Below are 144,179 nucleotides of genomic sequence, written 5' to 3'. Positions count from 1 at the left end.
AAAGCATGATGCTTGGGGGCATATTGTTGTTTTGGCAACGAGTCGCAGATATACAATTCACGTGCGTGTAATAGTTTCCAAAGTCTTCCTGTGCAGGGCCGATTTCTTTTAGGGAAAGCATCGTTTAGGGAAAAGAGTTTAATCTGCGAGAAATTGCTTTGCTAATACGGGCTTTATAAGCCCCATAGACAGAAGACCGTACTTAATATAAAACCGACCGTGTTTTTAAACAAACGCAATGGCGAAAAGCGCATTTTTCAAAACGGGCCGAGGCTGATTTGCGTTTACCCCGACAGCGCGGGCGGCCGGGGGCTTGGGCGCTCATCCCGCCGCACGTACAGCCCCGCACCGGCACGGCGTCTCGGCCCCCGACAGACTCAGAACAGTCGAGTTCCGACGCCCATCCCCAGGGCACGCAGCAATGCACGCCAGACTGCGGCGTCGGTCCCGTCCCCGCGACTTTTCCCGTCGGGACCGAACCTTTCCCCGGCGCCAGGCTGCAGCGCTCTGCTGAGGCGCGGCGAGGGGGGAAACACCTCTGAACCACGATCCCGCACTCTCCAGGTGGAAGCCGCCGCTTTCTGCCACAGAGAGGGACCGTTCCTTCGAGGGTCTCCTCGGCCGCGGCAGCCGCGGGAGGCGGGGGCGCCCCGCGGGCCGCAAGGGGTTAAGAGACGGCGCGCCCCGGCGCGCGCCCCGCGGAGCCGCATCGGCCCGCGGCGGGAGCCAATGGGCGGGCGGGCCGCGCGAGGGCTGCCCAATGGGAAGGCGCGGGGCCGGCACTGTCGGGCGGCCGTGAGGGATGGCAGCGCCGCCGGCAGAAAAAGCGGAGGGCGGGCGGGGGCGGGACAGAGCGGGGCGGAGGCAGCGCCCGTGCCGCCAGGGACCCGCGGCGGCGCCCGGCGCAGCGCGGTGGCCCCGGTGGCCCCGGCCCTATGGGCGGGCGGGCCGGCAGTGGCGCAGAGAGGCTGCTCCCGCTGGCGCCCGCCCTCCCGGCGGCAGAACAGGGCCCGGCACCGGCGCGGCGGCGGCCGGCGATGCGGTCGCCCAGCTGAAGGCGCGGCACGGTCCGCTGCTCGTCCGCGGGGCTTGCCCGTCGCCGGGCCATGTCCGTCCGCGGCGGCAACGCCCTGACGCCTTTTTCCATCCAAGCCATCCTCAACAAGAAGGAGGGCCGGCGGCTGGCGGCTGTGCGGCGCCGCCGAGGACCCGCTGCTCCCCGCGCCCGCCGCCCGCGCCCCGGCCCCGCGGACGCCAGCGGGCTGGGATTCGGATTTCGCGCTCAGCGAGGACCCCGAGGGCGAGCGGCGCTCCGAGGAGGAGGGCGCCGGTGGCAGCGCCCGCCTCGCAGAAGCCACGGGCGGGGGGCGGCCGGCGGAGGAGGAGGCGCAGCCCCCGGAGGCGGCGGAGCGGGACACCACCGGCCTCAGCGACAGCGAGATGTCGGCCGCCGTCTCAGGTAGGGGCGGCCCCGATGGCGGCTCCTCCGCACCCGCGCGAGGAGGGCGGGAGGGTCCCGGAGGGCTGGCAACGGGAGATGACCGTGGCTCTCCGCCGGCTCCCCGGAGTTGTGCGACAGGCTCGGTTGTGCCGGGGGGGGGGGGAGAGAAAACCCGAAACACGTCCCGCGGGGCGAGGGAGGGCGGATCGGGGAGGGCCTTTGGCCCGGCTGAGCCCGCAGCTCGCCAGGGCGCCCGGCGCTTAAAGGAGAGAGAGAAGCCCCGGCCGCCGCCGGCGGCTGTCCCGGCGACGGGGCGGGCAGCGGCTTGGCGGGCTCTCCGCTCGCCCCGTCGCTGCGGACTGGCCGCAGGGAGCGCGCCTGGCCGCCTGTGCGCGGGTGCGGGCCCCGCGAGGAGCGCGGATGCCGCTGTCCCGGTGCCTGCCTGCCCTGACCGCCGTGCTCTCGCCCTGCCCGCAGATCGCAGCCCTCCGGAGGAAGAGGACGGAGCGGGCAAGTGCGGGAATCTGCTGCCGGGGGAGGAGGAGGCGGCGGCGGCGCCGAAACCGCGGAAGAAGCGCTCTCGCGCAGCCTTTTCCCACGCGCAGGTCTTCGAGCTGGAGCGGCGCTTCAACCACCAGCGCTACTTGTCGGGGCCCGAGCGGGCCGACCTGGCCGCCTCGCTGAAGCTCACCGAGACGCAGGTGAAGATCTGGTTTCAGAACCGGCGCTACAAAACCAAGCGGCGGCAGATGGCCGCCGACCTCCTGGCCGCCGCCCCCGCCGCCAAGAAGGTGGCCGTCAAGGTGCTGGTGCGCGACGACCAGAGACAGTACCACCCTGGCGAGGTGCTGCGGCCGCCCTCGCTGCTCTCTCTCCAGCCATCCTACTACTACCCCTACTACTGCCTGCCCGGGTGGGCTCTGTCCACCTGCGCCGCAGCTGCCGGCACCCAGTGAGAGGCACACATACACAGCCCCCCGGCCCCGGCACCCCCGCCATACACACTGGCAGCCAGGAAACCCATCTTCCCTCTGCCACCCCCCCATCCATCAATCCATCCGTTCAGCTTCTCAAGTCCAGAGCCCCAGCTGCAGCTCTCAGTGCCTCGGACAATATTTATTATTATTTTATTGTTATTTTTATTATTAATATTTTTGGATGGTTCCTCACCCTCTACTCTTTCAACGTAGGACTTCTTGGCCACCCCCACCCTGACCCTCACCCTGTCCCTATCCCGCCAGCCGAGGACTCTCGCGATTCGGCACAACTTGTTCATGGTATCCATGTTGTCAGTGTATTTGGTGTAGACTTTTTGTTTCTTTGTTTTATTTTGCTTCGGATGGGTAGAGACTCGATCTTGTGTGGAGAAAAAGAGAGAGAAAACAAAGGAGAGGGAAAAAAAAGTACAACCCGCAAAACCAAACGCAAGTCAAATGAGGAGATCAAGGACTCCCTCAGTGGATTGTAAGGAAGATTATTTTTGTCGTCTGAGTCCTTGGTCTTCCAACTTGTTGCAAACTGAGTGTGCCTTGTATGGTGCTGAATGTATGGAAGCCTCTTTCAGGTCCCCCTACTCTTGTTGCCCATGTTATTTCTGTACTCCGTGACCCTGGCAAAGGATAAATATGTCACAAAAGGGTGAGACTTATATTGAAACTCTGACTTCTTGTTTTCCTTTTTTTCCTGAGATCTTTCCGTGTTCGGGGAGGGAGGATTTATGGATTTTTCGCACTTTCCAGATGTATTAAAGTTGTTGTTATTTTTATATTCAATGTGAATATTTCTAGTCAGGCTTTTTAAGAAATCGATGTAACAGGAAACTTTAATACCATCAGTGCCTTTTACAATTCTTCTGCAGAGCTCTCCTCCAGGGGTGGGGGTTTCTGATCTGCTCAGCAATGTAATTACAATCTCTTTCTTCCAAGGTAACTCGTTGCTTTTTTTTTTCCCTTCTTTTTTTTCCCCCTCCATTTCCCTTTTAATGGCACTGTGCACTCAACTAGATTATTTACTTCAAATGAATTGTGAATGTTTGTAAGCTACCCGCTGTACTTGTTTTGTTTTGTTTTGTTTTTTCTTAATTTATAAACTTTAGTTTAACACTTACCTCTGCTGTTTCTGTCGTTCCTGAGAGCGGACACGGATTTCCCCAGTGATATTTTTTCCCTGCAGCAGACCTCAGGCCGTAGCTCAGACCACATCCCTCCTTTTCCCACTTGCACGGTGAGGACCGTAGAGCTTGGCAGAGATCTGGACCACCTTTCCCGGCTGCAGCAGTCAGTGCTGATGCCCGTTCCCTCTTTGAGAGGCGGAGGGGACCCAGGAGCTCTGGCCGGGCGCCTTAATCACTTCTTTGGTAGCGCCTGTCCCAGATGGAGCGATCCCCCATCTGCCGGAGAACCGGGATCAGTGGCTGAATTTACGGGTGCTGGTAGCGGTGAGGACGCGGTGCAGTAGGAGGAACCACTGGGACCTCGAACTGCTTTTCCCGGTCGGTGGCAGCCTCACCGTGCAGGCTGCGGCCCCTCTACGGCGGGCCGTGCCCGTTTAAAACCGTGGCGGATCCTGGGGCAGGTGCGTGGGTCGGTGGATTGTTTTCTCTCTGCCGGAGCCTGGCAGAGAGACCGGGGGCGCGGGCTCAGGATTGGGCTGCAAGAGCGGGGCTTGGCGACCTCGACGAAACTGCCCAGGCCGTCTGTATCCCGACACTGCCGCGATAGCCACTTGGGGCAGCCTCCCGCCTTGGACTGAGTCTCCTCCAAGCCTCTGTAGAGCCCGGGCCCTCGGCGCGCTGCTGGCGGCTCTTCCTCGCCGTCGGCTGCTGTCCTCGGGCGTCTCCGCCGAGGCCATCGCTGGCCGAAGGGGAGGGCAGGCTGACCTGGGGTGGGCAGCTTCCCCCGGGGGCCCGGGGCCGGGCAGTGGCGCTCGGAGGGACCGGACCCGGTGATGGCTGCAGCTGTTTCTCAGCGCCGATGGAGCCCTGCCGGAGCACGCTCACAGGCGGCCGCGTTGCCTGGGCGCCGCTAGTTCTCCATCACCACCGGCTTCTCTCCTTTCCCGCTGGTTCGCACGGGCTTTCGCTGCGGCTCCCGGGCACGGAGTGGCTTGCAGGAAGCCCCTGCCGCCCCATCGCTTCCCGGCCGCTGTGCCTGCAAGCCGTCCCAAGGCGCAGCCGGGCTCTTTCCCTGTCAGCCCCTCGCTCTGGCCTCCCTTGCTGACATTTCGCTTTGCCCAGGCTCGGGCACCCCGCGGATTAGAAGTCCCTGCGCTGGCACCTCCAGCGGCACTCGGTAGCAGTGGCTGCCCGTGGGCTGCCCCAGCACGGGCTGGGGACGAGCTCTCTGTTCCCAAAGCCGACAGCCGTCGTGACACCGGAGGAAATGTTTTGGGTTTGGTTTTGCTCTGCCGGACGTGTCGGCGGTCCTGCTGCAGAAAGGAGTGCTCCAGAAAGCAGTCCCTTGGCAGATACGGGAGGGCTGACATTTATTTGGCCCGATCCGAAGCTCCTGTCTCTTTCTTCTTTTTTTTTTTGTAACTATTTCCTTCCGACCTTCCGACATTCCCAGCACTTTCCTTCCGTGAAAAATGAAACTTTTGGACAGCAGAATCTGGACCCCCCCGTGCACTTAGGGAGGTAAAGAGGTGCCACTGCTGCCCCGCGGTTTGCTTTTTCCTGGCCCCTGGGCACGTTTCTCTGCCTGCAGCCCCACACAAGGCACCGAGCCGCTGACTCCCATCTCAGGTTCGATGGTACAGCTCGCAACAGCGGAGGTTTTGTCCCCGGCGGGGGTGGCTGCCGGCTGTGGTTCCTATCGGGCCCCCTGTTCAAGGGAGCTGACTAACTCTAAGCCTAATTTTTTTTTTTCCTTTGGTCACTGTGTTGTATTATTTTGATTTGTGCTTGCTAACAGATGCAATGCTCTAGGGAACCTCCTGACATAAAAGGGGAGTGACTGTTATTAGAGATTCCTTGGGTTGTAACACCGAGTAACAGAATAAAGTGTCAAACTAATTTCCTATGAACCAGGTAAAACTAACGTGCCTTTTACTCGAGATAGAAGTTGCTGGAAAAGCTGATCTGAATAAAGTTGCCCGGAATTTTATTAGTGGTGTTTAATATCGAACATTTATGCATCGACAGTGTCTTCTTTTGACATTGACAAAATGCGATACTTGAGAAACGTCAGTATATGATACTGGGAAAATGTAATGAATAATTAAATGGAATTTTTCTGGAATTTGAGGCGTTTCTATTCCTGTTTTTTCTTAATAATTTTGATTTTTGAAATATAAAGCAAACTCTCGGCATCCTTTATCTTTTCTTAATGGCAAAAACTCCAGTTACACGCATGTGACTGTACTGAGGCCAAAGGAATTACTCTGTATTTTCGGTGCTTAAATTATCAGCAGAACCTGGGCTCTAACATGCTCTCTTCACACACCCTCAAACGCACATCAGCACATACATGGCTGCTACGTAAAAATAATCTCCCTAACGATGTGTCCCAATTTCGGTCTCTCCCACAAACCCCGAACCGTACAGGGGCCGTGGGAATAATTTTCCATCTGACCATGGGCAAGCTGTAGTCTTAAAAAAATTCTTGCAAAGACAAGGGGGAGAGGGGGGAAATACCGCAGCTCCAAGAAATTCGATTGTTGAAATGTAATGTAAATTGTGTATATCTTTGCATATGTCTCCATTGGCGCTTGTGTTTGTGTATTAAACAGTCGCACAGGCGCAGAGTCCAACTCTGCAGCCGGGAGGCTGCCTATATTTAGCTACCTCCTGCTCGCTCGCAGGGTATTAAAACAGGAAACCACGCTGATTTGCCCCCCCTCCGCACATACACACACACACAAACACACTCAGGTAGAAATCGGCAACACTTTCCCGGGAGGAGGAGAAGCAGCAGAAGATACCGGGGCACAGGCACCCCCCCTGGCAGTGCAGCACCTGCCCAGCCTCCCAGGGGCTCCCGGGAGCAGGGGCCAAAGGTGGCCCGAGGTTAAGGGCCTCTCCCCGGCAGGCCTTGGCAGGCTTTTTTCCGCTCCGCTTCTCCTGTCAGTGGGACGGCGACGAGCCCCGAGGGCGGCCCCGGGCTGGGCCGCGGGGAATCCCGGCCCCTTTTCCAGCGGCTCTCCCGGGTCCGCAGCACCAAACCACCGCGGCAGCCGCTCCTCTGGAACGGCTTCGAAGACAAAGACAGGGGTGCTCCTCCGCACGGCCGGAAAGCCAGACCCCACGTCTTCTGGAGATCCAGGGCGCTGCCAGTAGTGTCTCCATCGAGCAGCATGGCTTTTCCCTAGGTGATGGGAAAAATAAAGAACAAGTCTTTTTGTCCCGGCCACATAATCAAGGATATTGCCTCTCCCAACCTTTCTGAAAGCCGCAACAAAGCGGACTGTTCCTTCGCGTTGTCCGCTGCTGGGGAAAACAACGTGATTAACCGGGGAACAAGGTGAACGAGGGAGCAAATGACGCGTTTCCCATCCAGGTGTCACGGCGGTCAGTGCCGGGACATCGCACCGCTCCGGGACAGGCAGCACACCCTCCTCCGGGGGCGAGCAGAGACGCCGGTGGGCCGGCAAGCTCCACCGAGGAGCTTCCAGCCCCACTGGGGCTGCCGCCTGCGGGACCCCCGCACCGCCCGGGCAGCCGCACTACCCCGCACCGGGGCGGCTCCGCACCGCGGCTGGCCGGTTCCTTGCCGAGGGACCGCAGGACAGGGCGGACTCTTACCCGCAGGTGGGGCTTGCCATTTTCCTAGAACACGTTTAGTATTTGTGGTGTAGGATTTTTGTTTTGTTTTGGGTTTTGTTCGGGGTTTTTTCTGTTTGTTTTGGGGTTTTTTTTTTTTTTTGGGTTTTTTCCGGGGTTTTTTTTTTTTTTTGGGTTTTTTCCGGGGTTTTTTTTTTTTTTTTAGGGAGGGACGGAGGGAAGAGAGGGGGCGAGTTCACGCTCGGGCCGGCCCGGGACGGGGGTGTCGCGGTGACTGGAGCAGGCCAGGGACGAGGGCTGCCCTCCTCCACCCACAGCCGCAGACACCTCCCTGGCTCCCTCTCAGACAGGTCCAACGGCCCACAGAGGAAAACCCTGGCAGAGGATGAGGGGTTTGGCTCCTCGGTCCGAGGCCCTTGGGGTGACTGAAGAACCATCCCCGGCTCTTACCCCGGTGTTTCCCCAGGCCTGATGCCTGGGGAGCCCACTGAGGAACCGCTAGAGGTGTTTGGCACCCCAAGTGGTGCTGGCGATAGTCAGGGTGATCCTCGAAAAAAATTAAGAGTGGGGAGTGGTGGCTGCAGAGCTGCAGTTTAAGCCGTTCTGTGGTTCTCAGGTGCGCCTGTGGCTTCTTGCCTAAAATCTGACACGGCAGTAAAGAGGCCACGGCTTGGGCTCCCGAAGGACACGGATGGCAGCCAGCAACACATCCTCTGCTGAAACAGAAACTAGCCGGGGAAATCTCTCCCGCAAAAGTGGCTCGGCGCTGGGAGAGACAGAAAGGGGTTCAGAAGGCAACCCGCAAGGACTACCTGATGTCTACAGAGGGTGCAAATAGCCACCGGGACTGGTGAACGATGTCCTCCCCACCAGAGTAGGGACACTAATAACAATAACAAAACAACAAAAACAATAGCAATAGCAATAACAATAACAATAACAATAACAATAACAACAATAATAAAGGTTAAAATGCTTGTAGATATTTTAAACCTTTTTTCTTTATTAAAAAAAAAAAGTGAGGAAAAAAAAGAAAATAATCATGGGAGCTAGGAAGGCCACAAGCAACCTCTTCATGCACGGCCGATTGAGAAGTAAAACAGTGCTTCCACACGAAACGAGAAAGGTAGAAAACCATAAAAAGGGTGAAAAGAAAAAGACGGGTATGGTTTTCAGCTTGCCGGGTCTGGAGGGTATCAGCTTGCGAGGCTACCGGCGGCCGGGCAGAGGGGCGGCCGGGGGCGGCCGCCGGGCCGGGGCCGGCGCTGGGGCGAGCGCTCACGGGACAGGAGCCGCTGCTCGGGGCGGGGGCGCGGGTATGGCGTTTTCTCCTAAATTGCTCTGTGGGGAAAGCAAATCCTGCAGGCGGTGACGGCTCTGAAAAACACCTCTGCCTGCTGCTTCAGAGCCTGACTCTGCCTGTCGGCTCCGGCGGTCTGAGGACCCCGGTCAGCAGCGATGATCCGCTCCCCGTTAGAGTCGTCCGACAGCGAAACCCCCGCTGCTTGTCTCCCGGGTCGGGGAAAATCACTTTGCCCACGGATCTGCGCCGCGCTTAAACTGGCCAGAGAAACGCTTTGTGTCGCAAAGGACTCGAGTGATAATTAGGGATGAAATGCACGTGGAGAGGACTAATATTATTTTTGGCTTGTGCGGGAATAATACAGATTTGCAAATTCTACGAATAAAGCTGGGTAGGCTGGAAGGGAAGGGAGGGAAGGTGGTTCTGCCGGCTGTCGGCAGAGCTAGAACTCGGTGGCGGGGTTTCTGCCGGGCTCCTCTGTTCAGGAGGCGAAAGCGAAGGGACAGGTCGTGTTTGGGACTTGCCTTTAGGCACTCGACTGCGATACCGGGGGGCGGCAGGGGGGTGGCGGGGTGCGCAGCCCTGAAGGCACCCCCAAAAAGCCACGGAGACGTTTTCCTTCGTGTCGTGCGCGGATTTACCGAGGCGGCGGCATTGCCACTCCGTTCTGCACGGTAGCACAGTACTTCAAAATAACCACATAAGACAAATAGTCTTTACTTGGTTTATTAATATTATTATAATTATTATTAATAATAATCATAATAGACGATTCGAGGTTCTCTTTATTCAGTTAAGAATAAAAAATGGTGTCAAAGGAGGAGGAACTTCCATGGACGTACTACATTTTCCCAGCCACCAGAACAAGAAAAGAACACGTGCTCATTTGCTGCTTATAAACCCCACTCTGCAGGGGTGCTGACTGTGATTTCGTCAAGCAACTGTGAAGGTTCCTTTAATTTGTCAGAAATTTTACTAACTTCCCAGGTGGAAAAAAAAAAAAAAAAAAAAAAGTCTGGAAGAAGCAGACGGGTTTCCTCAGTCTTCGAGAAGAGATTTTGCTTTTTGCTGCGTGTATTCGCGGCCACTGGGATATTGTGTTTAGGTGTCCATATCAGGTATGGCTCGTGGGAGCACAATAACATAGTTTTACCCGAAACGCCTCCAAAAGATATTGAAATAACCACTTCGTTTTTGCGAACAAATTTTTTCACTAAAAAGGAACAGAGAGGAACGTGCAAGAAAAAAAAAATTATCGCAAGCCCTCTTTACGGAGCGAACTTTAAAAAGAAAACCCCAACATTTTTGTCTTGGAAAATAATAGATGCAAGATTTGCAATATGGAAACTACTTGTAAACCGATGTTGCCTCGGGAAGAATGTTGTTTTCAGTGGGGTGGCAAAGCCCTCGGCCGGGCAGGCATGGCGGGGGTGAGCGGGGCGCGGCGGCTGAGGGCTGCAGAACGCGGAGGGGCCGGGGTGGCTGCACCCGCACGGGACCGGGGAGCCGGTCCCCGGACATCCCCTCATACTAAGGACAGGAGCAGCTACGCGGGATGCAGCGTGTGTCTGGCAGACGACATATTCCAGAAGCTCTCCCCATCTTTTCTCTCCTGCACCTCCGGGAGGTGCCTGCTGGCTGTTCGGGACAGCGTCCCATCGCTGCCGCATCCCGCCCGGCTCTCTGCTTCTTGCCTCCCACTCCCTGCAAAGCCTTCCCTGACAGATCGAGCGCCTGTCGCCTGTCCCCTCGCCATGAGCAGGGCCGTGCAAGCTGGCGGCAGAGCTCTCGTCACCGGCCGTAGCAGACAGCGGGGCGGGAGCTCCCGGCGGCCCGGCCCCGGCAGCGCAGCAGTCCCAGCGCCTCTCCCGGGCCCTGCCAGCGCCCCGCGGGGCTGTTCCCGGCCTCCCGCGGCTCGGCAGGGAGGGTCTTCTCAATGCCAGGCCTGTGTATTTGTAGTTTGATTTCGCACGTCAAGGATAATTTCTTCATACAACTTAATGGACGCGGCTTGACATCCATAATGATCGCTAATCATTCAAATTATTTTTGCTAGCGCCCAGACATGTTCCAGTTGTTGTGATAGATCGCGTTTCACCCATAATGACGGACAATTACCATTTCTAATTCGCCGGCTTTTGACACCTAAATCCACCCACCATATGTGGCTGAAATGCGCCGGGCTCGGCGGCGAGGTCCTGATGACATTTGCAGCGAGCCCCTCTCCTCTGAGCGGGGCACCTGGGATGCCACCCACCCCCGGCACCCCCGGCCCTTCCGCAGGCCGCCGGAGCCCGGCTGCGGGCCATGGCGGGCCCCGGAGGGCAGCCCCGCGGGTGTGCGTGAGGCGGCCCGGCGGGGCCCGCGGGGAGCAGCCGGGCCCTCCGCGCCTCTCCCCGCCCCGGAGCCCTTCGGGGCAGCGGGGCTGTGCTCGCCCCGAGGCGCTTACACATCTCAGAGGAATCCCAGATGGAAAGTGGCTTGATCCGCGAGCCAGGGCCGTCCCTGCGGGCTGTTCCCTTTCCGCCGCTCTCATCATCATCGCGGCCAGGGAAACCCGCGCGTATTTGTGCTTCGATCCTCCACGACCCACGGCCTTGAACTGTCCTCTGTGGGACAGACAGCAAAGCGTGACGGGGAGGTTCGGCTGCAAACAGGGCGCGCAGAGCCTTTGCATTGCTCCCATCACGTTTCCTGGGGTATTTACCTCCTCAGTGCCCCTAGAACAAGATGCACACGATGTAAGGTGCCTGTGGGACCCGGCGCAGCCCATGGAAGCAGAATCGGCAGCTCCGCGCCTCCGTCCCTGCCCCAGCGCCTGTCGCCTGGCTCGGCTCGGCCATCGGGGAACCCACACGCTCTGCGGACAGATGCACTGTACTGGGTCTCGTTTAGCGAAAAGGAAGTGTGAGGATTCACCCTGGGTGGTTTCTTGGGGTTGTTTGGTTTTATTTGTTTTTGTTTGTTTGTTTAGTTGTGTTTGGTTTTGGTTTTGTTATTGTGCCTAAACGAATGAAGCCGCCGTCGTTTGACTTTAATCCCCGCACGACGGAAGGGCAGCGCGCATCGACCGCAATGTCGATGGCACAACATTCCTGCCCAAGTGCTGCAAGGCAGAAACTCCACGTTTCTACGCAGCGGCAGGCATCGTCTGCTTTTTAAACCCTGGGTATTTCTTCTGCTTTAACGTGTGAAGGGTCACATGAAGCATTCCCTTCGTCATAGTTGCAAGGACGGGCAGAGAGGGCGCAAAGTCAGGTCCTGATGTGCTACTCTGCCCCGCATTGCAGTGCTCCCTGACGCAGCCCGATGAGTAGTCAGAGTGACAGAGAAGCCCAGACGGGGCCACGCAGACACGCATGGTTCCAGGGGGGCTGGTGATTACCGGGGTGAAGGTAATCACACATCGGAGCGTGTCGGGGCATTACCCGGGCCTTTGCAGTAGCCCTGGTGAGATGAGTCCCCACGCTGTTCTCCCCGAGTGCTTCTACAAAACCCACTCATGAACTCGTTTCTCCGCTGGGGCGAGAGGAGCGACGGGCGAGACAGGGATGCGGACGGGGGCACCGCAGGGCCGCAGCCGCCGGCCTGCGGCTCGGCGTGGCGGGAGGGAACTGTCATCGTCGGGAAAGTGCTGAATCCGGCCCGGCACCGCCCCGGCCCTGCTGCACCTTCCACGGCTGCAAAACGTTCCCGCAAAGGGCAAACACGCCGACCGCCGCTTTGGATAGCTGAGGTGCAGGAAATGCAGTCTCACAGCCTGTTTAAGCGAACAAGCGCAAGGATTTAACCGTCCATACACTTTAAAATAAAGACTAGAGGGATTGCCTGTCTGAGGTTTCTCGGCTCCCGAGGAGGTATTTTGATGAGGAGGTTTATTTCCAGTTTAACTTCCAAGGCATGTCTGAGGTGTTATTGCACTTTCCTCAAGAATTAAACAAAATAATTTCTCAGCTTCCGAATTTGAGGTAAAGACGATGGAAAAAAAAAAAAAAATCACCAGCCCAGTGCACACTAAAAAAACCGAGCAGTTGCGTGTCAGCAGGTACCGCCTGACTGCCGGGAGCGGGCTTCTCGCCTGGGCAAGGCAGGCTGGGCTGAAACGGCCCTTCCAAACACACCGCCAGATCCCGAGCTCAGAGAGTGGGGGTCCGAACGGCAGCATGCAAAGGAACGGACCCACGTTCCTCGGTGGGAACGGGACTGGGGCTAAGGAAGTCATGAAGGACGCCCCAGTAAGAATCCCTCAAATTCAGCAGAACAGTAATTGTTAATGACCTTTCCTCGCTTTGGACATTCAGGTTTGATTAAAGGGTGTTTAAAATTATTTCCCCCTAAGGTTTCTGCCAGGCGTCTGGACTCAGCTGCATTTCGGGCAGGTTCGGTCTGGGGCTTTTGCCACGGTTTAGATCACCTTCGCACCTTCTCCACCCGACCTTCACATGCACACCCTCATCGATTATACTGAACTTCTTCAAATCAGGAAAAACACCATGGCATTCAAGAATTAAATTTTCCTATATGTTTTTGACAAAGATTATCTTCTTACTCTATGTATCAACCGATGATATATAAATTTGGGGGGGGGGGGGGGGGGGGGGGAAGAGAGGAAAAAAAGAACCTATATTTTCATTCTCTGCTAGGACAAGGAAAGAAAAGCAATGTTCCAGAGACAGAAGGTCCCTTTTCCTTGATAACTTTGTAAGATACGTATTACTTTATGTCTTAACACACCACCTTAGACCTGGAGATCTCAGTGAATTGTGTGGAGCAAAACCTATTCTGCAGAGCATACTGTATCTTCATTCCTTCTGCAGAGTATTTTCTAGGTATTGTTGGAACGGAAAGGTCTCCCGGCTTCCTAGCAATTGTTCCACAGTGGTATTAAAGAAAGGACGAAGACCTCAGCGCTTCTTGCTTGTCTCCTCTCAGGAGACCCCGCTGGACCGTCCCACAGTCCTTGCTGGTACGTGGCGTCTGACACTGCCATCTTGTGTTCTACAGCTCCAGCTGTTATTTACGAAACCAATTTAAACGAAAACGTAGTTACGAACATAAAAGGTGTAGCTGAGACAGTTAAACACATGCTCTCAAAGGGAGGTGCCAAATGCCCGTTTTATTTAAAAAGCTAAATGTCAACATTTTAGCTCCTAGCTAAGGAGCAAAGTTTAAACAAATCTGAGCCTGTGACACCTTCAGAAGATGAGCAGGTATCTGTGTGTCTGTCATGGTACAGCTCTCAGGTACTCTCAGCTCTCTTCAGCGTCGCTTTTCTTCTAGTTATGTTTACCATTCTCTAGGAAGAAAGTAGTAGAATTTATTTATCCTGTGCAGACACAAACATGAAGGTCAAGTCAATATTTTACTGCATATTTTCTGCCTTTGCTACCAGTGCTGTAACCTAAGACAAATCTACACAGACTCACCATGCAGTTTTGGCTTCAGTAGCTAAAACTGCATGAAAGAGAAAAGCTAAGGAAAATCATTTAAATGGGGCAAGACAAAGACATTTTACCGTATCTTAATAACTTGAGCTGATAGGCACAGACATCAGGCCAGTGAGGACAGATGGTGGTGAAGTGAAGTTGATATACAGGTTTTATAATCAGTAATAAATGTCAAAACATTTGGGCAGCTGAAAAGAGAGGAGTGAAATGGCAACAAAAGGGCGCCTCTGGAAATACAAAAGTGCTGTCAAATTGTACCTTTATTTTTTACTTGTGTTTTTTCTTACAGAGAAGGCCTCATGGCATGCCAAAGTTAATTTAAGTTTCCTGACTTCTTTTTTTAATGTTATGATCTTGATTACTTAAACATTGTTTTCTTTCTTCATTAACATAAGTAGAGATTGCAAATCACTGTAACCCTTTAAAAGTATTAAAATCATGTAAGAATGGTGTTATTAGAGTAAGTGATGAAAACTTTCTGGTCAGGACTTCAAAACATGTCAAATTCATAATGAACAACTTGAGTAAGGTGTTGCAAATAATGTTAATTAAAAATGTCCATGCGCAGTCCCTTTGAGGGCATGTGAATAAATATCTAACAGTTTCTATTGGGGTCTCAGTTCATACTGAAAATGAGGAAGTCTTTATAATTCATAACTATTACAGAGTCTTTATGAATGCTCTTTCTCATATTTCCCACTGGAAACCATTAGATAATCTGTTTTTATTATATAGAGCCAAATATTTGGCTTAATATTTTTGTTTTAGAACAGACCACAGAAGCATGGGGATATTAGCCATACCATAATTTTTAGGGGTGCTTTAAATTCATGTACATTTATTCCCATCTTGAGAGTTTCTTTAAATTACAATCTTTGATCCTTGTTCTTCTAAAAACATTACCCAAGATACATATAAAACAGAAGTTTCCTAGTCTGTGTTTTTTCATTAACCATCTACCTACCCACCCACTAATGCTGTGAATTTAAGAGTCTACATAACTGAGTCAATAAATTAACAAAAAAATCCAGACAGCCAGAGCAACCAAGCTGTAGATGGTACATTGGCCTTAATGCTCTTATATTAGCACACTAAACAAGCAGAAAGGGAGCTTTTCATTCATTATGCCTAGGTGTTTTGGTTTGGTGGGTGGTTTTTTTTTTTTTTTAATGGCAGCAAGATGCATTTCTTTCCCTGACCTTCCTTCAAAGCCAATACATTTTTGGGGCCAAAGATTAATTAAGAGAGATAAGAAAAGTGTGTGATGGATGGATTATTCTGAGTATCTGAGAACGACTGTGAGTAGGAAGCAATGGATTGCAAGAGTAATTCAAACTGGTTTTCAGTGTTCTAAACTATAAGTTATTCAGCATTTCAAACTGACAGCTTGTAAATGTAAATTTTATTAAATGCAGAGCAATAAAATTTTGTAAGTTTCTGTCATTTTGAATTTTAGTGGCTCAAATTGAAGCCTCCAGCCTTTTAAATCACAACTTGTAGGAGCACAGCTCTAAAGCATCCATTACTCTTAAATGTGTGCCTTTCAAAATCTCATTATTGCCTTTGCTCACAAAATATCCTTGTCAGGATCCAGGTCTGCATGTCTTGTGTCAATGATAGGCTGACGGGCTCATGCCCTCTGTTATGTTTACAGTGTACATTGTATAAAGTTTTCTGCTCTTCATTCTCACTAGGCAGAAAATAAAACAGGATTAGCAGCGATATCACCCTTCAGACCAGCCAGATTTTCCCCTTTGATCTCAAAAAATTTCTTTGCATGTGCAGTGCAAGAGTCTGGCTCAAGGATCCTTGTTTTGCTCTTGAGACAGACATTGCCTGATTCAGGAAAATGAAAACATATTAACGCCTACCAGTTAAAGCTGAAATCTAGCAGGCAATGTCTTGGAAAAGTTCTTGCATGACAGAGTGAGATCAGTGGAGAACTTTTGTAATATTTTACTGGATAACAAAGCTTGAGTAGCAGGCAGTTTTTCATAGGAAAAGGATTGCAGGAATTTGGCCAAACAGCTCAGAAATTTATGAGACCAATTTTTTTTCAGAAGATTACAACTGCCATCGAAGAACCGAAGTGAAGTGACAGAATTGCACGGCATCCAACATGTTTGTGTTTGCCAGCAGGGATCTAAAATCCAGCCACTTCACTTGATGTGCTCCAGCAGTCACAGATACACACTGTCTGTGTCTGTGTCTGTGGGTGTACATTTGTCCATTTAAAGGGAACACTAGCAACTCAAATATCATATTTCCTTTTTTAAAAAAATGGCATTCTACTTACAAGTAAGAATAGAAAATAACTCCAAACATTTTCAATTGTATAGAATGATGAGAAGGATTAAAGAGACACCCCATGTCATTTTAAGTCTGAATCTCAATTCTCATAGCAGTCTAGATATTTTTGTAGTATTCCCTTAAGTCTATGCAATAAGCTGAGTAAGCTGTCAATTAATTGAATATATTGTCAAATGGAATATGAATTTGAGTGTGTTATTAACTGGCGAGAATTTTACCTAAGTAAAATAATTCTCAGGAAATAGAAAATAATACCTAATCTTTAATTAGTAATAATGGCATGTTTTCAAAACCTTAATTGCAATGTTTCTTCTTGATCTACTTGAGTAGAGTACTAGATATGAAAATTCTGTCACAGTTTTCTTCCAGCTTTTGCTGGTGTGCTTCTCCTAACTCTCTCTTTCTTAGTATTTTCTATATTTACCATGTTGCTAATACACCTCTATGGTTTGGCTTGACTTAGATCTGAGATAATCATGCCATAAAGCACTTCATCTCCATCAGAAACACCTACAGTTTTGGCAGCAGTAATAGAATTGCCCTGAAGATGTAAAATTTCCTGGGAAGAAATGAATTTGGAAGCACATAAGCTAGCATTGAGGAAAAACTCTTAGAATGAGTCACAACTTTTGATACCACATCAGAAGAAAATTGATACTAAGTAGGAGTTTGAAAACCAGTTATCCGAGAAATGTAATTCTGCTGGTCATAGTCCCTTATGGAAAATTGGGGAATACTTCTGATTTTAGTTTGTCATGTGCAATAAAAATGATGAACAGAAAAACTATCAGAAATATTAGTTCTTTGTGATTCCAGCTGAGATATATTGACACTGAGCTGTGAACTTTACTGTGCTAAATGATATTAAATAATGTCTAAGAAAGCATGTTTATTAGAGCTATGACAGGGCAGCTCCCAGCCAGGATGTCAGCTCTCTGGTTTGCTGGATGTCACAGCAGCTGAAGCAGCTAGAGAGACTTGTGCCCAGCCTGATTGCTCATGTCATGGCCTAAGTTGCTGATGAAGAGGAGCTCAGATGAGGCTGTGGTGTGGGTGCACTTTCATTGCTGCCAGTGGTGGCAGCAAACCATGGAGAAGTGCGGATGCGACATCCTGAACAGCTGCAGCTGCTGGCTCCTGAACACAGTCGGAGCCCTCTGCCACGGTGGGTAGCGACACACATGCCTGTTGGGCACAGAAGACATTTCAAAGCTGATTAAGGTATTACATTAAGCTATTCAGATGGGGACGATTTTCTGGCAAAGCACACGGGGGTAGTTAGTGCTTTGCCTTCTCTTGCTGATGTGAGATGGCACAGCTGATGGTTGGCTGGTGGGTCTGTGGAGGAAACGCTAGGCTTCGTCCTCCGGAGTACTGTATCTTATACAGACGATAACAACAGGACATAGCTGAGTTGGAAGATACTAAATGACACTCCATAGGTATTTCAAATTAATTTTGGACTGAAATAGTTGTTTGCTCAAGAAAATGAGTCTTAGGTGTCTGCAGTGAGTGCAAACTCATTTCTCCCATGAAAGTTTCACAGGAAAGTGTGCATCCAGAAACTCCAGACTGAGCTATACACGACTGCATTGCTTGAATATTCACAGCAGCTAAAATCTGTAGTCAGACATGAGGATGCCAGTTCACTAGGTGAACAGTACACAGGCATAGCCAACAGATCATATTTGTTCCCTAAAAACTACAAATTTCAATCTAGGGAAAAAGAAAAAAAAATGCACAGTCATGGGGTACAATCAAAGAACAATGAGACAATTTTATACAATATGACAGACAACTGTACTGGATCATCAGCACCTTCCAGCTGCCAAGTACTTATAGATGAGGTTGCACAGTGAAGGAGCAGAGGAGTAGAGGCTCTACAGCAACCAGTATAATAAAGTCTAGGGATCTGGTGAACTAATTAGCTTTGAGCACTCTGTACTTGGCTGGCATGGCTGGCATGTGCTGCAGTGAACACAAAGCTGCACTGTCATGACTGTGACATCTGCAGTTTAACGCTGGAGATAAAGGCATATTTGGAGAGGTCAAAGTAGGAAACCTGGAGCTCTTTTCTTCCCTTTGAGGCTAGCAACATATATAACTTTGAACAGGTTGCATAGACTTAGCAGAAAGGGGATTGCAGAGGATTTCCAATGTCAGGATTCATTCAACTCATGTACGTGCAGTTCCTTGGATGAAGATCAATAGTAAATAATTATTGCTTTGAAAGCTGATCATAAAAGTGCTTCAAGGGATATATTCACTATCATATTTATATCAAATGATATTAAATATAATTTGCAATTAATAATTTATTCAGAAAATCGAGTTTGTCTTCTGAATTGTTCATACAGTCTTCACAGACTGATAGGTTATATAAAAGCTTTAACTGATGCATTTCCAAGGGATTTCTTTTGACATAGTTCAGAGTGAAAAAGAATGTTAATAAGGACCTCTAGCAAGTAAAACATAGGATACATTGCAACACAGGTTTATTTCACATGTCATATTAATGTGACAGTTGATTTGCTGAAAGATTTTTTAGACATGGGCAATTTAGATATGATAATGCATTGGGTTTGCGTGTCCAGGTTTTGCTAGCAGGGAGTGGGGGTGGCTCCTGTGAGAAGCTGCCAGAAGCTTCCATCATGATCAACATGAGCCAATACCAGCTGGCTCCAAGATGGACCTGCCACTGGCCAAGGTCAAGCCAACAGCAACAGTGGCAGCGCCTCTAGGAGTTAAGGAGAGGGGGGAAAACCTGCACAAGTGCATCTGAAGAGAGAAGTGAGAATGTGTGAGAAGAACAAACATGCAGACACCAAGGTCAGTGGAGAAAAAGGTGAAGGAGGTGCTTCAGGCACTGGAGCAGAGATATAGCCCCCGCAGCCTGCAGTGCAGACCTTGGAGAGGCAGGTGCTCTGTTGAGCTCCATGGTGGAGCAGAGATCCACCACCAGCCTCTAGAAGACCCTGTGCTGGAACAGGCAGATCCCTGAAGGAGGCTGTGAGAACCCTTGGGAAACTCATGGTGAAGCAGGGAAAGAGTGTGAGGAGTCCTCCCCTGCAGAGGAAGGAGAGGGAGAGACTATGTGTGATGAACTGATCACAGCCCTCATTCCTTATCCTCCTGCACCCCTTGGGGGAAGGAGCTGGAGAATCAGGGAGTGAAGATGAGCCTGGGAAAAAGGTAGGGGTGACATAAAGGTGTTTTAGGTTTTGGGTTTATTTCTCTGTGTGGATTTTCACAGAGAGTAGCTACACATTAAGGCAGAAAAATGGAAATCAGTAGACAAGGTGAAGATGGGAGAATTAGATAAAGAGAAAATTATGATGGATGTTACTGAAAGAAGTATCAGGTTGCAGGGGATGGGCCACCTGAGCAATAAGTTTCAGGTGCAACATTGTGTAATACATTTCTTAAAGAGCTGCCCACAAAAAGCAGGATCAGGCTGATTAACTGGTAAGAGGATTTTTGGAAGCTCAAGATACTGGGCCAAGAGAACTCGGTAACTGCGGCCCAAAACCCTTGATGTGGGATAAGATTCAGCCATATAGACTGCAAAGTCATACACTTGGAAACTAGTAACTAAATATTCAGGAGAAGATGAGATTTAACAGCTTGTGGTTTAAGAGAAGAATGAGATGGCTACTAGATCTACTGAAAATGTGATTTCTGTGTGAAAAAAGCAAATGCACAGTAAAAAAAGCTGGGGGACAGGGAGAGGAGAGTGGACATTTGAGATTATTGTACTTCCCAAATAGGCATGCTGAGGCTCTGCCCTCCAGGAAGCATCTAAACATCTGCCTGCTGATGAGAAGTAGAGAATTAATTTCCTTAAAAAATTTTTTGCTTGTGTGTGTAGCTTTGTTTCACTTATTAAACTGTGATTATCTCAACCTTCATCTCTTGCTTTTCTCCTTCTGATTCTCACCCTGCTCCGGCTGAGGGAGAGGGACCAAGTGATTGGGTGCAAGCTTCTCTGTCAGGCGGGATGTTGTGGTTCACCCCCGCTGGAAACCAAGCCCCATGCAGCTGCTTGCACACTCCACCATCAGCAGGATGGGGAAAGAGACGGAAGGGTAAAGCCATAAAATGGAGTGAAACCACCAGGCCTTAGAAAAAATTTCCAAGACGAGTGGTGAGAGTGCATGGCTTTCCTGCTTTTGTGATGGACCTTGATGGTATCCTTCAGGAAATCAACAACAGGACACCAGTGATTTAGGTGGGTACTTCCAAAGCTGCAGTACAGGTTGGAAAATAATTCCAAATTTTCCATGTTGTTATAAAAGGAAAAAAGCAAAAGCTGTTTTTTGAACTGGTAACAGGTCAAGACTCTGAGAAAGACTGCTTTCTCCATTTTTCCAACAAGCACTGTGGTTTGGGGACAAGAAACAGGAGTTCCCAGTGATCCCCTGTGTTCATGTGGGAAATTCCAAACTTGCATGACCATCTCAGTAGAAGTTAGAAGTACTTAATTTATAAATTAGTTCTTATTCTGTAGGTCTTTTTGACCCCTTCTCTTTCTGTAACTGTTGTTGTTAGCCTTGCTGTTTGCTGGACTTTATACTCTGAGTTACATACTGTGCTTTAGTGAGAAAAAGTGTTTACCACACTGAAAATGCGGCGTGGCTTTATTAGTAAATTCAGCTAGTGGAAAGACAAGAGAACTTGTTTGTCCATTCACACAACTGGAGAGCAGGTTTCCAATGTGGGTTTTTCATGTTAACTGTGGCTAGAATTACTGCTCATGTCTTAAATACTAGCCAGGTGTCAGTGAGCTATTTCCCTTTCCACAATACAGGGAAAAAGGTAGTGTCTTACACAAACTAAAAAGCTACTGCTGACACTTCTCTCCCCTCCCCAGCAGAGTCAATGTAGGAGGAGACAGTTTCAGTGGGACCACATACCATGGTCACTATTGCCAGAGGGAGGATGTGGTCAGCTTTCTCTTAAACATTTAGCTTGGCCTCCACAGTCTTGTGCTTGGTGAACCTCACTGGCCCTGTTTTACTGGGTAGCTTGTGGGGAACAGCTGGCTAGTGGTTCTTCTCTGTTTTATTAGGCAATGTAGTTCATAAAAGTTGTGGCCTTCAGCTTAACCATATTCCTGTGTGGAAAGTCTTGTTCACTGCAGCGTTTGGGCCAGAGACGTTTACATCACTGCAGTCAACAGCATTAAAAACTGTTACTCCTTATGTGACCTTAGGTTAGCAGTAAGCAAGAATGGAAGAATGCCCTTCCAAAAGCAAGGATTTCCAACTTGAGTAGGAACTATTTTTTACGTGTATGAAAACAAGTCATTATTTACCATTTCCACTCAGTTGTCTGTCTAGTCAGGCACATTAATCACTGAGTTTCGCTCAAGGCACAGTCATCAAGCAGTGCAGAAGAAAACAGTGTCTGGTAAAGACATTAGAGATGATACTGATAATGTAGAAACAATTTGGGTTTTATTTGCAAATCTGTAGTGCAATTAAAACCAACAGCTGCTCTCTACTCTGTTCCAGAGATGAGTGGCAAACCCAACATTATAATGGAAGTAAATATATTTTCTTTTAAAATGCGCACTCCATTTTTGTGGCAACAATTTTGCTTTTCTTTTCGAGGACACTTTCCTCATTCAAACAAATGGAACATCAATTTCCACACAGAAGAAGAGGAGTGTGTGCAGATCCCAGCTACAGAGACTTGAAACAGAAAAACTGGTATGAATGAAACCCAAAAGAGAATGAGTATTGTTGTGTAAGCATGGGAAGAAAAAGCAGAACAAATGTTAAAAGAATGTCTTGCGTTGGTAACAGAGGACACAGTTCATGTCAATCACCCTGAGAAGTGTGTTGTTTCCATCAAGTGCTGTAAGGACAGCCCAGATGACTTGGTAGATAATGACCCTGCATTCTTGAAGAGGATGGCAAAAAGGTTGAAGGCTCTCACGCATGCTATTCCTTTTTCTCTCAGTGCAGATTCCACCCCATTCAGCTTGATTCACACCTTTTCTCAGAGTTTGGGAGAAGCATACATCTATTTCCTTTGTAGGCAATGATTTTTGGTGCTTTTGTAGATACTTGCATAAGGGAACGCAATACTACATTCTAAAAAAAAAAAAAGCCTCCCACATTCAGAGGTCTAGTTTGCATTTGTACAGTTTGCATTTGCAAACACGGTGGACTGTGCATGTCACAATTACTTAGGTTAGGTAACTTAAGAACAAGGAGGCAAAGGAACCAAAAACTGGAACTGTGCTATTTCTTCAAACAGAAACTGATTATCAAAAATAGTTTTCTAATTAAACTGTAACAAAATGACTGGAGAAAAAAAGAGAGTATTTCTGACTGCCAGCTCAGAACATGAGCAGAAATGAAAATCAATGGCTTGCACTAAAAAATCTAACCAGGTTTGTAGGGGAAAATGTAAAGAAGGGAACAAGAGCAACACAAAAATTCACAGGGGCCAGGAAAGAAAGTTCCTTTAAACCCAAATGAGGTGAGCTGGGTACCTGGCTTGGTCTCTTGAGATGGACGAAGATGTTGCATAAAAATGTGGACTGTGAAGAGTGAATACTAAAAGCTCCTACTCTTGTCTCTGACCTTCAGAAATTCCCACAGATTTCCCTTTCCAGCCCTCCTTTCCTACCTACATATAAGCTCTAACGCTTCCATTGCTGCCTGTCTCCTCTCCTAAACATCTCTGGCCTGTCCTGTCACACTCTACTACCTCTGTCTCTCAAAAACTCATTCAGAAGTTGCAGTGATTCTACTTAGGGAGTGTGACAAAATACAGACAGAATGTCAAATAATATATATTTATTTAACAATATATATTTATTTTCTGTGTCACACGGTGATCCAGGCACTTTTCAGTGGAAACTCCATTCAAAGTAACTGCTCAAGGATTTCTTCTTAGTATTTTAAAAATGCATAAGAATTTCAAATTATTTCTATATTGCTATAAATGTTATTGGTTTTATTTTATTTATTTTTTTTTTACTGCAGTGATCTATTTGTTAATTCCAGTGCTTTTCAACACACTTTATATATTTTCTTTAACTGTGAAGTATCAAACACTTTAAGAGTAGCTTCCTTTCATCTATAAAGTGTTATCCATATTTAATAAGGATGGCAATGATGGCATTTAGTAAAGATGGCAAAAATAGTTAAATTTGAAAGCCTCACAGAGGGGATGTGTTGGTAGCAAAAATTTGTACCACTTTGTAAAATTACCACATCGTGCTGTTAATGTGCTTGCTGAACATCACAAGCAAGATATGTAAAGATTTGCAGTTGGATTGTTTGCCCTGTTATGCTACTAAAGTTAAATAATGGTAAACAACACTCTTTGGTAGAATTATTGTCAAAGCATTAACTCCACCAGGTGGATTTTTTCTTGTACACTGATCTTTAATATAGTAAAAAATTGTTTTAGTAGATCCCTATCATTCACAGACTTAAGCAAGGAGGTTTTTGGGAGCTGAGTTGCCCAATTGCATCACTAGCCATCTCCTGGGGTAGTTTTCATTCATTTTTCTTAGTAGGCAATAGCAAGCATGCACGTTTGTCCATACCAAGTATTCACTGTATTCCAAAATTATGTTTTAATATATAACTGTTTATTTAAACAGATCAGATACACAGTCTTAAGACAAATTTAATGAACACAACATTGAAGATGAAAGGGAAGCAAATTAAATTTTGGGATATTTATTATAACACACACATTTCTTTGTGATATTTCAAATGAAAATACACATAGTCTGGACACCTCGAGCACCTTGCTCTCTTATCATCCTGCCTTTGCACATGCAGCTTCTCATCTTGTGGGTTAAATAGAACCTGTTCCTCCTCAAAATCATCAGAAAGCTTTAAAATAATATTTCATATTTTTTTTTTAATGTGACTGAGGTGGCATTTCAGAAATATGAGCAGTTCCACCAACAGTGGTTTATCAAGCACGTGTCTGCCCTGGAGTGAGATGTGGAGCTTTTAAATGTCTAATGCCAATTGTACAACTATTCATTATGTCAGAAATCATAAAGGAAAATTCCACATTTGTCCCTATTGCTCTTCCTTCCAAGGGATGCTGTCCAGCTGAGCTGTGATGCTGCCCTTGCTGAAGAGCCAAGTTAAGAGAACTTGCAGTACAATTCGTCTAAATGATTATCTGAAGTGGAAAATAATGAAGAACACATTAAATTTGATTCAAAGTATGGAGTGACAAAGGTGTGTGTCTTGTTTTCCATTAGAATTTAATGTACTTTATGGTGTATCTTCCCCTCTCCTTTTTTTAAAATTTTTTTTTCCAGAATGCCATTGGAAAAGAATTTAGCCTCAATTATGCAATTACATGAATACATGATCAATAAGGAGCCTTCTTGATCCAGCTGAGGACTGAGTAAAACAGTGTACTTGTAATATTGGAAATTTCAGATATACATTTCATAAAGAAAACCTGAAAGAGACTGAAACAGGTATGATTGCTATTCAGACATGATACAAAGTTGTTCTAAAAATTCTTAGCTTGTTATTGAATCCATTAAAATACATCTATTAAAAGAGTTCCAAATGTCTCTGTTCAAACTGTCATAAAAACAATGCCCAAAGAATTGTTGTCACTCATACTGGAAAAATATGTCAAATAGAGGCTTGAAGAAATTTGGTACTATTGGATATCATTATTAATGACTTTTGAATAGAGCGTGTGGTTCTTAGACTTCCAGATATAAGCAAGCTGAGATGGTTGGCACGCATTTTGGAGGAAAACATCATAAATAAAATTTTATTGACAAATGTTGCAAGTATCCTGAAACAGGATTAAATTCAGTGGGGAAAAGCAGAAAGCACTACAGTCAAACAGAAATAAAACTTCAACATGTATGAAACCCCAATAACAGGAGAGCATCCAGAGGCTCTGAGTAAATCAGGATTCGTATGAGTCAGCAATGTCATACTGTCAAGAAAACAAACATCATACTGGGATATATAAACAGAAGTCTCGTACACAAGACACATGAAGTAATACTTCCACGCTGCTCAGTATTCCCAGGGCCTCAACAGAAGTACTGTATCCAGTTTTTGGCACAGTACTGCAAGAAAGTGGAGAGGGGCCAAAGGAAAGCAACAAGAATAATCAGAAGTCTAGAAAAGACAACCGAGGGAAAGACTGACTGAAGAGGAGTTGTTTAGTCTATGGGAAAGATGACAGGCTGAAGGGACATTGGCAGTTTTCAAACTCAGGGAAGGATGATGCAAAAGAGGAGGTTATAGTCCGTTCTCCCTGGCTATATAATGTATTTTATATGTAATAAAGTAATGGTCTAAAATTCAGCGAGGGCTACCTTGACAAGTTTTCTTACTGATTGCTTATATGGATAGAAAAGTTCTGACACTGTGTAAGAAAGTGGAGGAGTCCCCAGAACTAGGATTGTTCGGCCTGCAGAAAATAAGGCTCCAGAGTGACCTTACTGTACGGGCCCTTGCCTACCCCCCTAAAGGGGAGATGAGAGCCAGAAAGGGACTTCATACACCTGCATGCAGGGATAGAACAGGGGCGATGGCTTTAAACTGAAAGAGTGCAGGGTTAGATTAGATATCAATAAGAAATTGTTCACCGTGAGGGCGCTGAGGCCCTGGCACAGGTTGCCCAGAGAAGCTGTGGCTGCCCCAGCCCGGCAGGGCTCCCAGCCAGGCTGGACGGGAGCAACCCGGTCTACAGAAAGGTGACCCTGCTCATGGCAGGGGTGTTGGAATGAGATGATGTTTAAAGTCCCTTCCAACGCGAGCCATGCAGTGACTATGATTTGCCTGCCATAGCTATTTATTTAGCTGCCCCACGCAGCGGCCACCCTCCGCCGCCCCGGCCAGCCCCAAACGAGGCTGCCCCGTCCCTCAGCGGGGGCGGCCGGGCCGTAGCCCCGCCCCCGCCCCGCCCCCCGTTGCTTGGTTACCGCGCAGGGCGTCACTGCGGGGCCCGAGCCACCGCGGAGCGCGGCCGACGGTCGGGCTGAACCATCTTCCGATCCTGTGGGGGAAGAAGTGGGTGTGTCCCGAAGCAGCAGCTGGACTTGTTGCTGTAGCTCCCGCCCTCAATTTACCGTTTACCTCCTTCTCTCAGCCCCGTCGGTGGTTTCGCCCCGCGCGGACCATAGCGACGGAGGGCGCGCCGAAGGAAGATGGCGGTGGTCGCTGCACCGTTGCTGCCGGCTTCGTGAGCGCGGCGCTCGCACTTCTCTCTGTCCCGTCCTCGCTCCTGCACCCCGCTCCTCCCGGCTGCTCGCAGCCTCTTCTTTCTCGCCGGGGCCGTAGAGATTATGTCGGACTCGGAGGAGGAGGAGAGTCCGGACCGCCAGCTCAAGCTGGTGGTGCTGGGGGACGGCACCACTGGCAAGGTCAGTGCCGGCCCCGCCGGCAGCTCCTCTCCCTCGCCTCGGTGCCCCGAGTCCCTTCGCGGCCTTCCCTCTCAGGCTGCTCCTGGCTCTGCTGCTGAGGAGGGAGCAGCCCGCGGCGGCTTCCAGTCTGTCGCGGAGCCGCTGTCGCGATAGCTGGCTGGCTGCTGCCCCTCGGCTCCAGGCCCCGCGCGGGAGACGCGGGCTCTTCCCGCCGGCATCCGCGCCGTGCCCGGCAGCCAAACCTTCTGACGGGGCTTCCGCACCCGCGCAGGTATCGCCAACAAAAAGACGTACACGACTGTAATCCAGTTTTCTTGAGCCGTAAGCAAAGGAGCGGCGAATAACGTAATTGGTGTTGTGCTGACGGAGTTTCCCAGGGATCCCCGTGCGCTGCCGGTCGCGCCCTGCAGGCAGGAGCTGCTCGGCCGGAACAGCCCAAAGCCGTTCTCGGTGGCTGCAGTGCCCCGGGCGTGGAGGGCTGGGGTCGGGCCGGGCTGAGTTCGCGGCTCCCCTCCAAAGGGACGAGCAGGGAATGTCGCTTAGCTGGGTCTGCAGGCGCCCTTCGTTTCGGATACAGGGCTACCAACCTCCCGAGCTGGATAGAACAGTTTGCATCTTGCATATGTTTTATGCATCTGTGCGTATGCATAGATGCATAGTGGAGTTACTGTTCCAGAGTTTGGAAAGGCACTGTTAGGTCTGTTTAGTTTTCGTTTGTAGCTTTTATGTTTCTGGGCTTTTTTTCCCCTATCTGTAATCACCATCATGAAATCCTGTTTATAAAAATTTATTTATCAGCAATAATCAAAACAATCAAACAATAATCCAACAAATTTCTCTTTGTAAAAGAGAAATTTTGACAAGGAGTGACCAAAGAAGGCAAAAGAAAGACTGCTTTCTTAACCATTTAAAATAGTCACTGATCTTAACTATTCCCTTAAACATATCGATTGTCATATGTAGCCTGAATAATTTTGTGAAAATATTGAAACACCTGAAAATAGTAAATTTATTGTATGATTGAAGTATACAGTTCTTTCCTCTGTTGTTAACTTTTGAAACTACAAGGAGAAGAAATTCTGCTTGCTTTACAGTTCATATGAAAAGTGGAAATGTTCGTAGAGCTGATTTAAATTAACTGCCTTACATTAATAGGAATAAGCTCTAAGTGAAAGTACATGTGGTTTTGCTCTCTTACTTATTCAGAGCTCTAGAAAGAAACAAAACATTTTTTTTTGTCTCCAGTGATTCTAAACCCAGTCTGAAGTGGTATTGTGTTCATCCGAGTCAGTAGATGGGCAATTCCAGCCAGCTGTGCGATGAGAGCATAATAAATGCACAGCATTGACAGCTGAAGTGCTGCTTCACGGGTAGCATTTCCCAGGAGTTTTCCATTCAAACTGAAGAATTCTTTCACTACTGCTGTTGAGCAGCTTGTGGCAAGACCTCTCGCCAAGCGTGGATTTTCAAGCATTCTTGAGTTTTGATGTATATTCCTGTTGGTTCCTACCTCTCTCACAGGAGCTGCCACTCAGTGCATTTCCTGCTGACTCTGGGAATCTCAAGCTTCCATGGCAGGTTCTTGGGCACGAGCAGCAGCAACATTCTGGTGGGCTGCTTTTCCTCCCGTCCCCCCTAGATGATGCTGTAATAGAGGCTCCTTCCCACCATCCCAATGGCCTGGCAGCACTCACAGATTTATTGTAAAGTCTTGTAAAAATAAAGAAGCAGTTGGGTCATGGAATGGAAGGATAAAATGTACCTACTATTATTTTTTACCTCAGAAGACTAAATTATTGAGGTTCCTCTCTTTTGTTGTCTGGTCGTTCCGCTTACTTGTTGAAACCTGTGTATGTCTGTGTTTTCAACTCTTAAATTGCCTGGCTCTCACATCTGGTTCACAGCTGGTCTTTACACACATGCATACTTATCTCCCTTTTACTGTGCAAGGTGTTGGCTTTTCTCTTCCTGTTACTCTGGGATCATGAGACAGGAGTGTGTAGAAAATGATGGGATATATTTGAAATACTGTATCTTGTGTTTAGTGTGAGGTGTTAATATTTGGCTTCTTTTGCCCCCTCTTTTCCAAAACAACAACAACAAAAAAATTGTTGTTGTGGGTCAGGTGGAAACTTGCTGTTTTTCCTCACTCATTGCTTAGAAGCAATGTGACTCGGGTTCTGTGCAAGGATTGGTAGCAGCTTAAAAACAAATCAGTTCAAGCTAATGTTTGTACTTACACTAGCTAGGAATTGCTCTATCCATGAAGCAAGGGTAGGCATGCTGTGCTTGTATTAATTTGTTTTGAGGTGGTTGAATTGATAATTAGATACGTAGAATTTTAAGGATAGCAATAAGTGCTGCTGGAGCAAACAAAAGTAGAGGAGAGTAAAAGTGGAAAAAGGCATAAGAGAAGTGAGACAGAGTAGCATCTGTAAAACTCCTAGGGTAAAATAGAGATGGTAAGGTCATGGTGAACTGTGGAAAAGCAAAATTGAGGGAAGCAAGACAGGTTAGTCAGAAGATAATAGAAGATGATTTTAATGAACTAGACAGACTAGGAAAACAATCTAAAAAGCAATCAGAAGTGGGGACAATGTGAGATGAAAAAAATCCAGCAATTATTAATAGCAGTTGGCTTTTGGATTTTGAATGTAGGAAGGACATATATACACACAGCAGCCTTGCATGTCTAGGTTTTAAATCAACCCACTCTTCCTGGGCCAAAATGATTTTGCATTAAAATAAACCAACATTACTAGTATGGATTGAAAAAAAAAGATGTTATGATCCAGATATTTCTACTCTTTTTCTGCATAGATTGGTTTAATACTGAAATATACAAGGATGCTGATTTGAGATAGAATATTATGATTTGCTAATGTTGAAAAAGGTTTTGGGCCTCTGGAAGTAAATCTCAGAGCTGTTAATGGAAAGGGAGGTCCTGAAAAATAGGTGTGCTGAGGTTCTGTTTATCTGCTATCTGTTGTAACTGGAACTAGAGTATGGTAGCAGAAACATCCTACCTTTTCCTTCTGGTAACAATGGATGATGAAAATGAAATAATGAATGCTCAAGCTGGTATGGGAGTTGCAGGAGCTAAAACATAGGCTGGCATAAAAAGTAGTGTCCTGCTTACTTTAGGATTTTTTAGTATAGCAGATTTTTAAGCATTGTGCCAATTCTGAATTGTCTTGTTACACTTGGACTCAAAAACTTCGTAGATGGTGACCAAGATATTGTTGTCACTGTTGAGTCTTGCAAATGGAAAATTGAATGAAGTGTGCTGTGCAGATTGGCCCAGCTGCATCAAATAGATCTACATCAGATGTCAAGAAGTTATGATAATTTTGTCTTTTTCAGTGAAGAAAGTTTCATCAGTAGTTAGCAGTGGGGTGGAAAGACATTAGCTTGGACAGTTACGTTTTTTTATGGTAGTTAAAGCATTTTGTTATTTAGCCTAGTGTTTGTTTTAGTTTTGTTTGTCCTAAAATTCTTACCAATAAGATAGGACATGACTGAGGGATGAGTGTAGCTGTGCTTGGATAGTGGCATTGATGTTCTAGAATGGAGTGAGAGAAAGGATGTGGTTTTTGGAAAGTAGATTTTCAATTTGTGGCTAAAGTTCGTGTGTGAATGGAAATCCGTGGCTTCAGAAGTACGTGCTTGCATCTAATTGAATTTTTGGCTTAGTTTTCTTTCTTACAACTCTGATACTACACTTTGGCACTGCTTTCTCAAAACGTAATTCTATAGGACTTTACTCTAAGAGTTGTCATTGGTGGGATTTTCCCTACAAGTTTCTGGTTGCCCTGATGAGTAGTCATTGTCAGAGCTGGCTATCATTGCTTGTTCCATTTGACTTTCAATTTCATTACTTTTATTTTATTTCATAGATATTCTTTGCTTTTTTTTTTTTTTTCTCTATTCATTATGTAGGTCTTCAGGAACAGCATGTCAAATTAAGTTTATATTGAATTGTTGACATTGAAAAATAGAAGCAAGGAACTGTCATACCTTTTATGTAAGGTTAAATTCCATCTTTGCTTCTTTCAAAAAAACCTTCCCAAATATCCTAGTGTATTTTGAACTTAGAATACTGTGCTTTTTTTTTTTTTATTTTTAATTGCTATCTTGGTTGCTGTACATTAGAGACCAAAGACATTTTCTTGTTTTAACATGGGTTTTTTAACCCCACCCTTCAATAGAGTATTGATATTTAGAATAGGATGTTGCCATTCACTTTGAAGTATTTAAGTCAGGTGTGTGAACCTTCCAAACTGATGGAATTTTTGCTGGAAATTCTGCTATGCAAGCTGGTGACCTGTTTGTCTTAATACAGCTGCAAAGGAGCAAAGGCCTTCATGCTATTGTGCTGTTTTCTGACCCTGACATTCAAGGGTGGAATTGTATGGAATGCAACCTTTCTAAAAAATGGACACTGATTACTGATTTATTTTTACAGCTACAGTTCTACTGAACCATTATTTAACTTTCATTAATTCTTATATAGGTTGTATTTTGCTCAACAGGTAAAACTGTTGAGCAAAATCTTTTCTGGCAAGCATGGCAGTGAACACTTCTGGGATTTGGAGGGAGTATTTTCATTGTAGAGGCACTTGAATATGCATTGACATAACTTCTTTGTTTATTGTTGTAAAGAAGTTTGAACTGTTGCTCTTAGTATTTTGTGGATAAATGCTTGTTTTGTGAATAAATAGAGGACTGTAGACTGGTAATCCAACACCTTCCTTGGGCTCTAACATTTATTAGGAAAAAATTTAAGAAGGAGTTAGTCAATGATTTTGTGGTATAAATTCCTGTGCATCCAAGAGCACAGTGGAGAAAAACTGTTTAAGAGGACTTTGCCAGGCTGTTGATTACTTACTGCTCTTATAGGTTGGCTGTTAATTGAATGTGTGTTGTTTCTTTTTACTAACAGCCCTAGAAGTCTTCAGGGAATATTGAATGCCACAGAATGATAAGCTAATATTTACTGAGCCTTTAAAACAAGAAGGCAGTGGTTACTTATTTAATGAGGATCTGAATTAGCATATTGGAGAATCTAGAATACTGTGATATAGTCAGATGATACTTGAATCTGTACTCTAGGCACTAGTTACTTTTCCAAGAAGGAAAATTTCAAGAAGACTAAATTGTGTATTCCTGCAGTTGTCTTATTCTCATCTACCTCTTTAAGGTCATGACAAATTAAAGATGTCATTGTAATCTTAATGTGCTAACTGTTGGGATTAAATGAAAAAAATCAGTTCTACTGACTCTTTCAGTGCTGTAGTCTGAATCTGTATTGAATTTTATTTTGTGTGTGTTGTTAGTATTACTCTCACGTAGCTGAAGGCAGAAGAATCTTCTCAGGATACATCCTCTGTGGTCTTCCCACTTTCCACAGGGATATAAATACATAAGTGTACTCATGCCATTTCTAGTTTAGTTGCTTTTTTTCACCATTTGTTTTTTTATTTTTAATCCTCTTGGGGCTTGTGTTCAGTGAAGTAAATGAAAATGTTGCCATAGGCTAACACTGACTTATTGAATTGTTTCCTAAACATATCTTCTGATATGGAAATATCATTCATTATATATATGACAGTGATAGGAATATAAATATGGCATAGAAACATGAAACAATAAATCTTGTTTTATTTACTCAATAGGAAATCTAATAGTTGAAAAAATATTTCCTATTCATACCAGAGTGTTAATGCTGGAGCTCTGGTGATCGTGTTTTAATGCAAAAAAAGGGATTGTTTTTCTGTGTACATTTGCCATTATCCTAATTTAGATCTTTGTTATAACCTTGTATTCATGGGCCTTGCCTATTCTCATATTTCAGAACTATTGGCATTATTTTGCTATTGCATTTTTTGATTAAATGTGCTCTTAACAGCAATTTCTGATAACAATTGTGTGACTTATCTCTTCATGGCTTGATGAATGGAAAACTGCCAAGAAAAAACTCTTCTGGCCTCTTTTAAGTTTTCTCAGACAGTGTAAGGGTTTTGTGAGCCTCCTAGTATTTTTTCTTCTCTATATAGGTAAAGAAATATTTTGATTATTTTTTTCTGTAGTTAATTTGTATTTTTTGTTTAGAAATGTCATGTCAACAAGAGATTTTTAAGTGTACACTAATTTGATGTTGGTTGTATTTTATATTTTTTAATATTTAGTATTATTTTTTCATAATACAAACTTTTGAATTATTTATGATTGTACCACTATTTTGTCCTTTACTTTTTTTTTCTTTTTTTTTTTTTTTTTTTTGGGCCTTCTTTCTTTATTTCTTTCCCTTCTACCCCCACCTCTTTTTTGTCTTGAATGGAGACTCTAAATTGCTACTGACAGAATGTAAGTGCCTTGCTTCAGTAGTTTGCTTAGGTTAGCTGTGTATCCTTTCAGCTGTATGTAGTAAAAGCTTATTATTAGGTAACTGTCTATTGGCTTGCTTTCATAAATCCACAGAATACCAACTGAAGAAATAAATTTTCAAATTTCTGCTGAAAGGAATGATTTTATAAATGTGCATTCTTAATACGAGTTTAACTTTTTTTTCCTGTGTGCAAGAAAGGACTCTTCCCATTTTAGAGTTCCTGTAATCCCTGATCCTGAAGCTGATGTACAGTGGCAGAAATCTTGCCCCACTTAGGAGCCCCCTGTGGGATTCTGCACTGTGCAGATCTCTGTTCTCTCCCTGAAAGTTGGTCTGGGATCATGGTGTTCCTTACCAGGGGAGGACCCTTGTTTTGGAAATGAATGCTTTTTAAAAATACTAACATCTTCATGTACAGATAGTGTCACCTAGATTATGTCAGTTTGAGCATACTAATGATACCTCCTTCAAATCTGCACAATATTTTGTAATAGGACTGTTAGAGCATTTTTGAAATAAATGCAAATATGCACCTTGCTTCTTTTTGCATAAATTAGTAGCCTTTGCCACCTCCTGTTATTATGTTGAAACTGACTGGAGTGCTTGTCAATCCAAATCCATGAACACTGTTAGCATTCATTGATTTAAAAAGTGCTTAACTGTATTTCATACTTCTGGGTTAACATAAAGTTTGTTGCTGTTAAAAATGACAACTTAATTTGATACTGTTCTGTTTTAGACATCCTTAGCTACACGTTTTGCTCAAGAAACGTTTGGAAAACAGTACAAACAAACCTTAGGACTGGACTTCTTCTTGAAAAGGATATTATTGCCAGGTAAGAGAATAAAAATTAACACTGAAGGGTTGGGTGGCAGCAGGACTTGCAGAAACACATTCTTCAGAGTAATGTGTACTAAGTAAGCTTAGTGCAGTGATTTTTATGGCAAATTAGGTTGTTTGGAGAATATTTTGTTTGTGCTTTCTTGCCAGGTGTCATAGAGTTATGCATTTGCAACTTACATCTCTAAGTAAAACACTGTATTCAAGTAAAAGGAATGCTATCTATATTGATGAATTTTATAATCCCTGCTTGAGTGCACTCACTTTCCATGTGGGTAGTGTAACACACAACGATGAAATGGAGCTGTAAACATATTAATTGAAAAAGTATATGTGTTTTGAAAGAAATACATATTTTTTTAAATGAAATACACAACTCATATTTCAGTTGTGTGGGAGAAGCATAATGCAGCTATGGACTCGCAGTGCTCTAATATGTGAATGCTGTTTTATGCAAGGCAGCATGAAATTGCTGGCATTTAATAGACCACTAAAATTTAGGGTCCCTTGGCACTCATAAAAATACAGTTTGAGCATTCAAGATGTTTCACTTCACGATGGCAAAGAAACTATTTAGATACCAGTTGCAGCACACTGCATGGAAAATGCAAAGGAATAATTAAAAAAGAATAATTGCTGGTTTAGTTTGTCTCTGAACAATTGGGCTTTAAAATATGTCTTTTCACTGATTGGTATGCGCTCATATTCTAAGAATGCAAATATTTAATTAAAAACATTTACTTCTGTATTCAGAAATCAGAAGTTAGAAAAAGTTAGTGTAATTATTAAGAGCTGTAGTGAGATTTGATAAAGTTGATGCAAGTTCTGTCTTCTCCTTGTGAAGGGTGAGAAGAGAAGCAAATCCAGAAAGTAAGCACTTTATCTGTAACCTGAAGTTATAAGAAAATATATACAGTTCTTGAACTTATATTTTAAAAAATTATATTGCAAATAATTTCTTGATTATGTTTATATATTTTCTTAAGTGAAACAGAATAATCTTTTCAGACTGCCGCTGTGTTCACTATTTTGGTTTGGCCATTTTGCTGTACTTTTTAGTATCTGGTGAATGATAAAGTACCAAATCCCAGCGCTTATTTCTCCATAAAATCAACAGAATAATTTTTTTGTTGTCCTGCTCACTCCTCTAAAAATACCAGTGTGTATAATACCTAACAGCAGTACTTGCAAGTGGAATGTGTACACAAAACATGCAGTGTGCATGCTGAGAACTTGTATTTTGCAAGTTTTTTTTCCAGCTGTTAAGCATAAAGAAACTATTAGTACATTACTGGGATTCTAAATATCCTTGTTGAGTAGAAAATTTGGAAAATTATCAACTGTTGCTTCATTCATTTTTGTTCGTAGTTTATATTGTGTGTGAATTTCATTCATTCATAGTTAATTTCGTAATAAAATCAGAATGCAGGTAAAAATAGCACCAAAAAGTCTGTACATCTGTTTTCCTCAAAACAGTAGCATTTGTATTCATATTCAGGAAGAAACATTTTTCTGTAGGTTGTCACTCTGGTTTTGCCTATAGCTATATATGTGTTTAGGTATATGTGGCTCTCTGTTTCATAGGTAAACTGGACCAGTTGTGGGGAGTGAGAGGGAGGGAGGTAACATTTCTAAATACTGGAATAGGAAGCATTACTTTAGTAAGTGGATTTTTCTAATTTCTTGATTAGTTCTGGGTTTGCAGAGCTGCTATGTTTACTTGACAGGTTAATTGATACCACTGCACAGAAATTATGTGTAGCAGTAGGAAAAAAGACTTGTTTTCTCTTATTCAGTGGGAGAATTGATGAACAACTATGGTTCAGTAGTTGATTTTTTTCTTCTTCATTGTAAGCAAAGATTCCAGAAATTAAAATTACAGATTTCTAGAATTGCACAGCAGTTTGCATTTGGCTTCATTGAAATATATTATAACTTACAAAATAAAGTACTGTTTTTCTGTGTTTTTTTTGTTTTCTTTTAAATTATTTTTTAAGATAAAAGTGGCATTTGTCTCCAGTTGTTTTAGTAACTAATGCAGTTTTGCAGTGAAAAGAGTAAATATTTTGCATGGTAAAACAGTACAGTTTAATACAAATCAGAAACACTGATAAATTTTGAGTGTGTTCAGTGTTGTTCAACATGTGTCTAGTGTTCAACATGACAAATTCACTTCATTCAGTTTGTTCAAAATACTTTTTTTAAAAAGTGCTAATCAGTTTCATGATATTTATTGATGCAGAATCTTGTATAGTCTGGATGCAACCGTGGTGTAGGTTTTAGTGCTTAAATAGTGTGTCTGTTAGTCAGAGGGTCTGCTGATAGAGACTCCTAAGAGCCATAGTTGTATACTTTTTGGGAGGTTGTGGGTGCAGCTCAGTAAAGAGGATTCTCCTGTTAAAAGGAATTTTTTTCAAGTCGTTGGTGTAAAAGGTGTTCAGACTTGTGTTTTCAGTTCCATCTTGACTGTGCAGCGCTGTAAGTCAGGTTAACCAGTTCCCCAGGGGTCCTCCTGCACGGTCACTGCTGCAGCAGCCAGTGGCTTCAGTCCGTGCCAGAAGCAATCTGCACGCCTGCCCTGTGCTGCATGTTTCAGCTTTGCACTTGTGTGCGTTTTCTACAGACTAAAGAAGTGCTGGGGATTTTTTTTTTCCTTAATAGTGTATTACGTGTTATTTTGATGGGACTCTTCTGTTATTTTTATTGGAGTGTTAATACTATTTCTAAGAACTGTCTTAGTATGCATGGTTTCTTTTTGTTTTGTTGTAAGTCTCTAGTTTTTATGTTCCTGTTAAATTGAAAATATAAAAGATTTCAAACTTCTGTCAGAAAACTTTGTGTGCTACTATCTCAGTTGTTAATTAAATACTTGCTAGATAAATTGCCTGCAGTTTTTCCTTTTGTCAGAATAATCCTAACACCCTTTTTTCTTCCCCATCATCAATCTGAGTACCAAGCAAATATTACAGAACCTAACTGAAAAAAAGGGAAAATGAAGCATTTTTCACAGGAGATGATCAGTGTGAATTTCATAGTTAGCGAAGTCCTTATTAAGATGGAGTTCATATTAAATGAACATACAAATCTCTTTTTTCCTCCCTGTTTCTTTTTTCTATTGTTAATGAGGCAGAGTAAATAATTTGTAATAGGAATTTTTTTTAGTTGGACTGTCACAGTTAGACTATTTAATTTAACTTCTAAAATGTCTAATGTTGCTCCATGCAGTTATCCAGATACTAAGGCCAGAATGCTGTGCATAATTATTTCCTTAGTAGGAGAAATTAAGTTGAAACTTTTAAGAGCACTTGAACACAAAATTAGGCATCTGAAAATTACTGACTTTGAAAGTGATATTTATAAAAGGTTTTATTTATTTATTTTTTTTTTCCCAAAATATCTGTAATGAATGACACAGTGACTTTCCAGAAGAATACATAGGGGTAGAATACTGCAGCATGGTGAGCCTTTGAGCCTGCATAGTTTGTTTACCCACTGATGAGGTATAGTCTTTTCAGACTGAGGATGCACTAGTTTATCCATGCCAGATGCTTTATGGAAAACTTTCCTGCATTCTTTGTGATTATTTATGTTCTAATATTTTAAAATAATTAATTAATAATACATAGTATATGAACTATCAAAACAAATAAGCATTTTGTTGATTATAAATGGTTGCCTTGATTGAATTGGGGTGTTTATGATGTGTTTCCTAAGCTCCATGTAGAAATTCTCTTGGTATTACATGAAACTCAGAGTAGCTTAATAGTAGTTTCACATTCATCTCTGTATTTATATATTTATTTATTTATATAGACCAAGGTAGTAGTTTTGGGAATCTGCTCTTTTAACCAGATTAAAGCAAGGTCCATTATAAAAATATAATGTGGTACATGTAGTATCACTGGTAGCATATATTCAGCTATATAGTTATAATTTGATATTATTTTCACCTAGTACAGTGATACATTTCCATGGAGCACATTCCCTTGTGTAACCAATGCCAGCGTGTCACTTGCAAATTTACAGCTGAATGGATCATGTGGGGTAAAATCAGATTGTCAACTACATAAAATAGTTGAATTAAGATTATATCTTTCTTAGCAAGCCAAAATAATGTATTCATTTTCACTTGATTTGCAATTGTTTTGATATGAAATTTGTTGCATTTTTTAAAATCAAGAGGTAAAATTAGTAGGCAGTTGTGATTAGTTGTGAGTATGTAGAATTTGTATTTACATGTAAGTGTCATGTGAAAAATTTGTCAGTCCTTACTCTGTTAGAGTTTGGTGCTCCCAGGTAATCAGTACAGTTCTGAACAGTCCTTACCATGCAAAATGTGAGAAAGTATACTTCAATATGTTTGTATGAATATGGTACCATACCTTTCTGTGTATATTTTTGATCTGTGATTTGTCTTGCAGAATATGTATGATTTGTAGGATGTTAAATATTCTGCATTTACACTGATTTTTTGTTAGTTTTTAACAAAAACCCCTGGTAACAGTTTCAACATAGCTTAAAAATGGTTTAGAGTAAAAAGGAGGGTTTATTCTTGGTGTAGATTTCTTTGAAGATGAGACTATGTAAATCATGTTCAGTTTAGCTTCATGCCTTAAGGTGGTGAGTGGAGGAAGTAACCACAACTTTCAATTTTTTACAATCCTCAACTTTCAATTTTTTACAATTTTACATTTTCCATTTTTTTACAATTCTGTAGCTGTACACTGCTATCAGCATCACTAACAAAATGAAGTTATCATGAAGATTTTCCTCGCTTCTTGATTTGTAAGGAATATTGGAGAGGGAGTGAGGAAGGGACACACAGTATGAAGTAATGTGGATAAGTTGGCATTAATTAGTGTTACCTTTCAGTTCCAAGTACCATGCTGTAGAACATTCTTCGTGCAGTTTTATATGTTTTGTCAGTGGAATATGTTATATAATTCCTATTCAGGAATGTTATACTTCATGCAATTCCAATTATTTTCTATTAATACTAGATATGTTAATAGCTAGCTATCCTTTTACTGTATCTTAGTGACTTAACCGGACACGAATTACTTTTTTCCCAGATGATACAATAATTTTTGTTTCAAAATTTAGTTCCTGTTTCTTGTATACTTGTTAAAAGCTATTGTTGTTGAATATATTTGTATCAAAATTTTCCAGGTTACACAATATCTGTATATTTTTTTTCCAGGAAATCTGAATGTTACTCTTCAAGTGTGGGATGTAGGGGGACAAACAATAGGAGGCAAAATGCTGGATAAATATATCTATGGAGCTCAGGTACAGTATAAATGCTGATAATTATATTTTATAGCAATGATATAAAATTAATTGAAACTTTGTTCTTAAAATTATACATATATACATACATTATATATAACTTTTACTTGATTGATTCATGAATCTCAAAAATGTTGAATGTCTGTTCGATCTAAACTTAATTCATATTAATACGCTATTTTAATTTTGGTGTGTAGCTAATTTTTTAGAGCTGACATAAAAAGCAAAGCAAGTGTGTGCATTTATAGAACTGAATAACTCCCAAGAACAGATGGTTGTTTCCAGGCTTTGTGTCTTGAGTTAAGAAAAGCAATCACAATAAATAGTAAAGGCTATTTGGATATCCACATGGTAGATAGAGTGGCTGCTTTCAGAACAGCTGCCTCCTGGGGGGAAAAGGTAGAAGGAGGAAATTAAGAGCAATCCTACACCATTAAACTCATACATGCAACGGGGGTTATAAGAGGGCAAACAAAAAGAGACAACCAGGTAGCTAAATATTTTTGCAGAACTCCTGTCCAATGAAAATTAAGTTTATCTTTAGGTTAACTAAGCAATTTGAAGTGGATGGTAGGATTAAGAACTAAGTATTATAACTGCATCTTGAGTCATGAGATGATTTAGGAGGATGTATTATAAATGCCAAACTTCTTAGCATGAGTGATCCTAAAATGTGCTCTGTTCCTTGGAGTTTGTAATGACACCAATAGACATAACATGTGCTATTAGATAATGTTATACAACACAGGAATGGCTAATGAAAGAGATTGGGATTTATTAGTTAACTGAATAAAGAGAAACTTGTCAATGTAACATTTTGTCACTTTCAAAAAAAGTCAATGTTTTTAGCTGTTGCATCTGTTTATAGCATATTCTTGTTTTTTAATAAAACCTGATTTGCTAACCTGTTACAGACCTAGAAAGCAACAGGAGAAAGTGGCTTCCTTGACAGAGGGAATTTGATTAATCACAAATTGTTGCCATATGTCCAAAGTAAATTTAATGAAGGAAATAAAAGGCTATTAGCTTTGTCTGTATTGAATTTAGTGATAAACTTAGGAGTTTCTTACCACAAATAGCAGGTCAAAGAGTTAATACCAGTGCCCCAAAAGTGTATAAGCAATTGATATCAATAAGACTAAAGTTTGATTTTTTTTTTGATCCTTCAGAACACATTAACCAAAAAACCCTATGTCCAATCTCTTTGTCTTAAATCTTCCTCCAGTCCTCATTTTAACCCAAATTTTTTTTAATGGACTAGTGATTTTTCTCTCCCAGTGTTGGCATGTATTGCCAGTGTCTGTAAGAGGCTTCTTATCATCAAAGTTGATTTCTAACACACTTTTCTATTAGCTTTGTAACAGTGCCTGTTAAAGATGCATAAAATTGTATATATTTTCATCTATTAATGAAATGACATGAATAGTTTGAAAAGGCACTGCTTTCAGCTTATTTCTAGGCATAAGCTTATGTCATGTTGAACATCTGTACCTTTTTATAAGAAAAAGAGGAAAAGCAAAGTAGAACAAGTAGGAATATTTATAAAGGTATATCCTTTTAAATATGGATAAAAAATCCTGTGAATGGACAACAAAACAGCAAGAAAGTAACTGGGAAGAGGTAGCATGGAGTTTGTAAAGGTAAAATGTGCACAGCCAGCTTGATTGTTGTCTGTGGTTTGGTGGTTAGCTGTGTGGAGAGGAGAGCAGTGGATGTAATTTATCTTCACTTCAGCAGGGCCTTTCACATAATCTCCCATAATATAATTACAATATATAGAGATATAGGTAGACTGGGTGGACCATAAATTTACTGAAAATCTGAATGGACAGCTAGATTTAAAAGTCTACAGCTCAGTGTCTTACTGATGCCTGATTATAAGTTTTATTTCTTAAGGGTTGGTATTGGAGTTGTGTCTTTTAGTAATTCTTTTATCAAGGGAACAAAACATTGTTTGTAAGTTTATCAATAGCACCAATTTGGGGAGGAATGGTCACTGTGCTGGAGTGTAGGGCTGCTACTGAGAGAGACCATGACCAACAGAAGGAGTGGACCAACAGAAACCTTGTGAGGTTCAGCTGATGACAGATGCCAAGTCCTGGACCTGGTACAGAATATTCTTATGCAGCTGGGAATCAACTGGAGAATGTGCAGTGAAGGGCCACAAAGGTGATTAATGGTCTGGAGCATCTCTCCTATGAGGAAAGGCTGAGAGAGCTGTGACTGTTTAGCCTGGAGAACAGAAGGCTAATCAGTACATATACACCATGCAGGAAGGATGCAAGGAAGAGAGAAACAGGCTTTTTTGTGTAGTGTCTGTTGACAGAACCAGACAATAGGCACAAACTGACACACAGGGGATTCCTTCTGAACATCAGGAAACACGTTTTCTTTTGTGGGGATGACTGAGAACTGGCACAAGTTCACCACAGAGGTTGTATAGTCTCCATCCTCAGAGATACTCAAAAGGAGTCTGGATGTGGTCCTGAGCAGCTGGCTTTGGGTGACACTGCTTGAACAGGATCATTGAACCAAATAACTTCTAGAGGTCCCTTCCAACCTCAGGCATTCTGTGAAATGGTTTTGGAGGAAAAAGCTCTTGGATGGATGTCTTATTGAGGTAAAAAACCAGTTGAATGTGACTTTGCAATGCATCCTTGCAACAGTAAAAGCTAATTGAGTACTGATCTATGTTAGTAAGAATGAAGTAGTCAAATCAAGGAAAGTGAATATCATGCTCTGACATTTTTGAGGATACATTTGAAGTACTGTGTTCAGTTTGTGGTTCCCCAGTGCAAGAGAGCCTTTAAAATAGTGAAGTAACCTGAGTTACAAAAAAAGTATATCTGCCTATGATGTGCACTTGGTCATCATGTGTGGTGCAGCTGGGATTTTGAACTTGTTTATAAAGTACACAAGCTGTATGGATACAGATAAAGCAGATTATTTGGATCTGCTGCAGAAATTGTGTTTGTCTGTGTATTCTTCAAATCTAAATAATTCAGATTTAAAGTACTTGTGTGGAATTGCTTGTAGCATATCTAAGGCATGTGCTGTGCCTTTATCCAGTATGTGCAGATGCCCGTAGCCTTGTGTAGATTTCAGTCTATTTGATCATTGTGAGATTCGGAAATCATAAGCTGCTAAATTCTTACTTTTGTGTATGGCGTACTTCTAAAATCCTATGGCCAGCTGGAGATGGAAGTTTAGAGAATCTCCAGCAACTGAAAAGATTGTGGTCTGCAGTTCACCTGGTCTTAGTTGAAATTTGATCAGGACATCAACAAGAGTAAATGGAGCATCCATCTAAACTTCACTGGTAAAACTTGCCATTAGAGGTTTCTTTCTCTCTGATGAGAGATGAATCAATTCTCTAGGATAGATCTTTTGGTTAAGCTACTGTTAAGATGCCATATTTTGATTGAGATCCCCTATTTCTTGTGCCATGTTTTAAAAAAAGAATGGCAGATTTGAGCATGAGGAAGTTGCATTGGTTGCAGTTGGAGAAATTGCAGTTCGCTTCTGTCTTTAAGCAGTTGCTTTCTCCCTGCACATTTTTCATTTTTCCTCTGATATTGCTCATTTAGAACAAAGTAGTTACTGCATCCTATCTTGGTAGCTGAATTTCAGTGGTGGGGCAGAAGAACTCTGCAAGTTATGGGGAAAAGAATTTATCTCAGAATTGAGAGATGCTTAGAGTAACTGTGTAGTCAGTTGCCACAGCTGTACTGATAGAGAGTAAATCATTCAATTATGACAACTTAATAACTTAATCACATGTATTTGAGTGGCCATGTCCTCAGTATCAGCAGACAGGAGTGGTTAAGTATGTGTGGACTGTAAGCTGCTTTCATTTGCAAAAACTCTGTTGTCATTTGCACATTTCTGCAACAATTAAGTTGCTTTTTCCTAAATTAATATTCTGTGGCTAGAAAAAAATACTCTAGAATTTTGGCCTGGCTTATTTTATAATATTAATGAAAATTTGAAAGTTTAGTTCCTTGATGCAAAAGTCAGTCATAGGATGAGGGTAGCTGAAGATAAATGAAGAAGAAAATATATGTTTTTAATTATTGTTTTCTCTAGCTTCCTTTTATTGTGACAGATCTTGACATAAACTTGGCATGTCTTAAATTTTGATTATCAATACAAATATATTGCCTGGTTACAACACTTCCATACTAGCACTTCAGTTTTGAAATAAGGCTGCTGCTGTTTGCGTGGTAAATCTTTCAGAAGCACTCCCATAGCTTACCTGTAATTGCTGCCCCTACCCACATATCTAGCTTAAATTGTCTTTAAGATCTGGCGTATGCTACATCATAAATTGGCTTGTTAATAGGAGTACTGCAGACTCTACTTTCTCCAGGGAGCAGCAAATAATTTCTGTAATATTCTCAGTTTCCAGTGACCTATTTTTGAAAATGTTCTGTAATTCCTAAACAAAAAGCACTCACATGTGCACTAACATAGGCAAAATGTCTCTCTTAGTAGAGTGTAATTATGCAAGCAGGGACTATTCACCATGTTGCTGGAGACTAGAGAATCAATGTGCTGTTCTTGGCATGTCATCTACCATGTGTTTCAAACCTTTTTCATGGCAGGCAAATACAGTACTTTTGTGTAAAAATGCCAATGTTAATTTTACTCCTTAATTCCTCACACATAATAGGGAAACAACAGCTTTTATGCTGTCTACTTGGTCTGTACTCCATATACTGTAAGTTTGTGGAAAATATGATGTATATTTTTCTTTTTTTGAAAGCAGTTATGGAATTTCTCTGTTAAATAAAAGAAAAGGACATAATAAATTTTAGCCATGGATTTGTGACTAGTCCTTCATTAATTACCTGTATTAAGTTGCTTATAGAGTGCTGTTGTGGTGAAAATCTAAGCAGAAAGTATTCTTTATGACCTGGATGCCATGCTGCCTTTTTTTACATCTATATGGTGTTATACCTGCCATCTATCTTTTTTGCAAGTGCAGCAAATATTGACAAGACTAAAAAAAAAAAAGTTTAAGAAAAGAATGTGCTTTAGAAGCTGTGTTTTAGATCACAGAGAAAAGGACCAAAAGGAAGTCAAGTCAGCTCTAGTTGCAAACTTTGTTAAATGATATCTTTGATGGTAAATCCACTGTGAATACCCTTTCATCCAAAGGGGTAGGTAGGCTACAGTTGTCTAGAGAACATGAGGCAGAGTAGAATTTTGATGAAGAATTGGTTAGAAAGATTTGGCTGACCTTAAATACTCACACTTTTTGATTTTTTCTCCATCAAACTGATTAGTGTTGAAGATGGTTTAGATAATCTGCTCTTCTGCAAGCTGGTGAAAGAACTTGACATCTAATGAAAGAAGCATTGCCGTGTGCTCTTTTCTCTTTTACAACTTCCAGCGTTGTGGCTGGAATTTTTTTTAACCTTTTCCATACCTATCCTTTAGATTGAGTTCCTTTTCCACTGAGCATTTAATAACATAAGTATGTCCTTCCTAGAGCAAAACTTAGATTGTGAGACAATTTAATTTAACAATTTAATGCCAAGTGCCCAGGCATTTGGGTAGTTATAAAAATAGTCAGGAGGAATTAACTGAGATTAACTTAGAGATACAAGATATTAAGTAATAAATTGCACCAAAATTGGAGGAGGGAAGTGGGTGTTTAATATTATATTTGATTAGTAAAGAAGGAAAGATAGCAAGGGGAAAGTTGTGTGTCATAATTCTTAATTTCCCTGAAGGAACTGATGAAAGCTGTTCCTCAGAAATGAATAGCAACTATATAAGGAACAAAAACTCAGGTTTGCCAAGGAGTTGGTCACATTGGAGGAAATGAGATAGATTGGTATTGCTGTCTTAAGGAAGTAGGAGTTGGAGGGATCTCAATAGGATCTGTTACCCTCCTTCAAAGCTATCCATGTGTAGTCACTTTTATCGACCTTCAAAATTTTTTTCAGTGTTATAGGTGGTGTATTTCAGAGCTTTGCCATTCTTACAGTCTCCATAGGGTTTTTTGTTTTGTTTGTTTGCTTGTTTTTAGTACTCTTGCTATAATCTTCTTGCTGTGAGTTAAACCTATCGCTACGTGTTGTATTGATCACAGATTCATAAGAAAGTTCAGGGTGGAAGAATGTCAGGAGGTTGGAGTAAAACACTCTCTAAGCAGGGTCAACTGAGAGATGGAGCTAGGCTGCTCAAGGGTCTATTGAGTTCCTGCTTGTAAACTTCAAAGGATGGAGACTGAGCAACCTCTGGTCAACATGCTTTATTTTCCTCATGGTGAAAAAGCTTTTCATTAGTTATGGTTTGAATTTCTCTTATTTCAGCTTATGCCCACTGAGTTTTATCCTGCTGTGCACTGCTGTGAAGAGCCTGGCTCCATCTCCTTCATTGCTTCCTCATGGGTATGGGAAGGCTGCTTTTAGGTCTTCCCAGGGCTGCTTTCTCTCCATGCTGAAGAATTTGGGTTTGTTCATCTCTTCCTCATAAAACAAGTGCTCCAGCCTGTGATCATCTTGCTAGCCGTCTGCTGAAGTTCCTCCACTTTTCTGATGTCTTGAGGGGACTAAAGATGTGTTCTGACTGGATGTGTTCTTTTAGATATGATCCAACAAGTGCTGAGTAGAGAAGTTTGCTGTACTTCTGCTAATGCAGCCCAGGATCATGTTGGGCATCCTTGCTGCCAGGGAATGTTGCTGGCTCATGTTGCAGCTGGAATAGCTGCTAGTAAAGTCCAGGGTAAGGAAGCAAAAAGGGCCTTTGCATAGTATCCACGGATGTTTAATTTAGCTGTGTGGTGAGATGTTCAGGGTCCAAGGGCAGGACTCCTTGGGATCCCTGTCTATCTAGAGGTGGGGGCTGAACTGTGGTATCAGGGCAGTACAAAGATGAGGGCCAATGGGGGAATAGGGAGGGAGTGGCTGAGGGACATAGGAACAAGGGAAGGAGCCAATGGGGTTGAACAGCTCTTGAGGGAAGCTTCTTGTGTCTCTCTAACCAAGGGAATGCTTCTCAGGGTCTCCACAGGCTTGGATTTGGCCTGCTGTCTGACAAGACCTGCAGGTCATTTTCAGTTGCTCTCCAGGCAGTCATGTATTACTCTCCTCAGCCTGTATTGCTCATTCCCTTTGCACTTATCTGTGTTGAATGTAGAAAGGTTCCTGTTCACCCATTCCTTGAGCATGTCTACATACCCCTTTGTGGTAACCCTGCCCTCGGGTACATTGGCTGGTTTTCCCAATTTAGTGGCTTCTGCAAACTATGCGTAAAAGCATACAGAAAGAGAACTCCTGTCATCTTCTCTTAAAACTCGTACCAGCATCATCATGCCTACCATAAGTCATGCATTTGTTGAGGCAGTCAGGTTTCTTTTCCCACTTTTTTCATGTCAGTCATGGTTTCCAAACCTTTGATACTGTTTACTGGTTTCTTCTATTGTACCCTTTTTTGACATTCAAGTGTCCAAAGATGGATGCATTATTTCACCTGGAATGTTTTATGCCAGTGTGATATTTGCAAAATAAGCTTGACATATTCAGCTGTGAGCTGTAACTCCTTGATCCTATTATATGGAACCTGCTACAGAGACAGATGCTTCCTACTGTGCACTTGATTATTGCTTCCTTTGAACTTGTCATGGTATTTATGGAATTGCATCTTATTATTTTTACACTGTTTGTCATCATAAAGTCTGAACTCTCATCAAATACTCTTGCAGTCTATATTAATTTGTTGCCAAATGTGAAATTATTAAGTGTACACTCTGTTTTGTGATTTAAAGCACTCTTTATGATCTAAAGCACTCTTTTTAACTCTCAGTTAAAACTGGGCCCAGACAAAAGCCTGAAAAAACTTGAAAAATCTTTTCTATTGACAGTAGGTCATTGACCCAGCTATTTTTATGTGGATCATACTGTTTCTTCAGAATATTTTTGAAAATTTCATGTGAGAAACAGTGTGCAGATGTAGGGGTTTTTTTGCCAGGTGTGAACTCCAAGAGAACAAGTGTACCTGAAACCAATTCTGACTTTACTCCTCATTTACAAGATACTAACTTTATTAGGGTGTAGTGGAAAGCAGGGGCAGAAGACTCAATAAGATCTGAGAGCTGATCTTAGAATTGTGGAGGGGATGGACGGGGATGACATTTGGACTGTTAATAGGCTGTGCTTTATTATTGGATATTTGTGCTGAGGAAACATCAGCAGTGTCTGCTTTAAGTGTTTGTCACCTGTAGCTTGCCCCAAAACCTCTGAAATATATGGGAGTCCTTTTTGAGTTCTCACCATGTCTTTAGGTACTCTTTTGAAAGTTTAAAGCTCGCCAGTACTTCTTACTTATGTTCTGCAACACTGAAGGAATGGAATCTGGCCTTTAACCCCAAAAGACAGCAGAAACATGACAATGTGCAGAAATGTAAAATTGAACGGCGTTTTTTTTTTTTCCCCAAAAAAAGAGCATTGAAACTACAACTAATATTTGTTAAAATAAAAGACCTTTTCCAGTGTAATTTTTATTTTCCTTTTCGTGTGAAATGCTATATTGGGTTTATCATAAAACATATGCAGTTTGTAATATTTCTGATATAACTAATTGCGCTCTTGACTGTGTTTCCATTTTTTTTTCCTGAAATGTGCATTTGGAACACATGAAATGCAGGAGAAATACTGTAATAATGTGTATAGTATAGAAATTTATAATTCCTTTAACTGAGCCTCAAAAGATATGATGCCAATATTTGTCAATGCTCTATTCTATGACAATAATAATTTAGACTGGTGCAGATCTTACCATGCTAAATTCTTTTATAATCTGTAACATTTTAAACATGTCTTTTTATTTAGGGCATTCTTTTGGTTTATGATATTACCAATGGCCAGAGTTTTGAAAATTTGGAAGACTGGTATAATGTGGTAAAAAAAGTGAATGAAGGATCAGAAACACAGCCACTTGTGGCCTTGGTTGGAAATAAAAGTAAGTTACTCATATTTACATATTAATTGAAATACTCTGGATGTGGTTTGCTATCAGAGAAATGGCATAAGGTATATATATATATATATATATATATATATAATATATATATTTTTTATATATATATATTTAGCAAAATGCAACTAAATACTATCATGTGTGTTTTTGCTGTGTACAGATGACATATTTGGGTATATTTCAGGATTATGGCTTTGGGCAGATAGGTTATATTATGGGACTTGCTGCATCATGCTTTGCCTAGCCTGCAGCCTCTCTCCCTGTGTCCTCTTGGCTTGGAGAGCAGCACACAGGAGCAGGGAGATCACTCACCCATGTTTGAATTTGATAGTACCCCAGGATATAGCCATGGCAATGGAGCATTTCTGGGTGTAGTAAAAGGTGTATTTCATGATTCTGTATGTTAAGAGACTGCTGGATTAACTACTGGCATATGTTTAAAAAACTACACTATGCATTAGGCATAATACTGAGGAGTTGCTTATCAGACTTTTTTTTTTTTTTAACGTTATCTGTAGTTGGGCACATCAGGTGATTTGTGTTGTTTTGGGATTTTTTTAAACCTCCTTTTTGTGATCACATAAGTATGATATAATGGTTTTCTTCTGACCACCAAAATATGTCACTTTATATAATCATCACTTAGATAGTTTCCTAATTATATGGATTGCAAACTTCCCCATTTCCAACAAAAAGTCTTACATGAACATCCTTATTAGCATATCTGATGTCTTGATCCTGGCTTTCTTACCCCTTTTTCTGTTGAAGATGATAAAAGCAACATATAAAAAGTTTAGAAACAAAGTGGGAGAAGTGGATGCATAATTTTTAAACAGTCTAAATATGTTATTTGAACAACAGAAAAAGATTTGATTTTTTTTCACTTTCCAAATAATTTGTTTCTATGTTACAGTGACCATGTCATGAACAAACCTGAGAAAAGGACTTAATCCAGCAAGTTAGAATTATTTAAAATAATTTGAAAACAATGTAGAGAGAACACTTTCACTCAGAACCATTAATTGTAGTATTGCTACAGTGATGATGTAATATTTTATGACATTAATTATGAAAGACTAATTTCCTGTGAAGAAAACAGAGAAGGTCTTAGAGTTACAATATATAAATAGCACTTCTGAAAGTGTAACACTGACAGTGTTGTACTCTAGCAGACCAGAGTCAATAATACAGATTCTGTTGAAATTCAGATGAAAAATATTTTTCACTGGTTTCTATTTTATCCTAAATCTGGACTTCTAGCTGTAATTCTGCAAATCTTATGATGTATTTGCAGTGAGATACTCTGTAACATAGCATAAACAAACGTTTCTTTGCTGAACTGGCACAACAGGTGTAGAAAATGATACACTGGTTTTGTTTTGGAGGCGTTTTATTTCTGGGGTTTTTTTCACATATGCCCACATGCCCACAAATCTTTAATATCCAATGTTTCCTTGGGAGCATCTGGAAGTAGAACTCACCTGGTTTCCTAGGTGAGTTTTCAGACATGCTGACACTAACTAAAGGGCTTTCATTTTATGAAAATAGCAGATGAAGGAACTGCTTGCTGCCTTGTTTTCCTTCAGAAGCTGTGTATAAAGAAAAACAGCAAAATATTGATTTCATGTGATGCCAAGGATGTTGCTGTTGCACGTGTTGAGCATGCAGGGGATACTGTTTACAGAGGGATATTTTTGCTTTATTTTTATTTCAGCATGATAAAAATAAGACTTGGAAAGTATACTGCTTTTCTGAATTCTGTAGTAGGATAAGAATATGTAGGAGAGCTTCCACCCCAATACTAAAAAATTAATAGTAGGCTCCTGTTGTTACATAAATACAAAACAAGGTGTTTATATAGAAGCATGGTGTTGACTCTCAGATATTATGAAGAGATAAAACTACTGGTACTAACAAATTATTAGGAAGGAATCACTCTGTTCAACTTCTTTACTTAGTAAGTGATAAAACACTCATATGCAATGCAAGAGCAATAATAGGTTAAGAGCCAGGAAAAGCCATTTGATGAATTGATGAACTTACTTGACCTCATGCATCATTTAGAAGAAATACTCCAGTGAGTGGTTTCTGTCTCAGGATTGTACTTGGATTTTTGAGCTGTACATGTCTTTTAGGAAAATATCCAGGTAAGCTCACTGAAAGATTTGGAATGTCAATATCCACAGGCAAATTATTCTAACACTTAACTTTCTTTCTGATAAAAGCTTTTAAAATTTGCCAAGAATGCAGTTATTTTCATTCATAGAATTTGGAAAGCTTTGGGCCAGTCATTAGATACCTTGATAAGAATTTGGAAGCTCAGCCTCTGTTTTGAAACTTTGGCTTGAAGTTACTTACTTGGGCTGTCCTGTGTCTGTTTTCTCTTAGTAATACCGTCTGAAATACACGTGTATTTTTTCCATTTTGGGGGAGATATACCTGGATTTTCTCTCAGGAAAAAGCTATAGCTTGGAAGAAAACAAAAATATTTCTCTACAGAATATGATACAGAAAACTGTACACTTGAATTCTATTAAATGAAAATAATTTCCCTGGGTAATTTTGTCATTGAAAGCAAATTATTTGATACATAGCAGTATATGGTGCGTAATTGTTTACTACTGTTAAGTCATGCAGTTTTGTACGTGATTTATTAGTTGTTTCTAGTATAAATTTTTAATAATTTTATTCAATGTTAAGTTTGCGGGGATTTTTCTAGTATTCCATAAAATTTGAAGAAATTGTTCAGTGCTGATTTAAATGAATCAGTGCTTGTTTTCACTGTTCTGGTTTATTGTGCATTGCAGTGGATTAGCAGCGTGAACACAGTAAGCTGCTGTGTCTGTTTAAAGCATGATAATTAGCTTCAGAGTGGTGTCAAGCTATTAAAATGTCCTGTTGTGATTGCAAGAGGTTAAGATTTATTCACAAAACACTGGAAAGGTAATTTCTACTTAAAAAGCTCCTATCAGTTGCTGGTATATCATCCATCAGAGATTTATTTGAAAATAGTAGAGCAGTATGAATTGTTACCTAAATTCTGGAATACTGGACCTTCCCACCTATCTTTTTTATTTTACCTTTTTTTTTTTCTTTCCCCCTGATTTTTTTTGTTTGTTTTTTGGTTTTTTGTTTGTTTGTTTGTTTGGTTTTTTTAGGTGAAGGTATGTCATTGCCCACTGATTTATTAAAAAAAAATAGGGAGAGCAAGAGCTTCAGAAATACAGATCTTTGATGTAAAACCAGGACTTTATTTAAGCTGTCTTTGGTCCCTCTGGGTGCTTAGTTTCAGTTTTCATTCTTTTTTCCTTCTTGTACCTTTTTTCTTTTTTTTCTATAGCCTGTCCTACACATTTGATCAGAGAGTAGAAAGCTGATTTGAGTCAAGATCTTGCCCAGACCTGCTTTCTGCACTGATGTTCGTCTTTCCACAGATTTTTGTCTGTGCATTTGATGAACAACAGAAGGAATTTTAAAATTTAATGTAGAACCATTTTTTCCTATTAATTCTAAGTCATAAGGTCTTAATAATCCTGAACTTTACAGCTGATATTGAATCTTAAATTTGATTTTCCTAGTAGCTTATGTTGTGTTATTTTACTCTTATTGAATATAAAGTATATTTGAAGTGTGCTTATATCTCTGTTGCTAGTACTACTTGCTTTGCACTCTTAATTGGGGAGTACACCCAATTAAGAGTGCAAAGCAAGTAGTACTAGCTTAGTAGTACTAATCACTTTTAATTTTACGTTTTAGATTTTCTGTGCGATAACTCAAAACTTTTGTATATATATGTTGCTGTCAAATACTTTGATTTGTATGGTATAAATGAGACTATAGTTATCAAGTGAATGAATTGTGTTTTGTGCAGTTATTATCTTTGCTTAAATTAGGTATTGATAAAGTTCAGTGATCACAATGGATCTTCTAGTCATTAAGTGTAAGTTAGAGAGGGTTTACCATATTTCATATGATTGATATGTTTGCTTCCTTTCTACCTTGATGGCTTTATGTATTTTTTTCTGCACTAATCTATAAGCAGTCTCCTCAAGTGTCATGCCAGCATTTTCAGTGGATATATTGTAAACAAAAATTAACCCAGGTTGCATGGGAGCTATACTCATTTTGATTTATAGCTACCAAGATGGTCTTAGGGCGGTGGTTATCTGTAGCTTATATAGGGGGTAGGAATTATCAGGTACCGGAGTGTAGTGCCTAGATGAATGATTTCTGTTCTTAGAGATATTAACCAGATCCACTCCTCAATAAAGACTAATAACTCAGATTTTTAAACAATCTTCATGACAGATGAGGGCACAGAGGAGAATGCATCAACACTAATTAAGAATGTTGACCGTTTGTTCGTCTTAGCCGTGATTAATTGATCTTGGAGTGCTATCTCTGAACAGGAAGTGGTATGCTGTTACATTGTGAAGTTTAAAGGTTACATTTCAGTATACTCTTTAACTTGCCCTTACATACAACATGAAATGTTTTTACCTATCTTATCTGAGCGCAGAAAGAAACATTTTTCAGTCCAGATACAAATTAACATTTGGTGTTTTGTGTACTAATGTGAATCTGGATGGTCATGGGACTTGCCCCACCTGCTTTTTGACTCTGTTGCTGCATTATATACTTAGTCTTCCCCGTTGTAGTCAGAAAATTTCTTTATTAATACTCACTTTGATAATCTGTTTTATTTAAATTCAGAGTTGTGCATTCATTCTCTTGTCCCTCCCAACCAACCCCAGTTTTCTGTTCTTGTTTCCCGTGGGCTTGCCCTTTTAAGGTCCTTCACCTGTAATTAAGACAAGTGTTGCGAAGCTAATGCAAGACCCCTGTTCTTTAGAGTCTTATGCCTGATTAAAGTAAAGTTCCTGTATGCCCAACAGCAGGTCTGGTCACCTGAGCCTTACACATGCTTTTGGGATTGGAGGGTAAACTATTTACCTGTAGAGACTCCCTTAAAAAGAAAACTTTGTTTGGTGCTACAATCATTTTACCAACTCATTTGAGTAAATGCAGAATGATACCCTGTTTTAAAATATATACAGAATGTTTGTCTCAACCAGCTTGTAAGATTAATAGAAAATTGCAGTCCTATGGATTTGTTTCAAAGGTCAAGTTACTTTGTTAAAAATTACTTTTAACAAGAAACTTAAATTAATGGAAGAGAAAACCACAGGTAAAAATGATCTTTTATTCACCATGATATTATATTTACAACCCAGTGTCTCAATGTACTCTGTATTACTTTAGCAGTGGGAGCAATCTAGGAGCACACACATTTTTGAGTGAAAAAAATTACCTTGCATGTCTATGAAAGCATTTGTCTTGCAAGATTTTGATCCTAAACCATATTTAGCTTAACATTAATAGGGCTGTGTACCATCCATGCTGAAGAGATCTATTTAATTATGTCTGTTAAATTGCCATGTGGACAAGTCTGCTAAACTGTGATTAGTAGACAGAGCTTGAGCTTCAAGTGTATTCTTTGGGAAGGATCTGAGCTTACAGAACTTTATACAGAACAAAAGAAGGAGGGTTTATTGCTCTTGTGTAGCATTTACCTTTCCATATTGTATTGTCTGTGAAGGGAAAACACCTGGCAGGAAAGTTTACAAGGATCTGTTCATATGTATTTCATTCTGGCTCCAGTCTTCATGTGACTTTCTGTGATAAATGTGTCTGTTGCAAAGGGCTGCAAATCAGCCCATGTTTTTCTCTGAGCCTTCTTTCAGAATACTTCACTAAATGATCTCTTGGATCAGAAGGCAGTGGATGCAGAAGCTGATTAGTAACCTGGTTAAAAGAGTGCTGCAGCCATTATTGAAGCATGTATACAGTATAGTTTTTGATGGTGAATCCTTTTTCTCATGCTGCTCAAAAGAGAATTAATAATCTTTGTCAAATGCCTGTATTAAACCCAGATAGCATTGGTTAGTAGTTAGTAGAGCTTGAGGTTCATGACAGAGTTGAAGCTGAACAATATACACAACTTGCACACAGAAGATATGTTACTGTTGTACTGCTTGTCTGAGTTTGAGAGTTGTACAGCTGGACAGAGTCCTGACATAAACAGGTGTAGTTCTATGAAAATTAATGAATTTGCATTAATTTGAACCATGTGAAAACTATGTGCAGAAAAAATGTTTTCTTGTTTGAGTCATGCAGTGCTTTTACAAGAAAGTGAGAATAGTCATGAACTATTCCAACTAATAAACAGTTCTTATGCTACACTTTTTTTAAATTTTAGTGACAATGAATAAACTGGTTTCTTCTTCCTACATGTAAAATCTTGAGGCTGCACTTGAGATTTTTGTTTTGTGCACTTGAATTTTGCCTGCTATGACTAACCAAGAACCACAACCAAATTCAAGGACCTGGTAGACAGTTGTTAGTGTAGTTGGAACTCAAACACCAGTGCTACAGAAATACCAGTAAATAATATATTCTCATTCCCTAACAGTTATGCTTAAATTGAGAAAAATCTTTAGAGATGTCATTGAAAAATGCAAATAGAAGTAAACTGTTTAAATACAAAGGTTAAAACAGTATGTGTATCATATTTTTATAATAATACACAAATGAAATGCTGAGAGATCTCTTACTGTTTCCATGGATTTTGTCTGTGGTTTATTTAGCAATGTAGACTTACGCCCAATAAAAAAAGATGCTGCATAAACTATAGTTCAGGCTGAATGTGCTTCTGTTTTTGGTTTAGGTAGAAATGTTTTTTCTGGCTGCGTCCTTCATACTTAGGTCTTCTTACAACAAATGGAAAGCCCTTAATTGTACCTAAGGGAATAGTTAATCTACGGTGGACATATGGTGGACAAAAGCTGAGTCTAGTAAATGAAAAAAATTATAAACAGAAAATGTGTGAATGTCTGCACAGTCTGAGAGACATGGGAGATATTGTGCTGTTGGATTGGAGCTTATTTTAGGTTAATTTGCTATTCTTTTCTATTAGTATATTAATAGAAGTCAGTGGAGCATAATATACATAGTTCTAAAACCCAGTCAAATTCATGTCTGTTTTGTTGGATTGAAAAGAAATACCTGTTTTTAAAACAGGGCAGAATTTCTTTTCTTTGCTGGTTGTCCTGCTCCTACCTTTGCCACATGACATAAATGCAATTTCAATGTCATTAGTGGAGGGAAACTCTCTGAAATTTTTAAAAGTTATAACATTTGATTGGGGGTAGTTAATCAGCGTTAACCCTGAGCAGCTCTTGGGCTTTATGGATTCAAGCATTATATGTGGTTGCACTGCTCCAGCAAAAGGTTAAGTATTAATGGAAAATGTTCACAGCTCTTTTACTCAAAGAAAACATGTTACTTGTAAGTTTTCTTTTGATTTTACTTTTACAGTTACATTGAATGTCTTCATTCATTTAGCCATCCATAAAGCAAATATTGTTGCACATGCAGTGGATAATAAGTCTTTTTAGGACTACTTGTGTGGTATGTCACAGATCATTAACTGCAAGTAACCACCTGACTTGAGGGAAGTCTGGAAGCATCATTACAGTGAAGTAAGCTTTTATTTCTGTATCACTGCAGCACATTGATTTGTAGGAATGTCTCCATTAGCTACTGTGGAAATATATTCTCATATATTATTATTGAAGGAAGATGATGAGAGAGGATAACCAAATTTCGAGTGTGAATAGGGCATTACTATTAGGATTTTGGACAAAATGGAGAAAAAGACAAATCCTATTGTAGCATTATTTTCTATTTAAAAGCTAGATAAGTCAGTAAATGAATTTTTTTAAAGACTCAGAGTTTCAGAGTAAGACTGATAAATGCAGTAACAGTTGTACAGTGTTTCAACTGAAATGCATGTAGTAGTTGAATATATTTAATACTGTGTATGGGCAGAAAGTGTGGAAGAGAAATTTATTCCTAACCAGCAGAGAAAACTTCAGCTTTTTCTACTGATTTCAATGAACCAAAAAAAAAAAAAAAAAAATTAAGACTTTTATTGGAAGTAAGCAGTTATTATTCTAGCTCAGTTTAGAGAATGAGGGATAGTCTATGCTAATATGGGGAATAATCACAATGAATAACCTTCACTGTCTTTGTGGTATAGTATGAATGATGTGACTGCACCTTGAAGAACAAAGAAGAGAAATTATAGGGAATGCATTGTATGTATATTTTTAAATTGTGTAATTGTCAGGACATCATCATGTTTATTGGGGTTTTGCTAGGGAAGTGGAAATTAATGGTACCATTTCGAGTTTAGCCCACAGTTATGGCTCCATTCCTGAGACACTGTGGGTTTATGATACTCATTTCAGTACAGGAACATGTGTGCTCTGCTAAATGTGTGGCTTTTTTGATAGAGCTTTAAGCATATTAAGCACTTACGGTTATAAGTTCTCCATTGTTCCAGTATTTGAGAAGGTATGTCTTGATGAGGTACCAATTGTGCTGCAGTTTCTTTTTGCATTCTACTTTGGTGTATTTTATAGATCATGGTTTTTTGAGGGGAAAAATGGTATTAAAAAAAAAAAAGTCCTTCCCTATATGTATGTAATATGAGACTGTGAAGATGTTACCACAGGAGTCACTACTAAGCCAGTATCAAACAGATCACTGAGATAAGCCTGTTGGTTAAATGCAGAGAGTACTGTTGCTGTTATTTACACTCTGCGCTTCTAGCCATTGTGGTTTGGAGGATAACTTCAAAATATGCTTGTTTTTGAAGGAGAGGGCAAAGACTTCGCAATAAATTCAGTTAAAAACCAATTAAGATTTACTGAAATGTGTTGGTTAAGGAGGGTGGAGTACAGTGCTGATGAATGGTAAATTAGTAATCTAATTTATTTATTTAAAAATGGTTGTAAAAGAGGAGGCCGTTATGTACATTGTACATAGTTTCTATTTCAAAAATACTGAGTTCCCTATGAAATTTTCATGACATATTTTTGGTTTTTTAACTCTAGTATTTTTTTCAGTAGTGCTTAAGATAAGAATTTTTGTTGCTTACATGGCTGTAAATTCAGAGCACATTTTGTGAGCTACTCCAAGTTCACTCTGGTGTTTTTATGCTAGCCCCTAGTTTATAATATTCTTCTGGATTACCTTTTTGAATCTGTATACTATGAGGGTTTTCTTTGGTTATAAATATTGTCCAGTATTTTCACCTAATTATGTGTGATAATAGGAATATATCATACTGGTATAATGCTAGAATGTAGAATTCCACAGATGGTAGAATTTATTAAAATTTTGAAATATGTGTACAGAAAGAGGAATAACATTATCTCTTTCTGACTTTGACTGGAGAATTCAATCATACCTAGGTCATCCCATTTAAAAACTGCCATCAGGACTATTGCTTTTTGTTTCATATGGTAAACAAAAAGTAATTTAAAAAAGCTACAGCCTAAATAGTTGAATGGAACACACAGAACAGTAAAATGCTATGGGAAAGGCTTGCTTTGGAAAAATCCAGGGATATAATCATGATGTGTATTGAGGACAGCTTTAAATTGTTGGATTTTGTAACTAAGCATTTTTTGTGGTAGATAATTTAACATGAAGGCTGGAAAAGCCAAGATTTGTACAGATAGCACACCTTTGATGCTGTGGACAGAAAGGGCGACCCTCAGTTCCTAAAACCTTACTTCATACATTTACAAGAGCTTGATGTGTTTTGTTTTGGAGATGCCACTGCGATGTCTCACGGGATGTGCATTTTTATGCTTCTCTTCATTCTTCATTCTCCTACAGGCTTTGCTCCTGATGCTATGGTAGAAAGGCTGGTTTAGTTTTTGTTTTTCCCATTTTATCTTCCATGATGTAGGAAGGCCTTCCCCTTAGGTATGATAGGACTTTGTGAGAGTAGTGCAGCAGGGATGCTGTCCAACCGGCAAATCTAAACTTGGGGGAAAATAAACATGTAAGACAAGCAAAAAAATTGCTCTCACAAGGTACCATACTATCTTTCTGAATCAAACTGTTTGGTTCTCTTGACTGGAATTTTTTTAGGGAGTTAGTTTTATATGGAAAAAGGAATATTTTTGATCAGGAAAAGTAATTTTCAGTGTAATATATGAGCCCTAGTAGTTCTGACTGATATTTCTGAACTAGTTTAGCTGAAGAGAATTTCTAGAGTTTTTGAGTTTAATTAATTGTTTAATTCAAAGTATACTGTTGTGGTAGTTTATTTTAATAACATTACCCCATGTACTTGCAGATGCTGGAGAAAAGAAGCCTAGTCTGGTTGTATTGTAATTCTGCAAGGTTGAAAGTGGTTCAGTGTGAAGAGTACTGACAATTCTTTCCCAGTAATATTCAGTACTGCTTTAAAGAAAATTTTTAGAAAGCACTCCTTAAAGCAGCTCCAAAATCTTTTATTTCTCAAGCTGCACAGTAGAAGTAAAGGAAGCTATATAAGGAAAGAATAAAGAGCAGTCATTGTAGAGATCTCTATTGCTAGCTAATATATTGCCTAATTAATAATTTAGCAATTTTATTGGGCTGACTTCTTAAAGTACATGTGTTAAGATGACCTGCTTTTACACTGTAAGTTTTGCAGTTTTATTTTGGGAATGGTGTATACAAAAGTTTATTAGAGAATGGTTACTGGTCTAGTTGCATGTTTCAGTGGTTGATCACTAGGGCAATAATGCTGGTTTCTGAGCACAGCCAGCGCTTTTTCCAGCTGCTTTATAGTGATATCTTGAAGCTTAAAATGTAATCTATATGGGTAAGCCACAAAAGCCACTATATATTAAAGCAGACTCTGACAGTAAATCAAAATTGAACAGCTGGCAACACTACTAAAGTCATAAACTTATTTATTAAAAAAACTAAACAGAAGAATTATATTAAAAAGAGAGGAATATGTTCTACAGACCCGTGGATATAGCTTAAAACCTGGAAAGTGCTGCAGATTAAGGGCCCAATTTATGAACATCTGTTCTGGCAGTTTCTGTGAGATTCTCATGTTCTTTACAATAAAAGTGTGAAACATGTTTTCCCCCCATACTAATCATGCTTTTCTGCAGTTCATAAAACTTGCATTGAGCTTTATGCAACGGGGCCTGTCTGCTTTACACACTTGCAGAGTAATTACTGTTCATGAAAGAGTACTATAGCAACGTCACAATCCCACCATATACACTTACCCTCACTTGTTCCAAGCAGTCTCATTGCCTTCAAAAGCACTGAAACAAGACTTCAGTTTCCTTCATATTTTTCAGCTTAGAGCATGGCAATGAACTAGTAATGGGAGCAGGACGCTAGAGAGCAAACTGGACAGAAAAAATATCTTGTACATTGTTTCTCTAAAATTGAAGCATACTTACAGTCTTTCAGTCACCAAAACAATGGTTAACTTCCCTTATCTCTTAATTTTGAAGTAAATGATCATAGAAAGATTATTTTAATTGTGATGTTTACATGGAATAATACCCTACTTTTTTTGTCACATTGACAGATATGTGAGGGGAAGGTTTAACATTTCATCTACTTTGAGAGGGAACTGAAAAATCAAAAGTTTAAAACTGAGTGTCTAGTTCAATTGTCAGTGGTACTGTTTGGCTTTTGACATCAGTGTGACCAAGATTTGTTTCAGAGATTTTAGCCATAAGCCTTGTTTCTTAATCAGGCTTGGTCTGCACAGCACACATCATAATATTTTGTTCTTTACCTCTTGCTTCCTGTCCAGTAATTCAGACTGAACTAGAGCAGATCATTTTGGAAGGCCATCAGTTTTTCTCTAAAGCAGTACAGACTGCTAACAGCCTGCCATTAGTAAACAAAGTCAGGTTCTTGACAAAGTCTGTGATTAGGAAACCAGCGTGTAGAAGGAATACTGAGCAAATGTGCAATAAAACCACTTTCCTTGTCCTAAACAGATAATATTGCTTTATTGATGGAAATGATTACTTTTCATTTGAATTTGATTACTTTCACTCTGTTATGGCTATTTATTAGGTTGCAAAACCACATGCTTTTGTAGTTGTTTAATCTGAGGGGAACACTTGCACCTGAGAATTCTCAGCACAGGAAAATTTGTGTGTACCTTTTGGGAGTGACCTTCTCATACATTTGGGCTCATACTAACTGACAGTAGGGAAAAGACAGGATATCTGATAATCCTTTGGACAAAGAAATGTCTTGTAGTAGCAAGGCATTTTCTGTTTCTATGCCATCCATTTTGGAACATTTTATAATGTGGGTGGATCTGGTGTGTATCCATTTCCAAAGTTGCTTGGCCAATTTTTTCTCCAGCTCACTTGTGGAATATTAAGAAACTATATTGCAGCAAAATGTATATTGTCATTGATAGTTCCTTCAGTCTTTCCATTGAGTGATACTCTTATAATTAGTTTATTTGTACTGCTGAGGACAGTACTATTAGGAAATAAAACATAAAGTGACTTATAATATTTTCACAGTTCTGGAAATTAAGTTTCCTTTCTGTTCTGTCTAATGCAAAATGTGAATTGGTGCACTCTGAATCATTTTATCTGCAAGAGGTGTTCAGTATATCAGTTCTTAAAGCACAGGGTTTTTTTATAGAAGTGTCAGAAACATTAATGTTTTGCTATATCAAACAAGGATTTGCTATATCCTTGTGTTTACCTGTGGTGAATTTTTATTTTTGGCTTTTGATTTGTTAAAATGTACAAATCTAATTTATATGCACCTGCATAAAATGTTTCACCTGTGACTGTGGTTTCATTTGTTTGCCTTGATTTGTGCCCTGGATTTAGCAAGGAACTAACCCAACAGAAATGAAGGCTTTGTATCATCAAAGACAATATCCCACAGGCTATTGTCCCAGAGGAAACCAAGGAAGGGATCCAGGTTGAAATATTTTTTATTGGACCTGACTAGAATGTTCTGGATATCTGGTTTTGATTAGTTCAGATTTTCATATTTATAGTGAGCCTCTTGTATGTGGGTGAACAAGGGAGGCAAGCAAATGACTGCATCACTGTAATTTTCCATCTGCCTCTCTCTGTTAGGCTCTGCTGTCCAGGCTGGATTACTTGTCTCTCTTCTTCCACTTTTTCATCTTCATACTCTTTACATCTTGTCCCTTGTGCTTGTGCAAAGGCAATGCTCTTAATGTTGTTGGTTTTCTTTTCACCCATAGATGACCAGGAAGTGTTGCTTCGTCAGCCCAATATACCAGGCTTTTGGTCCTCTCCTCTCTCCTCTCCTCTCCACTCCTCTCCTCTCCTCTCCACTCCTCTCCTCTCCTCTCCTCTCCTCCCTTTTTTTCTTTTTCAGTAGTTAAATTTTGAGATGTGTGGCTTACTTTGCATACTTTTTTACTCTATTAGACGTCTTATAGAAGTTCTAACAGCTTCTTTGAATAAACTTGATGGATGAACGACTAAATTCTTTTGGTTTAAGTAGTAGCTCTACTAGTGTACTGAAGAAGATTTTTTTTGGAGCTGTTACAATCTACAGGGTACATAATCCACATGAATTAATGTGGCATTTCCTTCATAATCCTATGCATTTTCTGCCTTAGAGCTGCTTTTATGTTTTTGTAAGAACTTTAGTGGAATGGACCTTTAAATATGTGTTGATGTCCAGAATTGTTATATTGTCATAGTGTGCTTTTGTACTTAACATGTACAAGTAGAAATAAGCTGTGCTATTTTTATTCTTTCTGCGGGTTTTTTGTTAGAATTTAGTATTTAGTGCTGTGTATTAAGTAATTAGGCCAAGAAGGCAGACTTTTTGTGAGTATGCTGGTGCTTGAAAATGTAGACTGCTGTCTGGTGGGGTTTTCAAATGGGCTTAAACTATTGCCTAGTTGCCCAGTTGCTTTGGTACTTTAAACAGTGCCCATAGGAATGCCTGCTTTCATCTTTCAGTCTCTCAGTACCTTTGCAAATGTGATGCTAAATGTTTAATTCTTCCAAGAAGATGTCTAAATATATGGGAAGTTCAATTATTTTGATAACCAAACCAAAGTAAATATGTGGCAATATTAATGAGCTAGTTCTGACTTGTGTGTCTGAGTTTTTTGAGTGTCTAAATGAATTTGTGAATAACATTGGAACCTGTAAAGCCACTTCATTCTGGAATTATTTTAGGATTGGTCCGAGGGAAAAGCATAGTAGACATCACAATTCTATTATATTTGCAAAACACAATTTAGTTTAATTTTGCAAAATGTTTCTGAAGAAATATAGAGTTAACTTCTCTTTAGCTAATGAAATCCCTTGAGTGTGGTGTGCACTTAGTGTAGGGAAACTTATTTTGTGTGTTTACTCTACCTCACTTCTTGTTCTGGAATTCTTTTCCCTAGCATCAGCACAGCTGCATCATCCATTTCCTCAGTCCTTTTAACCTCCGCTTTTAATTAAAAAAAAATTAAATCAAATGCTGTTTAAAGCTTCCCATTTAGTTTTGGGAAAATAAAAGTTCACATCTAGCTTAGACGTGTGTGAACAGCTGTTAAAAGCCACAAGCAAAACGATACTTATAAAAGTGGTAGGGGGAATTTTAAGAGCAAGCTGCCAGTTTGAATGTACTTTTCAATAGCTCTTCACTTTCAGCCAAATGGTTTTAACAATAATTTTCTTTGAAAAAAACCTTTTTTATAGAACCAGCAGCCCAAGTAGTTAGGCCAGTGGTAATAGGAGGCAAGTTGCCATTTCTCTTTAACTTTTTATGAAATTTTTCTTTGAATCTGAGGAAATTGCTCATTAGAGAGGTTGGAGGGGCTGATGTCCACCCATGCCCACCCACATGTAAGTACATCTGTCCCCATTTGATTCTAATGAGGGATCTTGTTCATTGAAATTCCCAAGTTCCAAGACTAAGCATAATACTTCCCTTGTGCCATATTTTGCAAGCATTATAGTCCTGCTCATGATTTAAGTATTTTGAGGTAATCACAGGATTTATCTTTTTTAGTCCAGGTTACTAAATCTGATTAAAATCAGCTGGACAGAAATAGGCAGAGAGTTTATCTGATGTTGAATGTTTAAAAGAAAGAGGCAAGATTTAGACTTTGCCTTGTTCAATCCACCTTCTGAAAGAGAAAAAGCAAAAAGTCGTTCCTTCAAGAACATTTTGTATTTACTAATATTGAGGGTCATGGGGCTAGAGTGTAAAATGCTCTATGACCTAATATCCATGTGTACATATCTCTGGGATTTGTTTGAGCAATTTTTTTTTGATCCTGTTCTGGCTGGTTTAGTCCATAAGTGATACATGGTTGCTGCAAAGCCTTCCCAGATGTCTGGTGGCACTTGGAGCAGGTGTGACTTGTCCCACCAGGTTATCCTGTGGCAGGGCCATACTGAGTTCACTTAGCTTGAGCTTACTGTCAGTGCTTGTTCAGAGCATGCATCTGCACGTGGAATTGTATTCAGACAGTTGGGGAGCATCTCAGGTGTAGTCATTGAATGTTTTGTGTGGCAGCAGAGATGCTGCTGAAGTTTCTTAAAAACTGCAATTTTCTTTTATTTTAAAATTTTTTTTAGTTGAGGTTGTTGGAGTGTCTGTTGGCTTTTAATTTTACCAGATTACAGCCTGTTATAACTGGTGCCATCACTGGTCTTGGTACTTGTTGCTTTGCTGTGTTGGGGTTTCCACACTTATGGAAATACCTTCAGTATCACTTTTGCTCCCAACAGTGTGGGCTGTGGTGTGCAGCCAAATATTTAATGTTCAAAGGTTTGGTATGGCATTCATTTAACACATCTGTCTTTGGAATATGCCCTTGTTTGCTTTGTATGAGCAGCTGGTGAAGGTGAGTTGGGTTGCAGTGTAAATTCCTTTAAAGTTACTTGGTTATTGTTCTCTCCTTATATGTCTGAGTATGTTTTGACTTCATACTATTAGAAAGTAAGAACCCAAAAAGCTTTTTTATCACTTCTAGTTTGTTGGATATCTCATTTTTATGTTTAGCTTGAATTCCCTACAAATTTCTACTGTCATTTCTGAAATGAAAAGAAGAAACAAGTAGGACAAGCAAAATGCCTAGTGAGTAATTTCCTTCTAACACAATGTGTATCCCTGGTGTCAAACTGCAAAGCTCTGATAAGACTGGGATTAGAATTTTGGGTATGAATCTCAGAATTATCCTCAAGAATTGAGAAAAATTTAGGTGATTCAGTTTACAAAGGAGAGCAGTGATGACCAGAGGAATGAAAAAGCTTTTATGTGAGGAGGGGCAAAATAGATTGAGTTTCCTAGAAGTCAGAAAAAGACAAATGGGTGTATAAAATAATGAAAAGAGGATAGGAACAATTACATGGCATCTTTTCTATACAAACCCAAGGAAATCTCATGCCTTTTGTTTAAGCAGCAAGCTTAAAATAAAACAGATTAAATTGCTTTTTCACATTGTGAACAACTAAATTGTTGAAGTCCTATTCATTGTAGAAGCCAGAAGTGCCCATGGCTTCAGAAAGGAACTGCAGAGACTTGTGAAGGGCTGGCCCTACCAGTGGCTAAAAAACATTTCAGCTGTGTTCCAGGCAACCTGGAGATGGAGTGTCAGGCTGAGAACTCAGGCTGCCTCAAAGTGGGGTGTGTATCAAGGAGTGATCACTGTAGTTGTACTGTTTCTTATTTTCTTGCCTCAGTACCTGCTGCTGAATGCTCTTTAATGGAAGTTGCTGGCATGGACGATACTAGACCTTCACTTGCTGGATTTTAAAAGTCCCCAAATTCACTCTCTCGAGCTGTTACTACTCCTTCTCCCCAACTCCAAGCTCCAAAGAACCTTGTAGGACAGTGAACAAAAGACCTCCACACATCGTCACAATTTTGACCTCAGTGCCTTAGGTTGTGTAACTATGTTTATATGTATTTGTAGCTGGGTGGTTGGAACAGTGCAGGTAAGAGAATGTGATCTGGATTCTGGTGGTTGCTCTACAGTCTTATTTATTTTTCAATACAATTGTCTTTGGTTAAAGTAATTAAGAAGTCTGGGGGACAAAGAGAAATACTGAGTACTCAGTAGTCCCTGGTTAATTTTAGGCCTTTAAAGTATTTTTTAAAGTATCTGCTCTTAACCAATTCAACTGTGTGAATCTCACAGACTCTTCTGAAAACCCTGTGTCTTTAGACTACGTTAAAGAAAATTGTGATACTGAAAGGTTCTAAGAATCTAACATGTTATTTAATATATTTTTATTAATATGTTTTAAGTAGAATTTTGATGTTGACATAAATTTATCAAAGACTGGTCATTGATGGCCTAAACAAATGTTTAACCATTAGCTAAAATAGTTTATTTACTATCCTAATTTAGAACACTTCACCCATGGAAATTGTGCCTGTGCAAACTCTTAATGTATATTAGAAGAGGAGAAGTATTCTAAGTCACAGAGAAATTAGGTCATCAGCAGGGCTGTGCTAAAATTTTAGTAGATAATATCTTGGGGTTATTTGCAAGGGACTTGTTAGCTTGATGCAAATTCTCCTTTACTTTTCCAAACCTAGTGAACAAAGTACTACTGATCCTTGAGGACTCTAAATTATAAAAAATAGATTGGGTTTATTTCACTGTTTGAGGTCATGACTGACCAAATAGTCTGGGAAAATACATTTTCGGCAGCTAAGTTCTGCTTTAGGTCAGATGTAGCTGATTTCTCTAAGTTAAACAAAAATGGAATGAAGCAGAAACTCTTAAAATCATCTTTGGTTTTAGGAAGTTTTAGAAAAGAAATGTTAAAAAGTTTAAAAAAAGAAGTTCCAGCTGAACCCTAACTTACTTAATATTTTCAAATCAAAATGAATCCTGACAAAAACTTGTAAGAGTGCATACCTTATGTTCAAATTTAGCTGTTCTCAGTGATGTATTTCCCACAACACAGCCTGGTCTGAGGTGGTTTCGTGATTGACTTCACCCACTCACACTTTTGTCATCTGCAGTCATGGTAGCACTGCACGGAGTTAGTTTTGTTTACTAATGCAGCCTCAAATGAGCAGAACAAAGAGGAGTTCTTCTTTGAATGAATATGTGCATTCATTTTCTTCTGCAGTGGTGCTATCACTTGAGAAGCTTTGGAAGTGCTCAGCCAGTAGCCCAGGAAAAGCTTTGATTTGCAATTATGGTAGCTTAAACTACTAAAGAAACTATCATTTTTCTAACTGATTTCAGGCCTGCCAACTCTGCTGAAACATCTGTTTCTTGATGAAAGTCTTTTTGGTGTGAGGTTGGTTTGGTTAATTTTATTTTTTTTTCTCTTTGTGTGTGAGAGAGAAACAGTAAGAGGGAATTGGATTGCTTTGCAAAGGCAGATAGCTGGGTTAGCTCTGAGAAGGGTATGGGCCCTCATTTGTAACAAATAATGTATAAAGTACTTTTCTTATTCCCTTGGTTACTTTATGCATTATATAGCTTCTAAAGTCTTGGACAAGGTTGTTAATGATTTTTGTTCAGTCCCTTATGGCTAGCCTGATGACTTGGTTCCTTCTGCTCATCTGAGACTGGTTAATACAGTGAAGTTACAATATTAGTATAATCCGTCTTAGCGTGTCCACTATGTGATGTTTTAAATTTGTTTGGGAAAAGGCTTTTGTAGCTTTTCCTCAATATCTGAGTCAATAATACCTTTCTGTTAAGCTAATGAAGTTCTGGAGCACATGTTCACATTATGATAGAAATTTATGTCAGGGAGAAATGAGCTATATGCTCACTCTGCTCAGAAGTAAGAACAGTTCTTCAAGACAGTGATGAACCAACTGACGTATTGATTAAAATTCAGGTAGGTTTTCGTGCCTGCATGACTAGATTGTGATAATGAAGTATGTGAGTTGGCAAATATGTAGGATTTCTACTGTCTGCTCTGAAATCATCATATTGTAAAGTATAAGTAGCTTGAATTCAGTTCTTTGCAGTCTTTGAAAAGCTGTGGCTCAGCTTAAGAATTAGCTGGTAAATTTACTATCATTGATCTGAATGTGTTTGGGTTCAATTTCTCCTTCTGTAGTTAAATGAAGTATGTTATATTTATTTACTAAGCAGCCTCACTTTTTTTGTTTATAAAAAGTCATTTAATATAAAGTTCAGTTGGACTATTAATTTTTAACTGCCAGTTGAAAGCAGTTTGGCTTAGTAATAATTAGTTACAAAAGCTTCCAAATGGAAGAAAAACTGGGCTGCTGTTAAACAGGATTTGATACACATGGAACAGTTAAGCAGTAATAAATTGCCTAGTAACTGAGTAATTTCTCTCAGATATGTGCCAATCTTGTCTCTACATTGAAAAATTTTGGAAGAAGAACTGATGTTTGAAATTGCTTAATGCTGGAGGTTTATTGTAATAACAGTAATACTGACTTGGCCTGATCTTTGAACATTTAAGGCTTGCTTTATATCTCAGTGAATGATTTCACATTCATTTATAATTTTTGTTGTGGGAGAGTTCCCAGAGGGGTATGTAGGAGAAGCACTAAGTGTCTCCAACTCCTTATTACATCTGCTGGAACCACAAAGGAATCAGGCATGGAAGGGCCCTGGAGTTAACCTGGGTTGGCTCTGGTAAGAGCAAGTAATTCAGAGCATTGGATAAAAGCATCACACTGGAGAGGATAGCCAAACATAGCTGTTGGCCTGAAGTCAACAGAAGCATACCTGTGGAAACAGTCTGTGTAGATGGATGCAGCAGAAGCCGTCCAGAATGCTGGCATGGGCTGTCTGAGGAATTGGTTTTTTTTTAGGTGAATTCTTTTTATAGAAGTAAGTTTAGTATTAATAGTTAATTTCTATGGCTTCATGAAATAGATTACTCTGAGATATGTTCCTATGCATTATTTGGAAAGCACTGTTTTAGGAATTGCTAGGAAAGGGTAAGATGTTTTCTTGATGTTTTAATATGTCCAGATTTACTATTTTTTGGAAGAAAGTATTTGTCCAACTGTACTTAGTATGGAAGGGGTTGTATAATGTTTGAATAATAGGCAGAACTGGAATTTGGTTCAAAGATTTTGTAGGGGCTTGGTGGGGGGAGGGCAGATGGAATTAGTTTTGATTTCTGTCTATAGCTACTGACTGCATCTCATATCTTAATAAATAGATATCTGCCTTTAATAATATGAAAAAATTAGTTTTTCATATGCAGTAATGAGACTGACCTTGTTAACTTGCCAGCCCTTTTCAGTGCTGAGAAGGAATTCAGCCCCTGCAAGCTCAAGGAGGCTGCAGTTCTCAATTGGCTGGCCTTGTGGTGAAGCACGTTTGCAGCTTGAAGTTACCACCGCTGCTCCATGGGAAATCGGATCTGAGACTTGATCTGGGTTAAACAGAGCAGCCAAAAAGAAATGGCTATTTTTAACATGGATCAGCTCACTGAGCTTCATAAGCTCACAGGAGTTACATGGCCTCCTAAGTAGGTGAGGAGGGAACAGTTACACTCTGGCATGAAGGTGGGGATGAAGAGCCAGGAGTGGGACAGGTGAGACTTTCCAAACTTTGGTGCTGGCACCAGTAGGTCTTGAAAATTCAGCTGCAGAAGGAAACAGATGTGAGTGACTGAAGGCAGGATGTAAGAAATGATGTATTAGTTTTCATGAAGATTGCAAGACCCTGAATTTGTGAAATTATAGTGAGCTTTATATTTTATGCTTGTAAATCCTGTAAATCTTCATGAATTTTAGAATGGTATCATTTGGTATTTCTCTTAGTACTTAAATGATGATGACTATGCTTTGTCCTGGTATTGATAAATTCTGTGATGATGTAGTAGATACATGAAAACTAGAGAAGATATTTGAAAGAGATGAAGAAAAGCTGATCCACACAGGCTTATAGATATATTGGACTAGCACCATCTTCTGAATATTTAGTACACTGCAACTTCATGTCTGCAATAATGCACTAAAGAACACTTAATATTAATTCTACTTAGAATTTCAGATATTGCATTACTATAATGTCTTTTTTTACACTCTGTTGACCTTTTGGAATTGTTAAATTCAACCAGAACAATGGACATCTCTATTTGGATTAGTAGGAAAATAGGCTTTTTGTTTTTTACCCTTTTTAACCTCTGTCCTAAAACATACCTTTAATAATATAAGGAGGAAATTTATTTTTGAAAAAAGCTATTGAGCCCAGCAGTTTGTCACTAGTAGCTCAGCTAAATCAGTCTAAGCGTTTTTTTTTTAACTTTCAGTAATCCTGATAAAAATAGTTTCATGTTGAATCAGAGGGGAGTTTAGGTTTTTTTTTTTTTTTCTGTCAGTAAGTCTTGTTTTAAAGTGCTGGGGCAGTCATTGAAGTTCATTACAGGGAACTTTGGAAACTACTATCAAACCCAGTAATGTCTAATCTAAAGAGAAATGTGATTTTTGAAGTTAGGCACATAGAAATGAACTTGTCTCTAGTAGTGCATATGAACACTTAAAAGATACTGTCAAAATATTATGAATCAAATGGTTCTGTGTTTCTTATATGTTGCTCTATAAAGGGTAGTCTTAGACTGGTGAGTGAAAATCTTCATGCTAAGTGGTATAAATTTTTTGTTGTTGGTATTGTTAAAATGTTAGTAATTAGAACATGATGTCTCACTTAAAACTTGATTTTTTTCAATGTGTATGCCTAATTACTGTGTTTATGAAGGATACTGGATCAAAAAATGAAATACCATATATATTACTTACAGAAAATTTTAAGAATGTGAGAAGAAATGCAGCAACTAGAGTTTCAGAGATACAAAATAATTATTACATATTTTCAAGCTCTACTGTATTTGAGTTATGGTTCTTCATTAACAGAATTTCTTTTTCTCATAGATGGTTACACTAATGCTATTGCTGTATAATTTATAATTTCATTAAACATATCCTTGTCTAATGTTGGTGTTTTAGTGTTCCTGTGGGGACTGGAATTATTGTACAAGGTATTGGGCATTGGGGATTATGGTTTGCGTGAACACAGCTTATTTTTCTTTGCTTTGCTTTCTCAGCATCATTCAATAAACATTTTCAACTGTGCTCCTGTCCTGTGCTGGTCACTGTGCCTGCCCTGTGATTTTTATTATTGAACTCATATAGCAAGAAAAATTCAGCTGGGTTGGGTTCTCCTGTCCTAGGCTTTTTCTCATTTCTCCTTGTCTTTAGGAAATAGGCACTCATAAAGATATTTGAGTCTAGATTAACACATTTAACTTAACTTCATAACTTGAATTTCTCATTGGCGCAAAGATTAGGAAGGCTGAACACAAGTGTAAGAGAAGATGAAAGATGATAGTGCACAAAGCAGTAAATTGATGGCTCAGTGAAATTTCCTGTGATCTTAGCAAGGCATTAAATTTATCTTTACATATGTGTTTCATTTTCCTTTTGTAAAAACAAGAATGGTATTTGCCTACTGGGAAGCAAATTAGTCAGCAAATGATCTGTTACTAATTGTAAAGGGTTTGTAAATTGGCACTAGGGCCACATAAGAATCTGACAGACTGGATAAAAAGCAAAAGTGAACAAATTTTCTCTCCAGGAGTAGCTTGTAATCTTAGGACATGTTTCGTGTGTGAAAAGTAAACTAATTAACCATAGGTGTGAAATTAAAGAGCATCAAAGTCTTGTGACATGACACTTTTGAGAAAGTAGCATTAGTTTGCTGAAGCCAAGCTGTTCATTCTCCATACCATAATGCACAAAAGTGTTTCATGTTCTTTCTTTCACAGCCCCACTTGATTTGTTAAGCTTGCCCTAAGGATGTGTTTGTTTAGGTCTGTACACTGCAGCAAACAGAGATACATTATAAAACCATCTGCACAGAGGTGTGTGCACCACATCTAAACTCCTTGTGCCTCGATTAATGTGTTCTGAGTTCACTGTCTGCTGCCTCAACAGATCTTCAGTGTGCTTTGCCACTTGAGTTTCAGGGTGGGGAGAAGACAGTCAGCAATGGCTTTCATCCACCTCTCTTGCTTTCTGTGGCCTTACTATACCCTTTCAAAAAGAAAAAGAAAGTAGAGTAGTTCCATTTATGTTTTAATCCTAAAATAATATTCAAGGTGACTCAAATTTGTATTAGTTTAATAATATAATCTTTTCTGAATACTTTTTTCCAAAAATGTCAGCATTACGGGTAGGGGTAAGTGGTACAGGTACCTAACAGAAGAGATCAGATTCCAGCTGTCAGTGTAGTCTTAGTCCATTCAGTCAAATGAGAAATTGTTGCAAGAAATTCTGCCAAGAATTTATTAAAAATGAAAATAGGAAATGTCTAGCTGGGAAAAAAAATTCTTATTTTCTCTTTAACTGTCTCTTTAAGCTGTGTAAGCCAGTCCTCTGTCATTCTAGTTTTGAAAAGAAACTTGGGTGTATTGTTTTTTCCTTCATAAGAAATTTTACTTTTGTATGAAAATATGCCTGCTGTTTGTATTTGCAAAGGTTAACATCATCTTAAAATGACCTGTCATCTACCAGACATTAAACATGCTTGTTATTAGGCAAGAATCCTGTCACACTGTGTCCTTTTTAGTTAGCTGCACTTGGTGTGCTGAGATGAAGGCATTTACTTCTGGCTGCTCTTCTTGTTTCTGTTGAAACCTATTTTAAATCTTGCAAGTGTTAACCTCATTAACCTAAGATGCTCAAGAACCCCGCTGTGGTTTAGAGTTTTAGCAGAAGTGCTGTAATTGTTTATTGTTTAACAGTATTTGAAAGTCTCATTTAATATGGGATATTTTTTGTAAAGAGAAGTTAATGTAATAACTGCAGCTACTTTCATAAATGCCAATCAGAGAACCTGTCATGCTAAACACATTCTTTTTTATTATTTCATGTGTTAGAACAAACTGTCAGCTTCATAAATTTGATTTTAATGTGTGAAATATTGTTATTCCAAGAAGCTCAGATTTTGTGTCTTTGTATGACATTTTTTGGACAAGAAAGATAATTCCACATAAGCTTCATACAAATAAGTGGAGGCCTATATGAGAGGTCTGCATAAAACCAGGCAAACCTCATTCACAGGCATGACGTCTTTCTGTTTTTAAGCAGAGACCTAGGAATTGTTCACCTTTCCTTTCCCATATTAGGCATACATTTTCATGTCTTGTATCTGTAGGAATTTGTCTTTTGGAAGGCACTCAGATCATAGATTTGTAATTTAAAAAGCTGTATTTTTATTTATTGTAACTGAGAAACATATTTGCTGATAATTCTAATTTTTTTAGAGGAGGAAGTGTTACAGTGTTTTATGTAAATTACAAGAGTTTTTAAGTTATTGTTTTTTTGCTTTCTGAAACCAGTGATTTCCTGTTGTAGCTGGAAACGTTAAGTGTAGTTTTTAAAGTATTAAAGTGCAGCACCACCTATTATTCTGCCTTAGCAAGTCTTCTAATACAAGATTTGATTTGTTACTATGTCCTCATAGGAAAGCATCAGCAGTAGAGTGTACATGACAGTGAGAAAGTAAACACATGCTTGCAATCAAATTAATGTATTTCATCTGTCTTCAATTAATAACAATCTGTCATGCTATCTATCTGAGAAGTGGCATAAACAGTTTATTTTGTGTTTGGAATAACTTCCTGGAGGTAGTTAATGTGACATGTAGTTTGTCTGACATGAGTATAACCAGATCAACACTCTAGATGTTTTCTTGATAACCTAAAAAAATTACTGAGAAAATCTGTACTGGAACTATATTTATATTTCCTTTTGAGCTTCCTTAAATCAGAGTAGGAGCATAGTTTTCAGGACTTCCATGAAAGAGTTTTCTTTTCTTGGCAGTTACACAATTTTAGTGTGAGAAGAAGATTGAAAGTATTAACAGAAAATTAACTATGAAAAGCTGCAGTTTGCACTCTGACATTTGGGATTGAATATTTGAGAATGTGTGCTGTAGTAGTTTAGAAGTACCAAATCAAAACAGATTTTCAAAAAGCTAGCTGATACACAAAGTCTGGTAGTGCTTCAGACCAGTTTGTTGGCAAATTAAGTTACTGTTATTTCTGTATAAATCTGATCATATTGGATAATAATAATTAGATATTAGATTTTTTTTTTACACAGAAAGAACATTTGTGTCTAAATAGAAAATGAAAGTGCAGTTGCTTGAAGTTCTGTTACCTATTGAAATACTCTTTAAAATCTAAGACATAACGAAATAGCTCCATGTTTTAGTGGGAAAGCAGTAGGTTGCTGGTAAGCTGTGCAATAAAAAACTAGGGAGGGTTTTTTTTTGCTGCCCTTTTTAAAATGTCACTTTTTTCTTTGGCTTGATGGTAGAATTAGGATTAAAACCAGATAATATTGCTTGTGGCAGAAGAGGCTTGAAAGGGGGTTCCTTCTGGCCAGAGCAATGGGCCATGCTGAGCTATTCTCTGTTGACAGGCTATGAGACAGAGGTCTGACAAACTGGAAAGTAAATCCTGTTGCCTAGAATGTTGTCAGTGTTCAGCTTGATTTCTGGTTTATTTTTTAGAATAGTGGATATTTGGCACCTCTTGCAGAAATCCCTCTTTTAATTCCCTTTTTCATACACGTTTGCTTACACGTGGAGGAAGCAGAACTGTCACGTTCTGGAATTACACTGACTGTACTTGTTGAGCAGCATGCACTGCATGAGGACAGTGCTGTATAACAGTGTTGTTGTCCTCAGCCTGCTAGGCTTTCAGGTGCCCAAGCTAGCTTTGTTCTTAAGAAATCAGCCAGAAATTCTACCAAAAAATAGGATGAAAAAGCCATTGTCATATACAGACCCCTTTTTTAATGACCCTGAAGTATTTTCAGAAGAGAAAATGTGTACATAATTTTAAGCACATGTAAATCAAATTAATAAATTATTAAAGCATTTTACTTGTCATGTCTGTGTGGGCTAATCGTGATAGCTCATTATTTAAACATTATGTAATTGTATACCTTGTGTGCACAGCTGCAAATACTTTGCAGAAAGATTTATATTTCATTTTTCACAGCATTCTATAAAAGAACATATTTTTGTGTGGTACCATAGATTAATAAAGATGTTTACTCATAACTTTAAAACTACTCTTAGTTATATTGAAATACGAAATAGCTATAATATGTAAGATAAGTAAAAAAATAGAGAGTTGTAACTTCATTTATGTGTTACTGCCAGTTTTAATGGAAAATACTGTTGTCAATTAAAAAAAAGTTCGTCTTAAAGAGAACTGCCCCTTTGCAAATGAATCCCTTGCAGTTTTTACAATTCAAGGTCTGAAAGCAGAAGATCGTGAGATTTGGGTGGAGAGGCATCCCTTTACTGAAACTCCAAACTGCCTCTTGTTTCTTTCCATACATATGGTTTAGAAAGAAGGTACGTTGGTTGTCCCTGTATAATGATTGAAAACAGCTTATGGTTTGCAAGTGTAATCTCACAATCCAGGGGAGGTCCCAACGAAGTGTTAAACACTCAGACTTGCTTCACATGCATTATACTCAGTTGCCTATACTGTCCTCGGCAAGTACTGTCACTAGTTTCTCAGCTGCTTGGAAGTACCTGTACAAGTTACAGACAGTTTTTGTGTTTCTTCCAAAATTACCTGAAAGGAAGATTCATGCAAAATGGATGTTTTCCTACTTAAAAAAACCCTGTAATTTTACATGGAGCTCTTCTTCTGTGATGTTATGAAAGAAGAAGAAGGGACTGGCAGTCCTGGGGGCAAGAGAGATAAATAAAATGAGTAGCAGCCTTCACATTCTGCACAAATTATGGCAGTTATTTACTAATATGGTTTTGAAAGATTATAAAACCAGAACATTCATCATTCTTCTGACTGATGATATATATTTTAAAGTACTTCCTGGCTTTGTCTTTGTACCAGTTGTATTGAGTAAACTGTTACATGTATTTTATTATTGCCTTAATTTTAAGACAATCCAGTTCTCGGATTAGATATCACTCTTTACTCCTTGCAGCCAACTGGTGAGCTAATTATATTAGTCCTAGCTCCTGGATTTTAGAGGAGCAGTTAAGTTCAAGTAGTTTTGAAGCTGCTACACCAGATATGGTGTAGTGGAATGGAAATGGTAGTCTGTGCATGGTGGTGCTGTGTGGTTCATTGCAGGCCATTTTTTAACTTATGGAATGACACAAGCATCTAAATAGTGGAAGAGAAACAATTTTGACATTAATTTATTTACCATTAGTGGTTTCAGAGCCAAAAGCAGCAGAACTATTCAATCAAGATGTAATTGTTGTTGGATGGCTGGGTGTGGGTAGATTGTAAAGCACTCATTTGTGTTTTATCTTGTACTTCTAAAGGTTTTTCCATTCCCTTCCCCCGCCCCATATACTAAAATTTCACTGACTTACTCTTAATTTCTCAAGTAAATTCATATAGGCTTTTGACTTTGAAGAATAATTTATGCTGTCTTGAGTGTTTCCTCAGAATTTTTAAATCATAGGATAGATATCTTGCCTTGCAGTATTTTAAAGTATGTTTTCCTTTTCCATTTTGATTTAGCATTGTCCGTGAGATTTTCACTGCAAATAATTGATTTCAAATAGCAATTTGAAAATCCTTTTATAGATCACCTGAAGATGTAACTTAATCAAGTCTCTCTGGTTATAACTTAATCTTACTTCTTTGTCCTTCTTTGAAATGTCACTTGCAGTGTTGTTCTTACAGGTGTTTTTTTGGTGGCTTTTTTTTTTTCTTTCTTTTTTACTTTTTGTGCTGGTTTTGGCTGGGATAGAGTTGGTTTTCTTCCAAGAAGTCTTCAGGAATGCCTTAGAGGGAGTATCCTTGGGATTTATGTGGAAGTTCAATACTTTCCTCCTAGATTCTGTTTTCTCTTTTCACCTCACTAGATCTCTGTTTAATCTCACCTATAAATCAAAATGCAGCTCCCTGGAATTCATGAGAAACAAGCATTTTAGTAAGTCTTACCTACTTTTGCAACAGCAGATGTTGACCTATACTTGCTCAATTTTTAAAGGGAGATTTTCATTGGTTGTTTGCCTTGCTGAGAGCTGCATCTGAATTCCCAAAGTTTCTAATCTGTTTTTGTTGTTCTGGTATCTTTATGAGATACCTTACATACAGATGTGAATCAACCTGTTATGGAACAGCAGTCTGTCTTGCTAGTGTAATTGAAGTGACTCTTCATACTAAAAAGCTTAAAGATGAATGTTTAGTCTTATTTTAGAGAATCAACAAGATGGGCTCTTTAGAGCATAAGCAAGGCAATGGAGATAAATTTTGGAGGATATCTGGCAGCCATGTATTTTTTTTTGTTGTTGTCACTTGAGGCTTTTAGTGTGTATTTCAGGCATAAAAGTGAGCAAAACTGCAACAGCCTATATTGTGGATGCCTTTTCTTTGAAAAGGACTTTGAATATACTTTGGAGCTGATGAGCCCCCTTTTCCTGTCCTGATCAGGTTAGTCAGGGGAACAATACTATCTCACTCGCCTTCCCCCATTGCTCATGACGTTCCTCTGCTTCTCTTGATACAAGTTTTCATGTAAGTATTCCATTTAATGCAAATATATTAAGTGGTTCCATTCTAACTGGGGAATTAGCAATGTACTTCTTTGACATTTTATCTATTGCTTTCATAATGTATACTTTTAGTAGCCCTTTCTGCCTGTTGATCCCATTTTTAAGACATTCAGAATTTTTGAAATGATAGATCAAAGAAATACCTGCACTGCATTCTCCAGTATTTACATGTCTTGGCCTTCCCTTAGCTTTTCCTGATCAGAAAACATACTTCAGGAGAGTTTGTATTCAAGCCCTTGACCAAAAATACTGGTTTGTAACATTTGTGTGCTGTAGCGTGTCACTGTTGGCAAATATTTAAATCTCTTTCTACTTCTCAAACTTGTGTCTTGTGTCCTTTTGTCTCCTTTATTCATCCCATTGTGAATTTCTAGCCATCAGTTGATATTCTACTTGGTAAAAATGAAGCTATTAATTTTGCCCTGCTGTTACCCTCTTTCTCATTCCCTAAAGATGAAGAGGATGACTGTACCATCTGGCACGTAAACTTCACTTTGGGCCTTTCTCTAAATGTTTGTGTTTGATGTGTGGCCAAATCTTACAGATTCCTTCTTTGAGACCTTTGTTAGATATGGCCTAGCATAGCCATTACCAGAGTTAAAATGTTCTCATTTTGTATCTAAATTTCAATAATTCCTTTTTCTTGGCCATTGCTGTGTTATCTAGTCATTTAGAATATTCTGCAAGATCATTTGCCTGGTTTATAAAATCAAACGGTATTTATGTATCTTACTCGCTTTCTTTCTATCCAAAACTTATTTGTCTTTGCTGTTAAACTTTTCATGGCTTAAGTGCATTCTCGTATCATTCTTCATCCCAAGACACCTATTCCTGCTGTTAATTGGCTCATCATATGAGCCCACATTAGCCAGCTGTTAGTTTTCTGTCTACAAAGTCCCTGCATTCCTTATAAACATCTTTTTTAGAAAATAATTTTTCTCCTCCAAAGCTCTCCCTAAAGTCTTTTTGCTGTGATGTCTAAATAAAAGCTGGACACGACTTATCTCCTGGTGTGCTAAGAATTCTGCCTGTTGAGCTGACCAGTGTCAGATGTTAAAGAAAAAGGACTGGAGGGTAACTGTTCACTGTCTTTAGCTGATCTTCAGTAACTCTACAATTATGCCCTTGGACCATGGGCAATGCAAAGGAATTGGATTTAGGATCACTGCCCTTCATTGACTCCAAACTGCAGTTTTGGGTAGTTAAATATTTATTAACTCTTGAAACTCTTACTGTACTAAAATTGTGCCCTTTTCACCACAAGCTAATGTAACATGAATCACCTGGCATTTTCTGTGGCCTCTGAATGCACACATGGACTGTCACCTGGCATTCCCTGGCATGACAATGCCTGTACAGTTCAGAGCAGACAGCCCGAAATTCAGGAGGCAGAAAGTGAAGTACTTGTGACTGGGGAGAAGGACTGAGAAGTACACAAAGTTTGAAAACATACTTACACCTTGATTTTTTACTTTCAATCTGTTTGTTTCTATGATCTTGTGGGCTTCAATTTCTGTAGTATATACTCTACTGACCATATATTATTATTGATGTTTCTTCATAGGAAATAAGAGGCATTTGAGGATGATTTCCAATATGCCTGTGGCATTTTTTTCCTGGAAATCCATCAACCTTTTAGCCTGTTGTTTTCTTTGTACACTCTGTATTCTTTCCTTCCTGGGAAAGAGAGTTTGAGAGTGAATGTAACTAGTGAACTTGTTTTTATGTATTTATGTAAGCATGTTGTGGTATTTTAAAGGAATATAATGTAAATGCTGTCTATCTATCTATTTATTTAGCTGTATTGTAATTGTGTGTAGGGTTTTTGAGTTCAGGTATAATCAGAGAAATATAATGAGTGAAATCTGGAGGTGGGGTTAAAGTTCCTTTAAAAGTTCATGAAATGAAAATAAAGAAAATACATTTTTATTTTTCCCAAAAGAGTAATCTTACTGTTGTTTTTTCCAAGCTGCACTTAAAACTAATATATGAAGCATAAAAATAATAGTTAATAATGAAATGTTTTAGGCAGTATGCTGTATTTTATTCTTAAAGGCATTTCAAAAGAGTATGTCTTTTATCTTGGTTGTTATTTTTCAGAGATAAAAATTGAATGCATGTTTTTAACAAAATTGTTATTGACTTTGGGCTTTATTTTAGTAAATGTATTTGTTCTTCCCTTTTAAATGAAACTTTATTACATGTGGACATTTATTGTTATGGAAAAACTATACTAGAAACATTAGTGTTAATAGCTTAGTATTTTAGTCCTTCACAAATTAATGTCTGTGGTAACTGGATGATTTTAGGCCTGTTCTTACAAACAAGGCCTTACTGATGTGCAAGGAACAGTAATACGTGTCAAAAACTCCACATTAACCAAGGTAAGCAGTATAAATGGGGTGTAGGAATCCCCTGTTAGGCTAAAAATCTCCAAGAGAAAATCTCCAGAGCCTACAAATTAAAGACCTCCAATATAATTTAAAAATAAAGCCTTTTATGTAGTAGGAGAGCATTTTTTCAGCTGATAATCAAATAACACTATTATACAGGCTTACTAGATTTGCAAATTTACAAGTTTTTACAAGTCAGTTGGGTCCCTTCCTCAGGAAATCAGTTGAAGTTTTTTTTTCCTGTATTAACTCAAAGAGCTTGCTTGTCCTTAAATCCTTCTGAATATATTTGCCTTATAATTTGACTACATTGAGTCAACACCCTTATAGGAACTGTAATGCAATAAAAAAAAAAGAGAAACTGTTCAATATAGTTTCCAATTACCTTAGGATCAGATTGGAGAAACTGGAATGTACACAATAAAACCTGCATAAGACTTGAGTTTTGTGAGATTTTGGAAGCAACCAGTGCTTTTCAGCATAAAATACCATTTGAAAGCTTTACTCTGCTTCCAATGGTTGTAAAGTGATAAAAATGAAAATATGTGTGTGTCTTGAAATGTGAATTTTACTTTTTAAAATTTTCTGAACCACACCTTTGTGGAATTGAAAGTCTCATATGTAAGTAACTGAGCATCACTGCTTTTACTCAGTCAATTTTTTTATTATAGTGAATGTTTTTGCTTTGCCATGTTCTGCAATAAAATTCTTTATAACTTATTTACATTTTTACTTTGGAAAAATATGTCGATTCAGATGTGCCTGGTGAATTTATTTTGTAAAAGTCTTCAGGTTACATTGGATTCCCCAATATGCATCCTTCTTGCAAACAGAATATGGAATATTAGTTCTGTCTTGTATGTACTAGCAGCAGTTATTACAAAATATTTGAATGTATCCAGAAATAAAGTTGTACTTTGAGATATGAATTTGTTGCATTTGGCCATAAAATTTTAGTTGCGGTTTCATTTCAGTTTTGCAAATAAAATTAGTCTGATGTAATTAATTGCTTTTATTTTAGCAAATGATTATAGAGAGAAAGAAACTTGCATTTGAATATACCTGTAAAGGAAAGTATTATATCTGATGTGTTTCCAGTGAACAATTTCTAAGGCCAGTAACTAAATGGGCTCCAGTGTAATAATTTTTCATTTCTTCAACTTATTTTTAGTTGACTTGGAGCATATTCGCACAGTGAAAGCTGACAAGCACCAGCGATTTTGTCAGGAAAACAACTTCAGTAGCCATTTTGTGTCAGCCAAGACAGGAGATTCTGTAAGTAAGGAAAAACCCCAAACTTGTAGATATCTGTAATTTTTTTTCAAGATGCAGCAGTTATGTTATACTTCACATAAACTGTTGAGAACTCTGAGTGCTGCAGGCCCGTTTTTGCCTCCCTTAGTTGCATGAAAAGTAGATCTTTGTATGGATGTGTATTATTCTTATTAAATTACAGTGGTTTCTCATCTGATTTTCAGTTTGAGGTACAAATTTTAATGGAAATGATCTGACTTATACATCAGCGTGAAAACTGAGACCAGCTAAATCTCTGTTTGCTGTCAGCCTGTAGTTAAGTATATTTCTTCATTCCAGGTGGAGTCCCATCTACAACCCATCAATATAGAATTTTCCAACAATTGGTAAATAATGTGACAAGACCCTGTTGCAATAAAAGATTTTAATATGAGTCCTGAGCCATGAGAGACATTCCCTTTGCAGCTCCATTGAAATTTGAACATTCTGACATTTGTACCAGATGCTTTGCAGAGTACATTTTTGAACAATCTTTTGACTCTGAGCTAACTGGGTTATTTATTTTAGTTGGAAGTGTATGAAAGAAAAGGTTCTTTTTCAGTTGACACTATAAGTCAAATTAAATCATATTGTATTGTTTTGCTTGATTTCTGTCTCATGCCTAATGAGTTTGTCATTCCCATAAAACAGTCTTGTATCTGTCTCCTTAATATTACTGTTGACAAGAAAGTTTACTTTCTTTTAATGTTATTGAATAGCAAGACCATGGTCAAGTACATGGATGTATAGTCCACAAATGGATTCACTTGTTAAGGTCTTAGATGAATCTTGTGCAGTGAGCTGCCTAATTTTGTAAAATAATAGTTTTTCTGTAAAGTCTAACAATGCTGCTGTTACAAATGCAGTGAGTCCTGATTCTCTTTATAGTTTGTGTTAAATCCTTGGCATATTTTTTTAAGTGTGAAAATACAGCCTTTTTATGCTAGCAACAGAAGAAAAAATTACAATACTACACTTAGTAAAATGTGCATCTGATAAAATGTATTCTTTTCTCAAGGAGACCACCAAAATCAGTTCATGTTATAATTGATACATTTATCATTGCTAATTATGACAGAATATTTCAGCTTTTTAGTTAAATCATTAATTACATCAGCATTCCACTATATATACTGATTTGTACTTTTCATAGCTTACTGTTTAAAAACGAAAGTAAATCTGAACATGACTAGAAAACATTAACGGGAAATCCCTGCCTAAATATATACTAACAAAAGAAGTAGTTTCAATAGTTCATTTTTAGTTTCAATATAAATTTGCATTATCCCTTTCACTGCTGCTGCACACTGATCATTCAGAAGATGGAGTGTTTAACCTAGACAGTGATTTAAGAAAAGGCATGCGTTGCTACTGTGAATATAGACTAGAGGAGTCTTACTCAGTTCAATGATTTGTTTTGTTTATGTCAGATCTTTTCAACAGACCTATTTGCAAAGGATGATTTTGTGTGTATAGAAAATTCCAAAAGTCATCTCAGGGGCAAAAAAAATTTCATGGAAGATTTATTATTACTAACTGTGTTACTGTCTACCAAATCACATAGCTGAAGCATTGCACTTGTGCTTGATGTTTTTTGCACAGTGTCCTCAGGGCAAGTGATGTAGCTCAGAGCACCTGTGATCTTGATGTGGGTTCAACTAGGTCTCTGAGCCTCAGAATCTCTGTTCAGTGTACCCTTTCTTGTTGTGTAGATGGTGGTAGAACAGACCAGTACTACACCAAGGAGTTGAGAGAAAGAGCAATTGTTTTGGAAGCAACCACACTTCGCTGGTTGTGCCACTAATTTTTTTCTGGTTTCCATCTCGGATGTTAGAAGAGACTATGTAAATTGTATTTTTCGTAATTTTCACTGAAAATGACGGTGAGCGTGTACATAGATTTTTTTTTTTTTTTTTTGTGGGTGGCAGCTGCATGATGCAAACCAATGTTAGTTATTTAGATAGTGAGCTCAGACGTCGTTAGCAGCCCTGCAGATGAAATGTAATTTGTAGCTTGGCAATACAGTGTTTAGCAGCACCGCACACTTAAGCTGCTCCTCTTGAGCATGTCATATTCTTTAATCACACTTAAAATGCAGTTTTACCTAAACAGTGAGATAGGTGGACTGTCTTGAGATGAATTAAAGCAGTTATTTAAAACAGCATTGCCACCCAGTATTATGTGTTAAACCGTGTCCAAAGTCTAACTCTGCCAGGCTGCTGCTGCAGGCTGTACAACATCCTGCTTGTTCCTAGATACTTCTCTTCAGTGTATGTTCTGTAAGATTCTTCAGAACTCTTTCATACTGCTATTTTTTGGACATATGTAGTAGGGATTTTGGTGATGTCGATGCACAGTTCTGTTATACTGAGTTTCAGAAACCTACATCTCTTATTTCACAATACACTGGTAATACATTTTTGTGCTCAACATTAGTGAATACCCTTATTCATATTTTATAGCACCGAGAGTAGTATTTGAGAGGTGGGTTGTGTAAAAGCTTGTTTAAACTTAGGTCTCTGGAGGCAAAGTAGAAGTGTTGCTTAACAATCCAGCATACTGTTCATTCCTTGTACCATTGTTGAATTATTTTCTCAAATTTTTAAACAAAATTGAAAGTACCAGATGAGGTTTTTTTTTCAGATCTGTTTTGCACAGGTCATAATTTTGTATATCATTGTTTACTGTTCAGGAATGGTTTGATATATTTGAAAGAACCTCAAGGATGTCTGTTTTTAATCATTGAAATTCAATTTATTTTCCTTCCATAGGTCTTCCTGTGTTTTCAGAGAATTGCTGCTGACATACTCGGCATCAAATTAAACAAAGCAGAATTGGAACAATCACAGGTGATTTTCCACAAATACATGGATTTTTTTAGTATTTTATTTAGTATTAAAAGTGATCTTGTGCATTTATAACTGTTCTTTAAATAAATCTTCATCTGTTGTTCTGAAGATAAATACTCAATTTCACAACAGCTTTTTGAAATATGATAATTCCTTACTTATCTGTCATGATCAAATCTCTGAAACAAGAAAAAACATGTTCAAAAATGAAGAAAAAACTTTAGTTCTAAGGATGTTTGTTTAACAATAGCACTTAAGATTAGTTTAGAAATTAAATATGTGTGCATATGCAGGTAGCATGGAAGATATAAATTATATTATATGCATGGGTTTAAACTGAAAAATTTTTCTACAACCCAATTTCAGAAACCTCAAAAAGAAAGATTATACTACTGAGGTAACTCTGTGCAATGACATTTGAGATTACAGTTATTTAAATTTACTTAGTGTACCCAAATGTTTCTGTTCTATGGTGTAACATGATCTGCTTTTCAATACCAGTGTTAAATAAGTACCACAAAATAAGTCAATGAGTTTATTTCAAATAAGTGGCAAAGCATTTCTTATGTACAGCTTGGTGTCCTTCTTTTTGAAATATACAATAAATATGTAATTTCTAAAAGTGCTTTGCCACAGCAGTGTTTGCAATCTGTGTTGAAGTGGTTAACTAGAAAACTGTATTGCAAACAGTAAAATTGTAAAATAAACTTACAAAGCATACTTAACAACAAATTAGTTTTAAAAAGCTGTAATTTATAGGCAGAGAAATACTAAGTGTGTCTTTTAAATGTTCTTTTACTACTAAGGCACCATCCATCTATTATTTTGATCTCTGTGATTATTTGTGCTAAATAATTGAGCACACAGAGTTCTTAAATTTTTCTTTGCTTGTTTAGCTAGCACTGGACTATCAGTCCTAGACCTCTCTGTGCTCTGAGTGTTCTGTAACTCAAGTGTAAGATTGTAGAAAGGTGTGTAAATACCTTAAATTCAAAGGAGACTTATAATAGGGTTATAGGGAAAACTGTATAATTCTAAAGAAAGGGCATCGTTATAGGTTGTCTTTAAAGTAGGAAGCTCTGTATAGCCCCAGTTCAAGAGTACATAATTATGTCAAACTGGTATCAGATTTAAGTAGGCTTCCTTCTACTTTAGTATTGTGATTAGCTTTTAATTTTGTTGAGTAGATCAATGGAATATGCAATATACGGATCAGTTGATATTACACACATTGCATTATCAATAGTCTATAAATAGTTAATTTGCATAAATTAAATACTGTGGCATATATTACTATTGATGTGAATCCAGGCTCTAATTATCAAAAAAAAAGGTAAAAAAATATCTCTGAAAAACCACCACCACTCACAAAACAAACAAACAAACAAACAAAAAAAAAACCCCAAACCCAACAAAAGAAGAAATAAAGCCAGTAAATTAATTTGGACAGGAAAGAAACTTCACTGTTGCTTTTCAGGTACAGCAGAAGTCACTATGTGGTGCAACAGTGTGTGTGTAGCTAAAGAGTGTGAGATACTTGATTTGCAAAGTTCTGTTAATGGAGCATAATTTAAATCTACTCCAAACAAGCAATAGGTCTTTGTTACCAGTAAAACCTTTGCTCCATTTGAGAGGGTTATTTTGAAAGGATTCTAAGAGTTTCCCTAATGAGAATTGTGTTGGAATGTGTGTTAGCTGTATCTTAAGGCTCACTGTTGTATGGAACCAAATACCCCCATTACTTCATAAGAATAGAAAAGGGAAAGTCTCTTCATAATCTGGAGAGTGAAATCTTGAACCTTCATATCCTCGGGAAGATAAATTCTCTTGAGAGAAATTCATTTGTCTGCAGTAGAAAAGCCTAATGAAGTGATGTGTGGATGATGTTTGCCAAACGCACGGAGCTGGTCTCTTGGCTGGAAGGGAGGTGGTGTTAGAGGATGATGCCATTATTAGGTTTCTGTTTTACCATAGACTCTTGTATCACAGATGGTGGTGGGAGTTTTTTCCTCTTTCATCTCTAAAATGGGCACGTGTCTTCCTTAATTTGTGGGACAATTATATGATGTGTGTTCCTTAAAGTTTTTAGGCATTGAATACTCTAGCCACTGGGCTATAAAATTAGATCAGTGGATAAACAGGTGCTAGATAAATGCTATAAAGAATCTAATAAATATAAGACAATAGTAAATGTGACTCATCCATAAAGTATACAAGTGTTGACTTGGATTCAATCTTTAAATAAGGACTTTGGTTTTTACAAATGTGCACTATTTACACACTGGATTAATTTGAGTTTTCCATATTTTGTGTAATGTGAGATTTCCTTATTTTGAAAACTGAGATGGTTTCTGCTTGAATCCATTTGTCAGAGAACATCAGATATGTTCATTCAATCTAGGCAGTAGCAAAATATAAGATTAAGTATTGAATTTGTGTAAAATGCCAACAGTCAAATGCTATATTTGTATTTTTTTATTGTCTAGTATTGAGAATACACTTTAAAATTATTTCTAGTGCTTGATTTTGTGCCTGAAGGTCTTACTTCTTGTGTTTAGAGTCAGTTATGGTTGTTACAGTCTATGAAGATCTCAGATGTGACTTATAGGTGGATGCAAATAAGTCATAGGAATCCCAAACATAGTATTTTAACTTGTATGAATTTGTGGGGTTTGGCTCATGACTTTTGAGCTTTGATCAGTAGCAGAACTGCAGATGCTCTTGTGAAAAGTATATGAGGTTCTTGGTTGCCTTCAAATTAGCAGCACAACTTCTGTTAATTGACTGGAAGAACAAGCCTTAGAGATTGAATTATATTTACTCTGCATTGTTTCAGAAAACAGCTGCAGCAGTTTAAGATATTAATGCAGCCCAAGCTATTTGCTGCTGCCTTTTTGTTGGAACGTATTGCTCCCACATCAGAATCAGAACATGGAAGGTGATCATGTGCTTTGGCCACATCAGGGTGAAGTTGAGCAGCTTAGCTTAAACTGCTGCTGAAAGTTGTTTTAAAGAGAAGCTGCCAGACTGTGCTGAAGTGGATGAGGTGCAAGTCCACGTTACATTCCAGCAGCTCTCCTTTGGCAGCAATGACCTCCAGCAGAGGAATAGGACAGACATTTGGGGGTGGTAAGTCTTTAAACTATCTCAGCTAGAGCTACTAAACCTTGTCTGTTAACATGCTGAGATGACTGTTAATCAAACCTTTATTTGGACAAAACTGTGGTGAAACAAAGAACTAGATTACTCTTCATGCGTGACTGGAAAGTAGAGCATGTTTTTTGAAATAGAACAGTTCCAAAATAATGAAATTGCAGATTCTGACTTATTTTCAGTCCTCAAAATACTCTCCCTTTTAAATTGCAAGGGTCTGATGAAATGTGAGTAAATAGCTCCTTTATTAATCAAATGTTTTTCTTTCTGTATTTTTTACTTTCAACCGTAGTGTAAAAACTGCATGGGGTACAGCTTTGTTCCTTGGCACTGGCAAGAGCTAGCATTTTTGTAAGTGATGTGTAGTTTTCTCTCTAACTAAACACCAGTTCAGCAGACCAGTGTGTGTGTGCCAGCTTTGTACAATAAAGTGTTTGGCAGATAAGTCAGATCTGGAATACAGAGCACCTGGACCAAGAAAAGGTTATTTCTCGTTATTGACGTTGATTTGAGCCATGGCAATGATACACTTGATGTAGAATCTGATGCAGAGGCCCAAGTTTTTAATTACCAAAAAGTTAATGAAAGTAATGTTGCAGTGATATTTTTAAACTCTTATTTGGATGAAATTCCATTAGAAAATCCAAGTCATTTATGATCATCAGTTTTTTGCTGCAGTGTACCTAAGCATAGGTCACTAATCTGCCTGTGTTTACAGGATGGGATTTAGACCAATGTTTGAGGAACAATTAATTGCCTACTGACTGCAGGACTTTTGGGTTTTTTTTTGCCCTTCAGCTCTAGTCAAAATATTGGTATGAAGAAACTAGGTCCTGTGAGGTCAGATAATGCTGTTTAATGCTAAAACTCCTACTACTGCCCTTCATGGGATTTGGCAACCTTTCTCTTGATAACATCAGGCCAGGAGTCCAGTAAATCATGAGTGTTGTCCACTAGATAAGATAATATGAATGTGATGAATTAAGCTCAAGAAGAGTACTTCAGCAGCTAATAAATCCAGGTCCTTTGCCAGCCTATTCAATTATTGTTGCTTGTTTGACATACAGGTTTATTTACAGAGGTAATCTTTAATGTATACTGTTTATATATTCCTAATCCAGTTTATATATTGTTTCCCTTAAAATAATATAATTTAATTATTTATTAATTCATTATAACCTTGAAAATATATTGAAGGAAAGTTGAAGTATTTAGGAAAAATATTAAACTGGTTTAGGGTATCCTTCATAGCAGACTTACCTCCTCTTGCTGCTTCTTTGCTGAAATTGTTCCATGAATTTTACTTCCCTTTGCATGAGCCCTGTATTGACCCTGTATTAATAATGAGAACCCTGTATCCATTACCTGTATTAATAATGAGAAAACAGTTTTGTTTGTCTTTAAGGGAAAAAATGGGAACTTTTTATTTTTAAATGAAGCAAAGAAAAATCAAAACTGCGATATGAGGTTGTTAATTTGGTCACTGCTTTTGGATTACATATTTAGGTGTAATGGGATAGTTATGTGATGGGAAAGATGCATGTGTGCAGCTAATGCACTTGTTACAGGCTGATAATGTAGTATTTAAGTATCTTTGACTTGAGGAGGAATAGGCCACTGTCATCTTTTCTTCCACTGAATTCCCTGTCTTTTTATTCTGTCCCTTCTCTAGCTTTAATACACTTTTGCTGATTGCATGTATGAGCCTTTCACTTTGTTGCTTTGAGAGGGCATTTTCTGGAGAAAGCTCGACTAGCAGCCCTGGTGCTGAGAGTGCTGCTTTCAGCCAGACGTGTTGCTCTTATATCTGCCTAAGGCCTGAAAATGCACTTTCATTTTGCTCCTGCATAATCTTATGTTATCCATTCATTCTTTTCAACTACTGATTAATCTCTCCATTGTTTTCCTTCTCTTTTCTTTTTACATTCTTCTCCTTGCCCTCTATCCATCATGTTGATACATGGTTAACAGAATGTTGTCAGGGCAGAACTAGTGAAATATCCTGAAGAAGATAACCAACATCACACTTCCAACTGCCAGAGCAAAGTCTGCTCAATGCAGTAGTTCAGGTATTGATGGAAAACTTGGTTTGTTTCTCTTTTATAAGCTGCATTGTTTTTACATGAAGTAACAACTGTTAAAGTAAGTTCTTTTGGAAGATTGTGTTTTGTACGTGTAAGTACTTGTAATACTCAACATATTATTTTGGAACGTTGTGTACAATTAATTACATAGTGTTTCTAATAATCAGATAGTTTGTAGAAACTTTGAAATTCTTTATGTTACTGTATTCAGTGCTATAGATTCAAAATATTGCATAGCTGTCTCAGATGGAAATGGATACAAAATTTTACATTTCTGTCTCATGTAGGAGAGAGCATCAGTCATCATATGCTTTGTAAATAGAATGTGTAATATCTGTTAGATCTGTATTAGAGAAGAAATATAGTATGCAGAGCTTCTTTTTATGTTAATGTTATCTTTAGCCAGCATACGTATCAAAGCTTTTTAAAAATATGGCTGTATTTAAAATTTGGTTTGAATTCTGTCCATATTTTCTGATGAAATGCTTGGACTGAAGACAAAAAGACTTAGGTACAATTTCCAGTTACAATTTAGGCAGTTATTATTAAAGAATGAACGGCACAACTTTTGCAAATAAATTCTGTTTTATTACTCTGACACAGGAAAATTTTCATGGAAGTAAAACTGTATTCACTGCTTTAGCAAGAAAATTCTACTCCTTTTGTAGTGTTGTGATAACCTACCAAGGCACTTGCTTCTGCTTAGCCTGAATAAACCTAGAATTATAATGAGACTTAGCACCTGATAAGGTTTCCTCTAAGGTAGAGATAAAAAATATTGGTTTGTTTGTTATTTTTCCCCTTGTATTTAATAAAAATCTGTTGAATGCTTCGCCAGCAAGAAGTTCTATTTTCTGATTGTTACTGTGTTTTCTTTTATGACAGAGAGTGGTGAAGGCAGATATTGTCAACTACAGTCAGGAGCCCGTGACAAGAACCATTAATCCTTCCAGGAGCTCAATGTGTGCAGTTCAGTGACCACCCTGCTCTTCTCTGGCTTGGTACCTTTGCAGTGCTCCTGCCTTGATGCAGGCTCTGGGACACCAGAAACTTTGTTTTGACAGGGACCAGCACAACAATGCCATTAGAGGTTTCAGAAACATGTTGTACCATTGACCATCACGAAGCAGCAGGCAGTTTTTTGACTGGCTCAGATTCAAACATGAGACCACACACTTGAAAAATTTCAGTCTATATTCTTAAAAATTATATTTAAATGAAACTGTATAACTGTGTTTATGTTTCCTCCACTCTGTTTGACTGATATCAGAATAAAAATAGATGAGGAAGCCCTGCATTCAAAATGCTTTTAAAGACATCACCGTGGAAGGGTATTTTGCCAAAGCATTTTCAATTTTTTTCCTCCATTTATTTGAACTAACACTCAGCAAAATGTTACTTGGAATTTGGAATAATTGTTGTTGGAATAATTTTAAACACATAATATATATTTTATCTAGGGATAATTTTGAAAGTGTTCAATTAATATATATACACTTAGCACAAAATGTATAAGTTGTATCCAGTGAGAAACAGTGCTTGAAATAAAGCTGTTATTATAAAAATAGTTACTTCTCTGAAGTCTCAAATTATCTCCATGGATGCTCTGAAAAATGCTAGTGTTTTTGTGTATTTTTATTACCACATCACCATTACTTCTTGCACTAATAGATAGGCTTATATGTCTTTATGAATATGGATGAATCTCAGTCAACAGTTTGGTCTGGAAATGATGAGTGATATATTCAACATGCATTACAAACTGTTGATAGATCAATTAGCATCAGCTACTTTAAATAACTAACAGAATGACTTTTGGCTTGGTAATCTTTTCTTTTGAATTTAGAATAAATGGCAAATAAAAAGCTGTGTGCTCTGTGATCTTCACACTTCTCCCTGTTGCTTTTCCAGCAGTGCACACAGTTCTCTGCTGGAACATCTGAACAGAAAGCTAAGGAGAGAAAAAAAATTAAGCCATCTCAATGCCCAAACTAGAAATCTTTTCCTGTTTAAACTCTAGAATGTGCTTTCTAATAACTACAAGGAAACATTTGGAGATTCAGAAAGTAATGAGGCTATGAAGGAGGCTAGTATATCACAAGTGAAAATTACGAGGTTCTTCAAGTGAATGTTACTATTAAGCTGTTCAAGCAAGTGCTTATTAGTTGGAATAATTAAACTATTAGTTGTTTAACAAAATAGCTAAACTATTTTAACTTGAAAAATATTGCAGATGGCAAAAAATCCTGTTTATTAGCTTAACACATAATTGTACAACTCTGTGATATGACTTAGTGTGTATTGTTTAGCATTCAGATGTGGGAAATTCTAAGAAGCTGAGATATTGAGAAATTACACTGCACTAAGGTAGGTGTGATTTGCAGTAAATCATTTATTCTATTCTGAATTTTTGCTGCTTCCCATGGGATTTGTGTCCCACTGCATCGCTTTACTGTATAGTTAACTGCAGTTGTGAGGATTACTCTCTTCCACTACCACCAGATGAGAACTTCTCTTCAAAGAGATTTTCATAATAGTTATTCGCTTTACAAGTTTATGGCCTCCAAGGCAGGTGGAAAGTTTTTTAAAATCCTTACATTTCTTGGTGTGTTTGTGGCCTCAGCTCTGCTCATATGTTCAAATATTGACAAGAACTGCCCCTTCTGAGAAGCTGAGCACAATGTAGCTCAGGCTGTGGTCTTTCTCTAGTCCATGTGTATCATCTTCATGGTCCTGCTTCCCAAGTAATATGTAGCATGGTCTTAAACACCCGACTTCTTGGGTTGTTTAAGTTTTTTTTTCTTTTAAAAATTTCTGTAATATTATTTTTCAAAAGAAAATGTTTTTTGTAACTTCATATGCAGAGTCACTTATCACCTTGAATAATAAAAAATTTTGGGTATCCTGCAGTATGAAAGATGTTATGTGTGTCCCAGTACAAGCTGTTTTACAGATGGATTTTATTTCTTGGTCTCATCACAGTTTTTTATTCTCAGTGCCTATTTTTCTAGCTGTCTTTGACTTGTACATACTTTTGTATTTTATTCCTCTTGATCTTTTCACCAACTGCTATGTTAAAGGCCTACCTTCTCTGAAGATATTTTTGTTTATGTTTCCAGACTGCCCTCATTCTTCCTCCCTAACATACATGTATATTATTTACACTAACCAGGAATCTCCTCTCTTCTGTGCCCTCAGCCCCTCCTTTTGCTGCCCCTCTTAACCTCCTCAGCTTTTTGTATTGTATACTGACTTCCACTCTCTCTGCTTTTCCCTCTCCTTCCTGCCCCACAGAGATCCATTACCTGTCCACCTTTTAATCCTTACAAATGATCTTTGCTTTTTTTGCTCAGCCCTGGGGACCCCACCTTGAGCCTTCAATTTCCAGCTGCAGTCTAAATCCTTGGCTGTGGTAGCTGCCTTTGAAGTGCTGCAGCAGCTATGGCCGAAGATTCAGCACTGCTGTTGCTGGTGCTATGGCACAAGTTCCTCCAGGTGGAGCAGAAAGGTTAGAGATGATTCTGGAGGATTAAGGGGTATGGAGAGAGGGAATAGACAGTGTTGTGCAGGGAAGGCAAGGGCTCTGGTGACTGGAGGGATAGACACAAATCTTAGAGACTACAGAAAGACTGTAAGGACTCTGGGTCATGTTGCCTTCGGTACGGAATGTCCCACCACTATTGATTCATGTGATTCATGTATAGTAGAGATGAATTTTGCCATGTTAATGCACTTAAAAAGTTTTTTCCAAGGTGAGAACTGGTGGAAGGCAATTCAGCAAACAGTTATGAGGTAAAAAAATGCAATGCTCTCCAAACATGAGGCGACATGTGCTTAATGTCCACTGACATGGGAGTGAGCTGGGACAAGTGAAACATGTTTTTTCCTGAAGCTGAGGCCAGATGAAGGGAAGAAACATGTTCAGGCCCTGATCTTACACAGATGCACACTGGTGAAGTGATCTGCCTGGTCAGAGCTGTTGTAACTAATCATTTCAGTAACAGCTCTGCAGCTAAAGGTTGTTGCTAAGTTCAGCCCCTTGCTGAGGTCAGTCTCTGTGATGTGGTGGATACCAGTAGGTTCGTTGTGTCTGGCTACATGGCTGAGTATCAGTACTTTTAAAACATGGATCTGAAGCATTATTAGACTCATGCAACTTCTTGTCTTCTGTGGTTCTAAAGTTCGGTGGAGTCAAATTGAATCTGTTTTACAAACAACAGTGTGAAGTTGTTTTCCCTTGCAACCAGACGCTGAGTGCCAGAACCTGTGATGAATTCATAATCTCTCTGAATACATTGTTCTTTTGACAGTTCATAAAAGTCATAAAAACACGTGAAGCTGCTTTTTAACCAGGCTAACTTTTCTTTTTAAAGTTTAGACACATACAAGGTCACTACCAAATTATGTGAAATGTGCTCATTTGAGGAATTTGATAATTGTCAGTTCTATCTATTTGCATCATTAGGCATCTGAAACCCCCATTTCTTTAAATCACAGCTTGATTTTCACTGGAAGAAAAGGGCTTTTGCTTCAGGTAGTGTCTTTTAAATGCAGAGCTAATTTGCTTGTCAGCAGGTGCACCTGATAGCCTGATATCCAAAATTTATAATAATTTTGTAAAGAAAAATATCGTAGTAATATTTGAAGTTGATTATTCTGCTTTTTTTTTTTTTTTTTTGAGAATGGCAATTTAGATAAATTGCAGTTGTACTTTTTATACCTTTTAAAATGTATTTTATATCAGGAATATGGTTGCTTTTCCACAAAGATTTATAACCTTTGCTTCATGATGTTCTTGACAGTTTTACAAAGTCATAGTAGAGAGTATTGTTTAGTAGGTAAACATTGGTATATGTAGCTTGGACTGTACTGTGCTGCTAATGTTTTGACAGAAGATTGAAGTGCTGTTCTGTAGCATAACTAACAAGTTTATAATAATGGGAGATTTTCTGCAGGGGAATTTTTCCTATTTAGAATAGTTACATGCATTTCTGTTGTAGCTTAGCAGTTTGTATGAGGGGCCTGATAGATGTATTTAAAGCAGCATTGACTTTTATAGAAGTTGTATTTACAAAGCTGGCATGATTAACTACTTTTCTTTCTGGAATTTGCACATTATTTCCCAAGCAAAGATGTTATTTTACAACGCTGTATTCTTTTCTTTCTCAGTTCAAATAGTACTGCTTAACATATAATCTGATTTCTTTAGGCTGTCTTTATTTAAAACCAACTCATAACCACTTAAAATGTCAAAATAGCTGAATGTTGCTGAAAAGAAAAAGCCAAAAGTTATCCATGTTTGCATAGGGGTAATGGCATACGTATAAGATTAAAACTCCAGTTCAGATAATTATCTGTAGGAAGCAAAATTATACTCTGATTTCAGATACTATGAATAGAATGTGATTAGAATTTAATGTGCTGCAGTTTTATTTGCAAAATACACAGATCCTGTATAAAACCTCTTTTTATAAAGTACTCTCTAGAAGCCTTGGGGATCCCTGTTTAACTTGCAAATGCCGAAGTTTGATCTTCCCCAAATAGAAGATAGTGAAGCTCCTGAGTTCCATGAACTGATTTCTATTTTCAGCTTCCCATAGAGAGCTGACTGTTCAGCCAATTTAAACTCTTTTTTTTCCTACGCCACTTCATCTTCATTCATTTTGGCACCATTTTGAACTGGAAAAGTTCCAGTTAGCTAATTGGCCATTTGCCTTGTTTTATGTGGGGGTGATGTCAAGTGCTGAAATAACCGATGGACTGAAAGCAATCTTGTTTCAAAGGCTGGTGAGAACCAAACCTCAGAAGGTACAAATTTCAGGTTTGTTTTGTATTTAACTGCTACACAGCAGTCCTTATCCTAGAGGACGAACCTCAGGGAAGAATATAGATTTGAGGTCAAGAGCTGGTGTTTGCTCAGATACCACATTTAGAGCACTGAATTCTGGAGGAAGTAGGAATCCAGATCTTTTTTTAATATCACTTTCAAGACTTCCTCTACTTCTACTCTGTAATGTCATACTAGCAATCAATACTTTTAAGAAAATATTAATTCAAGTTCTTAAAAAAAAGTGGTAAGTATACTTTGGTTCAGGAAAGTTTTTCTTTTAAGGATGAGTGGAAAAAACTGCTTGTTGTATGAAATATTACTGGCATAGTTGAAGATATTTAATACACATTAATATTCATATTTGCTTGTTATGATCTGTGAAATATCCTATATTCTGCTTTCTACTTTTGTTATTTATTCTTTAAATGATAATGATTATAAATAGAAAACAAAATACCAAAGCAGTTTTAATTAATTTGTGCCTCAGAAAAAGTTCTTCAAACTGCTTCAGGCAAGCATTTTTTCTTTGCTAGCTAAACTCCATTTCTGTCCTTTCCTGGGCTGATCTATACCAGGTAGCTTGGAGGATCATGACCTACTAATCCTTTTTGATTTCTGGTGAGCTTTTAAAAACAAAGTAGACCAAGAAACATCAAAGGAGGATTTAAAAAACACACAATGTGCCCTGAAAAGTAAATGTTGCTTTGGAAGGCATTCTCTCCTTTAAAAAAGAGGTGAATGCTGTGGTTCAATACTATTCACCAAAAACACTTAAGCATATGCTCAAAATTAAGCGTGTATTTAAGTTCCCTTGAAGTCTATGCTGTTTAAGTACACACTTGAAGCTAAATACATTCTGTCATACTTTGCTGACACAGAAATTCTGGCTCTATTGAAATTAAAGCCTTTGAGGATAAAATTCTTTCAAGAATTTCAGTGTTAAATTTTCTACCCATTGTGAAGGGTATAAAGCCACTAAAGCCACTAAAACTAAAGCCACTCCCAAGTTAAAAAGAAAAAAAAAAGAAAAAATATGTTTCTCATATGATTTATTGTTTTTCTGATATTTTCTCTAGCATGAATGATATGGAAATTGAAAAAATAGAAGTTGAAATGTGGTTCAGTTTTGTGAGCAGAGCATTTACTTGACATTGGGCAAGTTGCTGTTTTTGGAACAAATACTTCTCAGATCCTTAATGAATCAGAAACAAAAGAATCTGGAGGCGCTTGACAAGTCTCATTGCAAACTGAATTCCAACTGATTGTGCAGGAAAACATATCAAGTTCCTATTTGTAGTGTCTGAATTGCAGATCTGACATGGAGGATAAACAAGAGCTGGTACTTCTTACTCAGATTTGGGGAGGTATTTGATCACCATCTTGGAAAAAATGAAGTGTGATTTCTGGAAATATTCCAATATTTGTCAAAGAATGGTGAGGCAATGTTTAAATGCATAATGGAAACTGGAGAGAAATGTTGACATCCCACTCATCAATCCAATTGCTTTTTTATCTCTCCACTGTCTTGGAAAGAGAGCAAAGTGTAAACCAAAGTTTGGCACAAATGGGCTGTCTGTGCCATTTAGGAGCAATTTCCGTGTAATTGGTAACAATTACATAGACAACCCATTTATAACAGGAGTGATCTCAGAACCTAGCATAAACGACCAGAAAGCAAATCATATCCCCCAGGAATCACACTGATGTAAGAAAGGAAATGGAAGTTTTTCAGTTGAACGTCTTCACTGCTTTTATCATGCAGAAATTCAGGGATGCAAATAAGCCTATATTCAACAGGTTGTACAAAAGTGCAACTCGTGTTTGTGCCAGTAAGCTTGAATATAATCAGGAGTCTTAAAGAGGGTGCTCTCTGTCTATCAGGTTCTATCTCTACATCACTCAGATTCTGCTAATGTTCCTGACTAAATAACCAACCTTTGAAAGTTCAGAGTCTAACTCTGTTTCCATATGGTCAGCTGCTGAACTGATGAGGTGGCTTCCCAATCTCCTCTGTCAAGGGCACCTGGTGCCAGCCAGGTCCCCAGCAGCAGAGACTGAGGTGACAGGTCCTGGTGACACTGAAGTGCAGCTGAGCAGGCTTGGAGAAGCTTCAGCCAGATACTGCAGTTGGGGAAGTGCAAGTCAGTTGACACAATTAGTTTGATTGGTACATGTGAGCAGCAGTTGAATGTCTTCCACTGTCTTTTGGATAAGGCACCAACTGACTTTTTAAAAATTACTATTATTATTTGTTTTCAGGTGGGTGTAAACTTAGCGTAGTTTTTCTAGTTGTGACAACAGGTTGGATGTTTCTACTGCATCCTCCTGCTGTGGACAGTCTTTCCTCTTTGGTTGAGAAGCTTGTTGCAGTGCAGACTCACTAACCATACTGATTCAGGTTGGACACAGTTTTTGATGCAGCTTTGAGAAAGTCTGGCTCCAGATCCTTGGGCAGGAACTTCATTAGCTGACTCTCTGAGGAGCATTCAGTGCTGTAATATCCATTCAAAGGGGGTGCTATAAGCAGCTCATGAGAATTCTGATCTTTGTGATTGTTGCTCTACTCCTAACCCCCAGCATGATACAAGTGCTAGGCAATGAAAATTGGTGATTGGTGAATTGGGTTTTTTTTGCCTGTTTATAGGATCTTACTAGTCTAATTGACACCTATTCACCAAGAAATTCAGATGACAAAGTCTTTGAATTTATTTGGAACTGGACGTTGCAGACCAGCATTTTCAATGGAAATTGGCAGAATCTTTGGCTCTGAATTGGAGGAGCTGCAAATGCTCCCTGTGTGCATTTGTACAGACCACTTAAGCTGTCTGTGTCTTGGAACTCTTTGCAGGCTGACCACAGTACTCCATCCAGTGGGCTGCCGGGGACGTTTGTGGGAATGTCCTGTCCTTGTGTACTGTGGTGGAGTGGGAGCTTTGACTGGTTCCTTGTTTAGACATGGGAGGCATCAAGCAATATTTTCTAGGATTCTTGTCAATGCTTCCATTGTACAAGTGTACAGTCTGATGGTGTCCCTCATGTAGCCAAATATTTGGGATGGACCTGGACAAGGTGTATTTCAGGTAACAAATAGGCCCAAGTTTATGAAAGTCAACCCAGCAAGGTTAGTTGACTGTTTACATCGTGCAAACCATGAACATTAAAAGATGTTTATTTCTGCTCCGAAGACACACAACTGGTAGTTGAAGGCTAGTGCAAGTGATCACTGAGGCATTCTGGCAAAGCATGATTTCCCTAATTGTTATAAAAACCAAAAAGTTACCAAAACCACTATTAAAAATATTTTTTTCTTTTACTGTTCCACTCATTGGAGCAGTGGTTTCTGTTGTGCCCTTTGCACCTGCAGCCACCCTCCACAGCAATAATTTTGAGCTGTTTCTTCTATCCCTGTGTACTTTAGCAGGACATTGTTCTGCTCACACACACACGTGCATCTGCGTGTATATAAATATTTGGGAGCCTCCATACACTTTGGCACATAATGAGTGTCTTGGTTGCTGGATCCAGCAAAGTTTTATGTGTTGGTTTCTCTCTTCACCTATCTCTACTGTTTTCAGCCAATTTATGCTAGAAGCATATATTAGACTACGTGGCTAAAACTTGGAAATACCTGCAATATTTAGTACATATTAGATATATCTGTCTCTAAACTATTTTGCCTACATTGATACAGTAAATAAAGCAGGTCCAAGGAGCCTTGCAGAGCACTGCAATCTTGTTGCTTGCTGTGGAGCAAAAATGGCATTCCTGACCAGAGCTCACCTTCTTTTATTTACATGGTGCAATAAGAGCTGCAGTGGGAAGTAGAACAGTGGGAAGATGGTTGGAGAATAGGAATGTAAACTCTCACTGTCATTTCACCAAAGCACTTGGATGTTCACAGCAGTATCAGACTATAGTATTTCAATTCCTCCCTCCACTTCACTGTCATTAAGGCAGCACAATTATTTATGTTACAGTATAAACTTGGGATAATGATCCAGCTTAAAAAATGTGGAAGAGCAGCATTAGAAGACAGGATCAGTGTGGCCTGGCATGCATTCTTTAAACGTGGCTGAGGTGACAGCTGGAGCACAGAGGCACCAGTGGTGTTTAGTGAAGACAACTCAGGGAATCACAGACCTGGGAAAATGTATACCTTTTTATGACGTGCAGTCCTCAGGCCATCCAAAAGTTGTAAAGAGAAGTGACCTTTTTCTCATCCTGCTCACCACTGTATGATCTCCTCTTGAATCAGTTCTACCTGCAGAAAGCCAGTCAGCAAACACATCCTTTCCTGGGCTCCTAGATATTCAAACCATCATTCGTTTTCTCTTTCATGTTGCTGTTAATGCCATAAACACAACGGATATTGATTTTCAAGATTTTTTTTTTTAATCAGCTGCCTCATCAAAGAATATCTGGCACCAAAACACAGGTCTGACTATGTTCCATATAGGAGATATTTCAGATGTCTAAAATGAGATGAGTACTTGAGCATCTGATTCCAGGGCTAGGGTTATCTGAGGTTTTGAAAATTGATATCTTTAACTTCTTTTTATATAAAATAATTTGTTTTCTTTTAAAATATAAATGTCAATGAAAAGAGATGATTACCTTAAGCACAAAATGACCTACCCTTTTTCTGTACCTCTTTAGTGGTTTCTTGAAACAGCAGAGAATAAAGAGAGAGGACTTGCACAGAGTCCCCTTTCAGCCTATCTGGAATCCATTGCAAAGAAACAGTTTACATTCCTCCCTGTGTTTTCTGGCACTTTTTTCACAAAAGGAGCAGTTTCCAGTGTACCTTTCTCTTTTCTTCTTCCATCTGAAGTGAATAAGTGGCTTGAGGAAGGGAGTGTAACTTTATGGCATGTTTGACTCCATACTGGTTAGAAGCTTTCTTGTATAGTTTTGTTCCTGGATCAAGAACAACCATGTGGGAGAATCATGTGTTTAGCATAAGGCTGTCACTGACTAATGTCATTATGCCCACCTGCACCAAAGCTGAAGGTGCCCACTTGTATGGAAACTACAATCCTTAGGAATAGCCTGTTAATTTGTATTTGCCGTGTGAGTGTGTCATGTATGTAAATGTTTATGCCACATAAGAGAAGATACCATGTAAATGATAGACATTTGGTCAAATCAATACAATCTAGACATTACTCTTTGGGATTGGGAGGGTTTTGTTTCTTTGCTAGGGGAAATAGAAAAATATCTATTTGTTATCTTTATCAAAAAGTGCTAAAACACCAATGTTGTTCTGGAATTAGCAAAACTTGATGCTGTTTTAATGTAGAAACAAATGATGGCCTTGTCACAAAACAACCAAAGGTTGTTCCTATACTAAGGTGATGTGGCCTTCAAAACATTTGTTAAATTTTAATAAATAATACACGCATAAAGGACTAAGAGTTTATCCATGGAGCTACACATTACTTAATCTCCTTCTTAGTAGAGTCAGGAGATGGATCTCATAATAGTTGGACTGCTGCCTTTGATTTCTAATTGGTTACCATTTAAATTCACAGAAGTCATTGACCTTTCAATTTGTAATTTATGAAAGAGTCTTATATCTGATGATACTTCAAAATATTTAAGATATTACTCTTTATCCCGAACAGCTGAATAAATGTTCCAGAAATTTACTGGGATTTGATAAAACTGAAATAAACCCCAGTCCATTTTTTTTCAACATGCTTCTAATTTAAATTTTTTTTTTACTTGACGTATTCACTTGCTCTTAAGGCTTCAAGTAGAAAATATTTATCTGCCTTGTTCTATGATGTTTGGAGGTGAGGAGGCTTCCTGTAGAGTCTGAATCCTCCTGATTGCTTTGAGTTCTCTGGAAGCTGACATTACAGGTGGATTCTCGTATAAATTATTTGATAAAAGAAAAGGTTAGTTTTGTTCATGCCTGTACAGAGATTTGCTACCAGAGCTGGAACTGCAGAGCGAAAGGCCAGTATATGTATGCTGCCGTGGCATTTTTGAGTCTACATGAATGCAAACGTTTTGCTGTTGGCCGTGGGAGCGCATGCCAGGCGCTCAGCGGCCGTGCTGTGCTCAGCAGGGCTCCGGGGACAGCGCTGGCCGAGGGAGGGCACACAACCCCCCGGCCCCAAGGCCACCAGACCTGGCCCGAGCATCTGCACTCAGACTGTCAACTCCGAGATGCAGAGACAGTGCCATACTCTGAGGGTTGCAGAGGCATCTGTCCAGAGGCCAACAGAGGACAGACCGTTCGGTTTTAGGGCAGTAAAGTTTTAAGTTAGTGTAGCGCTCCCCATGCGGCTCTATGGTCTCCTCTTAGGAGCTGGTGCTCAGTGATCACAGAATCACTGAGGTTGGAAAAGACCTCCAAGATCATGGAGTTCAACTTTGGAATAGTGCAGAAGAGATACATTTGTTCCCAGATGTGCATCCACATCTGGTTTGCCTGAATTATCCGGGTCACATCCTGTCGTGCTGCTTTGTTTGTCAGTTCCAGGAGAGCCTGCAGGCAGGGATGCAGAGGAACACAGCCTTAGTAATGAGAATCTGGATTTGTGTTTGTGAGTGACCAACTCATCAACAGAAATTGTTCCTCAACATGCATGAGTATGCTGATACTGCCAAAACGTATCTTAATGGGAGAACGTTCCCAAGAATATTTTTTTCAGTTACTGTAGAGACAAGAAGTTTTAACATTGTGTTTAAACATTACTCCTGCCCCCCAACAAATCCAGTAATGAAGTGTCATTTCATATTACTGCTTTTTTCTTTTAAAAGCCTCATATCTGGAAAGATAGCAAGAGTCAATTCAGAATATGTAATATATTTTACTGTTTGAACGAGAAAATACATATAAACAGCACTTCTCACTACAACTGTTAATGTTGCCTGCTTTCTACAAATTACTTTTCTCTCCTTGGCATGTTTTGCTGAGAACTGGTCCTTAAAGTGGTGCAGAATGAAGTATCTTGAAAGTGGTATTTGTGAGTGCTTCCCTCTATTCCAGGGGGTGTTTTAACCCTTTTTTTTCCTCTCTCTTTTTTTTTTTTTTCTCAGTTTAAATTAATTTTTCCTAGAAACTGGTGTCTTCTTGAATAAAAATGATTGGCAGAGCTGCTGCAACTTCTTCTGTAATGATTCACCACATTAAATTATCCCTTCCAATTCACTGCACAGGGGTTTTAAAATGTTTGCTAAATTTTGGCTGCTGGGGTTGTTTCACCTCTCGAGTGGGTCTTCAGGCGTTGGAGAGGAGCTCATCAGAAGGAATTCAAGGAAGTCTGGGCTAAACCCCACCTTTTCTAAATTTTGTTTTTGCTGGAGTTATGACTTGGATGGGAACCTTATTCTCTAGGTGTGGCTGAGACCAAGATTGCGTGAGGAATTGGGTGACTGGGGCATGAAACTGTGGAAGGCAACGGGCTGCCAAAGGGATTGGGAGCAAGCAGAGTGATGGAGGATGGAGACAGGGGTGTTGTGAAAATGCACTCGTGGTTGAAGCAGTCAGTTACTATGGGGATGTGCAACACCACATCCACCACTGAGGAAATGAATCCTGCCCTCACAGCAAGGCTTTCAGGCAGTAACAGAATGTGCCACACCTTTCTGGGTGAGAGAGGGAGAAAATATCTCATCCAGGATCTGGGTGGGAGTTTCTTTAGGGGAAAGAGTACGCAGTTGTGTAATGGGAGATGGTGTAAAAATGTATAGGCATGAGCAGACAGCACTGTGGTGGAACAGGCAACTTTGCCTTTATTGCTAACTTTCCTGTTTCTGGTTTTGGAGCCTTAATTGTTTTCCATATAGCTTTCTTGATTATTATATTATATTATATTATATTATATTATATTATATTATATTATATTACATTATATTATAATTTTATATTACATTACATTATAGATATAGTATAGTATAATATAATATATATGTTGGATATAATATACATGCATAAATAAATAAGCTATGGTGAAGCCAAGGCTGCCAAGAGAAGTTTAGTAGACTTTAAAGCAAATTATCCTATATTTTTGTTAGGTTTTCAGTTAGATTGAACTATCAACATTGTAAAAAGGGACCTTTTCATCTTCTTATAACATATCCCTCAAGATTATTCCATGTTACCACAAACAGGTTGTGTTGGGAATGAGTTCATGTTCTTAAAGTTCCATCAGTAATCCGTGCAAATTAATTTTAGTCTGTGGGGTTTTTTCTTATGCTGGTTACTGCAAGTTTTTCGTGCCATAGGATCATTTGTTGGTTTTGCACATTATTCTTTTTGTTTCCTTATGGAAAGCATAAGACTGAAGAATGTGCTATCTTGCTCCCTGTTTCCAAGTTGAATTTGTAATAGCTATTTCTATACTGTGAAGTAAGAGTTGGTTTTGGTTTTTTTTCCTCTAAATGCAAAGTTTGACCACACGTATTCATGGTCTGCATGAGATAGCTTTTGATTCATGCACAGTCCCACTGCCTGGCTCCATGTGAGCAGCAAGTTCTGTCCACAAGCTCCAGCAGGATCCAGGCCCAAGTAAAGAAGCAGGTTGCAAATACCAGTGCAGTGAAAAAGCAGAAGACATAATCAACAAGGGAATAATATTTGCAAATAAATTTTTATGTATTTGCCTAGCACTATGAAATAAAAAAATCTGGAAAAATTAACTGCTGTGATTATCTGACAAGTGAGCAGAATTGCCAATAGTCACTACCAGTTAAGCTTGGAATTAGTTAGTCATAGCAGACTAAAGGGTAAAGAAATTAAAGTACCTCTATGAAATGCCAAAAATAACTGCAGATAAAACAGAAAGTTATTTTTTTTTTCACTTCTTCTGGCCTTCTTGCCCCTCCCCATCTGGTATTAATTTTGATTTGATTTGAAATAATCTTTAAGACATCAAGGGCATTAGGGCTTTGTAGCTTTAGAGGACTAGGTCTGCTTTTCACATTGAAGTGAAAAGAGTATACCTTTGAAGTCCACTCATGGTTCAGAAAGGAATACCCCCACCCTCTCTTTGAGAGTGAGTGAACCTCAGATGGTTTTAAATTTTAGCTTGATAGGTTAAGTTCAAAAATATTTTGGAGCAGTTTCGTTTCCTCTTGAGCTTTGTGTCAGCCTTGAGGGGGATGCTGCTGATTCAGAGACAGATGGAAAGATGTATTTAACAAGTGTAAGATTTAAATGAAATTCTTGCTCCCACCCAATTCTACATTACACTGTCTGGATTGCTCTGCACGTTGCCAGCTCCTTAATTGCTGTCAAAGCTCCTATTACTTCTCACAGAGCAGAATGCTGAAGGTCATAACCAATAGACTATATTTTTATGCCAGACAAAATTTTTTCCTGTGGCTTCTCACTTGTGCTTAAAAGAGCAAGAAGTATTGCCACTCCAAGGTACCAGTCTTAAGGCATTCTGCAGCAGCAGCATGGTAGCATGCTCTGCTGAGGAACAAGGCTTCATTTTGAAGGTTGCCGAAATAATGCATGGATTTGGCATTCCACTTAGCTATGGTGCTCACTCTCATAGCAGGAGAGAGTTGCAAGTTTAATTCTTCCCTTTGTTTGAAGCTGCTTGAGCTGGTCTGCAGGAAGATGCCAGCACTCAGCTGATCAGCAGCAGCTGTGTACAAGGCAGCAGCAGCTCTGACCATCTTTATATGGCCCGCAGGCACTCTGCTGCAAGAAGACCCCTTCCCTGACGGGATCTGCCGTGTGTCTGCTGTGTCACTCCTCAGGGGGGTGGCAGGAGCTCCTGTGGCTGCTGAGGGTGCAAGTGCTGCTGTCAGCACTGCCAGGTGGGTGTGGGGGCACGGAGAGTGAGAGGCTGGTGACACGGTGACCTGCTGCAGACCACGGCTCCTCAGCTGCTGCGTGTTTTGGTTAGTGGGGGAGAAGCTGCGAGTTTACTTTTCCTTCTGAGGGCAGCTTGGGAGGTCCAGGCTGCTCTAAACTGAGAGGCTTTCAGCTGATACACCCGGAGCAGCTCTCAGAGAGCCAGCTGCAGGTGTGCCCAGCCCGGTGCTGCCAGTGCTCCGGACACTGGAGCAGCACAAACTCCTGGCCAGGGACAGGCAGTGCTGTGGTGACATCTGTCACAGGGAGGGTCAGCAGTGACATAGGCCTCTCTCCTGTACAGCACAAATCACCTTTTGGAGCTTTTCCTAGAATATTGCCACTTTCCCTGGTCAAATTTTATTTTCATATCACGATTTTTTGCATTTTTAAAAATGCAATGAAAAATATGAATCCAGAGCAGTGTCACTTTGACAGAGTGCTGTCACTGTCACTTTGACAGAGTGCTGTAAGATTAGATGGTAACTGTGGGGTCTGCCTCTTGGGGAGTTTTACTGTTTGTTCATCAGCGTTACTGTGAATTAATTTGCTGTAGTGCAAAACTATGAAGTTCTTTGCATTAATAAAAGAAAATTACTTAACAAGAATAACACGTATTAAACCTATCCTTTCTTTGTCATGGTTAAGAATGCTGTATCATTAATATTCTCTATGTAGCAGATAGTTTTATGAGGAAGGGAACTATTGTAAGATTAACAATTCCTTTGTCTAACTGTGAAACAACATTAATTTCTTTGCCTGAAAGAAAACACGTCACTGTTGATTTATAGCCTTTGGTCAAATACTTACATAAAGTTTGATCCATCTGTTAGATTATACAAATTTTTGGAAAGATTAATTGAAGCATGTATCTTGTTGAGGTTTCTCCTTGTCTATGTGACTGTCAAATAGATAATTACTGATTAAATTTGTCAGAGAAAAGGAATTTCAACCAGATGTGTGAATAAATGTTTTGTGCTATTTTAGCAATTAAATTCTTCAGTTGAGGCTACAACTTTAGGAAGCATTGAATTTATTAGATTTCATAAAAAGGGGGTATTGCCATGAGACCACCTGTGAGATTTTACAGCAATGAAAATATTTAAAATATTTGTTATGTTTCCTCACGCTAGTTTCATTTTTTTTTCTTGATGTTTCTTTCCGCATATGTAGAAATACAGTGCTTTGAAGGAAGAATTGTTCACCTGTCTCTGGTAATCACATGTTCAGATGGGTAATGTCAGGCCTGTCATACCAAATATGTTATACAGTGGTAAGTTTATGGATTGAATTGCTGTATTTATTTAGGAAGCAATAAAGTCCTTAACTAATAGCAGAATGTGAAACTATAAGAATCTCATGGGCTCTCACACCCTGTGCAAAGCAGATGGGCCTCATAGATTCTTTGTATAAAGTCTTTCCATAAAGATTGATTTAAATTTTTCAGAAAATGTTTAATGCATCCTGAACTTTCTGTCATGACCTAATTTGCATATCAGACAAATATTAGAACATATTGGTTCTAAGTGAGGCCAGAGTAAGTCCTCTTAAGTAAGAGACACAAAACTAAAAAACTTAAGTGTATAATTTTACCATTTACAGAGTTGTCCTGGGGAAATTCAGCATGGATGTGCACGTGGACACTGAGAAGAAGGAATTTAAGGTGTGGACTCTGGGAGCCAAATCTTTTGTGAGCTAGCACCATGTGAATTTACTTTTGTTTTCAGTAAGGGAAAACATCCCAGATGTGCTCTTGTGTCTTAAGTAGAATGATGGCTGCCTGTTAAAACAGTTTTTGTTCAAGCTTTGCTTCTTTATGTGATCAGAAGTACATCTTTAAATTTACTTACTATGGGCAAGAATATCTTGCCAAAAGGAGTTTTATTTTATGTATTAATACATAATAAAAAGGGCAAAAGATTATTTTGTCAAATAATAAGAAGATGAGAAAATAAAACACACAGATAAACATACTTGTGGAATTGGCCCCAACTGAATTTCAGAGAAAGAACCGAAACAAGTGTAAACACAACAGATTTTTAGGTGCCTTACACAGGATACATTCATAGGATAAATATCAACAAAAATAGGTTTAAAAGTAGACTATTCACTTGGTTATTGCCATTTGCAAATAGTTTGCTTATGTTTGTGTGTGTGCAAACTAGCAGAATTTTAGATCATTGATCCAAACACTGTAACTCCTGAATCCTTACAAAATACACGATCCTGCTGTTTGAATGCTCAGAAAACTGAGGAAAATATTTATTACTTTTACTGTAACTCAGCACTGGGAATAGAATATTGTGTTTAGTCTTACAACTGGTTTTCATCAAAATGACTTAAAATCCTGTAGCCATATCCTTTTAAGGGAAGTGCTCTTCTGGGGACTTGTTTTGCCAGAGTTTCTTTAGCAATGGGGTAACTCCACCTTTAAAAGTTTAATTGTTTGCTGCAATCTATTAATCTTTATTGAAGCTCTATCTCAGAGATATGTATCACCCAATATTTATCTTGTGCTTGAGTATGCGGGATAATAATAATTCCTAGCTATTATTTTATTATTATATAGAATTCAGGATTTGGCAGTCCATTTGCTTGTGATTCATGGCATGGTGATATTTAGTTTTCCTGAGTAAGTTCTCTCTGAACTGCTCAATGATATTTCTGGATAGAAGAACAGAAGAATTGTGGTCTATTGGGTTTTGCAGTTAGCTTGAGAAACATTCAACTTCTGATAGAAGAGTAACTACAACTAGATTATTTCAAAGTACAAAACTGCATTTAAAACAAATGGGTTATTTTTAGTTCTGTCTGTCACGAGGAATTTTACATGACAGCTGGCTGATGAGGCATAAATTGGCATTCTTCGGTGTAACTGAGATGACCCACCCTTGCTTCCAGTCTTTGCAGTCCCGCTGTTAATCTGACAGCTCAACAAAGGTGACTGCTGTCTTTGGCTTTAAAATGAGTTCAGGTGAGCTAAGCCCAACAGCTGTGTGTTTTTGGCCATGAACATCTGGCACTCATCATGGTATGTATTGTTGTGGGTTTTGTTTTACACGTGCCAATACTGCCTTTAAGCTACTAGAGGGCCAAAGTTTATTTTGGCTGAGTAGTCATTTTGAATACACAATAAAATCAGATTGCTCATTTCTCACCAAACTCCTACAGCTGTTTTGATAAGGTATAGAGCAAAGAGGAAAACCTAGACATGACTGTAACTAGAAGATGGATACTTTGGTGCATCTGAAGTGTGCTCCTTGTTTGAGTGGTTGCAGGTCATATATATAAAGGAAAAGGGATTGTTTCAAACTGGTATCCATCATTAGTAGTAACTTAGGACAAATATTAATATTAGTGAAATCAAAGCTCCTTGAATTTTGAATGGGCTAGTTACATGTAATAAACTACTTAACACATGATGAATAGCTTTAAAATGGTAGCCTCTTCAGCAAATAAATGTCCACTAAATAAATGTCTGGATCTTTTTAATCACCAGAATCTGTTATTTAATATTCAATATATGAAGATGAAGCCACTGATGGCAATAAGGGTAAACTGTTTAAAATGTGGAAAGTTATCCTGAGCAATGCACATGTGGCAGAAAGATGATTCTGAGGTATTATTATAATGACTTCTAAATAATTTGTGACTGCAATAGCTTCTCTAATAGGGCAAGAAACATATTTTTACAATAAGTGAGAATCTCCATCAAGATCACAAATTTATACAACTTCAATCAACTAGTTAAACCTTAAGTATATGATTCCTGAAAGAAAAAAGCTAAATTATAAGAGGTCTCTTAGTGGGTCACAAAGGAGAAACAATTCCAGTCTGTTCTGGAAGTCAATATTTAATATCTGGGTATGAATTTAGTCAGTGGTCTGCAATGGAAACTTCAGGTGGTATGTTCCCTTGTTCACTTTCACATATTCATCATAAAGTACAGAGCTGCTCAGTTCCGTGTGAGATACAAAACAGAACCAGTCCCTTGCTCATTCAGTTTAGTGCTTAAAGGTGGAAAGAGAATATGCACTGGGAAACACGCTGGAAGGATTAATTTTCAAGTTACATATTTGGGAAGAAGAAGATGGAATTAATTCAGAAGTGAAGGTGGCATTATATTTATCATAAACTTCAGCTCTGTTTCCATGTCAAGCCGTCCACTGGAGCCATTCCAGTCGTAGGCCCTACAGGACCTGCCATCTTTGGGCATCATCTAAGACAAAAAAGGTAATTTAGCACAGTACAGAAACTGCTCCCTACTAAATGCAGCAAGGAGAAGTTAGTTTGCAACAGAAATATTTTTAAGCGGATTCTGCCATGTCTAGTTGGAAATTCAGCTAAACTTATGATGGTGTGGGAAAAATCCGCAGTCAGGAACGGGGCAGTCAGAAGATATTGGTGTCTGGGCAAAGGGATGAGGTGATTGTCAAATGGTGCCTTGAAGGTAAAGGGAAGCTTTTGTTTTGGTGGAAATACTTAACATAAAGGTGTCCAGAGACAACAGTAGTGGGTATTTGTGTTAAATGGATTGCAAGGGAGAGGCATGGGAAAGTTATGTGTGTTTTAAGTGACTCTACATTGCACTTATACTTTCAGAGCTGCTACCCTGCCTTTTGGGTAAATAATGTTTAGAAAATGTTTATAACATATACAGTCAACTTGGTGTTTAGGTCTTTCAGAGCCTAGTAAAAAAAAAGAGAAGTAGCAGTACTGTTAACATAGTTCAATCCTTGTGTATTTAAACTGTAAACTCATGGAGGAAGAATTGCACAGGGATATGTTTGCACATTGCTTGACACAGTGGGTTCCTGACTTCTGTGTCTTATTATACTACAAAGAGCAAACAAGAAGCATAACTACATTACAGTCACTACATTTTAGAATTATAGTTCAGGCAGTAGTGATCAAACCAGTGGTAAAATGGGATTTCAGTCTGGTTTTGCACATGTATAATTTGAAATTAAATCCTCAAACAAGCCAGGAGAACTATAGCTGTAGGGGGGAGCAGATGATCAGAGTTCAGAGGCCACACAGCTAGTGGAAGGAAAAGTAGGCTCTGGGGTTTCCTTTGTTTTACCCATATATATATCTGCAACCCATACAGATGCAAAATTGCCTTAGTTTGGCCAACTACTGGCTCCCTCTTCTCTCCCCTCTCTTGACACATGGCTTCTTTCTGCTTATACAAACCACAGCTGCACAGCAAGTAGCACACAGCACTAATGCTAATGTTACACTAGCCCTGTCATCCCTGTATTCATTCTCTTCAGTACCTCCATGTAGCCTTTGTCACTGGAAGTAAAGGCTTTAGGCTTTATTAAGTGCTTTTGGGCGTAATTTTTAACCCATCCCTGAGCTATTGCACTCAGGTATGTATTAACATACAGAATGGTATCATTCCTTATACAGCAAAAGTGTGGTGTGTTTGTTAATGATACAATGAGGAGATAAAATCTTGGTGAGATAGGGGAAAGAAGCCACAAAATTTTGTCACCATCTTCCTGTTCTTCCTTGTATGTAACAGGAATGGGTACATGCATTCTTGATTCTGGAGGGAGCTGAATGTCTCAATAACAACAACAAGAAAACAACATCAACAACATTAATACTAATATTAATATCCCTTCTGATCTTCCTGGGCAACCTTTTTAAAATAAAACTGCTTTCCCTGTGAAATCAAGAGATCTTGCCTGCCTGCTCTGCTCAAGTGAGAGTCCCACTAACTGCCCACAGGAGGAGAGCAAAATCCAGTAGAGATGAAACCCAGTGTGCATGTGAAAGGGGAGAATTTTGCTTAAGGCATCTGAAGTATCATGGGAGGCTTAAGATAAAAGTTCTTTTTGTGTTTGGAGTGCAGCTGTGGAATATCTGACCTCAGGCTCAATGGCTACCAGGGACTTTTAGCTTCATTTGTTGGTATAAAGTTTCAAGAACCTTGATTCTGCACTGCTAAAATGAGATGCAATGGATGCTCCTTCTAGCTCTTTAGCTGAATTAGCTGGAGGGCAAAAACTAAAGAATTTTTCTTATTGTTTTATTGGATAGGAGAGAGTGACACTGGCTTTACATGCAGATGAATTTTAAGTATCAGGTTTTAAAATTCTGTTTTCCTAAGAAGCCTACAAAAGGCGTATTAGCACCTGACCACTGAGATTGCTGCCCTTCAAGATGACTTGTTCAGTTTTCTTTACGCTTTCCCTGCACATCTGCAGTTTCTGTACCTTCTTCTCTGGTACTGGAGTTGCAATGTTTCTGTCATGGAGGTCGTTCTTCTGCTCTGGGTCACACCCACACACTGATGTCCATGTCCAGTGAAGTCAAATACAAAGAAAAATGTGTTTAACAACACTTGAGGAACTGCACTCAGCACCTCTGACTCTGAAGGTGCCAACGATTGCCCTTGCTTACAGGCACAGGCTAAATCCTCACACTGGAATTCCTCTTGCATCCGTATTTGTGCTCATATTACCCTCACCACAATGCTTTACATTACTGGGACTATAATTTTCAGAGGAGAGCAAAAAATGTTCCCCATCTCAGTGGGATAAACAGCCTGAAGAGACACATTTTGCCAGATAAGGACAAACTTCAAAAGAGGTTCTCACAGTATTTCATTTTCAGCTTTGCTTTGCTTTTTTTATAGCAACCATGCAGAGGTGATATTAACTGATAAACTGATTGCCTCAAAAAAGGCTATATTCTCTGAGTCCCAAGTAAAATATGAACTCTGTATGAGTGCTCTCAACACTGGACCCCTCTGTGTGGTAGGGTGCAAAATCCTTCTGCAATGACTCAGTATCCCAGATATTGCACAGAATTCTTGTAAAGACATTCTCTGCTGTTTGAAAACATAAGTCAGTCCCCACATCTCTCTAAACAGGTTGATATATTTTCCTAAGCAACGGAATGAAGAATTCATTTTGTCTAATTTGAAACCTGCTCAGATATCATCACTTTCAAGGTTCAGCTCAATCTTGAACATTACTAGGTTCATGTTTAATTTCAAGAGTATGGTAAAAGGTCAGGGAAAAAATCAGTGAAAAGAAGAAAAAAATGGTAATGGAGTGCTTCTCTCTAAATATATATATATATATATATATATATATGGAGGTTGAGTGTGATAAATAGGACTAGAAAGGACAGAAATTTGTATGAAAATGTCTGTACTCTCTGCATTATATGAGCAGTCACCATGCTGGGCCCAAATCAGTTTCCTTATTCATGGAGGACAAATTTGCATTTAATGGCAGAGTGAAAATAAATTGCCCTTAGCATAATGAAAGAGGGAAGAAATAAAATTTTTTTTCCTTCCAATGTTCAGCATGAAGATTTTTTGCAAACTTTTCAGCTTGGAAAAATTTTTCCATCTCTTATCATAAATGTACTTCTTCAGTGTTCCAACTGAACAGCTGCTGCATGTCCAAGTCTGGCTGGCTAAGGTGAGCTAGTACTAGATCTCAACAATTTAGAATCTATTATTTTGCCCATTTCTCACCTCTCCTTTGCACATAATGTGATATATGGTGCTTATTGTTAAATTTCATAGGTTAAGAAAAAATTGGAATATATATTGGTCTTTTTTTCTTGCAATATGTTGCTTATACTCCTTACTTGCAAAAAATATTGTATGACTTGTTGCTTGAGCTTTCTACAGTGTAGCTAAATCCAAAGGACTGGCTGGGAAGAGCAGAAAGTTGGAAAATTTGTTCTCTTTCAACTGAGCATTTCTCTGAACTTTGCTTTGCTTTGTGCTGTGGGATCCCTCTTCTGTCCAGCTGCACAGCCAGAGAAATGTGGAGTGTGGAAGCTCTTGCAAAGGAGATTGGCGAATCCAGGGATTGGTGCTTAAATGAGTGCACTCAGTTCCTTTCTCAAAGAGTATTAGCAATTAATAATGTCTCCATTTTGTAGGTCCAAATAACTAAGCAGAATCATCACTTTGTATCTGCATCTACTGCTTCTCTACCTGTGTCAGCCAGTCAGGACAGACTGACAGTTACCAAGCTTTTTGACTGCCAGTGTCAAAACCTTGCAAGGTTCATTAATCTTTTCATCCTGAATCCACAGGTTTTACTTTCATGATGCATTTTAACTGAATTGTAATATACCAGCACCCTCTCTCTGCATGGATCCTGATACTATAATCCTCTAACGGTATTTAGGGGCAATGGTGTTCTGATTAGCTTCCAGGGGTGATTAATCCTTTTTCCCCCCAAATGACAGCTGTTTATATCATTGGTGGTGCTCTCAGTTCTGGCCAGCCTTTTCTTATCAGTCAAGTCCTTTTTCAACACCTGGACCTGGCAATGGATTTCATGCCTCGATGCATAAGAGCTATTTTAGAGCCATTAACCACGCCGGTGCTTGCAAAGTAAATGTTACATTCTCCAAGCAGCATCCTGCTTCCCAGTCCCTGTGTTCTTCCTTTCTATCCTCTCCCTGTCCTTATCTTCTCAAATTATTTTAAAGTAAACCTGTGATTCAGACTAGCCTGGGATATTTAGCAGTCAGTCCTGCCTTTACAGTTTCCAATCATACACTGACTTCCAGTAGGAAAAAAAAAAAAACAACCTAAAAGGAAAAAAAAAATAGTTTTTACTGTACTGACTCTGGCTTAAACATCTGCCTTCTCTTGGCACTGTTGAAGCCTGGGAACTTGGGAATTTAACAATGCTGTACGTGGAGTTGGCCAGTAGGTGTCAAAATAACCTGTCATTTGTACCACTGCAGTGTGACACCGACGGGTGAGAGATCATCTTTTCTCTTGTGTAGTGTTTATGAAGAGTGGGCTCAGCGAGGTCTTGTGTTCTTACCCAAGAATGGGGCTGATGTCGTGGCAATTTATCAAGAGTGTGGCGATGCTGTAAGTGATTGTATTACAGATGCTGTGTCCAATCTAGTGAAACCAGCAGATACTGGACATTTACTCAGGTTAGTAATGCTGCAGAAAGCCACGCACTCCTCTGACTGACCTTCCCTCTCCCCCAATAAAACTTGGCAAACTGGATGTATACTTTCTACTAGTCTGCATATAGTGCTGCCATAAATTGAGATAAAAGCTTCATTTTGCTGGCTTCTTGGCTTTGTTTTCTGTCTTTTTGTCCCACCACATTTGACCTTAAACCTGATTTTTCTGAATGCCTTGACCTGAGAGCAGACCTGATGAGTTTTGGCCTCAGGGGTCAGCGGTGGCTTCTGCTGACATCAGCACTCAATACAGCTCTGTGAAGTGAAATAGTTCAGCCCCTGCATTTGGTGTGTCACTGAAAAGTTAGGGAAGCCCTGCACATACTCAGGATATTTGGATTATAAACAATTCTCGTGTTCTTTGACCACTTTACTTTCAAAGACAGAAAAATAAGTGACGTTTTTGTAGAGTTTTCCAAATCAACAGCTTATGTAGCATTCTCATATGTGTTTATTCTTTTCAGCCTGAAATTTTCCTGCTTGTTAATTAATATAGGAGCGTTCTGTGGTCTCAGTTTATCAGGATGAATGTAGGCACAGGTTTGCTGCCCTAAAACTCCACATGCTTCTACAATTCTAGTTTAGTATTTTGAAGGAAAACACTTACCTGAGTGTATAATTGGAGATTTTATAAACCAATTGTTTGTGTTTCAGTTTACTGATGAAACAAAGCAAAAACATAAGCAATGAACAGATTTAACCCATCCCATTTGGGAATGGAATTTTTTCTCATTTTCTAGTTTCCTCAAAATGCTGTATGTATTCCCTCTGTGATGCTACAAAGAAACCAGCGTTTCTGACACAGGATTGCCTGGTGCTTGGCCACAGGAATGGGCAAGTAGTTGAGCTATTAAATTAGATTAGCAGACACTTAGATGAGCAATTGGTTGAAATCTGTTGGTTCCTCTGCCTGTCAGATTATGTCACACCGGCAGAAATGTGACACTGAAACATCTCCCCCAGCAGTGGGCAATTTGTCTAGAATAGGGCTGGTTATTGTTGATTTGACCTAGGCCAACCCTTCAGCTTCTGTGTGCATGGCTCATCACACCGTGGCTTCCTCCTTACTGCCTGTATTTATGGGTGATTGTGGTGGAAAATCTGTGTTCAGCTAGTATGAGATCAAAACCATTAGAAAATATGAAAGTATGGGGGGAAGATCAACTGTAAATGAGTCCAGAAAGCGCCTTGGATAGGAAGTGAGCTGAAGCACAAAGGCCAGACAAAGGGAACCTCTTCAATTGAGCAGAATAATCAGGCAGGATTTGGTTTGAAACAGAACGCTCTTATTGAGGACACCTCAGAAGCCATCACACATCTGGGAGATCTGTTTGTACCTTGACCTTTTGGGAAAATATAATTTATTTTAGTAAGATTTTAAAATGTAATACAATGTAAATTGATTCCTGTCCTTTCAGCTTTCACTTATTTCAGATCAGTTTCTGATCCTTCATGCCACACTATAGTAACAATAAAAAAAGTTTTTATAATACCTTATTGTAGCTGCCAGTAATAACACTGGTCTATAATGAAGCCAACAAATACTGAAATTTGAACAATTTGTAAAGTCAGTAGAAAATGTGTAACCACATACTCTGGCAAATAGGCCTTTCTTACATAATAATCTTACAAAAAGCAGATGCAATTTCAAAGCAATAGAAAAATATGTGTTGCATGCTGGAATACGCTTGTTTCAAAAATCATCTCTTACAAAACCCGTGGCTGTATGTTTACTGTCTCTGCCTTCTCCTTCTTCTCAGCAAGATTGTTTTCTGGCTTGCTCCTCGCCCCCCATGGAAGGTGCACACCACCCACCATGATCATGCTCCATTAAGCTCTTGTGCTAAACAAAAAAGTTCTATGGAGCTTTCATTTATCAAGTTTCCCCCAAAGTGCTTTTTGCATTTCATTGGGGATTTGCAAAACTATTCACAGCTTCAGAAACCCAGCACTGGAGCACCATGATAGATGGGAGAAGGATTCAATAACCACCTATTACTGCTGTTGAGCAGTCCTGGGTAGTCAATCGGGACGGGAAGTGAACGAGCAGGAGATGATGAGCCAAGGTAGTGGATTAGGTCCTCACTAGAAATGGGTTGGGACTTTTAAGTGCTCTGGGCAGTTAGAGCCTCACTTTTAAGCCTTATTAAAAAAAAGTTATTTTTAAGAAGCATGTAATTTAACATGCTGATGTGTATTGGTTCGGGCCCATCCCATGTATGTATTTTACCTTGCAAAGATAGTTGTGGTGCAAAAATATTTCATTAATATATCTCACTAATTTAAATACATTGAGTTTATAAAAATGATTTTTCTATAGATGGACAGTTTTAAATTCACATGTAAAATTGTGGGCAAGATAGATAGTACTGCTTCATGACAGAATGGTGCCCTGAAACCACAGATGCCTGTTATCTGGATTTATTTTAGTGCTCTCTGTCTGAATACAATTGCAGTTTTGCAATGTTTATCTTAGCTATCCTATAAATTAAAATAGAAATGCCTTCATAGGCAGCATTGCCCCCTCTCTCCTTCAGAGCCACAGGTGGTGTAGCATGGTGAGATCCTTCAATCCTGGGATAAGAGAGTTTGCTTTTGAAAACAGCTTTGGAGTGTGTCAGTCTGAGTTCCTCTATTCTACATTGTAGATGTCTGGAAAACTGCTGCGTCTCCTCAGCTGGGTATTCTCATTGCTTAGCACATTCCTGCAGCCCCCGACAAAACGTTACTGTGGGAACAGGGGAATGTCCAAAGCACACGATGTTCTGGCAGATCCCAGCTGGCAGGCAGCCCTGGGGTCGCAGCTAGTCAGATGTGGCGTGGGTCGCTTTAAATCAGACCACGGGCAAGCTCGAAGGACCAAGAAATTTTTTGCTGCATCCACTTACCCCCAGCAGATACTGGGGCAGCCGAGGTTAGAGGCCAACACCGCCCTTCTTAGCAATTTCCAGGTGGAACATTGATCAGGGATTTCCATGAAGAATTAAATGGTACACTCAGTTTATTGGCAGAAGAGACTATACAAAAACATACTGTCTTGTACATGAGGGGGAAAATGATAATGTTCAAAGCATTAATTTATTGTATAGCTTTTATCACAAAAAATAAAGGGCTGGCAGCAATATTGTTTACAGACCTATTTAAGTAGAGTTAAATGGGACTGTTCTTGTGGCCGGCCACGAGTAATTATGAAGTCACTATAATTAGAAGTTGAATTGTTTCTGAATCTCATAACCAGGATGGAGGTCCTGTTGTGCTAGGTTATTTATAAACATAGATTAGAATATTCCATTTCTGAGCATTTAATGGTAAAAAAGGACAAGACGTGACATGGAGAAATAATCCAACAAAAAGTGGAATAACTAAGTGAATGTAATCACATGAACGAAAGAGATGATCCTCACATTAATATGCTTTATCACTCATAGCTGAAATTTTAATCCCATTGAACAATCCATAACTGTTTTTTTAAAAATTACTGTATGCTGTATTTAAACAAATTCCTGCTGGAATGAAGACTGCAGAATTTCATTAAATTTTTCTTCATTAGAGTTTTTTAATTCTTATGCAGACTATATTTTTGTTATGTTATAAACAGTTATTTGCATTTATTATTTAATTAAAGCTGCCATGATTTTTAAAGTCTCTTAACTTTCTTTGACTTGTTTAGTTTAGTTGTGTTTTAATCACAACCCTAGTCAAGTGGTGAAGAATAAATAGTAGATAACAGTGATGAATGAAGCTGAGTATCACAGAAAACAGGTGTCTGATCAAGCTTCTGCTGAAATCCAGGAATAGATTCCTATTGACCTTTGTGAAAACAAAAAGAGAAATGATCTTTCAAATCCATTTGCAAGCTTTATGAAAAATTAGCCTGTGCAGTTAAACACACTGAAACCCCCAGCCACGAGGCACATTAGCACTATAATTTTTACACCTGAAAGGGAATATAAATTGAAGTTTTATTTTTCTGAGAATAGAAGAGTTGTCCTTTTATGTTGTTGATTATGGATAACTTAGGAAGTTCTGAGCAGTCTTCTGAAGGACAAAATAAATGATGACAGAGTATGTGTAGATGAGGTATAACTGTATGGCATACCATAACTGCCATATGACAGTGAATTATATATTGCTTTGATACTTATTGCTTAAAAATACCATAGCAGTGCTCAGAAAATAATTTTATATGATAGAAAGAGAGAAAAAAGGAAAAAGAGGGGCTCTGCTTTCTCTGCGTCTATGAACATTGCTGTTTACAGAATAACAGAATTCAGTACTAATTATTTTGAATGTAATGAATTTGACTCTTTAATACACAGCTGATAAAAGTATTCTACTAAAAAAATTTGTGTGGTTTGCAATTTTAAGGTGGTATGGAAGGTATGGAAACTGAAAGAGAAAGGGCATAAGCAAAAGATGGAGTGTTTGGATTCTTTGTTGAAAGTTGGAAAGAAAAGGGAGAATTTTTGAATGCCAAATCAAACCACAAACAGCAAAGGAAGGCTGGATGTAAGGAGGAGCATGAGAAAGAGATGAAAGTTGAGGGACCATAAAGGTGGAATAAGAACATCTGGATTCAGGTAGGAGGTGTGCTTCACTGTATCTGGAAGGATGAAATTTCAAGCGAGAATTCAGACTGGACTGGGTAAAGAATGAGGTCAGTGAGGAAGAATTCAGAATGACTGTTCATGGCAACTGTTGAAAAGGCAGGATAAAAGGATGGAAGCCAGAATGGGTTTTGTGCATTTCTTCTTCAAACAGTGAAGGAGAGTAAGGCTCATTTCTGTCAGAAGTGTGAGGAAACTAATGAGAGTGAGAGGTTAAGGAAAGGCAGGGAGAGTAACAGGGCAGCAGGAAGAATGTACTGGATCACTGTCTGATGGTGGGAGTTAGAGAGGCATAACAAGTCCCAGAGTTACTGGGGCAGAGCAAAGGAGGAATAAATTTAATATCAATAGCCTTTCTTTCAAATGTGCTCTCATTTCTCTAGTGGCTTTGGTTTATAACACTGCTGATAGCCTCGTGCCTCCCTGATATCACAGACAAACCAAAGCACAGGCAATAGACTTCTCTCCTGTTATGAACACAATGTAGAGTGTGTTCCAGTGCTGTGTCCAACAGCGATGTTAAAGCAAGGTTCTGCTTTTTATTTTCAGGGACTTGGGCTTTCAAGACTTTGGACTGAGTGCCAAAAACAATTCATCAGGAACGCTTTACAACTCAGCAATACAAAATCTGTTAGGAGACAGACACCCACAAGACAGAGTTTGGGGAGGAAATATGTAAAGCACTGGTTGACCTCAGCATGATTAATGGTTTTTAGCACATTGAACTCTGTTGCTTACAATGTGAATTTTACCCTGGCTCACCCATAGTTGTTTATTTTTATTTTTTTTGAAGGAGGTGGAACCTCTGTTTGTGAAACTTTCATTCATATAGAAGTTAATGACAGTCCACATATAACAGCAAAATATTTATACTGGGCCACAATTGTCCCAGCTGATTCTCAGCAGTTTGTTCCCTTTAAAAGCAGTCTTTAAAAATTACAGACCTTGCAGGGTTTATGTCAATCACCTCTGTCATGAAAGAATCATATGAAGCTCATTTAATGGACTAGAACACTGAATAAGGTATCTTCCAAAACCACAAAGTCATCCCAGACCCAGCTCCTTGGATTAATAATAACCTGAGTTTGAAGGGACCCCTTAGGATCAGTGAGTCCAAATCCAGTCTTCACACAGAGCAATCTTGAACTGAAACTATTTGTCTAAGAACATCACCCAACCACTTTGTGGACACTGACAGCAACAAGTGCTCCAAGGTGGACACTTGTCCCCCCTGATCCAAGCATTCTGGTACTCATGTGGCTGAGCTGTGACACATGGAGAGCCATTTCCAGTTACAGACAGGGCTCTACCTTTTGCTGCCCAGGTCATGCATTCAGAGGCACTTGGCCACCTGCACAGTGAGTGGCATTTGTGACAATGTGCTGTAGCTGAAATGAACAGGGTGAGCCTGTTTGTGCTGACCATGGCTGGGATCCTGCTTTTCCTGGGATCCTGCCTCCTGGGGTGAGGCTGTGCAGCAGCTGACAGAACAAGAGCTTCCAGCCTGTGAACCCAGCACTCTGAGGCTGTCCCGGACCATGGCCAGCCATGTGTTCCAGTGTCTCAAGGACAGGCATGCCAGACCTGGATAAACTGGACAGCACACGGAGCACTGCTGCTCTACGCCTTCTGAGCTGATTTGTTGGCTTTGTGACAGGACTCACAAGCCCTCAAAGTCAAAGGATTGCATTATTGCCTTATCCTAGTTTCAAGAAGGCCAAAGAGATCATAATTCTTTCGGGTCTTAGCTGGACAGGAAATATGTTCTCTTTTTTTTTTCTAAGCAGCATTGAGAAGGGAGAATAAAACAGGGGACTGCTATTAGCTACGAGTCACATATGGAGTAAATAAGTAAAAAAGCTGGAGGGCTGGTTCTCTCCCAAAGGTTAAGGAATTAGGGCTCTATCCTTCAAGTCACTACAGTGTCATAGCAGTGAAAACCAACAGCAGACAAAACTTCCCTATATTAGAAATGCGCTAGGAGTAGAGAAAAAGGAGGAAGGTGGTGGCACCTGTTTCATAAATATGTACCTTTAACCTGGAGCCACAGCTTTTGTCTGGTTGACCCATTATATAAACAAAAAGTCCAGACCTGTTTCTGTAAGCTTGTATTATACATTCATCTCTCAATATGACAGTTTCCATATTTCACCCTGGCTCTGACTTGTGTAACTTGTTAATCCTGAGCTAAGTTTAAAAGAATGAACATATTCCACAGGGCTTGAACTTAGTTCAGGTGTTAGACTCCAACATTTTACATGTCTTCATATTTGCTTTATGATATTTTTCATAATTGCTTAAGTGCAAGTTCAAAAGATATATGCTTAAACTCCTTAACAACAAAGATGCTTTTAGAAACATCACCTAACCTTTTGGAAGGTTTACTGCCTTTTTCTTATGAAGTTCATGCAGCTGAAATCTAAAAAGTGCTTATTCACAGGAGTCATGTTTTTGTATTTACCACTTGCTGGTTTGAAGAGGTAAATCATTCTGACGCAGTAATGAAAAATATTAAAATTTATGTAGAAAAATTAACTGACAGTTTTCCATGCAGTTAATGCTGCCATCATCACTGTAACATTTTATATCTGTTTTCTACACAAACCATCCTAACTGTGTGATATACATTTTAAATATTAAGCATAATCTAGATCAAAATGGTACTATACAAAAATATTTATATGCACCCAGCTGGTCAAGGCCAATGAATAATACAGTGCCTCTTCAGACCTACAGCAAATTGCCTTCCCCAGCAGCAAGACAAAGAATGCAAAATACCCCAGATTCTGAGTTTTATCATGTCATCTGCCTTTCTTTCTGAAGGTTTCTCTTCATTGCATGTTTATGAGGAAACATGAGGTTAATGTCTAAAGAAAACGTGATGCATGCCCATGGACCAAAAGGAACTGGTGAGGAATGGAAACTTTGGGAAGCAAAGAAGATGATGGAGGGGCTGAAATGAAGGGTCACGTTTCAGAGGAGGTGTTTTCCTGGTGATGTCACTGTGCAACGGGATGGTTTTGGGGAGGGCTGAGGAGAGGGTGGGACAGCAGAGTAGGGCTGATGTCTTGAGGTTCATTTCAGGAGATAGAAGTTGGTTGAGTCACTGCTCATTTGAGCTCAGACACTAATCAAAGTTCTTCCCTTGTCAGTTATGGAAATAATAATTACATCTCCTTAGATGTATTCTGCTTATCCATTTATTGCTGGAAAGCAACAGCATATAACGGAAAACAAGTGAGCATATCTAAAGAATAAGGTTACTTTGAGTAGTGCAATTTTAAAGAAAGATACTTTTATTTTTCTTCTGTAACCATTTTCAAGATAAAACACTGGGTTTTTTTTTTTTTTTTCTGTTTTCCCCCATGTTTCCAATAGAAAGTAAGTTTGTTTTGAAACTATAGTTGAGTTCTGAGGTGAAAAAAATCTTGTATTTAACAAGTCAAACAACAAACAATATGAACCATTCAATTGCTGCTTTCTGAAGAAAAGCAAATGAAAAAGTTAGACCTTGTATTTGAGTTATCTGTGCTGAATGGGATAAAGATGTGACAGATATTATAGGGAAGTGGACATTTTGAATTCTGGAACATCTTTTGTTTTTTATTACAGCCATCAGAACACAGAAGACCAAGTTTGGTTTCTGGTGTCCATTTTAAATGGAGGGTGGATACAGTGGCATATGAAGATGATATATCTTTGGAGTTACCAGAGTGCTGTGGTGACTTGGTACAAATCCTGCCTACTTCTGATTCAAATGTGACTCTGAAGCAAGAATAAAAGCAATGCTGTGTGTCTGTTCCTCTGCTCCTTCCATGTTTCATGGGCTGAAATCACCCAAATTCAGGGTCTGGGAACTGCTGAACTCCTTCAACAGAAGTAGGTTGCTGGTTGATGCCAGACTCATATATGTTAAGCAGAAGGTGTTTTCTCTTAAAAGTCTGATTGTGCACCATGAAAACTCAGGGAAGTAGATTTCAGCTGTAGTTTACAGCTGTAATTTTCCCAAAATACTGGGCTTGCTTTCCTTGTAAGTCTTCCATATTAAGGTTGACTGCTTCCACTGTTAGTTCAAAATGAAACTCTGGGCCAGTATGTCTGCTTCTGAAAAAGGGAAAGAAAAAAGAAAATAGCTGAAACCTCAAATAAAGGATTCACTTCCATTACTGAATTTTATAAGGTGATATGTGGCATATAAAAGCCTGTATTGGTAGCTTGGGATCACATGCTTGTGTTTCTGCTCTTTCTCATCTGGAGTGAGCATGGACTATCTGTGTTATGGTTTGGACTGGAGATGGTTTTTCCCTTTCATTTAAATTGGTGACTACAGGATGTGGCAGTTCTAATCATACTGAAAATTGCTGTAATTGTTATCAGGCAATAAACATTCAATATATTTTTGTAAGAAGTGGAGCTTAGTGGAAGTTTTCCAGTATTTGAGAAAATAGCTGGAAGCAATATGGTAAGGATACAAATTGAATTTGGACTTTAAATACTGAGAAAGTTGGCCTGGCTTATTCTCTTAAGAAACAGGATTACTGTAACACTCAGAGCAATGCAAGACATGTTCTCAGCTAAGGATGAATATGAATGTCTTTTTCATATAAAAACACATTGTAAGTGCTGCAGGAATGCATACCTGTCATAAGCATAACTGTTGTACAGAAAACAGAACAGGATCGTGAATTAAATGTTCTTACAAAGGACATAATTTTCCTCTTTGCTTCTCTCAGCAGCCATATATGGGCAACTTTTACCAAATGAGCCTGCAATGAAAACTCCATATTATGCATTCACCTTAAAGCAATCAAAAGATAATGTCCATATAATTTAGGTGAGAGCTCTTATTTATTACTCTGAAATTATAGTGCTTTTTAAAGTACTCCATATGTGTCAATGGGAGTGAAGATTCTTAAGTTGTTAACATTTGATCTCCTGTTATAATTAATCAGATCCAGAATGTAGCTTAAATAATGTGTTTATATAGTGTTGTCTAAGAGTTTTACTTACAGTACTCCTTTGAAACTGTCTGTATTGAATGGGACTAAATATAGGTCCAGTCTTTTTCCTTTTGATAAAACACATTTCCACCGGATAATCTTCTTACTTTATTTTAAGAATTGATGATTTTAGAAAAGGTAAAACTAATTCTGAAATCCTGTAAGTATTTTATCGGTCTAGTAATGCCCATAACTCATTTGCTGGAAACATTGCAGGATGGGAATTAGGTTCTTGGATTATAAAGCTCCCTTTTAAAATAAACAGGAGGAAACATAGGGGAGAGACAGGAGAGTGTAACTTGTTTAACATTTAACAAGCCTCTTGATCCATTTTCTGGACTAGTTGCCATGCTTTTGAAGATAAAAGCATTACATAAGATATGGGGGTGGTTTTCATGCTCTGGGGGTTGAGAGAATTTTGGTTCTTTACAGAAGCAGGAATGTGAATATTTGACTCAGTGTCGAGGCTGATTTTTTTAAACATTTTTCTGAGTGCATCTGTGAGAAGTCCAGATCTTTCTGAAATCAGTGAGAATTGCTCATTGCCTTTAACAGGACCAGGATTTTGTATGTGAATGTTCAGGTTTTCGGTCACTGGCCAGTTCCAGTGGAGTTACATTTCACCTTTTCTTTTTTACTACTGCAAGTTGCCTCATCCCTGGCCCTAGACTGCAAAATGACTCCCAGGAAATTTTCTTTCTGGAAAGTTCAATGTTGATGATGGTAGCACGGACTCTGGCTAGCTGAAGCACAGCAATATTGTGATTAAAGACTGGGAGCCCACTAATAAAGTCTGTACATTTGCTAGGCAGTGGATGATGTTAGACTGAGTTGGGTCAAAGCCCACTCTTGTAAATTTTGGCCAACAAGTGTGAAACTCCTGCATGGGATCCTAATGTCAGACAAAGAGCCTTGGTCAGAATTGGGATAACTGACAATGCTATCTGACAATGTAATGTAACTAGCAGAGAGAATGGATCATGCAGGAGAGGAGACCTGGAATCACTGGATCTCTACCAGAATGAGCATTTGCTTTATGCTGCCCTGCAGACAGACACACAGCTGATGCAAATTCATTCAGCTTGGTCCTCTGACGTGTGCCTGTCTCCAAAATGGCTTGAAGAAAAAAAATTGCAGAAGTCAACTCAGAGATAAGGAACTCAACACATTTTTCAAAGTCTTAGTGGTGGTTAGACCTGACTTTATTGCAGACCAGTGAATCTTGATGTTGTTGATGCCAAATTTATGTCTGAAAAAATGGAGTTGGACACCAAAGTCATCTATCTACTGATAAGCACATGTAAAGAGGTGATTCGGTGTCCTGTGCATTAACTGTGCCTGACTTCTGGGATCTACTCTTTGGAAGAGATATTCTCAAATTCAAGGTAGGGGCCAGAATCCACCCCAGACATTGAATAAAGGTGCCAAACAATGGGTTTGAAGAAAGTGACTGAGAGATTGTCCATTTGCCTACCAGGCTGTAATTTGGGTCCTGCCAGAAAGCTGGATGTAGGATTCCTAGTTTAGCAGTCTCTAATGAGGTTATGGGTGGGAGGCTGGTGTCAGAGGTACTCACGAGGCCAAGGTGATCTGGGAGAAGGTGGGTCACACAGGGTCCTGTCCTTGCAAAATGCTCCCAACATTTCTCCCAGCAAGTCTTCTGTTCAGTCTGCATTGCCACTGCTTTCCATTGGACTGCAGAATTCTCAGGGCCGACCTGGAGTTTGTGTGTTCCTCTGTATTGCCTTAAGAAAAACTGGGGTTGAATGAAAAGTGAATTCCATAAATCCTTCCCCTAGGATGTATCTTCAGTGGAAGAGAGATCTGTCTTCTAAGACAATTCAAATACCATCATTCATCACATATGGTTATATTCAGATTTTAAGTTACTCTTCTAATGCAGTTATAAATGTGTTGTGCAGTCGTCTAGTGCATATTAGAGAAGTGTTTCCCAGAAGTTTCCACTACTCACAGTATGTTTCATAATTTTGGGGGGTTACGTCAATTTGTGAGTTTGGTCGCAATCCCATTTTGTTAGTTACTGCAAGCATAAAGAAATAGATGGTAGTATGCAATCTTTTTTTAAAAAAATGTGAGGGTTGAAAGGTAATTTTAAGTTGTAGTGAGTGCAGAAGAATATAAAATAAGTTGGAAGTTTTAATTTTTTTTCTTTTTTGAAAGACAAGAGCTCTAGCACAGGCATCATCTAACCTATGGGCTTCAAAGCAAATATGTAGAGTTCTGAACATTCCGTGTGCTTGAAATTGTATATTTGAAATGTAAGCCTCTAAGAAGATGTGTATTTTACTTTTCTTAGTTTCCTCTCAAAATTGGTAAAATGTTTTGGATTAAGCATGTTCAAACAATTTGTGTCTGCAGAAACTACAGCAGATGCACTGTGTGTTCCAGTCTGCCATGCTGCCGTTCACATCTCAAACCTGCTGCAGTAAATAGAGGTGGTGTTTTCACTTTCCTCAGTCCCTGTGCAGCTTCCCTGCTGTGTCTTAGCCACACCACTAACTCTGTTGCAGGTCAAAAGGAAAGTTGGCATCTTTACAGTGAGGACACCTCTCTGCAAAGAGCATAGCCTACTCCCATCTCTTTCCTGGATGATACTGGAATTTCCTACTCCTTGTGACTCCTGTGGCTATTTTTCTCCTCCCAGGAGTCTCAGCCTGTGCCTTGGACTTCTTGGTTCCTCTGTTCCCTTACCTGTGCGAAGCTGCTGGGGACAGGTCTGCGAGGGAAGGCAAAGCACTTCTTGCAAGTGGACAGTTTGTTTCAGATAAGGGAGTGAGGGGTTCGAGGTGGCTCAGTGTATTGCTCCAGGGGGGTTTGCTGGAGCCAGGAAAATCCAGCTCCTGCAGACTGGCTCCACTTTCCTTTCACCCCCTCCTGTGAGTAATGTGAGTTGTTTATTTCTTCATAGCTGCCCTTGCAGAGAACAACTAGGCGTTCATTTCTCTTCCCACCTCCTCCTCGCCTCGGCCTCTCTTTTTCCCTTGAAGAAGTGGGAAAAGCTGCAAGGAAAACACCTTCACTCCCTGTCCTTGCTGGATCACCAGGCACTGGGGCAGAACCAGATGAGCTGCCTGGGCATGGGGAAGAGTGGGACACTGTGATATGCAGGGTAAATGTGTCCTGGCTGGCGCTTGCAGCCCACCCCACAACTCGTCTTCTCCCAGACCCTGAGCAGAGGGTTGGATTCGTTTGCTGCTGCCCGTGTGCTTGTGTACAATATCCTACTGGAGATTTCAGACAGGACCAATTTTAAAATGAATTAGAACTTTAACCTCCTCTTCCTTTAATAGTTCTCTGTAGTAATTTTACCCTTCTGTTTTTAAAGTTCTGAATAATGACTGAAATAGATGTTTATTTGATAATTTACAGTTTAAAGAGGATTTTGAAAAGAAATTAATCTCTTTACATGGGGAAGACACTATGTAATCTTCGAAGACATTCCAGGTTTCCTCAATATTTTACAGTCTTTTTACTATTTATTTTGTATCTCTTTTCTTGAAAATGTTTATTTTGGGTAGGTCAAAACAAGATTCTCTCTATGTCTCTCATCAGCTGTAAGATGAATGCACACAGTTGGAACAAGTTCCATTGAATCTCTCATGCAGAATAAACAAAGTCCTGACCAAAGGCTTGACTCATGATAGATCTTTAATGACTATTGTCGTGAAAAAGTATTTAACATATTCTCCACCAAAAGAAGGGTGTAGCTTTGCTGCAGAGTCAGCAACACATCAAAATAGGGGCAAGAGGAGATTCAAAGGGCAAGGCTGATACAAAACTGGTGGGTGCTGGAAAGAAGCTGGGCAGCTGTGTGCTCATTAAAGGGCGAGGTAAGAGTGCTGGGGAGGTCAGGTGTGTCACAGGGAATTCCTGGTGTTTCTGGTCAGGCTCTCCAGAGGGAATCAGCCTACAGAAATGGGTGTTACCCTAGCATGTTGCAAGTGTGTGGTGACCACTTTAACTCCTGTGGGCTGTGTCATACCAACCTGTGAAAAAGCAATTTTGCCTCAAATGTTCACACAGTCTGTGGGGAATCTTGGGGGTTGTTTTGGGAAGAGATGTTTGGTATTTTGATAGATGAAGCTAGAGATGCCTACAAAGTCACTGCACATCCTTAAACAAAGCTGATCTGTTTCCACTGCCTTTTCTACTTGTGTGACAGTAACACTTGGCAGTCAACAAACGCTGCATGCTGCTCTTGTCATCATGTGGTGGGGCAGGAAAACTGCTGACATGGAAAAGTGCAGACAAAATCAAGCAAAAGTGATTCATAGCTTGGAAGGCTCTGTGTCCTGGGGAAAGATTAATCAAAATGGGCCCACAGAGCTCAGGGATAATAATATGCATGCATGTTATAGTTACTGGGTGATAGAAAAATATCTTTGGGTGAGTTGGGCCAGATTCACAGATGTTATTTTAGGAGGTACATTTATTATTTTTGCTATTAAGAAAGGTCTCTCTTGTAAAAGTCTAATCTCTCTGTGAGTGAGGGGCTAGGAAACCTGCACTGTATAGATTACAGACCCATGGTATTCACAACAGTCATAAGGAGGACTGAGTGGAAAGTCCAAGAAAATTACACTTTTAGACCATTGCTTAGTGAAGAAAAGATGCTATGAGAGCTGTGGGACAGGCTTATCAAAAGGAAATAAAACACTTTGGTCCTTGAAGAGTTCAGGTATCTGAGAGCAGTTCAGACTGTAATCTCATTCCGTGCAGCAGTAAAAAATTAAAATTCTCATTTTAATTTTAGTACTACATGTTACTTGATAAGTTTTGGAAGGTGTGCAGTTATCTTTCTGTAGACGTAATTATCTTTGAGATGAAGCAGACAATGATTGAAATGGTCTTAAAGATTTGATACTGTTTAGTAGATTAAGAGACAAAATGTCCTTTTAACCAATGTGAAAATATACACAGATGATATGAGAGGAAGGAATAGTTTCAACTAAATTTCTAAAGGAGTAAATCTAATAAAAATATTCATTGAGTATGATTAGATATTTTTATTCTAAAGAAATTTTTGAACTTGTTGGCCATTTTTACTCAATTTAAGTGCCAATGTTTTCTCAAATTTGTGAAGTTCGTCTTTATTATGAGAAAACTAGAGCTAGTTATACATTAGACATTTATACATGGATGGATGGAAAATTTTCAGCAGACACATCCTGATGAAGCCACTGGCATGCGCAGTGTTCAGAAACAAGCACGGTGCCTCTTGCTTGACCTGAAGCTGATGGATGCAGGACGGGTGGAGGAGAGCATGGTGGATCACAGAGAGGGGAATTTATCAAAGGAGTATGGAAAAGGGCTTGGACTGTAGCATTACAGAGCAGGGAATGATGCAAGCCACAAATCTCTAGGAAACCGGGCTTTATTAGTTCCACTGCTTTTGGAACAACTTGTTTAAACTTCCCTTGTAGGTAATTAACTTTCTAATGGCACTGTGAGATAGGCCACCTGCAGAACCCTTGGGCAGGGGGATTCACAAGCATGTGCAGTTCAAAATAAGGCCTCATGGAAAACTAGGCAAAAGTGCGTTAGAATAATATTTACATTCAGTAGCATTAAGTACATCTGTTTGTTATTAGTGGGAGGCTGAACTGGCTCAAAAATCTTCTGCAAGAGTGACCCAGCAGCAGAAGGCCAGGTACCTCTGACAGCTTTTCTACAGCTACCAATAGAGCTATTTTCAAAAACATGTCAAGATTTCCCTCTCAAGGTCAATTTGAATACAAAGAAGATAAAATTTAGATTGCTCTAATATATAAATATTCCAGCTCTGTCCTTTTAGGTGTTTTGCTTTGTCCTTATTTTCTCTGTTACTTCTGTGTTTACACAGTATGAAAACTGTGAAGTTTTCATACAAACTAAGGGAGTGCAGCTCTGGCTGAAATCAGTGCAAGCAAAAGATGGTCAGCTTGTTTGAAAAACCAAGGGTGATAGGCAACAGTCTTTCACATAATAATTTAAAATTTCCTATGAGTGTTAAGGCAAAAAATTTATTGCATCTTACTATGTCAAACATGGACACAGAACATGAATTTTATTTTTTTGTAGTTCAGCTTAGTATGCTTACTATAAATTTGATGTCTGAAGGTTGTGCACATAATTGCTAACAAGGATTAATGATTTCAATGTAGCTGTGATGATTTAAGCTATCTGGAACTAATGTTTAGAGTCAGGTGGAAAAACTTTGGCATAGCTAAGAACAGTCGTGATATTTCAATCCTGCTTCTTAGACATATGTGTGTGTGCTTGTGCACAAAACAGTATTAGGGAGATGGGTTATTCTAGCTTAGGGTTTAGGAATTCTACTGACCATGTACTCAGGCTTTTGGGTTCAGTTTCATGTTCTACTAGAGGTTTATTCAATGTAAAACTAACTTGTAACAGCTATTTGTTTATATTTCTCTGTCTCTCGAGATTTTTAAGAACCTGAAGGGAAAGGAAAAAGACATTCTGTATATGTGTGTTTACACATAACACATAAAACATAAAACCGTGGAGACCCCTCATCTGTGTTAATCAGTCTTTCAACCTGAAGTATGCACAAGTTGCAGGGAGAATTCTGAATCTGGAGGTTGTTGTGGCAAACTCTTATTTAACCACAGATGATTGTTGTTGTCTTTCCTCTAAATCATTAAAAAATCTGTCCATCCAGCCCCTCTGAAAGTTTCCTTTATCTTTCTCTTAGATTCACACTCACTGTCAAAAACTGTCTTACTCTCTGGTTCAGAGCCTGCTGTCCCTATCCTCTGAAAGTTTGTACTGACTGCTGGCTAGTTTACACCTGCAGTAATCTTCAAGGTATAAATAGACATTATATTGCACCTTAGTCTTGCAGCTGTAAATTCCTGTACTGCACAGGCTTTGGGATGGGAGCTCCTGGGCCTGTTTTGTTTGCAGGGCACACTGAAAGCCTGCTGTAAGTGATGGAGGTTGGTTCTGCTGCCCAGCCACATGCACCCATGTTATAAGCATTCCCTAGGGTGTGGGTGTGACAGTTCTGTGGGGCTGGCAGGCATCATACAGAAGTTTTGAAGGTCTCGTGTGTCCCTGGGAAGACATAGCTCTCCCACTGTAGACCAGAGGGTACCCAAAGGTGTCTCTGTGGCACTCACCTCTTACTTCAAAATCATACAAGCAGACATTTATCAATTATGCCGTTTTCAAGAGTTAAAACAATCCTTAAGGAGAGGAAAAAGCAAAAAGTGCTTCTGATTTGATCAAATCTGGAAGAAATCTATTTTGGTTATGATCAAAGAAAATGAGCATTGATAGATAAAACACCTCCAAAGAGATCTGACACAATAGCAACAGATGTAGAGAGCTGTGTGTCTGGAGATTAGCAGCAGAAGTAACCACCTTATGATAAGACTCAGAGTGTTGTTTTGTGGTTTAGGAAAAGCAAGTAGGTATGAACCAAAGTGACTGTCCTTTGGGAAGATGGAGTCAAAGGGCACATGCTTGAAAGCCACAAATATGAGCTATTCAGAAAACAAACAAAGACCTCTAAACTAAAATGTGCAGGTGACTGAAAAGGTCACCCTGTGAAAATCACAAAGAATGAAGCAAAGGGAGGTGATGAGGTGTGTTTGGAACAGTGGCCTCATCTCCTCTGTAAGCGCACCAGATGAGGAGCAATGTGGGTCAGTAGGTCCCACACTGACTTCAGGATCTCCAAACTCCTCCAGTCTGCATGAGGCTTTGGGACACAGCTGCTCCTTTAATGACTGGTAATGTGGGTGGGTAATGTGTTCAAAATGTGTTGGTTTCTAGAGCTGTGCTATTTAAACAGCACAGAATGGCAAGACTTTGAAACTAGCCTTAACATTTTATGGGTTGTGTGTCTGCCTTTAAAAAAGGAAGCAAATATTAATTAAAAAATGGGAGACCACCTACTTAAAATATAACTCTGCAAGTAAGACAATAATTTCATTAAAACAAACTTATATGCAAGCAGTGAGTCACCCTTTCACTTCTATAAATGTTTGTGCAGTGTGCTTCTGTTGAAAATCATTTGGATTCAGAAAGGCATGGATTTGATTCTCTACTTTCTTGTACTAACTCTTATTAGTACTAAGTAGGTAGATTACTCATTCAGGGATTTACTCATTCAAGAACTCACTTCCTTCAGTCTCTCTGCCAGATGAAAGCTTTCTGCTCTGATACTGGACTTTCTGATACCAGCTCTGGACAGTGATACTAGTTGTTTCCTATAAACGCTTTTCATGCTCATATAAAAGCTGATGGGTCTGCTGAAATCAGACATCCTTTTTCAAACAAAATTTTATATAAATAAGGTGAACTGGATTTCACTCAGACTTTCCAGGCCTGGTCTAATATGCCTTCGTTTCATTCTGTTAGTTTCTTTTATTTTCTCCAATTTTTGTTGTTTTTCTCAGTCTGTTACAACCATTTTGAAGAGTCTCATTTTGTTATGTGTGGTCACTTATCTGTTGCAACCCACTTAGTGGCTTCCATATGTTCCGAAAATGTGTTTGGAAGAGAGGATTAAGTTACTGCTTCTAGCTGTGAGTTTGGTCACTTGGACACGTTCACTGGGATGTGAGATCCTGGAGTCCACAAGAGCCTTCCAACTGGAGATTTTCTCTTTTTTTTTTCCTTTGCAGTGGGGGACCCCACACATGCTTTCCCTGTGAGCCCTGCTCTGAGGAAATTCACGTAGCATCACAGCTTTGCTACCGCAAAGTGAAATCTTTGCAACCCAGGTTCTGGTACTCCCTGCCTATGGGCTCTGACTTGAGGCGCCTCCCTCCAGAGGTAAAAGAAGGAAACAAGGGCTGTGAAAGTTCCCTCAAAACCCTTAATGTCCATTGCATAAACATTTATTGAATAATCGCTGACAAAACTGGTTCAGTGAGTGAGGCATATCCTTGCTTTTGTCTGAGTAAAAATTGAGGAATTTGGAGTTCAAATAGGATATTTAACTGTGAATGACCAAAAGAACTTCAGTTTCCAGTGAGTTTTTTTGATGAATGTTCCTTGTTAGCATTACATTCTACTAATTACAGTGCTACTCTGAGAATGTAATCTGGGAAGCATTGACTAAGTAATGTTTTTAGTCAAATCTGTTTATGAATGCTGTGACTGATTTAAATTCTACTCTTTTGTATCAGCTTTTTTTGCCAATACCTTCATATGACCATTTTTTCTTCTTGAGTGTGTTTTGAGAAGATGACTTTTCTTGTGATTCTTAGCAGTTCATAAAAATAAACAGCATGTAGTGAGTTTGTTTTTGTACAACTAGGGATATTTACCTTATAGGATTCTATATAATTGGCTTTGGGAATAGCTTTGGGAGTGAAGAGCTAAGGCAGAGGCAGAGATGAAGAATCTGTTTAATTTACTTGATTATTTCAAGCCAAATGAATATGCCTAAGCAGCACAGAAAAGAGAAAACAACTATTTGGTCCCCTTTCCCAGTGGGGTTTTGCATGGATTCTGCACCGTGTCTCAAATATCAGCAGTGGCCACGCCTAGTAGAGTAATCTTGAAATGCAAATGTAGCATTAAACACAACATGAACTCATGTAGGTTTGTCCTTTTCAGCCTGTTTCAAATAGTCTGCTCTTCTAGTTTTTCTACAGTTGTGTTCTTCCAATGCCCATGGAAGGTACATTAATTTCTCTTGCATAGTATTGCATGGGATTGAACTCAGCAGTTTCCCAAGTCCTCTGGTAATTCTGAAATAAAAAGAAAAAAAAAAACAAAACAAACACAAGAAAAGCCACTCTTTTAATCACAACTGTAATATATGCTGCAGCAATAAATGGGTACTAGTGAAATCAGTGGATTCAGCCTCTGCTCTTGTGAGTGGCAAAGTACCTGAATATTTAAAGTAGTGATTTATCTGAAGACCTGGGTAGGATTTGATGAAATAAGCAATGGCTTCCTTAAAACTGCTGGGCACTAAAATAACTGTCATTATTAACTGAAGCAAGCCTGTCATTAATCTGAAAATAACTTCCACAACTTGGACTGAAGCAGAGGGGAAGATGCTGATCTCTCCATGCTCATGACCAGTGACAGGATTATAGGAAACAGCAAGAAGGTGAGTTGAGGGAGGTTTAGGTTGGATATCAGGAAGAAGCTTTTCACAGGGAGGGTGGTTTAGCACTGGAACAGGCTCTTCAGGGAAGTTCCACAACACCAAGCCTGGCAGAATTCAAGAAGTGTTTGGACATTAGTCTTGCGTACATGGTATGATTCTTGGTGGTGTTCTGTGCAGGAGTTGTACTTGAGAGTCCTGATGGGTCCCTTCCAACTCAGTATATTCTCTGATTCTATGACTGTGTACATACAGGCAACTACTTGTGTGAATGCACAGAGGAAACCAGAATATAATGTCTACTAGGCAGCCAATAACCCTGAATTGTATCTTTCTGTTTGCCTCAGCCAAGAAGTCACTCAGATATTTTTAAAATCTCTATCCATGAACACAAGAGTCTTGAGGAAAAAAATAACAGGAAATAATTTCAAATGCCTTGAAATTTCATACCCCTTTTTATCTCTTGATACTTCTTCCTTTCTGTCAGAGGGTTTACAAGTTTATCCAGCCTAAAGGATAAATTTCTTTCCAGAAATCCTGCATTTTAAAAGGGTCTCTACATAGCAAGTAGGCAGTCTTAGAATCCTTCATTCAAGTTGTTTTACTGCTGACTTGTGGCCTATCTCTTGGCAAGTTCCTAGGCATTTTGCTAATATTTAGATACTAGAGGATGGTGATGACAGTCAGATGACAGCAGTTTGTCACTAGAGTTGTGTCTACTCTCTGGAGTATCAGACCATGAAAAACATGGTTGTATGAAGTGTTCTTTTTCAACTGCACTTTGCAAATAGAAAAATAAAGATTTACAGATTGACTTCTGAAATGAAATTGAATGGAATGACATGGAATCCAACCTACTTTTCCAAATGTTTATCACTGTAAATGAGAGCTGATCAGGTTAGCTAAATCCTGGGTCTTTAATTTGGGCAAACAAGCTAATTTTCTAGCTCTAGTACAGATATAAGTGGGATTTGCAACAAGTTACTCAAAACTCATGGTGTAGAATGTAGTAGTTGGAATATATAATTTATGAATAAATCCAGGAGATCTGAGGTGTTCTCAGCATCATGTATCCCTGGCCAGATTTGTATGAAAGATTTGTATTTTTTAAGGAAACCAAGTATTAGTTGTTCTTATGAAATGCACATGCTTGGTGTAGTTCTTAATATGCATATTACTGGTATTGACAAGGAAGAACTTTTGTGTATTTTACTTCTTTGTGTGGCAGATTTAAGGAAAAAAAATACTTCTTTTGCCTTCCAACGTGAATGAGGATTGCTACGTCTGGTCCTGCAATGGAAAACTGGTTGATATTTCTGTTTAAGAAGCAAAGTAAATAAAACACAATCCCTGGAGTGGATACCTCTGCCATGTTCCCTTGGAAAGCCCCTAATTGGACAGAGGTGCCCTCTGTCCACACACAGAGCCTAGCAATCAAATTCACATGGGGACTGAATTCCAGCAGACTTTATAGCCACCTCTGCACAATGACAATAAATAATGAAATAAATGCAGAGTACTTTTGCTGGTTGGTTCTCAAAGCAGTCTACAGACCACTTAAACAGTAGTGCATTGATTTTTCTCACCCTTGGAATACAGTGATCCTGTGTCAAAACATGGCTGCTGTTTAAAAGCACAGAGCAAGATTACAGAGTGTTTAGGACAGGAATTAATATTTGCGGTAAAAACGACAGGATATTTTTAAGGATGCAAAGCATAAGCATTATGGAATGTGGGTTATGTCTTTTTCGATGTATGTCTGTCCTTGCTGTTTGACTTCAGAACCAGGAAAAAGTTTTGCAGAAAATGGTTCTGTTATCCATCCTTAGTCACTTAACCAAAGGACTTCTCTTGCTTTTCCTTGGTTGACTTAGTCTTTTTTAGTGTTTTTTTTTTTTAATTTTTGGTGCTAAACTACTTTCTTTGTGCGTACCTGCAGTGTAATCCATACCAGTAATTGAACTTAAGCAAACTGAAGAAGCAATTGTTGCACTGTTGGCAGAATCCGTTCATTTTATCAATCTGTTTGGATACCAGGAGCCAACAAAGAGTGAACACCAAACACCCTAGAGAAGAACCTGATCCTCAGCTGTGCTTGAACAGCCTATACTGGAGTCTGTGCTTCCAGAGCTCAGCTGCTCTTGGTACCTAAGGTAGGAATCACCTGAGCACCCTTCTCTGACGTGATTGTGCTTTGAGCACGCTGTTCAGCACAGCCCTGCTGAGGTGGTTTGGGACTCCTCTACAGATGTTTCTGCGAGCTGTCAGCCCTTCTCAAGAAACTTGGAGCTACAGCTTGAAAGGCTTTATTCACTCTGCCTGTGATCCAAATTTATTTGCTTGCATTTGTTCAGATTAAACGCAGGTAGTTCTTACTTGAAAGTCCTGATGTCTTTTGGTTCTTCCACATCTATTATATTTCTTTCAGTGAGGCCAGAGGTGTGGTGATATTTTCCTTAGTTTTTATTTCTCTTTCTTGTGTGTAACTATGGGCATCTCTATCCCAACTGTTTCGTTTATAGGAAGAGGTCCTGGTTTGCTTTTTGAAAACTTTCTTGCCAATACTAACTTATAGCTTTTCCTATGTTCTGAATCCATCATGAAAAATTTTAATTTGAGTATTTCATGATTTCTAGTACTGAGCTTTGCCTCACATCATCGTGCTATCCATTTACTCCTCCCTTACTCATAGGAAACCAATGGAAAATGTTAAAAAAAATTTACCGTGTTTTTATTTTTTAAAAAATTAAGGGGATGAATGTGCCAAAGACTATGCCATATTTTTCCCCCTTCCATATTTTCCCTGAATCCTGAAAGAATATCCTTGATAATAACCATTAAATGTTCAGAAGCAATTCATTTTAGACTCTTACCTCAGATAAAATTGCAAGATATTATTGATTTACATTCCTAAATAAGTAGGGTTTGGGTGGTTTTATTCATGGTAAGCTGTAATGACACGGTCAGAGGATCTACTGTGTGTTTAACAGTGAGGAATGAAGCTCGAAAGGTCTGGAAGCTTGGAAAAGTTCAGATGCCTCAAAATGCCTGGATTCCTCTCAAAATTTTTTCTTAGCTGTATAAATCTACCACCCAGCTGTCATCCTCTGAGGAATTAGCAAAAAACCGTATTTATAAGACAAATCATTTGGCTGATGAGAACTATGCTAGCGATATTTTTTTGATTCACATTTGAAAGTAGAATATTTCTTCCATTTCAGTCTGAAGTCAGGGCTGCAAGTAGGTTCTTTCCAGCAAACTTACAAAAGCCTTTTTCTTTCTGCAGGCATTTAGCCACACCACTGTGGGCTGTGATCTTGTCAGTTCTCATAAGCTACTAACACCAATGGTAACAAAATACTTTCCCTAGTTATGGGATGTACATTTCCATGAATTGGTTTGGTTCATCTCGTGCATGAAGTGTCAAATCTTTTTTTTTTTTTTTTAAGGCATGAAGAACATTGGAAGAATTTTGAGCAGTTTTCTCCCTACTAAAAGCTAGTTATGTGAGTAGAAGCTATATCTTAGAAGTAGTTCAGTAATGGCAAACCTATTTGGCAGAGCCGTAGCCTGAAGGGCTCATAGCCCCTCTCTCTGTGCCTGTCTTCCTGAGGTAAGCTGAATAAATGAGACAGGATGAAGCCCAAAGCATGTAAATGAGCTGGTGTTCCATGGTACAAAATTGTGCCTTTTCTGCAACATAACCCGACCCCAGAAAAGACAAACTGAATGTGAACTCTCTCTCCTTTGCTACATAAGCAGTTATCATTCAGGTGGATTTAAAAGGGCTTTACAGCCTCGCTTGTTTATACAATGTGTTAATTCTCCCACCACTGAAAGCCAGCCACCTCTGGCCTGAAATGTGGCATCAGTTCAACAGTGTGAGCAGCAGACTGCAGCACGGCAGGCACTGAGCACAGCAAACACCTCCATCTGAAGATGCCCAGAGAGCAGCAGCAGGGAGAGATTAAATTGCACAATGCATACTCAGAGACATCTTGCAGCTCGAGGTGACTTGGGGCAAAACTTGCCTGGGGTAGTTAATGATCAATGATTGGGATGAGGTGGAACCTGAGCCTGGCTAAGGAGGCAGCACTGCTATTCTTTGGCACTCCCTGGCACTGCAGCGTGGCAGAGTAACACTGTTAGCAGAAAAGGAAAAGAAACCAGCACACAGAATATGTCACCAGCACTGCTAGCGAGAGCAGCTGAGATTTCTCCTCTTAGACAGACCTCACAAACATCTGTAGAGCTCAACATCTGAGTTCCCCTGACAACTCTTATTTTCATTTAAGTAATATTTCAGTTGGTAATATGTCTTTGAATAGGTAGGTTTTTAGAGAGAGATGCAGTTGCTGCTCTGCTGCAATAGGTCTCTCTTCCTGTGAAAGCAAAGCATTATGAATGCAAACGACTTTTCTAACTAACACTGTTGAGAGGATGGAAGTTCTGGTGGGAAAACTTCCAAGTGAAACTTTGGCTTCACTCAGCTGGAGTGGCACAGGCTCTGTACTAACAGCACCTTTTTTTTTGGTGTGTGTGTGTCCCCCTCCTTCTTTTTTTTCTTTTTTTTTTTTTTTAAACCACAAACTTCCCTGTGTCACAGCTCTGTGCAAATATTTCCCATATGTCAGCTGGCCGGCCCAGTAATCACTTAGGGCTGGAGTGTAAATTACACAAGCGGCAGCACGCGCACAAATATCTGGCTTGTACGAATCCGTAATTCAGTGAGATTTAACTGTGGTGAATTGAACTGGCTTTAAATTAAAAACTTTCTTTTAATAGCTGTGTAGATTCAGTGCTAGAAGGGCTAGAAGGGCTATTATTCTGTCTTCCACTTTATCCCCAGCCAAAGTAGAATGTCTCGCTTGTGTTTTAATGGTGCCTCTCTTGCTGTTTGCTTTCTCAGTTTACTTTCATTTCTACCTAGTGTGCTGTCATTATGCCATGAAGTAGTTTCTTTGGGTAGGAAACTAGCTTTTTTGAACATCTAGAATGTACATGGCATTTTGTAAACTAATTAATAGAGTATGCTATTGTTTACTTTTTATCTGTAATACTGCTGTTGAGCAGTTGACTGTAATGTTTCCGACAGGGTAATAGTCAGAAAGTATTTTGATTTTAAGGAATTCTGGAAAGCTTTAAATTAATCTTTTCATTCAAGATGGTAGGAGTGCACTTCTCACCCCAACACTGAGGGCATGCTAGTGTTTATAGGAGGCAGAAGAAATAGAATAGTGCAGGGGACTTGGATTTCTGGGACTTCTTAAAAAGAAAAGCTTTTCAGAAAAGAATTCTTTGAACAGCCTTGACTGCATGTTTCCCTCTCTGCTCATGTGTGTGTGTGACTGTGCACAGGGCTCCTCTGGTCCCCAGCAGTGACTGTGCTGTGTGGGGCTGGTGGGCTGCGGGAGCTGCTGGTGGGTTCCAGGCTGCAGTGAGGAGGTGGAGGAGCCCCCGCTCCAAACTTTACGGGCTGAGGAGCAAGAGCTCTAGCTGATGGAGTCACCTTCTCTCAGCTCATCACCACTTTTAGTGTTACTCTCCCTGCACATGCAAAGGTTTAGAAGTGTCTTTGCATACACTGTTACTGACCAATCTTTACACTGGTTGTGAGTGTTCCTGTGCAATGCTTGCCCCATTTCCCTCTTGCTTTCCTTTCATTGGTTTCCTTTGTTTTGTAGGTTTCTGCACTTCAAATTTCTTTTATTTTGTCTTACTTTACCTCCTTTTTAAAAAAAATTCTTCTACTCCTGTCTCTCCATTTCCCAACATTTTAAAATTCCTACTATAACAGACATTCCGCAAGAATGCTGTCGAAAAATAGAATAAAAATGGTTTCTACATTGGAGAGTTAATAGATGCATTTGTCCTTTGTCCCTTTTCACAGTTGTATTGATCATAAAAGCATGTATTTTGCCCTGAACAATGCTATGTGGACGTAGCCCATGGTATATCATGAACAGGTTCAGTCCCAAGGACTGGAGGATATGTTGGGTTATAGGTGGCAATAAAGAGGTTGTAAATGAATATTTTAGTTGTGTTGCTTAGCTACCATTTTCCTGAGCCTTTCTTTTGTTCTTTCTTTCTATTTTGGTTTGTTTCTAGAAGTGAAAAATGTGCAAGCATTTGGTTTTTAACTGATTGTATAAAATTATCCATCATTGGAGGCAAGATCTAATCTCATCTTCAAGATTTAGGAGGAAGAATTCCAAGCCCAAGAAGCAACATGGTAGAATTTTCACATTTTCAGTCACACTTGATATGAATTGGCTGAGCATGATCCTGACAAGAACACCCACCAACATGGACCTCTACATAATGTGAGTTTCTGAATAGGTATGCAGATTCCTGCAGTCTTTCCACTTCTGGAGACTGCCACCATCCAAGGAGTTAGTGGAATTGGCTCAGATGAGGATCACTTAAGCCAAGCTGGCTGGTACCAGTAGACAAGGCTTGTATTGTACATCCTCCAGGAAGATTTATGAGTAGCTCTGGAGCTTCTCTGGGGATGATTCTGAGTTCAAGGGACTTTTAAAGTCTGGGGAGAAGGGCAGTGTGGTGTGATTTTCTTGGAGTAGAGAGGGCACCATCACAGGGCAGCAGTCCTTGATCCTGCATGAAGGTGTAAATTGTTTCTCCTTCACCTGCTGGAATAAAACTGGTCTTAGATTTTTCCCCCCAAAGTTTCTTTGAGTGTATGTCTATCAGCTCTGCAGAAATCACATAACAAAAATTAATCTCATTGCCTTTGGTTGTAAGGGGAAGAAGCAGAGTAATTCTTTTCCACATTTTCTATAGCTCAGAATTATTTGCTATAGCAATTATTTTTGGGAGTTCAGAGTAATTTTAGGATCTTTTTATTTTCTGGCAAGAACCCACAGAGATAAAAATGGCTCTTGCCACACTGGTACAGTGGCAACCACTGCAAAGCAAAGTGCTCCCTTGAGACGTGAAACTCAGCAGTTTCCCACTGAGCCCTGGACCAGCTGTGGAAGGAGGAGGAATAAAAGGTGATATGAGTTAAATTTATGCTGATGTATGAGGTGAGTGTAGGTTTTTGCTTAGAAGCTGCTAGAAGGTCATGGTATTTTACCAACTGAGATTTATACATTTGAAAATGAACCTCCAAATGGGAATGTTTCCAAAGTCTAATAAAGCAGAGCTATGCTCATACACTGACCTTGGCAAGCCTGCAGGTAAGTTCCACAACTTCTACCACCTTATAAACACTAAGATGGGTTATACAGAAAAAACTATAGAGGCTCTATTTAGAGACTTATGGTAGCAAGTAGGCAGAAAAACTTCAAAACCACCAATTTAATTTATTGAAGGTCTCAACAGGAATATATAGGAAAAAATTCTGTGTTCCACTGCAAATATTCCCACAGCAACCCAATCTACCTGCCAAGAGTACCCAAAATTTAGGGCAAAGGGTGGGGGAACAATGTAAAAGCTATTTAATAATATACCTCTAAACAAAACTTGAAGGATGAGCATGAACCTGGATCCATATTTTACCTGATTACCTCAGCAAGGAAGCCTATGGCTGAGAGGTGTGTCAATCTGGAGTTTGCTATTTATGTAGTTATATATTGTGGTTGTAGACAAAACAAGAGAACACCCACTGGGGCTAACACACATTTTTTAAACTTTTCCAGTCTGTCTCTGATTTTCATAAAGGTTTTTAAATTTATTTTGTGAATCCAAATTGGAAAAACATGGGTGAGATCAAGAAGTTGTTCCTAGTTCCAACTAAAATGCTCGTTAAGGGTTCAAGATCTCCACTTCCAAGGAGAAAAGCCTGACAAAAAAAAACCCTTGGGAAAAAAAAAAAAAAAAAAAGAAAAAAAATAAAAAAGAACTGGAGTCAGGACCAATCCAGGGCATAAATTAGAGCAGTTTGAGGAAGTGACAACTTGCACCAGCATCTTCCCAGCTTGCCAGTGCAACGGGGCACTGTGGCTCTGCCTGTGCTGGTTCTCTGCCACTCCTGATATGTAGGAATTTCTCAAGGCAAATTTATGCTGCCTTTGCTTTATTAATACAGCATAAAAAGTCCATAATGGATGATGGAATTATTTACTTGTATAGTTCCAGAAAATGATACTCAGTTTTGTAATAATTTTGTATTAAGGCATCATTAGCTTTTTCATTAAATATTTTCTTTTTGTTGTTGTCAGCATGGGCAGTGGGATTGAGTGCACCCTTAGCAGGTTTGCCAATGACACCAATCTGTGTGGTGGAACTAACACACTGGACTGTAGGGATGCCATCCACAGGGACCTTGACAGGCTTGAGAGTTGGGCCCATGTGAACCTCGTGAAGTTCAATAAGGCCAAGTGTGAGGTCCTGCACCTGAGTCAGGGCAATCCCAAGCACAAATGGGTGGAGAATAGATAGACAGCAGCTCTGAGGAGACTGATTCAGGGGTGTTGGCTGATGAGATACTCAAAAGGACCCAGCAATGTGCACTCAGCCCAGAAAGCCAACCATATCCCAGGCTTCATTAAAAGATGTGCAGCTAGCAGGGCAAGGGAAGAGATTCTGCCCCTCTGCTCTGGTGGGACCCCACCTGCAGTTCTGCACCGGGGTCTGCAGTCCCCAGCACAGGAAGGACATGGAGCTGTTGAAGTATAGAGGAGGCCATGGAGATGATCAGAGAGCTGGAGCACCTCTCCTGTGACAGGCTGAGAGAGTTGAGGCTGATCAGCCTGGAGAAGAGAAGGCTCCAAGGGAGACCTTAGAGCCCCTTCTAATACCTAAGGTGAGCTTATAAGAAGGCTGGAGAGGAGCTCTTCACAAGGGTGGTGATAGGACAAGAAGTAATGGCTTCAAACTGACAGAGGGCAGGCTTGGATTGGATATTAGGAAGAATTCTTTACTGTGATGGTGAGACATTGGAACAAGTTATGCAGAAAAGCTGTGGATGCAGCATCCCTGAAGTGTTCAAGGCCACGCTGGACGGAGCTTTGATCAACATGATCTAGTGGAAGGTGTCCCTGCATATAACAGAAAGTTGGAACTGGGTGATTTTTAAGATCCCTTCACACACAAACCTTTCTGTGATTTATGCTATTTTTTCCCCCCTTGCCTTGCCTTTCCAGGATCAGAAGAAAAGGAAAATCATATTTTACAACAGTCAAAGAAATAGTGTTTTAAATCTTAGTATATCTTGTGATATGTTGTGTTTTTAAACTTTGTAAGCAAAAGACGTATCTACACCTCTGATGTATTTCAATATGAAAGTTCTGAAGGGGCTCTGAAATAGCTAGGTGCTGATAATGTGTCTCATGTGTTTGCATGCAGCCTTCTGCTATACAAAGCCTTAAGAGCTGCCCCCTTCATGGCCTTTTAGGTTCTATTTTCCAGAGACATAAAATATTCAGCATGGATAAGAGATGGAGTGCGCAATATGATGTGTGCTCTTTGGAGCTGCCAGCATGGTCTGCCTTGGCAGAGCTGCTGGAGGGATGGGATTATGACCAGGGTCCCAGTTGCAGGAATTTTTGTTACATTATATAACTACTACATAGGGGTTTTTTCCTAATTTTCCTTACTGTTTTCTAAAGGTTATTTTTTGTTATATTTTTGAGTTAGTTGAATGCACAAGGTGTTGCTCTCTAGCTTAGTCCGTGGTGTGTAGCTGTGACAAAATGGTTTATGCTTTAGGGCTGGGTTTTGTTTCTAGGAGTGTATTTCACTATGCAAAACTGACTTGGTTTGTGGAGTCTTTCCAGTGCTAACCATAAAGTGGACTCTCACCTAACATAAACTTTTTAGGACTTATCCTACATCTGCAGTTCACGATTTGTGGAACATACAGCCCATGTGCTGGAGGATGTATGGGACTCCCATCTGGTTTCATTAATGTAGGTTTCCATTTGTGTGTTGGAGATCTACTTTTGTCCATGTTGTGCAATGTTTTTGCAATGATTTTGGCTCTTCTAGCATTAAGTCTTTTAAATGGTGGAATTTATTCTTGATTATACTAATAAAAGAAAAGCACTTCTTTTTTTCCAAGAGTCATATTATAGGTCTTGTAAAGGAAGCATCATTCACCAGATATTGATCCCTCTCCTCTGGTTAGAAGGACTGGCCTTCCATGAAACAGTATCTGGCACAGCTAACAGAAACATTTTGCATTTAAATGTAATTGGCCTCTCATGAAAACAGAAAATTGCACCAAAAGTTTCTGCCTTTATTCCATACTTTTTAGTAGAAAAGACTGGATCTTGCCTCTGTTTGGTGTGTGTGGGTTTTTTATGTGGTGTGGTGTTTTGTAAAATTTTTCTTTAAGTAATAAAACCAACTTTGAGTAGAGCATCTTACCTTATTCCAATGCTCACTTCAGTCTTGCTGACTGTGTTGATTTTTTATTTTGGGCTCAAACACAAATATGCCCTTTTTCCAAACTGTGTGAATGTAAGCGCATGACTTGGGGTGGCCTGAAGTCAGCCTCAGTGCATGCCAGATGAGTCATCCTGGGACTATGGCAGGTGTCAGTACAGACCTGAGTTTGTCCCTCTCTGGAGGGAGGACCTGCCAGGTGCATTGCAGTCAAAGCTTTCCTGTGGGGCTCTCATATGTCTATGTCAGGTAAATAAATTCAATGTGAGGTGCTCCTACAAGAGCACCAGGGAGGTGCTATGGTTATTTAGCTAACGTGTCAAGGCTGACCTCATGGCACAGAGGATGCAGTGCTCTGAAGAACAGGCTGACAATTTGGGTACTTAAAGTCAGACAAGGTTGTCTTTCAGGATTTAGTGTATTTTTTTAAATGTGCCTTCCTAATCTGTAACAGAAGCAAAATCTTTATAACCAGCAGGACTGTATTGTGAAAGGAAGAATAGAGGGAACTGAATGCTACAGTATTACATCTTCTCACTTTTGGTGATTTATTTAATTTCTGTTTCCTCTCTGCTATTCCTTTTCTCTGGAATTGGATGTAGTTTTTGTCTTTATTTTTAACACTATTAAAACCCATTATTATTATTGCCTTATTATTACCTTATTATTAATGTGCAAGAGTATTTGCACATTATTTCCTCTCACTTTTACAAAATCCATGATTCTTGACCAGTACAGAATTTTATACATCTGCTGTTGTATTCTCTTTTTAAAGTATTTAAAACACTGAGGCCTAGGATGGGTGTCCTGGCTGCAGAATTGTCAACCAATTAATTTTGTAAGTCAGCTTGAATTTACTCTTAGAACACACAAACGAAGGGGAAGCAGCTTTGAACTGTGTGGCTCACTATGTCTCTGCAATACAGAACGACATATACCAAAATTTCTGGAGCTACTTCTGTAGCTCTAGACATCTGCTGTGATTATAGTTCACTGAATATACAAATCCCACATCACTAAACCGAACATTTGAGACCTTGGAGCTAAAAAACCCACAACTGTCATACCTTCCATAAGTTTTGTCACTTTTTTTCTGATACACTACAAAATCTTTATATATATTTGAATATACTATCTGTAGGAACACAGTTTTGTCTTGGAAGACAGGTATTCTAAAACT

The 144,179-nt window shown here is 39.4% G+C and overlaps 2 protein-coding genes across 2 annotated transcripts; both read left to right on the top strand.

Moving 5' to 3' along the window:
• The first annotated feature begins 867 nt into the window (after positions 1-867).
• Positions 868-3,547, top strand: NKX3-2 (NK3 homeobox 2). The gene is given in 3 exon segments (XM_041486449.1): positions 868-1,171; positions 1,173-1,459; positions 1,919-3,547. Coding segments are annotated over 3 exon segments (831 nt in total). The 5' UTR covers positions 868-1,106; the 3' UTR covers positions 2,398-3,547.
• Positions 3,548-25,129: 21,582 nt separating this feature from the next.
• Positions 25,130-89,899, top strand: RAB28 (RAB28, member RAS oncogene family). Its single transcript, XM_041477066.1, has 7 exons — positions 25,130-26,607; positions 33,735-33,831; positions 39,037-39,125; positions 47,966-48,095; positions 80,116-80,219; positions 83,009-83,086; positions 89,209-89,899. Exons 1-7 carry the CDS (start codon positions 26,530-26,532, stop codon positions 89,299-89,301), a joined length of 669 nt encoding a protein of 222 aa, XP_041333000.1. The 5' UTR covers positions 25,130-26,529; the 3' UTR covers positions 89,302-89,899.
• Positions 89,900-144,179: the final 54,280 nt, after the last annotated feature.

This window comes from Pyrgilauda ruficollis, unplaced genomic scaffold, assembly GCF_017590135.1.
Source record: "Pyrgilauda ruficollis isolate IOZ18807 unplaced genomic scaffold, ASM1759013v1 scaffold1, whole genome shotgun sequence".
Classification (NCBI taxonomy): domain Eukaryota; kingdom Metazoa; phylum Chordata; class Aves; order Passeriformes; family Passeridae; genus Pyrgilauda; species Pyrgilauda ruficollis.
Note: the sequence above shows the minus strand (reverse complement) of the source record. Positions and strands in the feature narration are given on the sequence as shown.

What these genes read in the sequence shown, in the direction of transcription:
- RAB28 (XM_041477066.1), top strand. Translation starts at nt 26,530, where the DNA reads ATGTCGGACTCGGAGGAGGAGGAGAGTCCGGACCGCCAGCTCAAGCTG. An exon ending in GGGACGGCACCACTGGCAAG is followed by an intron (nt 26,608 to 33,734) that starts GTCAGTGCCGGC and finishes GTTCTGTTTTAG; the next exon opens with ACATCCTTAGCTACACGTTT. An exon ending in CAGCCAAGACAGGAGATTCT is followed by an intron (nt 80,220 to 83,008) that starts GTAAGTAAGGAA and finishes TTCCTTCCATAG; the next exon opens with GTCTTCCTGTGTTTTCAGAG.